Source organism: Ranitomeya imitator, chromosome 10 (assembly GCF_032444005.1).
Source record: "Ranitomeya imitator isolate aRanImi1 chromosome 10, aRanImi1.pri, whole genome shotgun sequence".
Classification (NCBI taxonomy): domain Eukaryota; kingdom Metazoa; phylum Chordata; class Amphibia; order Anura; family Dendrobatidae; genus Ranitomeya; species Ranitomeya imitator.
In genome coordinates, this window is record NC_091291.1 from 14,113,145 (window position 1) to 14,257,323 (window position 144,179).

Below are 144,179 nucleotides of genomic sequence, written 5' to 3' on the forward strand. Positions count from 1 at the left end.
TCAAAAGTAAAAGAAAAGTCAAAGATGCTATAGGATTTTTACAGGATGGAAATGATGAAATGGTAAGAAAGGATGTTGAGAAGGCCGAACTTTTAAATTCCTATTTTGCATCTGTTTTCTCTCAGAAAGGAAATGTAACATCAACTGGTTTTCACTATCCTATTAAAAGAATAGAAGAATCCCGGATATCTATAAGCAGAAAGATAGTGAGAAAACACTTAACTAGCATAAGTGAATTCAAGTCTCCAGGTCCAGATGAATTACACCCCAGAGTACTGAAGGAGATAGCAGAAGAAAGTTTTGAACCACTCTCCATAATCTTTGAAAATTCTTGGAGAACAGGAGAAGTCCCTGAAGACTTGAGGAGAGCAAATGTTGTTTCTATCTTCAAAAAGGGGAAGAAGGTGGACCCAGGGGACTATAAGCCTGACTTCGATACCAGGAAAGATCTTAGAACAAATTATTAAACAACATGTATGTAAGTACCTGGATAAGAATGAAGTGATTAAACAGAGTCAGCATGGGTTTGAAACTAATAAGTCATGTCAGACTAACTTAAATTCCTTCTAAGACAGGATCACTGATTGGGTGGATCAGGGAAATGCTGTAGATATAGTATTTCTTGACTTCAGCAAAGCATTTGACAAAGTATCTCACACAATCCTTATTGAAAAAATGACTAAGTATGGAATGGACAAGGCAACTGTTAGGTGGATTCATAACTGGCTTAGTGATCGGACCCAAAGAGTAGTCATAAATGGCTGCACATCCAGTTGGAAGAATGTCTCAAGTAGGGTATCACAGGGCTCTGTCCTGGGCCCTGTATTGTTCAACTTTTTTATCAATGATTTAGATGAAGAAATTGAGGGTACACTGATTAAATTTGCCGATGACACAAAGCTAGGAGGGATAGCTAATACTAGGGAAGAAAGTGATGATTCAAAAAGATATAAATAAACTGGAGCAGTGGGCAGCAACTAACAATGGTTTTTAACAGGGAAAAATGCAAAGTACTACATCTGGGCAGTAAAAATGAAAAAAACATATACAGAATGGGAGGAATAGGGCTAAGCAACAGCACATGTGAAAAAGACTTGGGTATACTAATAGATCATAAACTGAACATGAATCAACAGTGTGATGCAGCAGCAAAAAAGGCAAATGCAATTCTGGGATGTATTAACAGAAGCATACAGTCTAGATCACGTGAAGTCATTATTTCCCTCTACTCCTGTTTGGTCAGGTCTCATCTGGAATACTGTGTCCAGTTTTGGGCACCACATTTTAAAAAAGACATCAACAAACTGGAGCAAGTTCAGAGAAGAGCGACCAGAATGGTGACCGGTCTGCAAACCATGTCCAATGAGGAACGGTTGCAGGATTTGGGAATGTTTAACTTAGAATAGAAGGCTGAGAGGAGACTTATTACCTGTCTACAAATATCTCAAGGGCTGTCACATTGTAGAAGGATCATCTTTATTCTCATTGGCCCAAGGAAAGACTAGAAGCAATGGGATGAAACTTTAATGGGAGGAGACACAGATTAGATATTAGAAAAACTTTTTGACAGGGTGATCAATGAGTGGTACAGGCTGCCACCAAAGGTGGTGAGTTCTCCTTCAATGGAAGTCTTCAAATAGAGGCTGGACAAACATCTGTCTGGGATGATTTAGTGAATCCTGCTTGAAGCAGGCGGTTGGACCAGATGACCCAGGAGGTCCCAACTCTACCATTCTATGATTCTATGACTAGCAATGTACAGAAGTTTTGAAGGCACATAAGCACGCTCTCGTAAGGTACTCATTTTCAATATGGAGAGTTAGTAAAGAGCAATGTCCTCTGGAAAAAAAAAAACATGCGGAATCACTGAAATGTCTCCTGGAAAAAACATGCTAAATCCATTTAAAAAATTGCCTCTTTAGAACCAAGTATAAGTCAATACACAGACCGTCCTAAGTCCTAAGGGACTTACCTAAGCTGCAGACACAGCCAGAATCCTCCAGTTTTCTGAGATTTCCCAGCCACTGCGGGGCTCATGCTGTACGGACTTTTATGCATACAGACTTATATGAAACATTTGGATTGTCCCATGTAGGACCTTGAGGGGGCCCACCGGTACCTCTTCTGACTAAAATACTCCCCTGATGATGCTCCCCCATCGGAGTTGAAACGTGTAGGGAGAAGAGAGACATTTAGGGCTACACTGTGGTTGGTGGTTTCCCATAGTAGGGCTCACTTGGGGCCTGTCCTTGTTAGGACAGGAGCTCTTCTAAAGGGTCTACAGGGAAGACAGTGGCGGTGTATCTTTCCCTACCCTTGGCCCTTAGCAGTTTTTGGAACCACCACCCTCATGGATTTTGAGGGATTATTTCCGTATGTCCGTCTGAATTGGTAAGACTGATCCAATTTTTTATCTTGAGCACTGGTTCACTTGAGCACTTTTTGTTTATGTATGTGTCTTATTAGGATCCGAGTTTTTACTTACATTCATTAAAAGTTATGTTTTAATTTAGTGGATATCCTCCATAGCTATTTCTACATTTTTCCCTGAGGATACAGACGAGGCGAGTTTCTATATAGGCCTTAGCTATTCCTATCCCATATGGGGAGAACATAGAAACCTCTTCCAGATATTACTCTTTTGTGTTGACTTAAGTTTTCTGTGCTCAAAAAGCATAAGGTGGAACTTGAAAAGTTGGGAACCCTTCAGAATTTCTGCATCAATTTAACCTAAAACAACATCAGATTTTCACACAAGTCGTAAAAGAAGATAAAGAGGCAAAATAAAATTCCAAGTGAGGTGCTCATAGCTATCTGACAATGACAACGTTCTATCCAACGTTCTCCCTCTCTGCAAAGCCAGAGCTGTCAATCAAAAAAAAGAGGAGGACATGGAGACAAGTAGGTGAGAAGGTGCATGAAAATGTTTGGTTGCTGCAAGGCTGCCCTGAGCTCTCGTACTTAGTTTGAATGGGTCTTTCAGAATCCCTTCGAAGAACAGAGATCTATCAAAGTCTGATCTTAACAACCCACTTGTTTATCATGGCATGAACCAAAGCAATTTCTGAGAATCTCAGCGCAAGAGTTGTTGCTTCTCTGCGACCCAACAATTTCATCTTCGAATTTTCTTCTTGATGGACTTGTCTTCATTTAACCTCTAAAACTATGAGCAAGTTAGTAAAGCCATGAAATTAAATTTTTCTACTGCTTCTTACAAGACATTTTATTTTTGGTCTCCTGAAGCTTCATGACTTTGGGCGGGTAGAATAATTATTTCGATGGCGGTTGGCCAAATATGCATGTGACAAGGTCTCATGTGTAAATTCTCCCTGTAATTAAAAGTCACAAGGAGCGGCAACATGTAATTTTTGTAGAATCATTAAAAAAAAAATTCATAAAGCTCTAACATGTAGCCTTAGGTTCAATATTCGGTAACATGCAGCCTTGCAGATATTTTGTACTGTTCCGAAGACAGTTATGTAGCCTAGTGTCATCCATATTTTAATTTTCTAGAATTTACATATCAAAGCTGCAGAACAAAACATCAAACACACGAAAAAAAAAGCACTACAATTTCGACACAATGCAAGACATCACTTCTCGAGTCGAAACCACCTAGACATGTATTCACTATAAGTGAAGGAGACACCATAATCCACCCCACAAAAAACCCTGTCTGTGCAAAAAGAACAAATGATGAAAAGGTTGTCTCAGAGACTATTCCCAGCTAAGAAGCTGCTATCTGCAACCCATCTGTAACTATTTCTGACTCTACCTACCAGCGGAGAACGGCACCCAAATAATTCGAGAATGGCACCACCTCTCGACGGTGGCTTTCCCTTATCGAAAAGGGTGGAGGCATACAGTGAATGAACTAGTGTGCAATCCAAAATAGATGATATCAAAGGTCAAATATTACATCCGTTTTCTTCCGATAAGTCTCAGGAGCAGATCAAACATTTATACTTTCAATACAGACTTGTAACATTGTGAGTCGCGTAACACTAATAGAAGATAAATCACTTATCGTGTTTCTGAGGTCGCCTCGACACGTTTCCCCATATTTTCATTTACTTCCTCATGAGGCTGCAGGAATTTGTCAGAGATGACCAGAAGGATGTGATTAGGTATGGATGATTTTCACGGGAACCGGTGATGAGCTATGATTTCATCTTCCTGGCTCGTGTAAAGGTAGCATCATGTGGGGTCAGGAACCTGGATATATCCACCCCCTGATCCAAGTTGCCTCCAATATATTCCTATGGGCCTGGTGCGCATATACAGACTTGACCGCGACACTGATGCTATGTCATATGTCACACTGCGTCATTCCGGGGATGGAACCATCACGTCCCCAGATTGACGCAGACATAAGGACTCATGTTGAAGGTCTCTTGATGATCCTATGTCATGTGAGGTCCTTACGCCTCTACGTGGGCTGGTAATGTTGAGTCTCCTATCTGTGACTCATGGTGGATACCACTCGGTCCCCCGGTTAATGTAGTCTTCTATACCCGATCTTTCTTTGGCATACATGTGGGGGCATAAGTGGAGATCACCATGCATCAATGTGACGTATCATTTGCGCATGTGTAGAGGATAACTGGTATGTCCAGTCTTCACATACTTTGTAGGACCATTGACCATTATTAAGTGCATCCTCGCTGTCGGTGTGCATACGGTAAATGGGATTCCCTAAGCTGGGGATGCACACTCACCAGCCAGGCATATATATGTAGTTTTAGTGCTGGTGCAAGCTGGCAAGAAGGAAATTTAGGTAGCCGGTTCAGGGACAAAACATCAATAAACTAGCCAAGGTCAAAGAACAGGGTAAACCAGGACGTTCAACAAGATGCACAGCACACAGGTAAAACCTGGTAGCAAAAACATTGACTGGCAGTGGAAAGTGGCTCTATTCATTACCGATACACCCTGTATGGTGTTAAACACATATCGTACTTTATTTATATATATAGATATGACCCACAATGTACAGGTCACTTCCAAAATAATGCCCAATGTGGAGGACACGCCAAGAAATATTTAAAGAAAGCTGGTATACTCTTATGTGAACTTAGCAGGACTCGTCAACTTTAGAGCTCTTGGTCGGTAATACCGATTTACAGGATATTTGCAAAAACTGTTTGTATTCTCGGTAATTTATTAAATTCAGTTTTGAATATGTTCAAGAAAAATAATTATGTCATCGGCAAACCGGGACATCTTGCTATATGGCCTAAGTGCCCTTAAAATCCCTTTATCCTATCATCCTATTTAACTAGCCCAAAAAAGGGGTGCTGCCATTAAGAAACAGCTGGCAACCTTCTCTGACGCCTTTTGTAAATTTTAAACCACTAGTTCCAAAAGGAGTTGATTATTTTGCCAAAGTAGTCCTCAAGAAAAATTTCCATTTTTCTTTTCCATTTGTTCCTCCCCTTCTTCCAAGAACCATAATATTTTTTTTTCCATGCCCATAACCATATTACGTTTTTTTCTTTTCACGGTACGAGTTGTACTTTTGAATGACACCATTCCTTTTATCATGTGACGCACTGGAAAGCAGGAAAAAAAATCCAAATGTGTTGAAATTGCAAAAAAAAAGTTAAATTACACTACTATTTCTGGGGATTTATTTTCATTTTTTATTTACTATTTTTAATATATGGTAAAACTGACCGGGCAGTATGATTCTCCAGGTCAGTACGAGTGCACAGATACCAAACATGTGTAGTTTATTTTTTTATTTAAAGGGTGAAACAAAAATGAGTAAATCTGTAAAACCTAAAATTTTGCTTGCGTCGGCATTTTCTGAGACCTGTAACGTTTACGTTTTTCGGGATCTGGGGCTGGGTGAGGGCTTATTTTTTTGCAGCTTGAGCTGACAATCACGCAAACAGTGCAGTCCACCGCATTGATGAAAAACGATGACGGCAGGTTGTAGGACGACCTAGAGCTTCATTACCCCATAGACGACGCGTTTCGCTGCCAGACACTTGTAAAGGCTTGTACAATATAACATTTTATACCAGTAATGACTATATAGGTGCGAACGCTTCTTAGTTAATTGTGACTAAAGGATTTCTAAGGTAGTCGTGTTGTAAGGCTGGAAAGTTCTTCTACTAAATTTAGGTGTGTTCCTGCATGCCAGAAAGATGAATATAGAGGAAGCAAAGATGAATCCCACATGTGCATATCTATCTAAAGCTATCTGTAACCCCCCATGTCTGTATGGTCCTTGTGCTTGGTGATGTACGGCTGCATGCAGTTGCTCAGCCATGAAGCTCCCGCCGGGGAGGACACACTGTTTGTGCTGATGTTATACCAGAGGAGGTCTGGACTCTGCAGTCATAGAGTCAGCAGAGCGGTGGTGACTTTTCTGCCCTCAGCACTTGGTGACCCCTCTCTGTAACATTACGGGGTCTCCACTTCGTGGCTGAGTTGCTGCGGTTCCTTCCACTTCTCAATAACATCACTCACAGGTGATGGGGTGAAGATTTAGGAGGAAGAAACGTCATGGGCGGACTTGTTACCCAATGGCTCCTACTACAGGACCGAACGGGTATCGGTGAACTCTGCACCACCAGCCATTCATTCTTTTTCTTTCTTTCTTTCTTTCTTTCTTTCTTTCTTTCTTTCTTTCTTTCTTTCTTTCTTTCTTTCTTTCTTTCTTTCTTTCTCCCTTTTTATTTTTCCCCCTTTCTTTCTTTCTTTCTTTCTCCCTTTTTATTTTTCCCCCTTTCTTTCTTTCTTTCTTTCTTTCTTTCTTTCTTTCTCCCTTTTTATTTTTCCCCCTTTCTTTCTTTCTTTCTTTCTTTCTTTCTTTCTTTCTTTCTTTCTTTCTTTCTTTCTCTCTTTCTTTCTCTCTTTCTCCCTTTTTCTTTTTCTCCCTCTTTTTTTCTTCCTTTCTCTCTTTCTTTCTCTTTCTTTTTCTTTCTCTTTCTTTCTCTTTCTCCCTTTTTCTTTTTCTCCCTTTCTTTCTCCCTTTCTCTCTTTCTTTCTTTCTTTGTCTCCCTTTCTTTCTTTCTTTTTCTCCCTTTTTCTTTCTTCCTTTCTCTTTCTTTCTTTCTCCCTTTCTTTCTTCCTTTCTCTTTTTCTTTCTCTTTCTTTCTCCCTTTTTTATTTTTCTTTCTCTCTTTCTTTCTTTCTTTCTTTCTTCCTTCCTTTCTCTCTTTTTCTTTCTCTTTCTTTCTCCCTTTTTTATTTTTCTTTCTTTCATTCTTTCTTTCTCTCCCTCTCTCTCTGTCTCTTTCTCTGCCTTTATTAAGAATGGTGCTTTTAGCTAACCTTTCAGAAGCGATATCATGGTTTTTCTGTGAAGTGAAAAGTAGCATAAGAACATAAATCTTACTCCTTTTTATAGAACACAACCTTTGGGCTCATTCACACATCCCAATTTTGCACGCATGAGGAAAACAGACTTTTGATCAGAGTTTGATCTGTTTTTCTCATAGGTGTCGAAATAAAAAAAAAACCTTCCACCTTCTTCTCTATGACAAATTGTGGAGACAGGACCACATCTGAATGTCATCCGAGCACAGTCTGATTTTTTTCATGGACACATTGATTTGCATTTCTACTATGGACCCGACCCGTCTCCATGATTTTTTTTGTGGACACATTGACTTGCATTTCTACTATTGACCCGACCCGTCTCCATGATTTTTTTTGTGGACACATTGACTTGCATTTCTACTATTGACCCGACCCGTCTCCATGATTTTTTTCATGGACACATTGATTTGCATTTCTACTATTGACCCGACCCGTCTCCATGATTTTTTTGTGGACCCATTGACTTGCAATTCTAGTATTGACCCGACCCGTCTCCATGATTTTTTTGTGGACCCATTGACTTGCATTTCTACTATTGACCCGACCCGTCTCCATGATTTTTTTGTGGACCCATTGACTTGCATTTCTACTATTGACCCGACCCGTCTCCATGATTTTTTTTCGTGGACACATTGATTTGCATTTCTACTATGGACCCAACCCGTCTCCATGATTTTTTTTGTGGACACATTGATTTGCATTTCTACTATTGACCCCACCCGTCTCCATGATTTTTTTCATGGACCCATTGACTTGCATTTCTACTATTGACCCGACCCGTCTCCGTGATTTTCCGCGGACCTCTCAGTCCCTGAAAAAACCACCGACCTGCGAATGTCCCCATCAACTCTTCACAGATTTGAGAGCTTTCTGTGAAAATCGGACATGTGAATGAGCCTTAAGGTCTTTGGTCTACAATGACCAATACTGTCACCAGTCCTCCTCGCTCTCTGATGCCTCGAAAGACTGTTTTCCGTAGGAGTAAAAAGTACTAGAAGAATGAGAGTATTTTATCGAGACATTGCTCCGTTGGGTCTTGTCTTCCAGAAGGGTTGACGAGTACGTTTTATAGTTTTATCTGTTGTTATATTTTGCCTCTTCTTGCTTCCATGACACCTGCTCTTGCAAAATCCTTCCCGAAAATCTCCTTCGAAGCTTTTTAATCCCTACTTAGTAGCTCCTGCTGATCCTTTAGTTTTCTTGGTCTCCTCCCATCCTCCGTCCCTCCCTCTCGTTCTGATGCATTTCTGTCCATGCCACGGCAGCTGGTGCTAGGCTCTCGAAAGCACAGCTGCAAGGAAGAGACAGGTACTGTGCACGCAGTGAGTATGGGGGGAAATCTGCACCCTACTATTCTATACGATAGACCCCCCTAACGATATATCCGTCGCCTGATTACCGGAACCGTCTGAGATCTTCTTAGATTTATGACCGGCTCTCTTTTTACTACGTAAAATCCCATAAATCGTTGGGATTGACATGATCAGTATAACCGACTCGGAATTTGGAGCTGTATGTTATCTTAAGATATTGCAATAGCGTTTTTTTGCAGTCCCATGTAAAACCAGAGATAATCGTAGCTTGAATGCAGCTGTCAAAACGAGCTCTGATGTTTTTTTGTTTGTTTTTTTGGTGCGTAAAATTTTGCAGGGAAAAATGAAAGGCATACAGATTGTTAGGATATCGGGATGTTTGCGATCTGTGCCGCAGTGGGTACACGCTGGTTTATAGCTGAGACGTGTTATATTAATAGATGCGGTGCCATGCAATGACTGAGCTGGCTGGGATTTGTCTCTTACGTACAGTAAGCTGCCACCATCCTCCTCCTCCTCCTCCTTCTTCTTTCTTTCCTCTTGGTGAAAATGGTGCAGTCTGATTCCTATTGGGGCGCAGTAGATAACCTTGGATGCCGCCGTCTGTAGAGACGATTATAGAATAACTGTGTTTGGTTTTCACTAATGATCCTATTGTTGATCTCTAAAATAGCAGTGGAGAAGATATTTGCTAACATTCGGGTTACCACGCATTTCGCATCACCGCAATGACTGATACTATTGATATACACAGAGGACAATCCACCGTATTGATTAATGAAACAACAACATTAGGTTGTAGGACGACCTAGAGCTTCATTACCCCATAGATGACGCGTTTCGCTGCCAGACACTTGTAAAGGCTTGTAAAATATGACATTTTATTCCAGTAATGACTACATAGGTGTAATAAATTGTGACTAAAGGATTTATAAGGTAGTCATGCTGTAAGGCTGGAGAGTTCTTCTACTAAATTTAGGTGTGTTCCTGCATGCCAGAAAAATAAATATAGAGGAAGCAAAGCTGAATCACACATGTACATACAGTACAGACCAAACGTTTGGACACACCTTCTCATTTAAAGATTTTTCTGTATTTTCATGACTATGAAAATTGTAAATTCACACTGAAGGCATCAAAACTATGAATGAACACATGTGGAATTATATACTTAACAAAAAAGTGTGAAACACCTGAAATTATGTCTTATATTCTAGGTTCTTCAAAGTAGCCACCTTTTGCTTTGATGGCTGCTTTGCACACTCTTGGCATTCTCTTGATGAGCTACAAAGAGGTAGTCACCGGGAATGGTTTTCACTTCACAGGTGTGCCCTGTCAGGTTTAATAAGTGGGATTTCTTGCCTTATAAATGAGGTTGGGACCTTCAGTTGTGTTGTGCAGAAGTCTGGTGGATACACAGCTGATAGTCCTACTGAATAGACTGTTAGAATTTGTATTATGGCAATAAAAAAGCAGCTAAGTAAAGAAAAACGAGTGGCCATCATTACTTTAAGAAATGAAGGTCAGTCAGTCCGAAAACTTGGGAAAACTTTGAAAGTGTCCCCAAGTGCAGTGGCAAAAACCATCAAGCGCTACAAAGAAACTGGCTCACATGAAAGGAAGACCAAGAGTCACCTCTGCTTCTGAGGATAAGTTTATCCGAGTCACCAGCCTCAGAAATCGCAGGTTAACAGCAGCTCAGATTAGACACCAGGTCAATGCCACACAGAGTTCTAGCAGCAGACACATCTCTACAACATCTGTTAAGAGGAGACTTTGTGCAGCAGGCCTTCATGGTAAAATAGCTGCTAGGAAAACACTGCTAAGGACAGGCAACAAGCAAAAGAGACTTGTTGGGGTAAAGAACACAAGGAATGGACATTAGACCAGTGGAAATCTGTGCTTTGGTCTGATGAGTCCAAATTTGAGATCTTTGGTTCCAACCACCGTGTTTTTGTGCGACACAGAAAAGGTGAACGGATGGACTCTACATGCCTGGTTCCCACCGTCAAACATGGAGGAGGTGTTATGGTGTGGGGGGCTTTGCTGGTGACACTGTTGGGGATTTATTCAAAATTGAAGGCATACTGAACCAGCATGGCTACCACAGCATCTTGCAGCAGCATGCTATTCCATCCGGTTTGCGTTTAGTTGGACCATCATTTATTTTTCAACAGGACAATGACCCCAATCACACCTCCAGGCTGTGTAAGGGCTATTTGACAAAGAAGGAGAGTGATGGGGTGCTACTCCAGATGACCTGGCCTCCACAGTCACCAGACCTGAACCCAATCGAGATGGTTTGGGGTGAGCTGGACCGCAGAGTGAAGGCAAAAGGACCAACAAGTGCTAAGCATCTCTGGGAACTCCTTCAAGATTGTTGGAAGACCATTCCCGGTGACTACCTCTTGAAGCTGATCAAGAGAATGCCAAGAGTGTGCAAAGCAGTCATCAAAGCAAAAGGTGGCTACTTTGAAGAACCTAGAATATAAGACATATTTTCAGTTGTTTCACACTTTTTTGTTAAGTACTTTATCTATATCAATCTGTAAACTCTCAAACCCCCCCCCCACCCCCCCCATGGCTGTATGGAGCCTGTACACTAGGCACAGTTATGGGAGACAGAAAAGGGTCTTCACCAATGTTCCACCAAAACTGCAATTGTCCACAATGTCTTGTGCTGAAGTTTTAAGATTTATCTTCATTGGAGCTAAGGTTCCTCGGCCGACCCCTGATAACAGCCCATAGTATTATTCTCCACCAAACTGTAAAGAGGGCATAATGCAGTCAGGGGGTAACGTTCTGCTGCCATTCACCAAACCCAGACTCCTCCATCAGCACCAGATAGAGGAGTGTTATCGATCGCTGCACAGAACATGTCTCCTCCAGAGTCCAGTGGTGGCGGCCTTACAGCACTCCATCCGACGTTGATGTAGCTGCTCGGCCGTGAAGATCCCGGTGGGAGAGCAGTGTTTGTGCTGATGTTAATAGCAAAGGAGGTGTGGACTCTGCAGTTATGGGGTCAGCAGAGCGTTGGTGACTTTTCGACCATCAGCTCCTCAGCACTCACTCTGTAATGTTACGGGGACTTCACTTTGCGGCTGCAGTTCCTTCCAGTTCTTAATAATATCACTCACAGGTGATGGGGGAAGATTTAGGAGGAAGAAATGTCATGAACGGACTTGTTAGACTGGTGTGTCCTATTACAGGACTGCGCTGGTATCAGTGAGCTCCTCACCACCAGAAATCCTGTCCTGTTAGTTAAAGCAGAAGGCCGGTGAGAGGTCAGAGGTTATATATTGGGGGCGAGGACCCTGATGGCATATAGCGGGGGTCAGGAGCCAGTTGTATGCTGGGGATGAGTGACCGGATGTTATACACTGGGGGTGAAGGGCCAGATGTTATATATCGGGGGTGAGGGGACAGGTGATATACACTGGGGGTGAAGGGCCAGATGTTATATATTGGGGGCGAGTTGGCCAGATGTTATATATCAGGGGGCAAGGGGCCAGATGTTATACCCTGGGGATGAGGGACCGGATGTTATACTCTGGGGGCAAGGAGCCAGATTTATATACCGGAGGGGTCAAAGGGCCAGATGTTATATATCGGGGGGCAGTAGGGACTGGATGAAAAACATCAATTCACTGATTACGTTGTGCAGTCCAACACTTTTCTCCATATTGTCTGTCTAGCTATCTAATCAATCATTTATCTATGTATTTTATAATATTTATCCATACAAATACTGCATTGACTCTGGTGGGCCGTGATCTCCTGAATGAAGTCATGTGGCAGCGAGTGTCGCGCTTTACAGTCATCTCATTCTCTCCCGTTGTGAAAGGCTCTTTTATATACACGTACAGTATGGAGCCTTTTGTCGTACTGACATCTCTGCCGCAGTTTTCTTTTTCTGAATCTCTGCAGTCACGTTTTTATCGTAACTTGTAATAGTGTAGGCTCGGTTCACATGGCGGTTGCCATCAGGACTTGGTGATTATGCTGGGATTTTGCTGATTTTTACATCTTTTTTTTAAATAGTTTGAGCAAATACATCCATATCACCAGTGTAGACCTGTATATATGTCCTCCAACTATTAGAATTGGTCTGGACGTTCCAGAATTACTCTACAGTATGTGAGGAACCACCATTACGTCCAGGACCGGACTGGCCATCGGGCACTTCTGGCAAATGCTAGAAGGGCCGGTGCCAGTAGTGGGCCACTGCACGCCGACTCACCCCCCCACCAGCGCCACCGCTGCATTCAACTATACCGGCGTCTATGACACCAGTACAATTGACTGTAATGATGGAGGAGAGAGCGTCTGCTGACGCCCCCTCTCCCATCATTCCCCGCTCTGCCTCTGACACTGCGGGTGTGCGCGCACTCACTGTGTGCCAGGCAGTGCAGCGGCAGCCGCCGAGACAGGAGCAGGGAGCACCGCAGGCACGAGGAGAGGTGAGGAGTGTTTTTTTTTTACTGGACTGTGGGGCCATTCTAGGGGGGGAGGAGAGATGTGGGCTGTGCTGTATACTACTATGTGGGCTGTGCTGTATACTACTATGTGGGCTGTGCTGTATACTTCTAAGTGGGCTATGCTTTATAGTACTGTGTGGGCAGTGCTGTATACTACTGTGTGGGCTGTGCTGTATACTACTACATGGGCTGTGCTGTATACTGCTATGTGGACTGTGCTGTATACTGCTAAGTGGGCTGTGCTGTATACTACTACGTGGGCTGTGCTATATACTGCTATGTGCGCTGTGCTGTATACTGCTACGTGGGCTGTGCTGTATACTGCTACGTGGGCTGTGCTGTATAGTGCTACGTGGGCTGTGCTGTATACTACTGTGTGGGCTGTGTTGTATACTACTGTGTGGGCTGTGCTGTATACTACTACGTGGGCTGTGTTATCTGCTATGCGGGTTGTGCTATATACTATGTGGGTCGTGCTATATACTATGCGGGCTTTGCTTTAAACTATGGGAGATATATTATATTCTATGGGGAGGCCGTGTTATATACTATGGGGGGTATATTATATTCTATGGCGAGGCTGTGCTATATATTATGAGGTATATTATATTCTATGGGGGAGGCTGTGTTACATATTATGGGGGGCTGCATTATATTCTATGGGGGCTACATTATATATTATGGGGAGGTGGGCTGTATTATATTCTATGGGGGGCTGTATTAGATTTTATGAGGTATGATTGCATCATACTCTTTGATGGGGCTGCATTATATTCTGTAGGGAGGTGGGCTGTATTATCTTCTGTTCGGGGCTACATTATATACCATGGGGGGCTGCATTATATTTATATTCTTTGAGGGGTGATTGCATCATACTCTATGAGGGGGCTGCATTAAACTATGAGGGGGGCTTCATTATATTCTATGGAGTGGCTGCATTCTACTCTGGGGTCGCTGCATTATATTCTGTAGGGTGGTGACTGCATTATACTATATGTGGGCTGCATTATAATGTATCGAGGACTATGGGGAATACGTTATACTATATGAAGAACTATGGGGTGTATTATACTATGGGAAGTGAATTCTACTACATGGAGGACTATGGCGGTGCATTATACTATATGGAGCACTATGAGGAGTGTATTATGCTATATGGAGGACTATGAGGAGTGTATTATACTATGTGGAGGACTGAGCAGTGTATTTTAATATATGGAGGACTATAGGGAGTGTATTATACTATATGGAGGACTATGGAGCACATTATAATATATGGAGGACTGTGGGGTGTATTTTACTAAACAAGTAAAATGCTGCATATTCAGATTGTTTTTGCTGGAATGGGAATCCTTGTTCTCAGCAGCACATCGCCAGTGTAAACTGTAGATAACATGATACTGTATGGGGATCTGTTAGTGATCTATTAGTGATGGTTCTGTCCCATCATTATTCCTCAGCTGGTGGAAAGAGGCCGGGAAACAAGCGTTGAACAACTTCAGTGTCGATCAAACTCATTTAGCGGCCTGAGATCAGTGCGTGTAAATACAACCGAAATGCTTCTGTGTGATGTGCAATATGTTAGCATTTGGGGCCACATTTTAAGCTTTGCCTAGGGCCCCACTTTGCCTAAAACCGGCCCTGCCTACAAGTGTACAAAGATATTCTACAGTCACCATGTGACAAGTGGGCCTGTGTGACTTCTAATGCCAGGGCGGAATTTTAGTCCCAGTCCGGCTTTGATTACGTCTAATAGGTTGGGCTGACTGATGAACTGCTCTTGGGCACTGAAGAGTTGATGATCAGGTGATAGAGTTGGTGTTAATTCATTTGGTACCAGTTATGTAAAAAAAAGTTTTACTGATCCATTGGAAAGATACAAAAACACACAATGACTAAGAATCGTACATATTTCTAGGTTCGAAACGCGTAGTAATTTTTCTCACAATGTCCTGTTTTTGAACTTGTGTTTTTTTTTGGTATCTTCTTTACAAATTTTTTCACATATGTTCTAGTCTCTTTCTAACTGGGATTCGTCACCCATGCACATCTTGAGAGTTCGAAGCTTTCTTTTATTTTTCAGTTGAGCTCAACATTTCTTGTTCGTGAAAATTTTTATTACACAGGTGTATGGGAAGACTTTTAGCTCAAATGATCCCCAAAGAAATGTAGATTGAGCTGGATAACATAGAGCCTGTTGCTGAAGAACCTTGGGTGATGGTTGCACTTTGCGTCCACATAGGCGTTGTGCCACGATGTTGATTGGAGGTGGTACAGTAGACAGTATATAGTGAAGATGGAAGTAAAAGGGTCTAAGGCTATGGCTCAACTAATGTTCCTATTTGTGTCTAGCATGAATTTTAGGCTAACCTAGGTTGAAGAGGGGGTCCTGACAGAGCTGGTCCAGACTGACTAGAGTGATGAGCAATGGTCACACAGATTTGGAAGCTGCGGAGAATAGAAGGTAGATGCTTGTAACTGACTATGTGGTGGTGGCATGTCACTGAGACCCTTGTTCGTGTGTTTGAACCAAACCCACAGAGGATTGATAGCATCTTTTATGGATAGCGAGGAGCTTCCTGATTGAGAACCCTGGAGACCCAGTGAAGATGGGAACAACCAGTCCATACATGAGTGATCCCCAGGACTACTGACCCAAACCATTACTTTAGTATAGCAAAGTGTTCAGAACAAAGTTTTTTGGGTTATTGTTTAAGCATTTTGTCCAGCTGGTAAAAAGACCTGAATAGGAATGCGGTTGGACAGTATTGTAACGTTATTGACCTGCAGATTATACCTATACTGTATGTGCAGGTTGATAGCTTTTGGGGACGTAACAGGTTCTCTATAATCCTGACCAAATCTCTAACTCCATTTGCTGTATTTAAGCCTCAAACCTGTAGGACCATCTACCATGCTTCACGTTTCCTCCAGACACTCATTATTGTGCTGCTCTCCAGCCCTTTGGCAAACAATCTGCCTTCTATTACATCAGCCTAGATCACCTGATGCTATTTTTCTGAACCCCAGTTGCTATATTTTCATGCAAAGCTGAGTCACTTGGCCTTGTATTCATGTCAAAGGTAACTCTTTTGGGCTACAAATCTTCCATGAAGACCACTTCTTGGAGCTTGAACAGCCTATGGAAACACCAGTCTGCTATGAAATCTTAGTCTTCTTAGGCAAACTGAAGACCGCGCTCACGAGGTAGATTTAAGGTTTTTTATTGAAGCCTACGCGTTTCAAGAGCTTCAATAAAAAACCTTAAATCTACCTCGTGAGCGCGGTCTTCAGTTTGCCTAAGACTACTACCCTCAATATCCTTTTGGATTTTTTTGGAGACCTGCTGCTACGGTTTTGCTTTTATGGGAGTTGTGACCTTGGTTCACAACTGCAATAGGTGAGCAAATTTCCTGCAAAAGAATTTTATTCTTTCATATATAGTGAGACACATTGGGGGCGCCTTGTTTTTTTCTTTTATGAAATCTTAGTCTGGGAGAGATCTTGCTGATGCAGTATAACTACCTTGTGTCTTGTTGCTGCTCCCAGTTTCGCTACGGTGTTTGAATTGTGACCTGAAACTCTTCCTCAACCTCACTTTTGTAGAAGATTTTGGCTGTTCCTCACGCAGTTTTGAACTTCCTATGCTTCTGTCTCAGTTAATGATTGTCTTTTGACTCCATATGAAGATGACGATCATTATCACCTGTCTGGTATAATTGGTTGCTCATTCACCTGACTATAATCCTACAAAATCCCAAACTTTGTGTAAGTGTACCCAAAAGAATTGATGCTGTTTTGAAGGCAAAGATCGGTCACACCAAATACTGATATGATTTAATTTCTTTTTTGATCATTTACTTTGCATTTTGTTTATTCATACAAAAACCCAACACTTGTATTTTTGACAGCATTCTTACTTTGCAGAGTTAATTCCATACCTGCCTAAAACTTTTGCACCAAACTGTGTCTATTCTGTATTGCTATTGGCATTTTTTAGAAGGTAGAAACTGGCTAGAAATGGTTTGTTTGAATGCGCCACTCGTTTCCTTAACTTGTACAGTATAAGAACCCAGGGTTATTGGAGTAACATGACTCCTCTTGAGTGGTAGACCTCCCTGTTGTGTTCCTTGTCCAGTGGGGGTCCCTTACATGAGGCCCGGAGGAAGTTTAGATTAAGAATGAAATGTTGAGGAATGTGAATTGAAAACCAGAAAGAGTTTGCATGTTTAGTAGAGTATCTCAAAATTCTGTAGGTCCTTTAATACGCAGTAGGAACATTTTTTTGCTATGTATACATTGGTGTCGGAGGAAATTTGGGGCATAAGGAGTAATAAATTTGTCAGACAATCGTAAAGGTAGATGGCTCAGCTGTCAGCAATTGGGAAAAAAGGGCAAAGAAAGACCAAATTATTTTATGATAACGTGGTTCTTAGAGGGCTATTCCTATTTGATAAAGTGATGGTAGCTGAATATTAGGTGACGGAGAGACATAGACAACCTGGCAACGTAGAGAACAGACTGTTGTGATATTCAGACATGTCAACTTACCTGATTTAACCGGCGGTCAGCCTATTTTTAGTTTTGCTCTTTCGATGAACCCAGTGATACATAATTGCCAGCAGGGGATACAGCTGTCAGTACATAGACGACTACATTTCCTGCCAGGCTCAGCTTAGCTATATAGTCTTTGTAATGCCAGTGCAGGATAAGATGTCATCATTCAGGAGTTATGCATAATCAATGCAGGAGCCATGCCTGATCTGTCCGGACATATTGTAGCATCTCTGCCCTGGTATACAGCTATCGGGAAAGAATGGAATAGGTGGCCGAGGCTTTGTAAGGAAGAAATGTTGCATGCCCTCGTGAATTCTCTTCATTTACTAGGTGTGTAATATGAGGTTCAGGGCATATTGGTAAGTACTGTAGGGATTCACACTGTCAGGTAGGCGTTAGACAGTGTTTACACAGGTAATGCAGTTTGGTCCAAGCAGGTGCAGTTTTATTGCTTTCATAAAACTCCAAGGGATTAAAAGTTCACTTATCAGGTCACTTATGTTAGTGCGGGCTCACCCAAACAGATTACAGTCCTTTCTCCCAGAGCAAACGTCATACAAAGAAGAGCCACAATCCCACCAGTATCAGTATCCCCTACAGCCCATGCCCCAGCAGCTCCCAGAGCCAAACAGAAGTGTTCAACACAGTGCACACTAAACTGACTGCAAGTCAAGACTCAAACCCAGCAGCAGCTCTTTTGCACCAGGTGGCAGCTCTTCCCTCTGAGCTATTTCAGTGTGTTGGATAGTTCCTTGCTAACCCAGATACTATTACCTGTGTTGTTCCTGATTGTCTCCACCCCGAGTTCCTGATAGGCTCCATCCTGTAATTTCCTGATTGAACACCCTACTTAAATCTGGCATTGCACTTCCTTCCTTGTGAGATTATTGAGCTCCCAGCCTTTAGTCAAGCTCTCTTTCCACCAGCTACTTAGGCCAAGCTATACCTCTGTTCCAGTGTAACGACCCCTGGCTAACTCCTGACTATGCAGCCTGCTTATCCTCAAAACTATACTGCTGTTCCCGTCTACTGACCTCTGGCTAACTCCTGACTATGCTACCTGCCGATGCGGCCCATAGTGGTTGCAATATCACTACTTCAACTCAGGTCAGTTCATAACACTGCAGCTTCCACACAGTTCTATACAGCTCCCACAAACAGACTGCTCAATTTTCCTAACTGATCATGCAGTCTCCATTCAGAGAGAGACCATAGCACATCTCTCACTCGGGTACAGCTCACATGTTGCCTGGTCACTCACCAGCAGAACACTCGACACCATCCAGCAGACTGCCACACCTAGTGAACACAGTCCCTGGTTCTACGAAAAAGCTATCTAGATGCAGCTAATCAAATCCTGCAGCACTAGGACTTCACCATATCTTACCTGGCTCTGCTACATCACATATATGTGACACTGAGTCACTACTCATGGACAAGCTATGAGACAGGGTAGTCAGGAGGTCTGACTTCAGATACCAAGAGGGTTTGTAGTACAGACGGGCAACACAAAGGTGTGGTCAAGTAACAGTCTGGGGTCAAATGCCAGGAGGGTTCGTCAAGATAAAGGGATAAAAGAAAATGGATTGTCAGATGCCAAGTTCAGGGTCAAGTACCTGAGGTTAGAGAGCGTCAAGAGCAAAAGGAATAACACACAAGAGTAGTCAAAACAAATAAAAGGTACGGCAACAAGATCAGGAAATCAGACACAGAGCAAAGCACACACATCACTGAGCAAAGTTGTAGTTGACAATGCTCTGCTCATAATTAGCCAGCTAAATAGCTAGCAAATTAACCAGTATGGGAAAAACCTGGAAGTATGTCTGCAGGCTAGGTCAGATTGACCAACATAGGTGTCAATCAAAATGCTGACAGCTCAGCATGCCCCAGGCTCAGATTGGATGACTCGGCTGTCACTTACAATACCGACAGCCCAGCACACAGCAAATCCTATAGGGCGACTGAGCTGTCAGTCACGTCATCCCTAGGCCACAGTGAGTAATGAAACCATAACCTTATAGACATGTATGTGAAAAAGAGGAAAACATGATGGAGCGGACTCTGGAGACCCCCATAATTAAAAATGTGATTTGGGTGAAAAATATTTTTCTGCATAAAGGGAATCTGTTGTCATGTTTTTATGCCCCAAACTAATGCCATCTATGTTGAGGCACTTGCACTAGATCTCAGGAAGAAGGGGTGGGTCACTGACTGAAGAGTGACCTGTCAATCACTGACAAGGGAATAGGGAAGATAGACAGCAGAGATGTAAGTGCACTGCCCACCTGCTGCACTTTCGGCTCATGTCATGTGCATAACAATTAAGCAATAAATATCTCTAAAATGTAAACCCTGATTTTGAATATAAAGTTAATATTACAGCGCCTTTACACTGAGTACAGCCGAGCACTTGGCAGAGCGAGAACTCCTGTGTGTTAGAGAGCTGCAAGAGAAAAGCTGCTAACCAGTCGGTCAAATGCTCTTTTGGCCGACAGCTATCTACAGTTTCTGGGCTACTTAAAATTAACTTATAAACTGGTTGTTTGGTATTCCGCCACAGCCGGGCAAAGCTGTTAACTATTACTGATGACTTCATCCTGTGAGTCAATTTGCACCTAACTGTGCTGTACTGATCTCTTTGATTAGTCTGCAAATTAATTCTGCTACCTTGACAAACATATCAATTATCCCTCAGCCTATCCTTTGTCATTGCCAAGCCTTATCTTTATACCAACTGAACCAACCGCAAGTCTCATGTGACATCAACCTAATTAGTTACTTATAAAAAAAAAAGTTGGAATAACTGCAGTCCGTCTGTTCTGATCTGTGCTATGTCTAATCTCTAGCTTTGAATGATGGGTGGAAAGATGGAAGTGAAAGTGGACTTTATGTGGTTGTCGAAAATGGAAAATTATTTTTTTTTAGAAGAGTCCCACAGAAACATAAGTTATCATGGGATATCCCACTGCCAAAATCTCTGGTAATTAGTAGTAATATACAATGAAAATTTGTAGCAAATGTTCTGTTCCTCAGCAGTTACCACCACCACAGAAAAAATAAGGCAGTACATGGTGCCAAGTGACATCGCTGGACTTTCCATGCATTAAGAAATCCTCAAGACGTACTAAGTGGCTGCTAGAACAGCGGACTCTTTTCTTAAAAGGTAATTCCCCCAATATCCAGTTATCAATTATCCTTAGAATAGGGGATAACTTGCTAACCGCTGAGGGGACTCAATGGTTGAATCTCTCAGCAATCCTAAGATCAGGACTTTGGAACCCAAAAGAAGTGGCTTGGCAGTCCCGTCGTAAATGCAGTAGAGGAGTGTATGCTCTATGTCTATATGAATGATGAGTACAGTGCTCAGTTATTTTCATGGGCACTTATGCTACATTAAGAATAGGGCTGCAAAGCCATGTTCTCGGGGTTCCAGTGCCCTGATCTCGAGATCAATGGAAATCCCAGTGGTTGAATCACCAGTGATCGGCAAGTTTTTTCCTATCCTCTGGATAGGTAATAACTTGATTTTTGGGGAATAACCCAAGAGAATTTTTTTTAAAGTCACAAGTCATCCCCTAACTTGCTGATTGCATGGTTTCTGACTGCTCAACTCTCAGACATAGAGACTCTAGAACCTCAAGAACGAGGCTCCACAGCCTGAATGAAGCAAAAGTGCTTATGTTTGGCATATGTTCCCTTCACTGTCAATGGGATTATTGAAAATAGCCGAGTGCGAAACTTGGTTTTCTCCATCGGTGCCATGGAAAATGAATGGAGGGGAGGTTGAGCATGAGCTCTTCTGCATTACTGAAGATGGGGCTGCACAGTCTCGTTCTCAGGGTTCCAGAACCCTAACCTCAATATCATTGAAAGTCTCAGCGATTGGACACCCAGTGATCAGAAAGTCATCACTCAACCCTCCAAATCATGAAATTATGCCAATGTCTGCCCATCTCATAGTTGTGTGTTATTGCATATACTTTTTTGTTATTTTCTTTTTTGTGTGGGTTGTAATTCCTTAGGTGTGGCTTTTGACCAGTAAGTAGAATATCAAGAGTTACGAAATGTTTCAAAGTGGCCTTAGATTGAAGATATTTATTTGCCCTTTTCTTTCTCCATATGAGCCTATTTACACAAGTGTTAGCTCTGAACTGAATTTGTTTTCCTAGAGGGAGATAAGAAGACTCGAAAAACTAATATGGAGCGATATTTGGAATGACTTATGTTCGAGGAACGAAAATACAAAAGTCCGGTCTTCTCTATGCCCTGTAGACCACCAACCAGATATTTCTGGTCTTTGGCAAAGGTTGAAAGAGGTCTCAAAAATATTCCCCATTGTCAGCACTTCTGATTAAATTGTCTACATAGAAAGTGATGACCTAATTAGCAATTAAATTTTATTAAGGCAAAATATGTAAAAAAAAACAAACAAAAAAAAACTGAACTTACTGGGCACATTTCGTTCTGCTCCAACTTTGATCTTTGCTCACTTTTCTAAACTTTGAGTTGCGTAAAAATTTTACAACATTTCAATGTGTTTTATTCCATATTTCAAGCACAAACACTTTGGTAAATCAGACGCTTAATGTTTAATATTAACTTTTTATAACGGTGGTAATTTAGTAAGCATCTCTTTTGGACATGGTAAATGGAATAACAAGAGTTATGATATGTCTTGAAGTGACCGTAGATTAAGGCATATTTGCCTTTCATTTTAATTCCACCCTATCTCAACAAGTGTTAACGCTCAGCTGAATAATCCAAGGGTTTGATAAGGAGACTTAAAACTAAATCAGTTCACAAATAGGTCTGAAGAACAGAGGTTCAAGGGCATGTCACCTGAGATGATTCCCAGACCTTCCTTCCACCTACACTCAGGTTGGACTTAAGCGCCTTTGGCCATCCAGAAGGATGATTGTGAAGACCATCTATCCATCAATACAGAACATCTACATGTGCACTTTTATAATCAATCATTACACATCTAAGACATGTCAATAAGATCCAATATGTTATCTGTGAATTAACCCCTAAGTATTAGGACTGATGGCAAGTGATTGGCTCCAAATGGGCCTTCTACTGAACTTCTGTACCCCACGGTAGTGTTAGAGCACACCCGATAAGAAATCCTTTGGTACTTTGGTTGGCCAGTCCAACCTTGCCCATCAGAACATGAAGGCACCATAAATCACTCCATAATATTGGCCTGTAATTGTTTTTTATCCATGTATACGGTCAATGTCTGATTCATCTTAGAGATCTTTCGAGAGATGCAAGATTTCTCTGCTAAAAGCTGAAAAGTCGAAGTCAACATTTCTGTTGAGTCCCTGGTCTCCTATTACAGCCAAAACAGCTGGAAAAACTTAGCAAACACTAATTCACCCTTGAAGATCTGTGTTCAGCCGTTTGCGTGAAGAATAGAAGTGGCGATATTATGTCACAGTGACATTGCGTAGTTTGACCCCACAGGTTTTGTCTTCTTGAGAACTATGGCTGATAATAAGTCAGTTTCAAGGTTTCTAAGCTTCCTCATGCTCTTATCTCTAGATACGGCATATTGTAATGTTGCATGCATCAGTCAATGGGAATGTTTCATATTTTTATAGCTTTCTTCACCTTTTCAAGACGGAAACCCAGATATGGGCCTACAAGTGGGAGTCACATTCCCTGCCAGTTAATGTCAAGCCTGATGACATAAAAAAGAATGGTATGGTAATCTATAGTTTGTATAGACCCATTTGTCATGGTTAGGACAAGGTTATGTCTTGTACTCTCAAGGGTTAATGTTTTTAGCCTCTCTTTCAAGATGAGAGGGCTATTTATACTCGCTCCTAACCTGGTAGCCTTGTCAGCTATAGGTTTTCTGCAGTCTGTATGCTTGACCTCTGTAGTGTGTGCTGGCTTGCGTTGTGTCTTGCTGTCACATTCTTTATTCGCTTTCCTGGATTACTGACCCCTGGCTTGGCTTCTGACTATTCTCTGACTCTCCCTGTTGGTATCTTTTAATCTCCTGGCTATGACCCCGGCTTGTTTCACTATTCTTTCATGCTTGTTCCTTCTCTGTTTCCCTGGTGTCTGACTCCGCCCCTGACCGCCTCCCACTCTGTCACATGATCGTAGGTCCTTCTGCTTTACCTGGTCACCCTGTCTCATGTGAAAGGTCCTGTTGGTGTTCATGTTAGTTACCCGGTTTCTGGTTCAGCTCCATTGCTGCTGGGTGCAGTTTCCCCTGCAGCATTTATACCCGGGTATCGTGACACCATTGAGTCTACAGCATTGCTAAGATTGCAACCACTTTTGTGGCTTCTGATCCACCAATTCCATGTCCACAATTAATTTTCAGACAGGAACTTCATATTGTAATTTTGTTAACGCATCGAGAGCCCAGTATTTCTCTGTACCTTTGAGTCTCACAGCCACATACAGTAGGGTGCCTCCTAGAAGAACGCAATACATTCTCCTACAATTGCACAACCATAACAGGTGAGCAAGCAAATGTCACACCTGGTGTTTTATACCTATGCTGTTATGTTTGCTAATGACAGGTGTTATGAAGGCAATCCAGAAACACAGTGTGCTTAGCGATCAGAGCGCACACAGTGATCTGACAAATACCCAAAAATACAAGAACGAGCTCTGAGACGTGGAAACTCTGTAGACTGCACACCTGATCCTATCCTAAACACAACTAAAAGCGGCTGTGGATTGCGCCTAACAACTACCTAGGCAACTCGGCACAGCCTAAGAAACTAGCTAGCCTGAAGATAGAAAAATAGGCCTGACTTGCCCCAGAGAAATTCCCCAAAGGAAAAGGCAGCCCCCCACATATAATGACTGTGAGTAAGATGAAAAGACAAAACGTAGGGATGAAATAGATTCAGCAAAGTGGGGCCCGATATTCTAGGACAGAGCGAGGACAGTAAAGCGAACTTTGCAGTCTACAAAAAACCCTAAAGCAAAACCACGCAAAGGGGGCAAAAAAAACCCACCGTGCCGAACTAACGGCACGGCGGTACACCCTTTGCGTCTCAGAGCTTCCAGCAAAACAAAAGACAAGCTGGACAGAAAAAAAGCAACAAAAAAACAAAAAGCACTTAGCTATACAGAGCAGCAGGTCACAGGAACAATCAGGAGAAGCTCAGATCCAACACTGAAACATTGACAAGGAGCAAGGATAGCAGCATCAGGCGGAGTTAAGTAATGAAGCAGTTAACGAGCTCACCAGAACACCTGAGGGAGGAAGCTCAGAAGCTGCAGTACCACTTGTGACCACAGGAGTGAATTCAGCCACAGAATTCACAACAGTACCCCCCCCTTGAGGAGGGGTCACCGAACCCTCACCAGAGCCCCCAGGCCGACCAGGATGAGCCGCATGAAAGGCACGAACAAGATCGGAAGCATGAACATCAGAGGCAAAAACCCAGGAATTATCTTCCTGAGCATAACCCTTCCATTTAACCAGATACTGGAGTTTCCGTCTAGAAACACGAGAATCCAAAATCTTCTCCACAATATACTCCAATTCCCCCTCCACCAAAACCGGGGCAGGAGGCTCAACAGATGGAACCATAGGTGCCACGTATCTCCGCAACAACGACCTATGGAATACATTATGTATGGAAAAGGAGTCTGGGAGGGTCAAACGAAAAGACACAGGATTGAGAACCTCAGAAATCCTATACGGACCAATAAAACGAGGTTTAAATTTAGGAGAGGAAACCTTCATAGGAATATGACGAGAAGATAACCAAACCAGATCCCCAACACGAAGTCGGGGACCCACACGGCGTCTGCGATTAGCGAAAAGTTGAGCTTTCTCCTGGGACAAGATCAAATTGTCCACTACCTGAGTCCAGATCTGCTGCAACCTATCCACCACAGAATCCACACCAGGACAGTCCGAAGACTCAACCTGTCCTGAAGAGAAACGAGGATGGAACCCAGAATTGCAAAAAAATGGAGAAAACAAGGTAGCCGAGCTGGCCCGATTATTAAGGGCGAACTCAGCCAACGGCAAAAAGGACACCCAATCATCCTGGTCTGCAGAAACAAAACATCTCAGATATGTTTCCAAGGTCTGATTGGTTCGTTCGGTCTGGCCATTAGTCTGAGGATGGAAAGCCGAGGAAAAGGATAGGTCAATGCCCATCCTACCACAAAAGGCTCGCCAAAACCTTGAAACAAACTGGGAACCTCTGTCAGAAACAATATTCTCAGGAATGCCATGCAACCGAACCACATGCTGAAAGAACAAAGGTACCAAATCAGAGGAGGAAGGCAATTTAGCCAAGGGCACCAGATGGACCATTTTAGAAAAGCGATCACAGACCACCCAAATGACTGACATCTTTTGAGAAACGGGAAGGTCAGAAATGAAATCCATCGAAATATGTGTCCAAGGCCTCTTTGGGACCGGCAAGGGCAAAAGCAACCCACTGGCACGAGAACAGCAGGGCTTAGCCCTAGCACAAATCCCACAGGACTGCACAAAAGTACGTACATCCCGTGACAGAGATGGCCACCAGAAGGATCTAGCCACTAACTCTCTGGTACCAAAGATTCCAGGATGACCAGCCAACACCGAACAATGAAGTTCAGAGATAAGTTTATTAGTCCACCTATCAGGGACGAACAGTTTCTCTGCTGGACAACGATCAGGTTTATTCGCCTGAAATTTTTGCAGCACCCGCCGCAAATCAGGGGAGATGGCAGACACAATGACTCCTTCCTTGAGGATACCCGCTGGCTCAGATAAACCCGGAGAGTCGGGCACAAAACTCCTAGACAGAGCATCCGCCTTCACATTTTTAGAGCCCGGAAGGTACGAAATCACAAAGTCGAAGCGGGCAAAAAATAACGACCAACGGGCCTGTCTAGGATTCAAGCGCTTGGCAGACTCGAGATAAGTCAAGTTCTTATGATCAGTCAATACCACCACGCGATGCTTAGCTCCTTCAAGCCAATGACGCCACTCCTCGAATGCCCACTTCATGGCCAGCAACTCTCGATTGCCCACATCATAATTACGCTCAGCGGGCGAAAACTTCCTGGAAAAGAAAGCACATGGTTTCATCACTGAGCAATCAGAACCTCTCTGTGACAAAACCGCCCCTGCTCCAATCTCAGAAGCATCAACCTCGACCTGGAACGGAAGAGAAACATCTGGCTGACACAACACAGGGGCAGAACAAAAACGACGCTTCAACTCCTGAAAAGCTTCCACAGCAGCAGAAGACCAATTAACCAAATCAGCACCCTTCTTGGTCAAATCGGTCAATGGTTTGGCAATGCTAGAAAAATTACAGATGAAGCGACGATAAAAATTAGCAAAGCCCAGGAACTTTTGCAGACTTTTCAGAGATGTCGGCTGAATCCAATCCTGGATGGCTTGGACCTTAACTGGATCCATCTCGATAGTAGAAGGGGAAAAGATGAACCCCAAAAATGAAACTTTCTGCACACCGAAGAGACACTTTGATCCCTTCACAAACAAAGAGTTAGCACGCAGGACCTGAAAAACCATTCTGACCTGCTTCACATGAGACTCCCAATCATCTGAGAAGATCAAAATGTCATCCAAGTAAACAATCAGGAATTTATCCAGATACTCACGGAAGATGTCATGCATAAAAGACTGAAACACAGATGGAGCATTGGCAAGTCCGAACGGCATCACTAGATACTCAAAATGACCCTCGGGCGTATTGAATGCAGTTTTCCATTCATCTCCTTGCCTGATTCTCACCAGATTATACGCACCACGAAGATCTATCTTAGTGAACCAACTAGCCCCCTTAATCCGAGCAAACAAGTCAGATAACAATGGCAAGGGATACTGAAATTTAACAGTGATCTTATTAAGAAGGCGGTAATCAATACACGGTCTCAGCGAACCATCCTTCTTGGCTACAAAGAAGAACCCTGCTCCCAGTGGTGATGACGATGGGCGAATATGTCCCTTCTCCAGGGATTCCTTCACATAACTGCGCATAGCGGCGTGTTCGGGCACGGATAAATTAAATAATCGACCTTTAGGGAATTTACTACCAGGAATCAAATTGATAGCACAATCACAATCCCTATGCGGAGGTAGAGCATCGGACTTGGGCTCTTCAAATACATCCTGATAATCAGACAAGAACTCTGGGACCTCAGAAGGGGTGGATGACTAAATCGACAAAAATGGAACATCACCATGTACCCCCTGACAACCCCAGCTGGATACCGACATGGAATTCCAATCCAATACTGGATTATGGGTTTGTAGCCATGGCAACCACAACACGACCACATCATGCAGATTATGCAACACCAGAAAGCGAATAACTTCCTGATGTGCAGGAGCCATGCACATGGTCAGCTGGGCCCAGTATTGAGGTTTATTCTTGGCCAAAGGTGTAGCATCAATTCCTCTCAATGGAATAGGACACCGCAAAGGCTCCAAGAAAAACCCACAACGTTTAGCATAATCCAAATCCATCAGATTCAGGGCAGCGCCCGAATCCACAAACGCCATGACAGAAAACGACGACAAAGAGCATATCAAGGTAATGGACAGAAGGAATTTGGACTGTACAGTACCAATGACGGCAGACCTAGCGGACCGCTTAGTGCGCTTAGGACAATCAGAAATAACATGAGTGGAATCACCACAGTAGAAACACAGCCCATTCAGACGTCTGTATTCCTGCCGTTCAACTCTAGTCATAGTCCTATCGCACTGCATAGGCTCAGGTTTAACCTCAGGCAGTACCGCCAAATGGTGCACAGATTTACGCTCGCGCAAGCGTCGACCGATCTGAATGGCCAAAGACAAAGACTCATTCAAACCAGCAGGCATAGGAAATCCCACCATGACATCCTTAAGAGCCTCAGAGAGACCCTTTCTGAACAAAGCTGCCAGTGCAGATTCATTCCACTGAGTGAGTACTCACCATTTCCTAAATTTCTGACAATATACTTCTATATCATCCTGACCCTGGCACAAAGCCAGCAAATTTTTCTCAGCCTGATCCACTGAATTAGGCTCATCGTACAGCAATCCGAGCGCCAGGAAAAACGCATCGACACTACTCAATGCAGGGTCTCCTGGCGCAAGAGAAAATGCCTAGTCTTGAGGGTCGCCGCGCAAAAAAGAAATAATAATCAAAACCTGTTGAATAGGATTACCAGAAGAATGAGGTTTCAAGGCCAGAAATAGCTTACAATTATTTTTGAAACTTAGAAACTTAGTTCTATCTCCAAAAAACAAATCAGGAATAGGAATTCTTGGTTCTAACATAGATTTCTGATCAATAGTATCTTGAATTTTTTGTACATTTATAACGAGATTATCCATTGAAGAGCACAGACCCTGAATATCCATGTCCACACCTGTGTCCAGAATCACCCAAATGTCTAGGGGAAAAAAAAAAAAGTGAACACAGAGCAGAAAAAAAAAAAAAAAATGATGTCAGAACTTTTTTTTCCCCTCTATTGAGAATCATTAGTTGGGCTCCTTGTACTGTTATGTTTGCTAATGACAGGTGTTATGAAGGCAATCCAGAAACGCAGTGTGCTTAGCGATCAGAGCGCACACAGTGATCTGACAAATACCCAAAAATACAAGAACGAGCTCTGAGACGTGGAAACTCTGTAGACTGCACACCTGATCCTATCCTAAACACAACTAAAAGCGGCTGTGGATTGCGCCTAACAACTACCTAGGCAACTCGGCACGGCCTAAGAAACTAGCTAGCCTGAAGATAGAAAAATAGGCCTGACTTGCCCCAGAGAAATTCCCCAAAGGAAAAGGCAGCCCCCCACATATAATGACTGTGAGTAAGATGAAAAGACAAAACGTAGGGATGAAATAGATTCAGCAAAGTGGGGCCCGATATTCTAGGACAGAGCGAGGACAGTAAAGCGAACTTTGCAGTCTACAAAAAACCCTAAAGCAAAACCACGCAAAGGGGGCAAAAAAAACCCACCGTGCCGAACTAACGGCACGGCGGTACACCCTTTGCGTCTCAGAGCTTCCAGCATAACAAAAGACAAGCTGGACAGAAAAAAAGCAACAAAAAAGCAAAAAGCACTTAGCTATACAGAGCAGCAGGTCACAGGAACAATCAGGAGAAGCTCAGATCCAACACTGAAACATTGACAAGGAGCAAGGATAGCAGCATCAGGCGGAGTTAAGTAATGAAGCAGTTAACGAGCTCACCAGAACACCTGAGGGAGGAAGCTCAGAAGCTGCAGTACCACTTGTGACCACAGGAGTGAATTCAGCCACAGAATTCACAACACTATGCCAAATATTATCAACCCATTTATATATATATATACAACATCATAATCCTAGGAGTAGGACTGGTGGGATGTTCCTCCGTGACTCTTCACTGACCCCACGCTATTGCTCTCAAAGGCTATCATCATGCAGAGCAAAACAGCAATAGAGGGTGGAAAGGAGGTCCATCTTCTTTAACTATGAGTTCTGCTTTTGTTTTGGATGCAATGATAGCCAGAAAGTAGTCAGAAAACTAAGTGGCAACTCCATGAAAAGGCCTTCAAAAGAAAAAGTCACACTGGATTATGATCTGGAGTGGCATAACAACTAATAGCCAGACATCTCATTCCAGTGCACTAACAGCTTGGCGTTATATTGATTTGATGGTGGGGCCATTTCTCCAAAGTGTCACAGGAGCCATTTTTCACCACAATTCCATGCAGCATGTTGCTCGCGCTACTGTAAGCAACTTGCGTGGCCTAGATGTGCTATCATGGCTGCAGCATCTCCAGATTTGTCTCCCACTGAGCACATCTGGGACCTCATTGGTGGGTGATTACAAAGGAGCTGTCAGCAGCAGATCTTGATGATTTGCCTAAGTGCATTCTGCTGCAAAACCTTGCTCAGATGACCATTATCAACCACATTGATAGCAGCTGAGGCTGTAAGTCCCAGGGCTTCTGCACATAGTTCTGAATAAATCGAGATGTTGTGTGAAATTTTTTCAATTTTTTTCATCATTTGCATATCAGTAACAAGTCTATCCATCTTGTGATTTTTGTTATTCCATGACTTTTCCTTCTTGGTGTTGCAATCTCAATGTTGAGGGGTGTCCAAAGGGCTATAGTGCTTAACATAGGACTGACGACCCATAATATGTAGGACTAGGTTTTTTGGGGGGTAATTAGACATACACCTTAAATTGTTTTTCTGTAAAATGTGTTTATGATAAATGGAGCGCCCCCAGACACAGGGCCACAGGTTACTCGGTACCGGTCCTCTCTGTCTCGGAGCTGGGGAAGTCACGGTGGCTGGACCCGGTCCGTGACCCTGCTAAGGGGCGTCCAATAAAAGGGGTGATGGTAGTTTGTCAAGGGTTTGTGACGCCACCTGTGGTATTCAGTCAGGGTGACCGACGCTGCTTAGGGGTCCGCTGTGGTGATGGAATGGCAGCTAGATGGTAAACCTTCCCACAGGTGAAGTATGTCCCCAGGGCTTCCCAGTAGTGTAGATGGCGATGATGTGAGGCACAGTTAATAACGAGGACACAGGGTTGCAGTCTCTTTACCTCTTTACTGGTGACTTCAGGATCCGCAATCCAGAGCACTGCTAACAGGGCTGTCTGAGACCGGCCGGTCCGAAGGCACATCCAGAGTTCCCTTTGCAGGTGGAAATCAGTGCCTACCACTAGCGCCTGTGTGTTGTAGTTCTTCCCTGCTGAGCATTCGGGATAGTCCTCACAACTCTCATGTTCGTTCTTTCTCTCTCTCTCCGTCCCCCAAGTTTATCTGGATAGGACGCACCCGTTTGACGGGAAGGCTCGGAGCTATTATGGGACCCTAGAGACGCCCCTCTCCACGCTTGCCCCCCTATGTCTGCAATCAGACATAACATCACTCCCCTTAGCGGCAGAGCGACATTACTGCAACGACCAAGACTCTGGGGCGCTGCAATAAACGTTCTGGCAATGGCGAACACAGACACATGAGGGCTCCTGTTCAAGAGCAATATATGGGTCCTTTGAAGTCCAAAAGATCATCATTATGCACAATTTCACCTTCTTTGGAGGTGGAAATGGGCCCTGTTACCTCTTGGGCCCCTGTTGCGCCAATGATTTGTCCTCCTCTGGGTTCTGGAGAATGTGATGAGCGTCAGACATCATAGTCTACTGTCGCTCTGATGTGTCTGCAACATGTTATGCGTTAATAATAGAAAACCCTTCTACGACACAATCAATAACTGTAGATATTCGTATCACTCACTGACTATCTACCCTCTACAGCTGCAATCACATGCTCAACACCATCTTAGCTGCGGCAATCTGTTTCCAGTTACTTGCACCTCTGGGACATTCCCTCTACCACCAATTAATTTCAGGCTGCCAGTTTCACAATGCACACCGTATGTAGACTCCTGTTACATAACACACACAGAGTCTGCGCTCTTCTCTGCCCGGTCATCTCCTGCTGTGTTCTTCTTAGGATCCTTTACTCATTTGCAATGGCATCCAGAAACCATAGGATCATTGTGCTCGAATAAACAGCTGCTCTCTACTTGCCCTCTAGTTAAGAGACTCCCATTGTTCTTGCTGAATATTCCTCAGAGTTTTTCTTCTATTATTTTGGATTAGTACTGCACATTTGTATAGTGCAATATGTCAAAGAATTATGACTTTTTTTAGAATTTTTTTATTAGAGCAGAAGCTTTCTAATACCCTTTCTACTGAAGTGTGGTCCCTGAGTTGGGATCTTGAGGTTCACGTCTCGTGCAGTTCCGTTTGGATCCCCGGAAAAAGGGATTCAAATGGATCCATACGCTCAATGAAGTTCAAATGTATTACACTTGTGCCCTTGTTTTCCCGAAAGTGTCTACCTTATGGTCTACTAGGTTTCTGTGCCAGTCTGAAAAGACAATAAACATAAGGATGAATGACCTCCGGGAGATCAAAACATCCAACACCGCGGAGACACCATCACATGTTTCTCCGCGGTGTTGGATGTTTTGATCTCCCCGAGGTCATTCATCCTTATGTTTATAGTCCTTTCACTAGGCACTGCTCCTAATCGCCAGTTTCCTACTCTACACTGAAGAGGGGCAAATACCCCAAAACAGCTGTCTGTGGATGGAGACCATGTTTTGGCATAGGTGGTTTTCCTTCTTGGATGCTGCCCTTCCCGTGGTTGTTCCTTCCCGGTGAAAGACCTGGCTATTTATTGCTTGCGTTGAGAAACACGTGATGGTGTCTCCGCAGCTTTTCTACATGTCTGAAAAGACAGACACCATTAGCAAGAAGCGCCCATTAGCACAGGAGTCTATGACTTCATCAAGAGTTCCATCTGAAGTAGTTTTGGGGGAGATTTAGATGAATCCCTTGCATGCGCTGCATAAACTATCCCCATGCCCTTCGAGTTATATGCCACATATGGAGCATCAGTGTAACACCATGTTCCCCACTAAAAGAAATGCTGCTAAGGGAAACTTTTTCATAAAATAATACACAATGGCATGGAAAGAATGTCAACAAATATCAAAGACCGACCGCTACTTCCAAACAAAGAACAGGTGAGAACAGGTGCATACTAAGAGTAGCCACTTCCATATATAACTAACAAAGTTGCACTCTGTAGCGCTATAGAATGCAAACATGAAATATAGAACATTGGAATTGCATTACTGCTCTCGAAAATAGGAAAAAATGATACTTTGCACATAAATTGGACAATTCATGCATGCCCAGCAGCCATGACAAGGCGATCCTCTTTGCTGGGAACTTAACCTAATGTGATTCCTCTCCTGGGCTGATAGCCTACATTTATAAGGGTAGGTAGGTTCCTGCTGTAATTAAAACCGCCAGAGGCTGATGGGTGGAGAGCTCGGTGAGAGGGCTTATGTATACAAATATCAAAGACTGAACATCACTTCTTAACAGAAAACTGTGTGTGAACAGGGGCATACCAATTGTAGTCACCTCCATCCACCTCTATAACTAACATATAAAGTTGCACTCTGTAATGCTATAGCATGCACTCCATCCATCAGCGTATGGCAGTTTTAATCAGAACAGTATCATACCTACCCATATAAATTTGGGCTTCAGCCCAGGAGAGGAATCACCTTAGGATAGGTTCCCAGCAAAGAGGATCACCTTGTTGTGGCTGCTGAGCATACAAGAATTGGCCAAGTTATGAGCTAAGTATCTTTGTTTTTTCCTATTTTCTAGAGCAGTAATGCAATTCCAATTTCATATATTTCATGTTTGCATGCTATAGCTCTACAGAGTGCAGCTTTGTTAGTTTTTTGTAGAATGAATGTCAGCTCGCCTATCAAGTGGTCAGGTGCAGGGAAGCTCAAACAGCCATGAGTCCAAAATGTAAGTGGGATCATATGGAACGACTAAGGACTTTGTCTGAAACGCGTTTGCTATTTTATTTGGCAACGACTATTGTGTCATTTTATAGTCATTAATAAAGAAATGTTTTTAGAAGAGGATCCCACTGCCAGAGACATATTTCAGTGAAACCTGACACAAATTTACTTTGGAGGGGAAGGACAAAGCACCTATGGCAGTAAATAGGCACTACATTACTGCCCCCCTATACTTTCGACTACTAGACATTAGTGACACACCATAGGCTGTGATACAAGGAGCACGTCATACTGTCATCTCAAAAGTTTTGATCGGACATCAGCTCACCTATCAAGAGGTCCAGTGTATGGAAGCTCAAGGAGCCACAAATCCAAAAGCTATATTGCAGTAGGATCAAAGGCAATGACTATGGACTTTGTCTGAAACGGGTTTGCTTTTTTATTTGGTAACGATAATTGTGTCATTTTATAGTCATTCGTAAAGAAGTGTTTTGAGCCGAGGATTCCACTATTGGTGATATATTTTTTTTTTACGAAAGCATGCAATGAAACCTGGCACAAATTTATTTTGGAGGTAAAGGACAAAGGACCTACAGCAGTAATTGGGCGCCACATTACTGACCCCTATATTTTCGACTATATGTGATACAAGAAACGCGTCATACTGTCATGTCAAAAGTTTTGATCAGTGGAGATCCAGGTTCTGAGATGCCAACCATTTGCTAAAATGATAGGTAGCAGTACTCGGCTGCATGCAGTCCCGCTTTGCTTCTGCTCTTCTCGAAGGGTAATGAATGGATTCTTAGAGAGTCCTTGAACCAGAGTTATGCAGTAATGGGGGACACAGCAGTTCTTCCACTGCATTTTAGCAATTGAGGACCTCAACACCCGGATTCCCAATAATCACATTTTTTAAAGACAAAGATGTAATTAGAAGGAATTGCAGCTCCCGACCTTTTATGCTCCATTTCTAATATTGATGGAAGTGCAGCCTTTGTCCCCCTTCAGACACCAGAGCCGCCATGCACTGTCTACCACCTCGGCACCCCCTTTGGCTACATTTTTTTTTTTTTCTGCTAAATTTCACGCTTCAGATTTCAAGCAATTATCATTAATTCTAATTCTGATCTATTTCAAAGCTTATCGTTTGTATAGAAGAAAAAATTGAAATGGGTGACTGCAAACCTGGTGGATTTTGGATGTTCTTTTGTGCAGTGTGTTTTTGCAACATGTGTTTTTGTTGCATTGCAGCCAGTCAGCACAGAAAATTCTATTCTCCCGTCAGGTTTCTATGGAAACAGGGCGGAATGAATAGAAGGAGTAGAAGCAGTGAATGACTAGGGGATGGGATAGCTGTACTATGTCGTGCTCCAGTTTAATGTACAGGATACACCAGGAGCTCAGCTTCTATGCAGATTATTAGTGTATCAATCATTTCGGATTAATATTCCCGAGGATAAGGACCATCAGTGATCTTCGTGGAGATAAGAGGTAGGACATAAAGTCATTCTAATATTATTTACCCAATTTTTTTGCGGAATTAATGTAGATAAGTTATTTTATGCTTGGTTTGAACATATCAATCAAGTGGCAATGTTGGTTTTTTTCTTTTTCCGCGCACATTTGCAAGGTTCGGGGTGTTGTATCAGTTTTCTGTAGGATAGGTTCTTCTATATTTAGTAGTTAACTCATCAATAATCATTACAAACAATGTCATTCATACAAAGAGGGAGCCCTAGCGCGAAGATCGAACTGATCCTCCATTTTAGTGTTGGGTTTTTCCGCCAGGAACCGAGCAGTCTGGTGTTTATTTATCCGACCCACGTCTTTTCTTTGTTTTCTATTATTGGAATTTTTGCTGAAGTTTTGCTCTGCCTCTTCCAACTGGAAAGATCTGGGAGGCATGGACTGTCTGTATGGGATGTAGGTTGATGATTGCCAGCCGTACATGTGTTTTATTTGCGATATTCAGGAGCAATTTTTAATAGACGACCAAGTGTCGCTACGCTCGATATGTCCTACGGTCAGCAGGACAAGGAACAGATGGAAGAAAGTACAGTAAACCATAACTGCAGGATCAGACTGTAAAAGGCAGAAAGACATGAAGCCACCGCAATGGAAAAGGACTAAAAAGCATTATTTATTGTTAGTAACTATTAAAATATCAAAAAGGAAAATAAAAAAAAAAACACTAGACCTACGCGTTTCGAGCACTAGAGCCCTTAAGTCCTCGTGCTCAAAACGCGTAGGCCTAGTGTTTTATTTTTTAATTTTTGATCTTTTTAATAGTTACTAATGAATAATTTCTTTTAGTCCTTTTCCATTGCAGTTACTGGATGCCTTCCTGCCTTCTACCTGATCATTTTCACCCGGGAGTCAGCCGGTGGTCTCTGTTCGGGCACCGCACCCTTATTGGATTGAACGATACTCGGACAGGTTGAGCTGATGTGATAATTTTTGTTCTCCAGGATCATACTGGGTTCTTTTTCATAGCCAGACATAGGTGTGTATTGGATCTGTAGACACAAAACAATAGAATTGTGTGTCTCAGTTTTTTGAAGAGTTTTTGGACCAGAAACTGAGCGGAAACTCTCTTAGCTCCTCAAAAATTTGGAGTTTCTGCTCAGTTTCCACTCAAAGACTCAGCAAAAAGACTGCGCTTATACCGTGTTAAGGGATGTTCCTGGGTCATAAAATTGATGGTGTAATTGCAGCCCTAATTTGCTGTTCAAAGGGGCCAAGGCACAGAAGCCAAAGATACTTTAAAGCCTACCATCTCCTTTAGGGGAACATAACAGGAACTCTAAACCTTCTAAAGCAGTGGTCCCCAACTCCAGGCCTCGAGGGCCGCCAACAGTGCAGGTTTTCAGGATTTCCTTAGTATTGCACAGGGGTTGGAATCATCACCTGTGCAGATGATCGCATTACCACCAATGCAATACTAAAGAAATCCTGAAAACCTGCACTGTTGGCGGCCCTCGAGGCCTTGAGTTGGGGACCCCTGTTCTAAAGCTTGGAGGGACCTGACAGGTTCTCTTTAGTGAAGACTATGGAGGAAGTATACATACCTTTGTTTCCACGTAATTAATAGTAGACCTGATGTGAATCGATTTGCAAAATAGCCGTTGATCTGGAACCTTGAAGACTGCCTCCCGGCAGCTGCAGCTCCTCATTTGATCTTGCGTGATGTCATCATTGTGACGTCACACCGGACTGGCTAATCAAAAGTAAAGCCGCCGATGCCAGGAGGAATGAGTACGGTGAGTTCTCCGGTCTCCGTCCAACAACCACCGATTACTGACTCGGCAGTTGGGACCAAAGTCCTACGAATCGATTCCGACCAACTCTAGCTATTAGACAGTGCCCTGGGCGTTGACATCCTACATTCCCGGCACATTTAATTAATCAGTTCAGAATAACATGTGTTGAAATGTCAGCACGATAAAACATTTAATAGTCTCTCGGCCAGGCTCAGTAATTCAGGATCTCAGAGTGCTACAATCTTCTTTCTTCTTGTACAGATATGTAAGGAAGAATTTAGCAAAATTGCTGATTGCTAAATTTTTAAGTGCCCTCTTAAAAAAAAAAAAAAAGTGCTCCTCTAATATATGAATGTGAATTTCAGCATGCCACTTGAGTCATGGCGCGATGAGACTGTTGTCTCTGCTTCACTTGTACAAAGGAATTCAGTGTTCTCCAAGGAAAAAGCTTCGCTAAGTGCATACTTCTGCTTTCTCGCGGAGAAATGATTCACTTGAAAATATTTAAAGAATTTGTACTAGATAAGAAAATCACCGGTAGTTACTTTTAGGAACAGCGCCACTATTTTTATGGTCTGTGTCTGGTACTGCATCTTAGGCTTATTTATTTTGACGGGGTTGGAGAAGAGGGGCGCTGCTTCTTAGAGAAGTCATCCATGTTTTTAATTTTTATTGAAACCCTTTTAAACCCTTAAGGACACGGCCAATTTACATTTTGAAAATTTTTCATATTTTTACTCCTTTTTTTTTTTCATTTTTTTTTAAATTTTACCTCCAACATAAATGTATGAAGACTTGCTTTTTTTTTTGCAGTGCTAGTTGTTGTTTTTAATGACACTATTAATTTTACTATGAATTCCAAGGAAAATGGCAAAAAAACATTACATATTTACATATTTAATTTCCCAGAGGAAAGACTCCTCATCCTGTCATGTCAGGCATGTCACTCTCCACAAGGAGAAACGTTAATCCTTAGATCCACAGTTAGAGACCTCTCATATGACCAGATTAAATCTGATGCTTTGCACTGATGAGGGGCAAATACCCCGAAAACACGTGTCTTCAAATAGAGATGCTGGTTTGGCTTTTATCCTAAGTCACCTGGCAAGGCTCATTAAAGGGTCGATATTGACTTTTAGGATTGCTATCCCACAATAGATGGCGCTAGAGTTCACATCTTCTTCAACTCCGGAGAGACAATTTTCATACTTAATTTCCAAGGAGATCATTGCATGGCTTATAAGTCTCCTCACACTCAGTCATGTCATTCTCCAAAACGAGAGATGTTAACTCTTAGATTCCAGCCCAGATGGCACAAAAGTTTCCAGCAAGATCCATCCAACACCCCGGAGAGATTCTTCTACATTTTAATCTGGTGACACAGCAATGACATCAATCTCACATCCTCCCTTGTGAAAACATTATTCAAATTAACAGAATCCGCATGAAAAGGAGATTGTCTAATATTTCCTATTACACGCCAGAGCAAGAATAAACCTCATTAGCCAAAATCTCACTTTTTTTTCTCTAGTGTCTCATTCAGACCATTTAGCACTAAACTAATTGAAAAATCATCTCCGTTCTACAAACTTCTTAGGCCTCGGTCACATTTTCTGGGCTTTCTGACCACAGTTGGACCAGACCTCTATTATAGTCCAACCTGACTATAGCCATTTGGCATTAATCTATGTAAAGGGGTTATCTGGGACTTTGATTTTTTTTTTTTTTTAATATGCAAGCTAAGAACTTACCGGTAGATAGTTGCTAACTTTGCTCTTAATCCTAGCAATTAGCCTGGCGAAGGTGGGGTGTTAAAATACACTCAAGATCACATTAAAATGACAACTTCAATGCCGCCTACAATTCACAATAATACAATATATGTAACAGGATGACATTTACATGACATATTATTAAGTAGAAGAATCAATAGTTAGTAGCGGTATCAAACTTTACATTTTTAAATTCAAGCCAAATGGTACTGTCTCGAATCATCCAGAGTGTCTGGGACTCAGTGATGGACAGCTCTGTCATCCTATCCTGTGCCGGGGCGTACTGAGCTGTAGGTGCTTTGATTGACAGCTCAGTTGACCTATCTAAGACTGGGAGGTGCAGGGATTTCTCCAGGTGCTCCCTGTTCTTAGTAATTGCCCAGATGAGCTGTCTGGCCCAGATCACTGGTGTGTGTTTGCTTGATTCCTGTTCTGTAAGTTCTGATCCACTGTTGGCTGACCTTTGGACTGTGTACTAACTACCTGTTTGTTATTACCCCTTTGCTTACCCGCTTTTCCTCTGGTATTCTGACCCTGAACCCTGACCTGACTTACCCCTTTGTCTTTTCACTTAGTTTGCTACGTGCTCTCTTGGTACTTACCCCCGGAACGTCAGACTTCTCTGCCTCACGGCCAGTCCGTGAGTTGTGACTAGCACTGTCACAGGTACAGTAGTGTTTAAATGTAACATCCAGAAGGCTTCAAGGCTCATTTAGACGCTGAGAACAGACCGTGATGACACGGACTGGCTGCGGCTCTTCCGACCAGAGCATAACAGCTTCATATATTTTATGAAAGCTGTCATGCTCTGGTCTAGAACGCTGTGTCCAGTCCAACACCTACAGAGCTCACTTCCGATTTATAATAAATCAATCGCCCTTGGTGAACTAACACCTGCCAAACATAACTGCAGTTCAGATACTTTATTTGAAAATAAGTCGCTACATATTTGTGTGAGTGCTCCTGCTGGCGATTCTGTGACTTCACGTCAATAGAGCAGCTCTTCCTCTTCCAGTCTGCTGTGTCGAAGGAGCGCGAATGGCGATGTTATGCTGATTGACAGCTGGCTCCCTGCAGTTTGGCAGCGGAGACCTGGCTGTCAATCAGCATGACGTCAGTAGTGACGCCCCATCAACAGAGCAGAAAAGAAGCAGCTGCTCTGTCAATGTGATGTCATCAAAAACTGCAGCGTTGCCGTCAAGAGTCTGTTACTGAACCATGAAGCCTTCTAGATATTTCTTTTATGCACTATGGTACCATTTCACTTGAATATTACAAAGGGAAGTTTTATACCGCTAACCATTGACTTGTCTACTTAATAATATGTAATGCAAAGGTGATCCTGTTACATAAGTTGTATTACTGTTAATTATGGGCGGCATTGATGATCACATTTTAACATGATCTTCAGTGTATTTTAACCTGCACCTGCACCAGGCTAATTGTTATGATTAAGAGTTGAATGGAGCTTGAAACATGTAAGCAGTGATGCCAAGCCCAATTCCTCTCTTTGTGCACCTTTGATATGTATGCACTTTAACTAAGTTGAATGTTTTATCCCAATGCCAGACTCAGTAATCTATACTTATGGAGCGCCCCCAGACGCAGGGCCGCGGGGTTCTCGGTACCGGTCCTCTCGGTCTCAATGCTGGGGTTGTCACGGTGGCTGGACCCGGTCCGTGACCCTGCTAAGGGGCGTCCAATAAAAGGGGTGATGAAAGTTTGTCAAGGGTTCGTGACGCCACCTGTGGTATTCGGTCAGGGTGACCGACACTGCTTGGGGGTCCGCTGGGGTGATGGAATGGCAGCTAGATGGTATACCTTCCCACAGGTGAAGTATATCCCCAGGGCTTCCCAGTAGTGTAGGTGGCGATGATGTGAGGCGCAGTTAATAATGAGGACACAGGGTTGCAGTCTCTTTACCTTTTTACTGAAAACTTCGGGATCCGCAATCCAGAGCACTGCTAACAGGGCTGGCTGAGTCCGGCCGGTCCGAAGGCACATCCAGAGTTCCCTTTGCAGGTGGAAATCAGTGCCTACCAACTAGCGCCTGTGTGTTGTAGTCCTTCCCTGCTGAGCATTCGGAATAGTCCTCACAACTTTCGTATTCGTTCGTTCTCTTTCTCTCCATCCCCCAAGTTTATCTGGCTAGGACGCACCTGTTTGACGGGAAGGCTCGGAGCTATTCTGGGACCCTAAAGACGCCACTCTCCACGTCTGCCCCCTATGTCTACTTAGGTGATGTAAGGTAGACAGCCAACCTATAATCAACTGTCCTGCCACTGTTTGAAGTAATGCTTGAAGTCTGTCACTTCCTCGGCGTTCCGGCCACGCGCCTCAGTAGGATGTTGCCGATCTCGGGGCACGACTCCTACTGGTTTATCTCCTTGTGCTGCGATTTCGTTTCTCACTTCTCCACAATATCCTTCGCCTCGTGTCCTTCCTTAGGATGCCGCCGCAAGGTAGTGCAGGCGTGGCTTCGTAACGATCTGTCCTTTCTGCTAGGTACCTGCCAGGAACCCACCCTTGACAGGTCCTCCCTGGAGCTCTCCCAGGCTGCGTTCTCTCTAACTTCCTGTCCAACCCCCAGTTTTACCAGAGTGTGAGGAGTGGCCCAATACATAGTGCCTTTTGCTCCCACTGGTGGCCGGAGTGTGATGTGTAATGTGTGACTGTGATACCTGGTCAGGTGAACTCCTTTATTGCATAGACATAACATCACTCCCCTTAGTGGCAGAGCGACATTACTGCAACGACCAGGACTCTGGGACGCTGCACTTACATGCTCATGTGAACACTGTCACTGCTACAAACAAGTGATGAAATTTTTTTTCTCAGAATTTTTTTCTTCCTTTTTCCTACAGTTGCTAAGTGCCTGTTCTGCCCTGTGACGATGTCTCCTAGGTTAGGTGGTGATCCTCCTGCTTTTTTTTTTACCTCTTGTCAACAAAGCAATGCTTTCCCTTCCACTCTGTGTTGTAGATGTGGCGTCATACTGATTGACATCCGACTCCCCGCTTCCTAACTGTGTGGAGTCGGCTGTCAATCAGCATGACATCAGCAGTAATGCCTCATCGACAAAGTATAGTGGAAGAGAAGAAGTTGCTCTGTCGATGTGATGTCAGCTGGAACTGGCAGAGATGACGCCGAGCAGAACAGGCAGGTAGTTAGCAACTACCTGCTGGTAAGTGCTTAGACCCATATGAAGAAAATAAGGAAAATCCCGGATGCAGTCAGTCTCGGTTGCACTTTGTATTGATGGCTACCAAATTAATTATCAAATACTAGGTGCATGAGCTTCTCATGATGGTCTGGTTGGAGAGTTTTGTCATGGAAACCCTTCTGTAGGGAGAGCTTTTAGGGGAGAAACAAGGGGTCTCACATGTTGCCATAATTGATCAAATCAGGAAGATCGTAGACAAGAGCTTACACAGGAGACAACAGTCTGTGTGTCACACCTTGTCTGCCTCAGACACAAAGACAAGGCTATTGTACCCAAAGGAAAAAGGGAAATCGTTAAGTACATTACTTAACCAGGATATGCGAGTTTAAAGACCAAAAGGTGTAAATCATCAATTCTGCTAATTTCCCCCAAGAACTAGCTTACACTACCTCTCAATGTCTTCAACAGTTTAAAAACAAAGCCAACATCGTATCTTGCTTCTTTTATGAATGACATATAAAAGCTAATACAAAACACAAAGTTATTAAAGCTGCACATATAGATATAAATTGTTTAAATCATAATCAATTCAAGATATAAAATATTAACCATAACATTTTGTAACTCTTTTATCTGTCGTTTTTTTTTTTATCCAAGTCGATGTATGACCACAGACGACATCAAAGATGAATGAGCTCGGAAACAAAAAGGCTGTAATAGCCAAACGGTGCAACAATTACAAATGAAAACCAAATGCAAAAATGATTTTTAGCGCCAAATACCATTTCGGCACTAATGCTATTGGCCATTCTTTTTATGGGAAAAACCTGGTGACAGGATACCGTTAAATTTAAAAAAAAAGTCACCTAAAGTGGACAATTTCTTTAATCCTTTGTGTGGTTAAAAAATGGGCATTGGGAACTAATGAAAAATTGGTTTAGGGTCTATGGGGAGCTTGCTGCTTAATCAGATGTGTGCTCTGAAGACAAACTTAGGTCGAGAACAGTTGATTAAAAGTCCAGTAATTTGCAAAAAATGATCCCTAGTAGTGATGAGGGAACATGCTTGGATAAGGTGTTATCGGAGCATTTTCGGGTCCTAACCGAGTGTCTTCGGCATGCTCGAAAAATATGTTTGAGTCCTCGCGGCTGTTTGACAGCCACAACTCATGTAGGAATTGCCTGTTTGTTAGGTAATCCTTGCGTGTGTTGTGGCTGTCTAACAGTCGCGAGACATGCATCCACGGGGACTATTTTTTTGAGCATCCCAAAGACGAGTGTCGGTTAGCACGTGAACATGTTCCAATGACACCTTATCTGAGCTCCTTCGCTCATCGCTAGTCCCTAGCAGTCCAATACTTTCACCATATGGTGGCTTGATTTTTCTCTCAAGCTCTGGAAGTTTGGACTGTCGTAGAAATTATGTAGATGGTTGCTAAAATTCCTGACAGCCGTCAAGTGGTAAGATGAGGAGATTCGATATCTTCTCTGACGGAACATGACCGAGGGGAACTACAAGACCGCTGCTTGCATATCTTGAGGATGACATGACATTGATCGGTCATGTAAGAGAGGAACGAGATATCTGTCTAGGATTTCATGGTTGGAGAGATGGTCTTAAGAGAATAATCTGGTTTTGATTCTGGAAAAGATAAAGAAAGCGATCATTGATTTCAGGAAATGGGAGCCAAAAATGTCTGCATGAATTTTAGCCAAGGCTTCTGGAGTCTCACATGATTTGATGTGATCCGGAAAGATATATTTGTCAATATATATCTTACATATCCATGAAGAAATTCCAACGACACATTGATTTTTTGAGAGTTTTTATAAAGTATTATTTTACTGTTGAGGTTTTGCATAAGTTTTAATATTTGCATAAAGTCAATTATTAGGGATTGTTGATAATTTGCATCATTTCTTTCCATGCATTTTTTTATGCTCAAAATGTTTGGAGTCCAAGTGTAATGAATGTACGGTAGTTTCCAAAATGTCATCCACACACGGTTTTATTTTTCTTAGCATTTTTCAATTATCAATGTGTCAATTCTTTCAGCGTTTTTGCGTCAGTTTTCACCTAATCTGATGAATTCTTTAAAAAACGCAACTAAAAATGCATGTATTGTATGCAAAGTTTTTTTATGAACTTACCCTTAAGAGTGTTTTGACCTATGATACCATATTATGAATATCCAGAAAAGTACGTGTTATATAGGGCGGCTAAAACTGCTGGATCTGTAATTGTCAGGGTGTGATCTGATAGATATTCTTTAGAATTTCCGTTCGGAAAGTTTCGCAGAAAATTCACAGCAGAATATTCTCCTGTCAAAGTAGATAAGATGTTTTTGTATTTTCACCCACACAAAGCTTTTATTTTCAGGCCATATAATGATGAGTAGGGACTAATGTACTTTTCCTGCAATGCGCTATCCCACCAGGCCTGGAAAACTACAGATGGTTTTTGTTCTGTAACTATATCCAAATAAAAATGCAATATTGCGAAACAAAAGGAAAACAAATGTTAGATCGTGAATCATGAAACATAATCCAATGCTCGTTTTCTTTTATTCTTTAGGTTTTTACGTAAAGAGGACATAGACATGTCTGGAAGTCATTCTGCAATTCTTGGAGGCTTCATTCTATCAGGTAACAAAGATTAAAAAAAATTACAAATCCTAATATTATGTCCATTTAAATAAACAGAAAGAACTGAAAAAATGAATGTAAAGCATCAAACATTTCATAAAAGAACAAAAAAATAAAAAGTATATCATGCAGTATAAATGCTCAGAGAAATAAGGTTACCATGTCATTTCTGCTGATGGGGGAACGCCTGGCAGATCACAGCTTCCAGAGCAAAATCATCCATTTCCGAAGAAGTCAGAGTTGGTCCCAGAATGATCGACGGGTCAAGGCTGCAGTTTTCATTACTTTACAATTTAAACATCTGAAGATTTTCATATATTTATTGTATTTTAATGGAAAGCATTTGTGCGTAGATCCTACCGTTCTTGGTTGTCTGCGAGAAGAATTAGATTGTCCATGTTGGCTTTTATAGCGCATTTTCTTATTTTTTTACCGCCAGAGAGGCATAGATATCATGTGTCTGCGCAGATTTTGCCAATAAAACATGTCCATGAACCAGTGTGTCGTTACGTGAGTCTGTAAGAGGTCGCATGGCAGAACTAAAATGGCTTCTATGGACAGACTCGGAGCAAGCTACTCTGTTTACCAGATCCCAAGAGTTGTCCCTTGTACAGGGATTTGTACTTAAACAGGGGCCACTTGGTTGGAGCCACAGAGTCAACTGCTGGCCGGTGCTACAGGCTGGTAGAAATAAGGGTTTGGTAGCTAGATCAGAATCAGGAGGTCAATGCAGGGACAAAAACATAAGGCAGGAGAGTAGTCAAAAACAAGCCCAGGTCAAAATTAGGAATGAACCACTATTTTGGCCAGCTTGCAGCATCGGCCAGCAGTTAACTCTGTGCTTACAACCCAGTAGCCACTGTTTAAGTACAAATCCTAGTACAGGAAATAAAGTGCGAAAATCAGAGCAACTCTTGGGATCTGGTACACAGAGTAAGCTTGCACCAAACAAGCGCAGGTCAAAATTAGGAATGTCCAATAAGAATACAAGCAAGATACACAGACGTTCACTGCTGCTAGTCAAGCTACAACTGGCAGTGGACAGCAGGATTTCAGGAGCTTAAATAGCTTGCAACCCCACCCAGGCCTCACAGCAGATAGAAAAACAGACATACAGTGTGAAAAAAAGTATTTAGTCATCCACAAATTGTGCAAGTTCTCCCACTTAAAAAGATGCGCGAGGCCTGTAATTGACATCAGAGGTAGACCACAACTATGAGAGTCAAAATGAGAACACAAATCTAGAAAATCACCTTGTCTGATTTGGCAAGATTTATTTTGCAAATTATGGTGGAAAATCAGTATATTTTGTTATCTATCCTTTGTTGGCAATGACAGAGGTCAGACGTTTTCTGTAAGTCTTCACAAGGTTGGCACACACTGTTGGTGGTACGTTGGCCCATTCCTCCATGCAGATCTCCTCTAGAACAGTGATGTTTTGGGCCTGTCTCTGGGCAACACGGACTTTCAACTCCCTCCAAAGGTTTTCTGTGTGTTTGAGGTCTGGAGACTGGCTAGGCCACTCCAGGACCTTCATATGCTTCTTACAAAACCACTCCTTTGTTGCCCTGGCAGTGTGCTTGGGATCATTATCATGCTGAAAGACTCATCCACGTTTCAACCTTCAATGCTCTTGCTGATGGAAGGAGGTTTGCACTCAAAATCTCACGATACATGGGCCCATTCATTCTTTCATGTACATAGATCAGTTGTCCTGGTCCCTTTGCAGAGAAACAGCCCCAAAGCATGATAATACAATCCCCATGCTTCACAGTAGGTATGGTGTTCTTTGGATGCAACTCAACATTCTGTCTCCTCCAAACACGATGAGTTTTGTTTCTATCAAACAGTTCTACTTTGGTTTCATCAGAGCATATGACATTCTCCCAATACTCTTCTGGATAATCCAAATGTTCTCTAGCAAACTTCAGACGGGCCCAGACATGTGCTGACTTAAGCAGGGGGACACGTCTGGCACTGCAGGATAAGAGACCCTGGCGGCGTAGTGTGTTATTGATGGTAGCCTTTGTTACAGTGGTCCCAGCTCTATGCAGGACATTCACTAGGTCCCCCCGTGTGGCTCTGGGATTTTTGCTCACCGTTCTTGTGATCATTTTGACCCCATGGGGTGAAATCTTGCATGGAGCCCCAGATCGAGGGAGATTATCAGTGGTCTTGTATGTCTTCCATTTTCTTATTATTGCTCCCACAGTTGATTTCATTGCCATCTGGCAATGTTGTCCTAACAATTGTTATCTGCCATACAGTATATTACACAGTTCTGTATATATTGATATTTTACTTCACTTTACACTCCACTTTACTTTTTTCCCCCTACTTCTCCTCCAGTGCTCCTCCATGCCTGTCTAGGTGCAAGCACTAAACTCAAAATTGATGTCATTCCTTCGAACCCTAAAGCTGGAAACACTGTAACACTCAATGTGATTGGAGTCGAGGGGACAATTCTTTTCACATCTTGGTATAGAGGACTGAGCACCAGTGCGACGGATCAGATATTAACTCACGTCAATGGTAAAGACATAAAAGGAGAAAAATTCTTTTCAGACGCAAGTTGCAGCCAAAATGGCTCATTGGTGATCCAGAATTTTCAGACGTCATTTAATGGTGAATACACGGTTCAGATACAGACAAACATAAATTTACAAGATGGACAAGTCACAGTAAATGGTGAGTAAACATGAAATATTAAAATTTTGAAAGAGGGAATGACCACTCAGCCATGACTAGATTTCCCATTTGGTCCATGATGATTGGTGGCCTGATTCACTTGCTATGTCAGTAAGGGTCAGCAGGATCAGATTTTATAAATAAAATAAACATTTTAATGTTTCAAATTAAAATGTGGCTGGCCAATTCCTCCCAACAATCATCTACAAACAGTAAAGTGAACAAAAGCTCGAAAGAATGGTTGGATCTTACCATTAGTAGAAGTTTTCGAATTGCCAAAACATCAGACAAGAGGGAAATAACGTCAGATAGGTAAACCTTGGATCCCTGTCCCCTGTTCAATGACATAGCTGATAGACGTGGTGCAAATTGCTTCAAAACAACCCTCCCCAGGATCAGAGGGCGTATCATCCATGACTACTAAAGCTAGCTCCACGAATGGCCTGGCACATGTGGCTTCCACAATGGAACTTTTCTAAGCATAATTTCGACTAATAACCTTAGTAGATTAGCATTATTTAGGCACTGTATGGCGCACCGGCGGACATATCATTGGTGCAACCTGTGCAGTCGCACAGGAACCCAAGAGGAATGGGTCCATTTCCACCTTCAAAACATGTGAAATTGTGCATTATGGTGAGCTTTTGAACTGCCAAGGGCTCATACATTGTTCTTCCACAGAAGCCCTTTTCTGTGTCTGTCCGCATATGGTGGCATTTTTTATGTACACATTATTTGGGAAAATTTAGCAACTGAAGATTTAGAAAACAGAAATTTCTACAAATTTAGAATCTAATTTATTTTATTTGAATTATTTTAATAATAATTTGTATTTTTTGTTTTGCTAGGTGTTGCATCCGTGGCATTATCCCCTTTGACTATTCTATTAGGGTTACTATTATACTCTTCCGTCAGTTATCTATGATAACAAGTTAAGTAAAGGTAAGCAATTCTATTATTTATTTTTAGAACGAGTCCATTTTTTAGGCAAAGTTTAGGATAGTTTGTTATACACTTATAAGGACGCTGATGAGCTGTAAGAACCAGTGTCCTTTCGTAACCTGGGAGTCTTCATCTTGGCATCTTAAGACGCAAAATGATTCATATTCTAATTCCCTGCTTTATTAGCTCCATTAGAATATGGATGATTTATTTATCCGTAAATTCAGGTTGTGCCAAATGCATCAGAACATGAATAAATTATGGAAATATTCTTCACAATTTCAGGAACCTCATGTAATTTAATGAGGACCAGAAAAATGTTAGCAATAAGTTTTGAGGTTTGTGTAAGGGTTCGTGGTCACGGGACCCCTGACCTGAGTGTGACAGCCTCGTAGAATTTTATGAAGTTGTAACGCTAAGGCCGGGATTCCCGCGGAAAGTCCATGCTTGGATTTGTTGCAGGAACATCTACATGTGCCCTTGAACATTTTTATTGCCTGCTCATTAGAGATGAGCAAATTTACAGGATATCGTTCCAGTGGCCATATCAGTAGTCCGGGGTCACGTGATAGGAGCTCACCTCCTTTTCCTGGCATCCTCAGCTCCTCTTTCGCGAAGCCAACTAATCAAAAGAGATTCTGGAGATGCCGGAAGTTAAGCTTTAGGTGTTTGGTTTGTTTGGTGTTTGGTTAGGAGGCAGTTTGTACAGCTCATGAAGTTGTAACGCTAAGGCTGAGAATCCCGTGGACAGTCCGTGTTTGGTCGTGTTGCACGAACGGCATGAGCCCTTACACAATTTTATTGCCTGCTCACTAGAGATGAGCAAATTAACAAAATCCTGGTCCAGTGACCATATCAGTAGTCCGGGGTAGCGGGATGGGAGCACTCCTCCTACCCCTGGCATCCTCAGCTCCTCTTTCGCGAAGCCATCTAATCAAAAGAGATGCCAGAGATGCCGGTAGGTAGGAGACAATTTGTACAGCTCCTGTCCAATGTTCATGGAATACTGATGTGACCTCTGGATCTAGGCCCTCTGAATTTAGTCCTTCATCTCTACTGCTAATCCAAAAAGTTCTGATGCCTGTGTTATAATAAAAAAAAGCTTTATTGACCGTGTATGTACAGATAAAGAGGACCTTTCACAACTTTCCTGCACATAGTACCAGGAATGTAGATAAGAACATTTTTTTTATCATTCTTTTAGTTTCTCCACTATGTTGCGGCATCAAAATTACTGGCGTCAGTTTTCTTATCGTTTAACTGGGCGTTTAATTTCTTTCAGATCTGTGGGCGTGTAGTCACTAGAAGGTTGTCCAATCATAAAAAGGCAGCGTCACAGTGGGAAAAATGTAGGCTAGAGTGACACAACCATTTTTCTCTCATTCAAGAAAATCTGTCCAATTTTGACAATCAGAGTTAGATCGCATGGTGATTTTCTCAGATCAGGAGAATAAAAAAAAAATCTTAATCTTCTCCATTCTGTCAGTATGTGAAAATCTGACCACACTCGAATGTCATTCAAGTGTGGTCCGATTTTTCCGAGAGACTCATAGTCGTGAATGGTCAAGTGCGATCCGATAGTCGGATGCGACCTGTCCATGCTGCAATTTGTCTCCTGTGTCTGAGGATAAAATTGAAGGTGTGCGCAGTCCCATAGAATAACATGGGGATGAGTGATATCTGTCAAAACAACAGATTGCGATTGTCCGATTTTCACGGTTGTGTGCATGAGCCCTTAGAATAAGGAAGGAGTTAAAGTCCAAAATCTCATAGGGTGTGGTAATTCTCATGAGAACACAGTGAAATACAGAGCTGCTGAAGGGTGTGACTACATTGGGTGGATGCAGGGAGTGATTTTACTAATTATGTAGCTCTGTATTCTGCTATTTGCTCCTATTTTAGAAACCCCTAAATTTATGCATGTGATGCCTGTCTTCGAGAAGCTATATTTAAACAGCGATTTCTCACTTTGAGTGGAGATGGTTAGAAATCACATGCCCGTGTGTTTTACCAGCACTGATAGAATCCCAGAAACTTAGGCCTCATTCAAGCCATACGATTTTCGCAGACGAGTGCTGTTCACATTTTTCACGGATAGCACTCATACCTGTGTTAGTCTATGGGGCCATTCATATGTCTGTGATTTGTCGTGAATCGAGAGGTCCGTGGAAAATCGCGTTGACACGTCAGATTTTCTTTCGAGGTTCAAAATTTGTAATGCAAGTCAATGAATTCATGAAAAAATTGGACTGCACTTGATTGACATTTGAGTTTGGTCCCATTTTCACAAACTCTCAGAATAGAGACGTTGGAGACTCTTTTTTTTATTTTATTTCTCCACATACAAGAAAAACAGATCACACTCTGATCAAAGTCTGATCAGAATAATTGGTAGATTTTCTCCTACTTAGAAAATTCTGACATCTGAATGAGGCCTAAGAGTTAAAGTTACTTTTACAATGCCCACAGTTCTGACCTGAAATGAAATTCCCATAGAGAAGGTCATGGCTGTGCCAGCGTGGTCTCGATAGACTTTATCTTTCTCTGCCTCTCTCCCGGAACTTTACAGTAATGCAGTAGTAAGTTTCCCATCCTCATCTGCTCCTGAGACGCTCCTCACTCTGCTGCTGCTCTTCGCCTCCTCTTCCAACGGTTTAATAAAAGGAAGTCCCGGAGGGGCGGTGTTGTCACCTCCATCACACTTGCAAAATTCTGACCTTCTGCATGGGCAATCATTTCAGAACAGTAGGAGTCAACTTTTTCCTCCCTATAATTCTGCTTTCCATGATTGGACAGTGTCCTAGTAGGATAAAAGTGCACGCCCACCGAGCTGAAAAAATAAAATTCCCTCTTGAACAGTAAGAAAAATTGGCGCCAGTAGCTTCAGCGCCCTTGATCTCCACAACGGAGTGGTGAAAAAGAATGGTAAGAAGAAAAGCATTTTTATCTACAGTCCTGATACTATATGCTGTAATGTACCATTTAAAAGTTGTGAAAGGTCCTCTTTAAAGGGAACGTGCCCCTAGGTTTTCCCAATGTAAAGTAGGACCAGCACCTTTAAGCTCTCTTTTACAGTATTGTACTATGCTGTATGTATATTCCCAATTCTCTATTCAAAGTAGATAAAAGACCTTTTATTATACTCCCAAAGGGTACTGTACAGTTCGGACTTCACTGGTCTTGATCCGGTGCCTAGTCTCTTCTTACAGTCACCCTTCTCCTTCCCTGCTTCATGTGGATAACAAGTCCTACATCATCCACATGGTGTCCTCCATCGCGCTCCTGCACTTAGTGAACTTCTCATTGCCCTGCCGAGGGCAGAGAAAAGTACTGTAGTGCACATGCACCGGCTTTACTTCCAGGTTATCAGCACATATTGGCATTTTCCTGCGCATGCGCACTACAATACTAGGCAGGGCAGAGAGAAGTACGCCCGTGCAGGAGCATGATTTGGGACATTGTGTGGATGACATAGGAGGCATCATCCAGACAAAGCAGGGAAGGAGGTCGGTAATCGTAAGAAAAGGAGCCAGATCTAAACAAGAGACAACAATGATGATAATTACAGGCAAAATCATTTTTATAAGTTTTTTCAGCTTAAAAAAAAAATCATGGAAGCCTTCAATTTTTTTTATGGACATAGCTAAAGAAGTGACCAATTTTTACAGACTGTCCTTCTAGGACTGTAAGTCACAATGTATGTTTGACGGCGGGTCAGGGGGAACCATTCAGCAGATATTTTTGGTCAGATTTCGGAGTTGGTTACCTTGTGATCTATATTATCTGATCCCTATAATCTGCAGTTGCCAAGTATCAGGATCTGCATGAAGAGGGTGACATCACTAGATCAGCTAATTGCTGTGCGACTGCAATTGACACCTTACCATCTGCAGTAGCAGTGGCGGAGAATATTGATGACTTGCCACCAACGCTTAGCAGCTGTGCTACACATATGCATAAATAGAGAAAAGAACAAAAGGAAATATTCTGAGCAAAACAGAAAAAAGCAAACAAAATTGTTTTTGCCAGGTTCCGGCATAGCGTCTTTGCCAGTGTCTTCATGTTTATGCTGGTTGACATGGGATAATCTGCCCCTGGTGCTCAGAGTTGGACTTGGGGAAAAAGAGTCAATCTCCACCTACTCTATGTTACAAACAACACTAAAGGAGCAGTCAGACCTCCATATAAATCTCTGGCCAGTCCGAGCACTGTGTTCCGATCTCAGGCCTACTTACACGGCCGTCTGACGGTGCCCTAAACGTGAGGTTGTGGTCCATGAGAACCACTTCAAGAAGCCATTTAGGGACACATTTAAAATATAGGCAGACAACATCTTGCCAGTAGAGATGAACGAACCCGAAAACAAATGTTTGACACTCGTACCAGACAGTCACTGTTCGGGCCTGAAGGCTGAAGATGGACTTTCTGCTGAAGTCCGGTACAGTGTTCAAGGTAAGTCAAGTTTGGATTCTGTTGTAATACCCGAACCAAAGCCGTAGGGCTGCAACAGAGTGAGGCCAGAAGCCGTTGGGCTGCAACGGAGTGAGGCCTGAAGCCGTACGGCTGACAAAGTGAACCTTCACCTACTCTATTTTACAAACAACACTAAAGGAGCAGTCAGACCTCCATATAAATCTCGGGCCAGTCCGAGCACTGTGTTCTGATCTCAGGCCTACTTACACGGCCGTCTGACTGTGCCCTAAACGTGAGGTTGTGGTCCATGAGAACCACTTCAAGAAGCCATTTAGGGACACATTTAAGATATAGGCAGACAACATCTTGCCAGTAGAGATGAACGAACCCAAAAACAAATGTTTGACACTCGTACCAGACCGTCACTGTTCGGGCCTGAAGGCTGAAGACGGACTTTCTGCTGAAGTCCGGTTCAGGGTTCGGGGTAAGTCAAGTTTGGGTTCTGTTCTAATACCCGAACCAAACTTTCCAAAAAGTTTGGGTCGGATACTAGAACATGAACTTCCACTGGTCCGCCATCCCTTCTTGTCAGCATAGATAATAGATACTGGAAGGCTTCTTGTAAGCTGTAATATAAGGGGACACACATATATAGCAGTCCTTATACAGTCACAACTGAACTCTTCAAAGTATCCCTGTGACCCCATATCACAATACAAGCTGTATACATTATTAAATAGATCTTTAAGACCTGATGAAGTTGGTGTAGTTACTTTAAAAATGTAGGTAAGTATAGCTGTAGAATAATGTCTAATATTTTAGGAGTCCTGGACTCATAAAATGCTTATTTTTAATTTTAGGATTTCATAGTCATTCTGACATGGAGTCTCAAAGTAAGCACATAAGCATCATCAGGTCTAACATATCCATTTGTTAATGTATGCAGTCTGTATTGCGAAATCTGGTGACTGTTCTGATGTAAAAGGAATCTACAACTAGGTTCTTACTATGAGCAGCATGAATCAGCGCATGGCTTCGCGATTGTAGCCAGGTATGGAGAGACACAACTAGTCTTGTGTGGCTTCCAGCCGGCTCCTCCCCGCACTACTCCAGTTGGTTGACAGGTTTCTCGCTGGCTGGGGAGAGGCCGGTCAGGGACATCACCAGACTAGTAGAGTCTCTCCTTATGTCCCTGTTGACTTTTCAAACTATGTTTTCTCTGAATCATAATGGCGTTTCAAAGTGACACCTACCTAGATGTGTTTGTGCAGCCAAGCTCTAATTTATGGTGCCCATATTTTGGGCAGCACAAATCTAATTTCAGGTTCCCTTTAAGAACTGTAAGGTCTCCATAACAATCGTTTTGTCTACCTTTTCAGATGTAATGCCGCTAAGATCATAGATGGTACCTAAGATAACAACAGAATGAGAAAATACTTTGTAATAAGTAAGTGAATAGTGCATTTCAATAAAATAGGGTACATAGTTAACAATATTTTGAGCGAAAAAGTGTAAGAGCCATCCCACCGTGACAAGGTGTACCCTATCGGGACAGCAACTAACTCTTGTAGTTTACCTCATTATGTGTAAGTAGATGTCGAAATAGATAAGGGCAGAGCAGGACCCGGATCCCAACAGAGTAGCGACCCATCCGTGGAAAGCTATACTGTATAAACAAAACAACAAAAAGGGGTAGCCATGCCACTGTTTGTGCAAAGTACAAAAAACTGAAACAAAACCCAAAAAATGAGCCGGAGCATATGTTGGTATAAGTGCAATGCATAGATGTGAATTCACACTGTGCCCATCTAACAGACAGAACCCAAGATAAAAACGAAATGATTGTGAGTATCCTACAAGACGAGTTACTTTGTACACTCGATTACTATTGGTATTAAAAGGACAACATAGTGTTCCATAAGAACCACAACCGGAAGGTTCAATGACAATGAAGTAAAGGTGCTGGACTGGCCCCAGAGTCCCCAGACCTCAACTCAATCAAACACTTGTGGGTAGAATTGAAGAAAAAGCCGTATACAGACCCAAGTGAGGCGACCAGTGTGCACCAACTTTGGGAACGTGTAGAAGAAACCTGGGATCAGATTTCGAAGGAGACATTCTTGAATCTGATCAAGAGCTACCCAGAAGGATTCAGGCAGTGGTGACAGCCAAAGGTGGATTTACAAAATGCTAACAAAACAAAATAATAAATATAAAAATGAAAAAAAGAATCTGCATAGCTAATCATATGCTAAATACTGGCAAGTCAAAATTATATATGAGATAGCCAAGATGATTGTTTATAAAATGATGGTGGTCTCATGTTCAAAGCCGTAGTGGATGGTGAAATATGGAGCCTGAAACTGAAAAGTTGCTACCCTTTTGCTCATTAGTGTAGCTTTCTAAGGACATGTGGCTGCACAGTTGGGACCCAGTGCTGCTCTGTCCTTTTCTACTTGGACGTCTGCTGAAACATAGTGAGGTGAACTTCAAGAGTTAGGTCCTGTTCCTATTGGGTCACCTTGTCGCGGTGGGATGGCTTTTATGCTTTTTTGAACAAAATAGTGTTAACCAAGTACTGTGTTATTGGCATGTATTACTACTACAGTATTTGCATACATATTATATGGTATTTGCTCATTTTGCTTTTATCTTCGTTTTTGTCTGTTAAATGGCCACAACGTAAACGTGCACCTACTGTATGCATTGCCCTTTTACCAACACGTGCTGTACCTTTATTTTTTTTTTTGGTTAAGATCGTAGATGACTTCATTACATAGAATCAGTGACTTCCCAGAATTATTTCCGTACGGGAATTCTAATAACATTTTGCAATGTTCTACTTTTCATCCGGATGATTCCAAAGCCAAAACTGCCTTTGTGTGATTGGAAGTAATACAACTGTTTTTTTTTGTTTTGTTTTTTTTTTTTTTTATTTTCAACAGATGTTTAAGAGATTTTCTTCTTAAGTTCCCAAGATCATATGCCCATGAACAGATAAAAAAAAAAAGGCAAAATGACAGATGTGGAGAGATAGCCTGTGATTTACAATATTAAGCCGCCACTGGAATCTACCAAGCGGGAAAAGAAAAAGAAGAGGCATAAGAAGAAAAAAGGATGAAATTCCAATTGGTTACATATCTCCAGATTCTTAAGGATATATTATTTACTGAAGTATTCCATTAACCTCTTCCTCACCACAGCAATCTTTCCATAATACGCCTTTGTTTTTTTTCTTATACTTGACACATTTAGGCTGCTATTCTTTTATCGACGGCTCTGACATTTTATAGATTAATTTATTTAATACTGACGACTATTAAAAGGTACTGCATGAGCAACGACGTGATCAACATTAATGCATTGCATCCAGAGGAATATGATTATATACCTTCGGTACTTTACAAATCTTTGACTTATCTTTTTTTCATTGACCCGTGAACCTGTTTGTTATCGTAGCACAATGTCCTCGAACCTGCGGCTGTCCAACTGTTCAAATCCTGCAACTCAAGCATGCCCTAAGCGCCGCAGGCTACCGTCGTAGCACCTTTAGTAAAACTGTAACCAGTTCTTGTCTGCTCTAAACTTCTTAATTCTAGTAGCAATGTTAACTACACTATTAAAAAAAGCACAGAATGAACCTTTTCTTTGTCTCCTGTTGGAGCAAGCTCTCGAGGTCCAATTTTTTGTCGGGGAAGTCGCGGCTACTCAAGCATTTTTCCTGCAGCCAATGAAGAATAAAAGAAAAGAAGTAAAGACCTTAGTACTCACAAACTTTCCATTTCCTGAATTGTCTCGATCGTGGTCTATTGGAGTCCCATTCCAAGTTTTGCTATGGAGTCCCATGGATGCGTATTACATCCCCGATGTGATATAATGAGGTCGAACCACGAACCATGAAGATGAAGGATTTCACACCATACAACAACTTGTAAATACATGGGTCATGATGATGAACCTCCGGCTTTATCTATTGCTGTTATCTAGTTGTATTGTTTGATTTATCACTGACCCCCATATCTCATCAGTACTGTATAAAAATATCGCTAAACATCATTTTACTGTGCGGTGTATCTACTGACAATGGTTCTTATTTATTCCATTCTTTCGCCTTAACCACCCATCCTCGTTCATATTGGTTTTTTTTGTGTTGTTGCGTTTTATGCATAATTTAATAATTTGTTCCTTAATGTACACTGCTGAAAAAGAATGAATTATATATTTGAAAATAAAAAAAAAATGAAACAATGAAAGATGTGTTCCTAAATCAAGGCTAGGTAGAACCAGAGGAACGTTCATAATCATCATCACCAAGTTTGCCCCGAAACGCGTTTGTTTTTTTAGTTCGTCTAAGCCAGTGTTCCCCAAGTTCGGTCCTCAAGAGCCACCAACTGGTCATGTTTTCAGGATTTCCTTAGTAATGCCCAGGTGAGAACTCCATAATCTAGACAGGCATCAATTCCATCACCTGGGCCATACTAAGGAAATCCTAAAAACAAGACCTGTTGGTGGCTCTTAAGGACTGGAGTTGGGCAACACTGGTCTAAGCCATATAAAAGAGGCACTCGAGCTGTGAATTGTCCAAAGAAAAGAGTCAAAGTGAGCACCTCTTCATGACTCATGAGTGTCTGACTCCACCACAAGAAAATCGCCAGTCTTGGTGAATCGGAGCCAATATGCTTAAATACAAGTAGGTTTTTCCTCAAGGTCTCGAAAATAAGAAAGTTTGTGGACGCAGCGTGCCTATTAAATATATGTATGTTGTTCAATATGGTTCCGGCGCAACTCATTTCATTGTGCATGGATAAAGCTTGTGAGGTATCCAATAACTTTGTTCGAAAAAAGTTTTTCCCATCCTATAAGGAGAATTAAAGGCAAGAATTCTCTCTTGTGACTTCATTAAAATAGTTGCGCGAGCATAAAAATTATCTGATGCGTTTCAAGTCTGGTTGACTCTTAATCGTTGGTATAGTTCTACGATTAAGAATCAGCCAGACTCGAAGCGCGTCTGGTATTTTTTATGACCACCGCTCTACTATTATAATAAAGTTGCTCTAGTAAGTAGTTCTTTTAATCTATAGGATTCTTGAATATTTCCATCCACTTAATTTTATAAATATTTCTCTTAATCACTTCTGGTCATCTTGGTCCTCCAAAGCCAGCCATACACATTATATGGCCGTTGGCCGAATGATGCTTCAGCCGATCGTTTGGCCGTCGGCCATCTTGACAAACACTCCAATACGAAGGAGCACTCATTTGGCCGAACTCTCCTGCATTCTCTTTGAGAAAGCCACCAACTAACACGTTGGCCAGCTGCTTATTTCAGGTCGAACGAGGCTTTTGGTAATCAGACATGCATGATCGACGTCTCTCTCAGCCATCAGTTGGCCGGCGCACTCATTCACATTAGAATGTTGGCCAAACCCAACGATATCGATATTAGTCTAATGTGTATGGGGGGCAGTTAGTTTGATGTACTGTAGCATTTTTAACATATAGAATTAAAGCATGGGGATAAAGAGAGGATACAATATGTGTGTATTTTTTTTCTCTGTTGCTTATAATTATTATAACTGGACTTTAGGATTATGTCTTGGAAATCATGGTATCAATAATAGACTACAGTGTGTAGCTTTATTTGATTTTGTTGGATGACCTCTTCCAGCCATGGTCTGCCTTCAGGTATCTCATTTGACTTAAGATAAAATTCAGCATTTGGATAAAAGTGGATAATAATTCCGTTTTATGCATTCAGGGGGTGTCTCCATCCTTACTCATAGGCCAGGTTTAGTTGGCCAATCGAAGACTCGGGATGTCATGTCCAAAAGTTGTGGTCGTGACTGGCGCCTTGTGCTCCTACGCATATCAAAAAAATGCAGGAGCTGCCTGCCATTTACATGAACTAGTCTGGTCTGTAAATCAGGCCAAAGTAATGCATGCTGAGATACATTTTTTCTACACGCAGGTCAGTGGATCATGTGGGAAATTGACCATGTGAACTGGCATATTGGTTATAATACGTCCATGTGCTTCCTCCGTGCAATCCGTGGTGCATAAAGAAGAACCCATGTTTGCATATCGCTCCTGTCTGAACGAGACCTTAAGAATATAAGCTGTGAAGTCTTTCCTGGGCACTGCATTTTATTCTGGCAGGATAATTCTGACTATACAACTGTTCTAGCTACTATTGAACACATAACATAAATAATTATATTTTATTCTAGGAAACTGTTAATTTGCATTAATGGAGCCATTTTGTATTTTGACTTCACAGCAAAGGTTGTTGTGCTGCATGTATGGAATAGTTGCTGCCCAGTGGAGCTAGTTGGCAGTGATATGGTTTCCAAGCCTGGTCGAAACCAGAGAGATCGAACCAGTGACAAAATTAGCAGGCAACAGAGGGTTTATTCAGTCCAGGGTCAAAACTTAGTAATTGTTAACGAATTGAGTCGGGTATCATAACAGTCATCAGTATTAATTACACCAGAATGCAATAATTGGTATGGTCAGAATGTCAATTGGGCAATTAATAAAGTATCATACACCAACATTGGCTGCCAAACTCACCTGCCAGTGATCTGTCCCAACTATTAACCGGTCAGCATACCCAGTTTTTCAAAAATGATGCCCATTTTTCAATAAACAAAAAAAATAAGGGCATAGATGGATGTGGGAAGAGTTTTCCTGGAAAGTATAGCACCAGCCCCTATCTCTGTGGATCAGAAACAAAGTTCTCATTGAGAGTTGCAACACCTAGATCACCACCGATGTAAATGACACTTGGCTCTGAGCTCATATGCAAAGCCTTAGAATAAAAAAAAAGGAATTTCTGGACAACCCCTTTAAGAATTAATGGGCAGAAAAAGTGTTAAAGGGAACCTGTCACTCCCAATATCGAAGGTAAGCTAAGCCCACCGGCATCAGGGGCTTATCTACAGCATTCTGTAATGCATTCTGTAATGCTGTAGATAAGCCCCCGATGTATCCTGAAAGATGAGAAAAAGAGGTTAGATTATACTCACCCTGGGGCGGTCCCACTGCGGTCCGATCCAATGGGCGTCACGGTCCGGTCCGGGGCTTCCCATCTTCTTACGATGACATCCTCTTGTCTTCACGCTGCAGCTCCGGCGCAGGCATACTTTGTCTGCCCTGTTGAGGGCAGAGCAAAGTACTGCAGTGCGCAGGCACCGGGAAAGGTCAGAGAGGCCCTTAACAGAGCTTCTACTGACAATTTGCAGTAGATACTCTACTTAGCAGATCTTGTTTTGGTGTTCACCCTTATACTCCTGGGCATTGATGTAGTGTTCACTGTAAGGGTCCTTGGGTTGTGACTACAGAGTAGCTGCTGCCCTCATGGAAAGATTTGGTGATGCTAATGGTGGACAAAGTACATCAAGACCAGAGAGATGGAACCAATAGGAAAATCAACAGGCAATACTAGGGTTGTAAGTGTAATGTGAGGTCCTCAATCTAAGGGTAAACCGGCAGTGTAGCGATCCGGGTCGGGTACAGCTATCATTGCATCGAGTGCAGTAAAAAAAACCTTCAAAACTGGATAAGGATGTTGTTGGAGAACTTAAATTACTTGATGTGCCTCCTTGTTGATTGACAAACTTACTGTTAGGGCTGGCAGATTGCACTAAATAAAAATAAATAATAAAGTGCAATCGCAACCCGGGTTCTTCTGTGCAGAGATGCACAACTGCTGCTAGTGAACAATGGCAGAACCAAGTAGCAAGTGATTAACTTAAACGTACTGTGTTAAATGCCACACAGTGTGAACGGAGCTCAGCGTACCCTGCTCCGTTACTGCACAGAGTGGTACGGAGAAAAGTAAGAACTAAACCGTGTTAAACGTCACAGGGAACTAGCAGGTGGGTAGAGCTCGCTATGCAAGAAGATTGTGCTAACCGCACGTGTGTAAAAAAAGCAGAACACAAGGGACGCTAGGTGCAAAACCCTGTCGCTTTCCCAGAGAAGTATAGCCTGAGGGTTGGACTTGCTCTGTAACTCGACTGTGCTAACTGCACACAAGAAGGAAACAGATCCTAAACCAAGGAAAGATCTCCCTACCTAACCCTACTTGCCTACGTAAGTACTCTCGGAGACTAGAGCAACACATTGAAGCATGCAGACAGAGTGGTAGAGTATCCACTCGCATAAACCACACGTAAGTGATACTGGCACGCCCGTCTGTGCCGCTGGGAGCCTTTTATACATTAGGCTCCATCCCAAACACTCACGCCCAGTTGGATGAGGCGTCACCCGCGGGCCAGTCCAGAGCTGCGACCTCGCCAGAGCAGCAAACTTTCGAGTACCAATGAGCAGACGCCACATCACAGACATGCTCAGTCGGATGATCTCTGGACTTAGACTCCCAAGGGTCAGGCTGCACCTGTGTAACACTGGTTACCATAGACTTAGCTGGGGAGCCAGCAGTAACCAAACGAATACCACGAGCCTGAGCAAGACGCTGGGACCAATGTCTGTGCTGAGAAGCACTCGGAGTGGCCAGGCCTGAACAGCGGGAGAATCCCGACGCCCAAGACTTACCCTACCTTTGGTCTGCTGACCGGTCCCCCCCATTGACTGGTTGGCAAGACCTTACAGACAAATATTACAATAGAAATAGCTGGGCAGAAAGATGCTTATGGGGATTTTACTGTGCCACCCACCAGAAGAGGAGAACACTCAATGACGTCAAGTTTGGATCAGAGTGATGGCACCTAACCGAGGAGGCAGTCAACGCAGAAGCGAAATCTGGTGACTATGTGACATGATCTTAAAATAACAGGAATTATCATGTAAGTACTCTTCAGCTCCAAGGACGTCCACCCATTTCTTCTGATACATGTTGGCACCAATGACACGGCAAGGAAAGACCTACCGACAATCTGCAAGGACTTTGAAGAGTTGGGGAAGAAAGTAAAGGAACTGGATGCACAGGTAGTTTTTTCTTCTATCCTTCCAGTAGACGGGCATGGCACCAGGAGATGGAACAGGATCCTTGATGCAAACAACTGGCTAAGACGATGGTGCAGACAACAAGGATTTGGATTCCTGGACCACGGTGTGAATTACTGGTATGATGGACTCCTTGCCAGAGACGGACTACACCTCAACAAACCTGGGAAACACACATTCGCCAGAAGACTCGCTACACTCATCAGGAGGGCGTTAAACTAGAAGAAGAGGGGACGGGAAGAAAAACATTAGACTCGAACAAAGACGACCCAGGAAAACATACTCAGAAGGGAGGTAAGAACATTTCTAAAACAATCCACAGTGAGGAGATTGGAACAAAACAAAATCCTCTAAACTGCATGCTCGCAAACGCCAGAAGCCTGACAAACAAGATGGAAGAACTAGAAGCAGAAATATCTACAGGTAACTTTGACATAGTGGGAATAACCGAGACATGGTTAGATGAAAGCTATGACTGGGCAGTTAACTTACAGGGTTACAGTCTGTTTAGAAAGGATCGTAAAAATCGGAGAGGAGGAGGGGTTTGTCTCTATGTAAAGTCTTGTCTAAAGTCCACTTTAAGGGAGGATATTAGCGAAGGGAATGAGGATGTCGAGTCCATATGGGTCGAAATTCATGGAGGGAAAAATGGTAACAAAATTCTCATTGGGGTCTGTTACAAACCCCCAAATATAACAGAAACCATGGAAAGTCTACTTCTAAAGCAGATAGATGAAGCTGCAACCCATAATGAGGTCCTGGTTATGGGGGACTTTAACTACCCGGATATTAACTGGGAAACAGAAACCTGTGAAACCCATAAAGGCAACAGGTTTCTGCTAATAACCAAGAAAAATTATCTTTCACAATTGGTGCAGAATCCAACCAGAGGAGCAGCACTTTTAGACCTAATACTATCTAATAGACCTGACAGAATAACAAATCTGCAGGTGGTCGGGCATTTAGGAAATAGCGACCACAATATTGTACAGTTTCACCTGTCTTTCACTAGGGGGACTTGTCAGGGAGTCACAAAAACACTGAACTTTAGGAAGGCAAAGTTTGAACAGCTTAGAGATGCCCTTAATCTGGTAGACTGGGACAATATCCTCAGAAATGAGAATACAGATAATAAATGGGAAATGTTTAAGAACATCCTAAATAGGCAGTGTAAGCGGTTTATACCTTGTGGGAATAAAAGGACTAGAAATAGGAAAAACCCAATGTGGCTAAACAAAGAAGTAAGACAGGCAATTAACAGTAAAAAGAAAGCATTTGCACTACTAAAGCAGGATGGCACCATTGAAGCTCTAAAAAACTATAGGGAGAAAAATACTTTATCTAAAAAACTAATTAAAGCTGCCAAAAAGGAAACAGAGCAGCACATTGCTAAGGAGAGTAAAACTAATCCCAAACTGTTCTTCAACTATATCAATAGTAAAAGAATAAAAACTGAAAATGTAGGCCCCTTAAAAAATAGTGAGGAAAGAATGGTTGTAGATGACGAGGAAAAAGCTAACATATTAAACACCTTCTTCTCCACGGTATTCACGGTGGAAAATGAAATGCTAGGTGAAATCCCAAGAAACAATGAAAACCCTATATTAAGGGTCACCAATCTAACCCAAGAAGAGGTGCGAAACCGGCTAAATAAGATTAAAATAGATAAATCTCCGGGTCCGGATGGCATACACCCACGAGTACTAAGAGAACTAAGTAATGTAATAGATAAACCATTATTTCTTATTTTTAGGGACTCTATAGCGACAGGATCTGTTCCGCAGGACTGGCGCATAGCAAATGTGGTGCCAATATTCAAAAAGGGCTCTAAAAGTGAACCTGGAAATTATAGGCCAGTAAGTCTAACCTCTATTGTTGGTAAAATATTTGAAGGGTTTCTGAGGGATGTTATTCTGGATTATCTCAATGAGAATAACTGTTTAACTCCATATCAGCATGGGTTTATGAGAAATCGCTCCTGTCAAACCAATCTAATCAGTTTTTATGAAGAGGTAAGCTATAGGCTGGACCACGGTGAGTCATTGGACGTGGTATATCTCGATTTTTCCAAAGCGTTTGATACCGTGCCGCACAAGAGGTTGGTACACAAAATGAGAATGCTTGGTCTGGGGGAAAATGTGTGTAAATGGGTTAGTAACTGGCTTAGTGATAGAAAGCAGAGGGTGGTTATAAATGGTATAGTCTCTAACTGGGTCGCTGTGACCAGTGGGGTACCGCAGGGGTCAGTATTGGGACCTGTTCTCTTCAACATATTCATTAATGATCTGGTAGAAGGTTTACACAGTAAAATATCGATATTTGCAGATGATACAAAACTATGTAAAGCAGTTAATACAAGAGAAGATAGTATTCTGCTACAGATGGATCTGGATAAGTTGGAAACTTGGGCTGAAAGGTGGCAGATGAGGTTTAACAATGATAAATGTAAGGTTATACACATGGGAAGAGGGAATCAATATCACCATTACACACTGAACGGGAAACCACTGGGTAAATCTGACAGGGAGAAGGACTTGGGGATCCTAGTTAATGATAAACTTACCTGGAGCAGCCAGTGCCAGGCAGCAGCTGCCAAGGCAAACAGGATCATGGGGTGCATTAAAAGAGGTCTGGATACACATGATGAGAGCATTATACTGCCTCTGTACAAATCCCTAGTTAGACCGCACATGGAGTACTGTGTCCAGTTTTGGGCACCGGTGCTCAGGAAGGATATAATGGAACTAGAGAGAGTACAAAGGAGGGCAACAAAATTAATAAAGGGGATGGGAGAACTACAATACCCAGATAGATTAGCGAAATTAGGATTATTTAGTCTAGAAAAAAGACGACTGAGGGGCGATCTAATAACCATGTATAAGTATATAAGGGGACAATACAAATATCTCGCTGAGGATCTGTTTATACCAAGGAAGGTGACAGGCACAAGGGGGCATTCTTTGCGTCTGGAGGAGAGAAGGCTTTTCCACCAACATAGAAGAGGATTCTTTACTGTTAGGGCAGTGAGAATCTGGAATTGCTTGCCTGAGGAGGTGGTGATGGCGAACTCAGTCGAGGGGTTCAAGAGAGGCCTGGATGTCTTCCTGGAGCAGAACAATATTGTATCATACAATTATTAGGTTCTGTAGAAGGACGTAGATCTGGGGATTTATTATGATGGAATATAGGCTGAACTGGATGGACATATGTCTTTTTTCGGCCTTACTAACTATGTTACTATGTTACTAACTCCCCCCCCCATCAATTTTATCACAGCTCCAGCTAGTGTTCATTAGTATTACTGCATGGTTTTGGCACCATCTAGTGTTTTAAAGGTAATATTAGACAATCAATAGAAACTATAATATATTCTAAAAAATCAAATTCTATTTTTTTTTTGGCCAATTAGGATTAGTAGGACGTAAAAGCAGGACTAAGCTAAACTCCGAACTGCAAATCTGACTCCAATGTTTTTCCACATTTTTTTTTATCTTGAGGGCAGTTTACGGCCTTCATTGAATCTGGACAGAACAACTACATCTCCTACTTTATTGCCTGATGACCTGTTAGCTACTTTTGCCATCAGCTCTGATTGAAAAATAATCCTGGGATTTTTGTTGCAGCTACTATTATTTTTATGTCTATTATATTACTCTATAATTTAAAATTAAGGATCTTTGATTTTTTTTTTTCGAAAATATGCGAGATAGTATAGTTGTAATTATATTCATCAGGATAATCATATTTCTAAGCCATTTTTAATGCTGAATGAATGCTATAAAAATAAAAAATAAAAATTGTGGAGCTGCGTTTTCTTTTTGCAGTTTCTACTTACTTGGAATTTATCCCTATTTTCCAGTAAATAAGTTAATAAAATGAATGGTGTCATTCAAATTTACAATTAGTCCGACAAAAAATAAACGACATTGCTATTTTGATGGAAAAGTTAAAAAAGAAAAATCATTATGGCACTTGGAAGAGGGCGGGGGGGGGGGAATGAAAGTGCAAAAATAAAAGATTGCTGGGTATATAACGGGTTGAATGGAATTATATGGCATTCATTGGGGTTAAATATGGGTAAAAAAATATACGGATTACCATAATTATTATAGAAAAATATTTAGAATTGAGAGTGCTCAGTGGTTGATACCTTTTAATGGCTAACTGAAATTATCATAATTATTATATATTAATAATCAGGCACCTCTTGTTCCATTGACATCATTGACTTAATTGTTTTTTATTTGCTTTGTTATTTTGCTTCAGTATCTAATGTCCAATGATCCTCTCACTTGTATTTCTTCATGGTATGTTCGTGTGTAGTGATTAGTTTAGCCTTTTTTATTCTTTTTTTCACAGCAGTCTGTTTTTCAATTGTTCATTGGTTCAACTGCTTCTATTTTGCTTTATTTGTTCCTTGTCCATTCCACCTCTCGTGTCCTATGAGTAACGGTGTCTGTGCACACCAGAAACGCGTCAGGCATCGGGGTCTTTTTAAATTTTTTTAAACGATATCCATAATTCTGTATGTAACCCCTTTCTCATGTACAGCACCGTGGAATTAATGGTGCTATATAAATAAATCATGATAATAATTTTATCCCTAGAATGTAATAATGCCCCATGTGTAGCAAAGACAGTCACAAAACTCTGAGTGCCCCTATAACAATAACGCTTAACATTTAAAGAGGTATTCCACTACTAATTTAACCGCCTTTCATTTGTCGTAACTCTTCCTAGCTGATACATTTTTATTACCAGCCCTGCTCCTGTAAACTCATCTCTCTGCGGGTCATATACTGTATCCTTCTGCTTTGATCCTGGCTCTGCTACTTCTGATATGAGGACCAGGATAGGACAAACAGAGCAGGTCGCGTCGGCGCGTCACTGGTGGGAGCGGGGCTACGTCTCGGTGATTGACAGTAGTCTGAGCAAGCATGCTCAGATCAGACGTCACTCTCCTCTCTGCTTGGAGATGGCAGTTCAAAGAATCAGCAGGTTCTGTCAGCATCACACATGACCGGTCTCACAAGTGCCGCCCCTTCAGCTGACAAGCCCCGTAATATACTTTCTAATGATCAGCACATCGCAGGGCTTGTCTGCTGAACGTTCGTCACTTCCAATCATCATCCAGGCAGAGAGGAGAGTGAAGTCTGATGTAAGAATATGTGTTCAGACTGCTGTCACTCACCGAGACATGGCCCCAACCCCACCAGACCGTTTACGGTCCCCATATCAGAAGTAGCAGAGCCGGAATCAAACAGAACAATATATGACCCACAGAGAGATGAGCTTACAGAAGCAGGGCCGATACTAAAAGTGAATTAGAAAAATGGCCCTCAAAATGTTTCATGGCACTCACACTGTATGATGGCCGCTTATGTAGTCCCCACATTTTATGATGACTCTCACAATAGTCCCCACACTTTATGATGACTCTCACAATAGTCCCCACACTTTATGATGACTCTCACAATAGTCCCCACATTTTATGATGACTCTCACAATAGTCCCCACACTTTATGATGACTCTCACAATAGTCCCCACACTTTATGATGACTCTCACAATAGTCCCCACATTTTATGATGACTCTCACAATAGTCCCCACACTTTATGATGACTCTCACAATAGTCCCCACACTTTATGATGACTCTCACAATAGTCCCCACACTTTATGATGACTCTCACAATAGTCCCCACACTTTATGATGACTCTCACAATAGTCCCCACATTTTATGATGACTCTCACAATAGTCCCCACACTTTATGATGACTCTCACAATGGTCCCAGCACTTTATGATGACTCTCACAATAGTCCCCACACTTTATGATGATTCTCACAATAGTCCCCACACTTTATGATGACTCTCACAATAGTCCCCGCACTTTACAACAGCCCTCACCGTAGCCCCACACTTTATGATGACTCCTACATTAGTCACTATTTTAAGGGCCACCACATTAGCTTTCATACTAAATGACAGCCCCCACCATAGTCCTCACACTATATTTTAGCTCCCATGCAGTATAATGGCCCCCGCACTTTGATGACCCCACAGTAGCCCTGAAAATGTATGAGAGTCCTCATCCCCACTGGGATGAGGTCACCCTCAATTAATGATTCACCAACAGCCACACAAAAAGTTTTCAACTAAAAAGCGTTATATACTCACCTTATCCAGGATCCTGACGAGTCTACCGGGCAAACCAACTCATTGATGACCCTGCACTGCCGCTCTCAACCGTGGCAGGAGGATGCAATGGCCAAGGCATTGGCGCACTCACAGTACGTCAGAGTACCGATGCAGCACAATGACGTCACCACGCCAAGACCCCGACCTTCATGGCTGTGCGGTGGTGTCTCGGTTATTGCAATATTCTGCCGTGGCTGAGAGCGGTAGTACAGGGAGATTGCCTCGCCCTGCTCAACCGCAGAGCTTCACTATATCGGTGTGCTGTGCACGCCGATACAGTTAAGTGTAGTGTAACTCTGAGTGGGCCCCTCTGAGCATGGGATGAGGGTCTACCACACACCGTGCCCCCGGTAGCTACTCTATTGATCTTGGTATATAATTTTATTCTAATCCGTCTCATTCAGAACAGAAAAAAAATCACTGTTTCGGCAATATCAACCCTTTGTCAAGATATGTGGGGTGGTGGGAAGAACTGAGCAATGCGGAACTAGTCATGCCGTGAGGTCAATGAACATTGTAGCTAGACATCTGGCTCATAGTGCCATGTTGTGCAAACACCTTCCGATGCTTTGTAGACTTCAGTAGGCATCGATATTGCCTTAGGCTTGGTAAGTGACATCCAATTCCACTTGCAGAATAGAATGGATCAATCTCGGAACCAGTGGAACGCAAAAGTTTCCTAGGAGATGTTTATAAACATGAAAACAAGTGTTGATCGTGCTAATGTGAGCAGCCAGCGTGGTTGAAACATGCTACCATGGCTGCAGTGTCTCCGGACTTGTCTCCTATCGACCACATCTGGGGTGTCATTGGTCGGTGACTACACAGGAGCTGCCAGCGGCGGATCTTGATGATTTGCCCGAGAACATTCAGCAGAGCCTTCCATAGGCGATCATTAATAATTATCTCTCTGATAGCAGCTGAGGCTCTAAGTGCGGAGATTTCTGCACATGGCGCTCATAGTCTCATAGTCCAGACTGAATAAATCGAGACATTTTGATAATTTGATTTCTATTTTCTCATAACTTGCAAATTAGTAACCCGTCTATCGCTTGGAGGTTTTTTCTTTTCTCCTTTATAGCAACAAAAATAAAAAATAGCAAAAATGGACAAAAATGATGGTAATCACGCCTCATTGACTATCTTTTTTTTCCTGTTAAGTCATCCATCATTTCAAGGAAAAAAACTCTCCAAGCGTGCTCCATTTTTTGGTGAAACTGACAAGTGTTAAACTTGCCTTATTTCTGCTCGTACTCCTTAAAAAACAATAAACCAGCACAATAAACTAAGACCGATGTTTGTATATTTTAAATTATGGACAGTATCAGTAAATTACACTAGATGGTGCTAAAAGCGTGCTGTATTACTAATGAACACACGGTGGCGCCGTGATAAAATCACTGGTTGCAGTAAATACTGAGACATGACAGTTCCCGCCCTTCGAAGAAGAAGTAAATGTCCGGATTTCACATCAGTTCCCTCGGCTGTTCGACAACCACAACACAAGTAGGGATTACCTAACAAACAGGAACCGGCATGTGTTGTACTTCTATTGCAGCAATGCTCATAAATGCATGGAATTAGAAAATACTAGTAATATCTTCGGCATAAAGCTGAGTTCACACATAGCAACCGCAGAGCGATTTTTTTTTCCGGCAACACTGCAACGTTTTGCATCAGTTTTCAAAACTTTTGGCAAAAACTATATGGTTTTACCACTATCTTAGCACAACAACAAAAAACGCAGCATGTGTACGCAGTCCTCAAGTTGTCTTCTGGTTTCTCCTGGCACAGTTTGTTTAATAAAAACTGTATTTTTACTTCCCCTTCCCTCAGGTCCAATGAAGAGTTTCCGCCGCTGCTTTGAGTGTCTGATATTGTTTACTTCATCTTCCCTCAGGTCCAACGATGAGTTTCCACCGCTGCTTTGAGTGTCTGACATTGTTTACTCCTCCTTCCCTCAGGTCCAACGAAGACTTTCCGCTGCTGCTTTTTGTGTCTGATATTGTTTACTCCTCCATCACTCAGGTCCAACAAAGAAATTCCACCACTGCTTTGAGTGTTTGATATTGTTTGCTCCTCCATCACTCAGGTCCAACGAAGAGTTTCCGCCGCTGCTTTGAGAGTCTGATATTGTTTACTCCTCCTTCTCTCAGATCCAACAAAGAGTTCCCGCCGCTGCTTTTTGTGTCTGATATTGTTTAGTCCTCCATCACTTAGGTCCAACGAAGAGTTTCTACCGCTGCTTTGAGTGTCTGATATTGTTTACTCCTCCTTCCCTCAGGTCCAATGAAGACATTCTGCCGCTGCTTTGAGTGTTTGATATTGTTTGCTCCTCCATCACTCAGGTCCAACGAAGAGTTTCCACCACTGCTTTGAGTGTTTGATATTGTTTGCTCCTCCATCACTCAGGTCCAACGAAGAGTTTCCACCACTGCTTTGAGTGTTTGATATTGTTTGCTCCTCCATCACTCAGGTCCAACGAAGAGTTTCCACCACTGCTTTGAGTGTTTGATATTGTTTGCTCCTCCATCACTTAGGTCCAACGAAGAGTTTCCGCCGCTGCTTTGAGAGGCTGATATTGTTTACGCCTCCTTCTCTCAGGTCCAACGAAGAGTTTCCGCCGCTGCTTTGAGAGTCTGATATTGTTTACGCCTCCTTCTCTCAGGTCCAACGAAGAGTTTCCGCCGCTGCTTTTTGTGTCTGATATTGTTTACTCCTCCTTCCCTCAGGTCCAACAAAGAGTTCCCGCCGCTGCTTTGAGAGTCTGATATTGTTTACGCCTCCTTCTCTCAGGTCCAACGAAGAGTTTCCGCCGCTGCTTTTTGTGTCTGATATTGTTTACTCCTCCTTCCCTCAGGTCCAACGAAGAGTTTCCGCCGCTGCTTTGAGAGTCTGATATTGTTTACGCCTCCTTCTCTCAGGTCCAACGAAGAGTTTCCGCCGCTGCTTTTTGTGTCTGATATTGTTTACTCCTCCTTCCCTCAGGTCCAACAAAGAGTTCCCGCCGCTACTTTTTGTGTCTGATATTGTTTAGTCCTCCATCACTTAGGTCCAACGAAGAGTTTCTGCCGCTGCTTTGAGTGTCTGATATTGTTTACTCCTCCTTCCCTCAGGTCCAATGAAGAAATTCTGCCGCTGCTTTTTGTGTCTGATATTGTTTACTCCTCCATCACTCAGGTCCAATGAAGAAATTCTGCCGCTGCTTTTTGTGTCTGATATTGTTTACTCCTCCATCACTCAGGTCCAACAAATAGTTTCCACTGCTGCTTTGATTGTCTGATATTGTCTGCACTGCTGACGTCACCTACACAGCACTGCAACCAATTTTTTTCTCACTTGTCATCATTGTGAGATCCTTTTTTTACTTAGTAGCTGTTACTAAATACTAATATAATAATTAATATTATTAGTAGTAATAATAGCTATTATTTATTATTAATAATTATTTGATAATTATTAAATAATAATAGTAATAATAATAATTTATTATTATTATTATTAATAATAATATTAATAATATATGTTTATTAATTATTATTCTAAAATCATAATTTATAATAACAACAATAATAATACTTTATTATTATTAATAATAATAATAATAATGTAATAATAATAATAATAATAATAATAATGACAGCGGCATTTAACATGGGCAGACAGGAAGCGCGTTATTTTTAAAAAATACACGTATTTGGTATCTCTGCATTCAAAAATATCCAATGTGTCAAAATATAAAATAAAGGAATCCGAGCGGTAATGAGAAAAAAAAAATGAAAAAGCCAGAATTACGTGTTTTTGGTTGCCACAACATTGCAATAAAATGCAGTAGCAGGAGATTAAAACATTGCATGTACACCAGTATGGTATCAGTAAAAACATCAGCTCAGGGCGTAAAAAAATAAGCCCTCACCCAGCCCCATATCCTAAAAAATGAGAATGTTACGGGTCTCGGAAAATGGACACAAACACAAAAAATTTTTTTTGAGGGCCATGTACATTGCCGGAAAACAGACTCTTCATAAATGGAAAAGGGAAGAGGGACGACCTCCCAAGAGTTGAAGAACGGCCGAATGCCTCGATTAAATATGTATTACGTGAAGAAGCAGTTTATACATAGGAGACATCTGGGACATACAGCAATGGGGGAAAGAAGATATAAACTGTTTCTCGGAACTTCTGATATATTTTTCATACGGTAGAATAGATTTTGACCCCATCATATTAGTAACTATTATCCTATAGCCTGAATATATCATGATTATGTACATATGCAAATTGTGTCTTTAAACGCTGCCTACTAAAAGCAGTGATCCTAAAAGTCAATACTGACCCTTTAATGAGCCTTTCAAGAGTCGATATTGACTTTTAGGATTGCTACTTCCAATAGGTGGCACTAGAGTTCTTGTCCTCTTCCTCTCTGAAAAGACAATTTGCATATTTCATTTCATGGCCTATAAGTCTCTTCACTCTGGCATGCCAGGCTTGGCTTGTCACTCTCCACAAGGAGAAACATTACCCCTTAGACCCCCTGATTATGTACAGAATGACAAAATCCCTTGCTGTATATTTTCCAGGTTATAATTTTGTGCAAAGAAACACAGGACACGTTAACAAGTACGGGTGTGGACTAGCGCTAATTACCGGTGCGGCGATGCAGGACCAGAACTGCTACAAAAGGAAATTTTGTCTGTAAAATGGCCACATTCTGAATGTGCTCTCACACATTGCATATATACTAAGTTATGCTCCGGCTCATTTTTTTGGTTTTGCTGTAGTTTCTTGTACTTTGTACAATCAGGGGTGTGGCCTCCCTTTCTGAGCTTGGTATTTATTCATATAGCTTCCCATGGGCAGGTGTCTGAACTTGGCCTCTGGCCTGCTCTGCCCTTATTCACATAGAAGTTGACTGACACAAGATAAGGTTTTAATACTAGAGAAAGGATAAGACTGTCCCGATTGGGTCACTTTGTTGCGGTGGCATGGCTTTTCCACTTTTTTTTAAATGAAAAAGGTGTTTACTAATTACCCTATGGTATTTACATGCACTATTACTTATTCACTTGCCACAGGGTATTTGCTCACTTTGTTTTTTTCTTTTGTCTGTGAACTGGCCACTGTGCGAATGTGCTCTTACACATTGCACGTAGACCAACTTATGATTCGGCACATTTCTTTGGTTTTGCTGTATTTTCTTGTACTTTACCCCCTCCCCCTTTCTGAGCTACAAAATTTATCCATATAGCATCCCATGGGCATTGGGCAGGTGTTTGAACTCTGCTCTGCCCTAATTCACATTGAAAGCGGCTGACACAAGGTAAGGTTTAATACTAGAGACAGGATAGGACCTTCCCGATTGGGTCACCTTGTTGTGGTGGAATGGTTTTTACGATTTTTTTTATCAAAATTGTTATACTAAGTACCCTATATTATTCAAATGTAATATTACTATTTACTTATTCACTTACTGTATTCTCATTTTGCTTTTTTCTTTGTCTGCAAAATGGCCACAGTGTGAACTTGCTTGAAGCGCCGGCATCCCTGCACGCTTCTCCCTTTCCCCGGGCAGGGGCGCTGACTCACTCACCACCACGGTCCCCGTCACACACTTTTTCCTCCTCTGTCCGCTGCCCGGGGTCTGCGCACGGCTGGCAGATCCCCTGGGTACTGTGCTTAGGGCACCCACGCGCATTCCCTCTTTCTTAAAGGGACAGCACGCGTCATCCTAAAGTGTCTCTAGCCAAAGGGTGATGATGAGACAAGTATGTAGAAGGCCGAGGAGATGTAAGTTTTTAATAGTTTAATCATTTGAATGGTGGCTAGCTGTAGTCGCGCAAAATGAATCCAAAAAAATGTAGTCAAAATTTTGGGGAAAATTCAGAGCGAATTTGATTTTTTAGAATCGATATGTTCTTCTCTAGTTATGTATATTGTTTCCTTTAACCTTTTTTTTTTTATTTTTTTTTGGTTAGCTCCTCTTTGTTTTAACTCATTGAGGGAAATCTCCAGATTCATTCATGTAAAGTGTGACAGGGAAATGCATATTACAGTAGTAGAAAGCGGTCGGACTATTTTCTATGCGTCTGGCCTACATATAGGCGAATGAGAGCTATAGATGAGCTTTACTGTACATAAGGCTGATTCATCATTAATGCTCATGGAATCCTTAATTGTAGCTGAAAGGGAAATAATGTCAGGTTCAATAAATCAAATCAGGCAGATAGGACGAGAGCAGATCTGGCGCAGGGTTGACAGGAAGTCCATAACATCATGGTATTAAGGGGAGGGAGGGAAAACACTTCTAAGAGTATTTGTTAATGACATTAAATAATTTCTGAGTCTGACGACGAAGCAAGATGTTCTGAAAAATCAGATGTGCAAAGTTCAAAAAATAGATAAAAGTACAAATATAATTAATTAGCACATGATTAAAAACAGTGGATAGGCATACAATGCCAGGCACATAAAGCAACAACTAGGCGACTAATGAGACCACCCTAATGAATGTTAGATAAAAAAAAAAACAATTGGGGAATAAGAATTCATTCATTGGAGACGAATATGAAAAAGAAAAATCAATGGAAAGAGGCAAGCACAGTAAAAAATAGAAAGGGTCACACATAATTAAGTGCATACAGAGTGGTATTAGAAAAAACATACCTAAAAAAATGGACCAGGTTTCGCATCAAGCTTCATCATATATCATATATATATATATATATATATATATATAATTATATAGAATTCCAAAAAAGAGGCAGCACTCCATTGTTTCAGTGGAAAAATGTGCAGGATTTTAATCAACCCACATGTCTGGGCGACGTTTCGGCTACAAATGAGCCTTTCTCAAGTGAAAGGCTCATTTGTAGCCGAAACGTCGCCCAGACATGTGGGTTGATTAAAATCCTGCACATTTTTCCACTGAAACAATGGAGTGCTGCCTCTTTTTTGGAATTCTATGAAGTTTGGATAATCATTGGATGGATTGTCTAGGGGCCTTGCACCCGAAGATAAGTATTTATACTGTGCTGTTCCTTTTTTTGTTTCTATATACCGTAATTATATATATATATATATATATATATTTGTGTGTGTATATACAGTATATAAAATTATAAACATACTGTATATTTGTTTATGTGTGCCTGTGTGTGTGTATCTGCTATATAAGTGTCTAAGGGTCACTTCCGTCTGTCTGTCTGTCTGTCACGGATATTCATTGGTCGCGACCTCTGTCTGTCATGGAAATCCAAGTCACTGATTGGTCGCGGCAAAACAGCAACGACCAATCAGCGACGGTCACAGTCCGGAAGAAAATGGCCGCTCCATAATCCCCGCAGTCAGTAGCCGGCGCCGACTCCATACTCCCCTCCTGTCACAACGGACCACGTTATGCCATAGGTAACGCACTCCGTTACTGCCGCTATTAACCCTGTGTGTCTCCAACTTTTTACTATTGATGCTCCCTATGCAGCATCAATAGTAAAAAATTTAATGTTAAAAATAATAATAAAAAAAAAACCTGCTATTCTCACCCTCTGTTGTTTGACGATCCACTCGCGCCGGCCGCCATCTTCCGTTCCCCGCGATGCATTGCGAAATTACCCAGAAGACTTAGCGGTCTCGCGAGACCGCTAAGTTATCTGGGTAATTTCGCAATGCATCCTGGGAACGGAATATGGCGGCAGCCGCGCGCATATCGCCGGGGCTTCGATGGATCCCAGGAGGTGAGTATATAACTATTTTTTATTTTCATTATTTTTTTAACAAGGATATGGTGCCCACACTGCTGTATACTACGTGGGCTGTGTTAGATACCGCGTGGCTCTGTGCTGTATACTACATAGGCAGTGTTATATACTATGTGGGCTGTGCTATATATTACATGGCCACTGTTATATACTACGTGACTGGGCAATATACTACGTGACTGGGCAATATACTACGTGGCTGGGCAATATACTACGTGGCTGGGCAATATACTACGTGACTGGGCAATATACTACGTGACTGGGCAATATACTACGAGGCTGGACAATATACTACGTGGCTGGGCAATATACTACGTGACTGGGCAATATACTACGTGGCTGGGCAATATACTACGTGGCTGGGCAATATACTACGTGGCTGGGCAATATACTACGTGGCTGGGCAATATACTACGTGGCTGGGCAATATACTACGTGGCTGGGCAATATACTACGTGGCTGGGCAATATACTACGTGGCTGGGCAATATACTACGTGACTGGGCAATATACTACGTGACTGGGCAATATACTACGAGGCTGGACAATATACTACGTGGCTGGGCAATATACTACGTGACTGGGCAATATACTACGTGGCTGGGCAATATACTACGTGGCTGGGCAATATACTACGTGGCTGGGCAATATACTACGTGGCTGGGCAATATACTACGTGACTGGGCAATATACTACGTGGCTGGGCAATATACTACGTGGCTGGGCAATATACTACGTGGCTGGGCAATATACTATGTGGCTGGGCAATATACTACATGGCTGGGCAATATACTACGTGACTTGGCAATATACTACGTGGCTGGGCAATATACTACGTGGCTGGGCAATATACTACGTGGCTGGGCAATATACTATGTGGCTGGGCAATATACTACGTTGCTGCGCAATATACTACATGGCTGGGCAATATACTACGTGACTTGGCAATATACTACGTGGCTGGGCAATATACTATGTGGCTGGGCAATATACTACGTGGCTGGGCAATATACTACGTGGCTTGGCAATATACTATGTGGCTCTGTGCTGTATACTATGTGACTGGGCAATATACTACACGGCTGGGCAATATACTACATGGCTGGGCAATATACTACGTCACTGGGGAATATACTACGCGGCTGTGCAATATACCACGTGGCTGGGCAATATACTACGTGACTGGGCAATATACTACGTGGCTGGGCAATATACTACATGGCTGGGCAATATACTACGTGGCTGGGCAATATACTACGTGACTGGGCAATATACTACGTGACTGGGCAATATACTACGTGGCTGGGCAATATACTACATGGCTGGGCAATATACTACGTGGCTGGGCAATATACTACATGGCTGGGCAATATACTACATCACTGGGCAATATACTACGCGGCTGGGCAATATACTACGCGGCTGGGCAATAAACTACGTGGCTGGGCAATATACTACGTCACTGGGCAATATACTACGCGGCTGGGCAATATATTACGTGGCTGGGCAATATACAATGTGACTGGGCAATATACTACGTGGCTGTGCAATATACTACATGGCTGGGCAATATACTACGTGGCTTGGCAATATACTACGTGACTGGGCAATATACTACGTGGCTGGGCAATATACTACGTGGCTGGGCAATATACTACGTGGCTAGCCAATATACTACGTGGCTGGGCAATATACTACGTGACTGGGCAATATACTACATGGCTGGGCAATATACTACGTGGCTGGGCAATATACTACGTCACTGGGCAATATACTACGCGGCTGGGCAATATATTACGTGGCTAGGCAATATACTACGTGGCTGGACAATATACTATGTGACTGGGCAATATACTACGTGGCTGGACAATATACTATGTGACTGGGCAATATACTACGTGGCTGGGCAATATACTACATGACTGGGCAATATACTATGTGGCTGGGCAATATACTATGTGGCTGGGCAATATACTACGTGACTGGGTAATATATTACGTGGCTGGGCAATATACTATGTGGCTGGGCAATATATTACGTGACTGGGCAATATACTACGTGGCTGGACAATATACTACGTGACTGGGCAATATACTACGTGGCTGGACAATATACTACGTTGCTGGACAATATACTACGTTGCTGGACAATATACTACGTGGCTGGACAATATACTACGTGGACATGCATATTCTAGAATACCCGATGTGTTAGAGTCGGGCCACTATCTAGTATATTTGTATATATATTTGTGTGCGTGTGTATATATATATATATATAATTATAAACATATATTTATTTGTGCCTGTGTGTGTATATATATATGTGTGTGTAATGTGTGTATATACTGTATATATAATTATATATATTTGTTTATGTGCACGTATATATATATATATGTATACGTATGTGTGTGTAATGTGTATATATGTATTTATATATATATATATATATGTGTGTGTGTATGTGTGTAACGTGTGTGTATATATCTGGTTATGTGTGTCTGTGCTTGTATTTATATATATACATATGTTTTTGCGGCATGGCCTCGTGTCACACACGGCTGATGTTAGTAGCCCGGTCTATCTCTGATTGCTCGGCGTCCATGTTGTACAGCGGATCCCGTCTTTATACGAGAATCATGGCTGCAGTATAACGGCTGAGAACCCTCCAGATTCCGATGTTATTACAGAAGAGGAGCGATTATGAATTGGCCGGAGAGAAGTTCTCGGCTCACTGCTGTCTGGATTACGGAGCGATCGCATTCACTCTATACCACAGGGCATATTCGGCCTCATAACAAATGTTCTGAGAAATGTCAGTGTTGCCCGTGGCAACCAATCCCATTCCGTCTTTCATTTTTCCAGAGCAGCGATCCGATTGGTTGCTATGGGCAGTGCTGACATCTTTTGTAGGAGCAGTCGTTGTTAGGCACGGAGCCCGTTATCCCTTTCGCTGCCAGGGAATACTTTGTTGTTCTGTTGTTCTCTTATTTATTCATCAAAATCTAGTAATTTTTTTTTTTGCTGCTTGGCTGTTTTCGGTTGAGGATAATTAGGCTTTTTTTTCAGTATAAAACGTAACAAAAAAATGAATAAAACGATAAAATGAAAAATTAACGAGTTCAGTGTTTTTCTTAAAGGGGTTGCCCAACCATTATATATTAAATTTATTGTATAGATCATGATGAAAAATTAAAGGCTTGGTTTTATGTTTTTCCCTTCCGCCGGATCTAACATCAGGTCAGACGCGGAGTAGTTCTGCCGCTGATTATAAGACATCGGTGGGGTATCAGACAGTTGCCTTGGCAACACGCAGCAGCAGCGTCCCTCCATTCCCGATGGCAGAGCTGCTAACATGAGGCCTACCTGGGAGTAGAAGATCTGATGCCACCAAAAGGGTTTGTCTGGAACTAAACTGAGAAGTAGAGATTAGGATTGAGCGACTTTTGTTTTTATAGGATCGGGTCGGATTTCACGAAACCCGACTTTTTCAAAAGTCGGGTCGAGTGAAATCGGCCGATCCTATAGAAAAGTCGGGGTCGGCCGAAACACGAAACCCAATGCAGTGCATTGGGTTTCTAATGGTTCCCAGGGTCTGAAGGAGAGGAAATCAGCGCTTGAAGGACCTTTTGATGACGTCACGGCTTCTGATTGGTCGCGTGAGCGGTCACATGGGCGTCACGCGACCAATCAGAAGCCGTGACGTCATCGAAAGGTCCTTCAAGCGCTGATTCTTAGGAAGGAAGGTTCCCGGTTACAACCAGGGTGCGTCCGAGGGTGAGTATAGCAATATTTTTCATTTTTATTCTTTATCTTACACTTAAATCTGAATTCCAATACCAATTCCCGATATCTTAAACATATCGGGAATCGGTATCGGAATTCCGATTCCAGATTCAGAAGATCGCCGACTTCATGGCCGACCCCACACAGGGGTCAGGTCGGGTTTCATGAAACCCGACTTTGCCAAAAGTCGGCGACTTCTGAAAATGGCCGACCCGTTTTGCTCAACCCTAGTAGAGATCAAAGGACCTTGAGGGACAGGGGTTCCCCAGTACACAACCTCAGGGTAGAACTTACATCGTCAACGGAGTTCAGATAGCTCCACACTCTAGAAGGCTGAATTTATCAGCCAGTGCAATTTCCAGGGAAACTGACCATACCACCTTCGAACTGACAGTAGAAATAAATGTGTAGGGCTTCAACAAGGTTTCTCCATAATATTGGCTTCTTCTGGGGTGCTAGACTACGTAATATGCATTGCCACGAGGTAGGCAGCTATGTGTTGACCATTGTTTTCATCTGATATACTTTATCAACCAGACAGCTTTGCGTGGGATCTTGAAGATACTTGGATTGTATGATGGCACCATACTTGTTAACTATGGATGAATTTGGAAGATGGATTTGCAGAACCTGGCTCTATTCACGTAGAACTTTTTCCTCCCTGGTTCAAGAAGCGTTGATAACGATCGTTATCACCGTTTTGGATTTTTATCTCGTTGTTAAAGTTTTACGTATTTATATATTTTTGCTTTTGATTTGGCACTCAAGGATTTATCGCCATTATCCATAGCAGCTCCACGTAGGGCCCATGGACTGAAATGACAGTGGAGCCCCATTAGAGGAGCACTCCAGAAAGGAAGATGTACATAGTACGTGGCAATGTTTCGCTCGTAGACCCTTCATCAGATATTGTCAGAAGAATGTAGACACATTTAGAAAGTTGGACATCTCTGGTCCAAGGTGGTTTCCCATGTGGTAGACCAGTAGGTTGCAGAAGGTGTCCAGCACATTGGTCTACAACAAAGTCCAGATGGCATGAACCCCAACAGATCATGTTTTTAGGATTTCCATAATATTGCAACGGTGATGGAATTATTATCTAAGCTTCAGAGATGGCTACAGGTTCTTTCATCTGTGCAATACTAAGGAAATCCTGAAAACATGATCTGTGAGGGTCCCCGAGGACTGAAGTTTGGCATTCATTGGGCTTCAACCTTCTGGTCTACTACAGGGAAATCCACCATGGACCAAGGATTTCCAACTTTATTGGTCTTCATTCCTTTTATAAAGTCTGATGAAGGCTCTATATAGCCTTGTATAGTCCATAAGTGGATCAGAAGGAGATGTTGACGATGTCCCTTCTGATCTTTATTGCCATCTTTTATAATAGTTTGTAACCACCAGTAAAAGTTCTCAGTCGCCTAACCTGTGATAGAAGTGACAGGTTCCTGTGTGACCACATAACAAAACTTCTTTTGTTTTCTTTCTAGGCAGAAAAAAATCAATCGTATATTCACAAGAAACAAAAATGCTACCTGTATACCCAGCGCATTAGTTTCATCATAGAGAGAAGCTGTGGCGCAGCTCGAAATTCCACATTGTATAATCTTTTCAGGGATGGTGTAGTAGGTTGGGCAGATATACCTAAGCAGGGGTGGACAGTGAATGTGTATATGTTATAAACTATTTTGTGTGTAGATTATGGCACTCTCAGTCAGTGGTAAACTAGTAGGGTCTTACCCTTAGTCACCTCACCACTAGCGCCTGTTTATTATACACACCTCTCCTACATCTGAAGAAGGTCTGAGTGATTGACTCAATCATTTTATATTGATTCTCAAATAAATATCAACTCAATTTACTTCCAAGGGCCTAATTCTACACACCGGTATATACTAAATTGTGACATTTATTTTTGAAAAGTGTATTAAAAATATGAATATTGTACTTGTCTTTTGTTTTAGTAATTTCATAGGCAAAAAAAAAATCACTGACATTAATTTTACACCTACAGTATTTGAGATGTACTGGTACATAGAGACACATTTCTGTTTACCAGTACAATATGCCTGTAAAGAAGAATACTATTTAGATCTTTAGGCAGAAAAGATTTTCCTATATTTAGCAATGCAGCCTGGAATGGGAGAGGTCGTGAGTTTGAATTCTGGGGGGAATACTACAATTCAGGAAATGCAAATAAATTATAAACTATATAAGAAGGCATCTAGTGAGCACAGACCAGTGCTAGGGAGGATCAATCCATAATGTCAAGCATCAGAAGATAGGAGAAATGTGTCTTGAGCAGTTTATCCCAACTCCAGTCCTCAAGAACCACCAACAAATTATGTTTTCAGGATTTCATTAGTATTGTCCAGGTGGCAATTCCATCGCCTGTTCATTACTAAGGAAATCCTGAAAACATGCACTGTTGGTGACTCCTGAGGACATTAGTTGGGAACACTGGTCTATAATATAATACTGCCCTGAAACGGCCCTTCCGCCGTAGATCAGGGAGTGGCAAGAGATCCTAATCTGTGTCTATAGCACATACTGTTACTATGCTAACTTATCTAGTTCTTCAGCAGTACATGAGATCTGCCATTCAATTACCCACCTTTGAATGACATTGAGATGACTCTGCTGAACCTCACCCAATCTATACAGTAAAGCTGAAAAGTAAACTGTAGTAAATTTTAGCTTTTTTTTTGCTTTTCCAGAGTTGGTGTGACAATTGAAATATTTCAAAATAGTTTTATTTTAATAGACTGAGCCAGAATTGAGGGTCTTGATTGACTTGATATTCCGAAGATTAAAGGGCAGGACCCTCTTTGAGCAATTAGTAGACTTGTTCAGTATCCTCCTAAGTCTTCACTGTGCATTGCATAAAGTAAAGGCCATTAAAATTACAGCCTGTCATTTTGTTGTGTTGAGGTTTTTAGAAACTTACAACAGCCCAGCTTTTTATTATTGCATTACTTCTGCTTTGTAAAGTGAGGTTTTTCGATAAAGACACAATATTTCACAACTACCGCTTAGGAAAAAAAACAAAAAAAGTCAGACAATGTTCTCTTTTGCACACACAAACATCTTAATAAATTCATCATCTTCATCATCATCTTAATATATTGGTGTGAGGCCATTTATACAATATTACCATAGAAAATTCGGAAACTCTGTTGTGATGTGAGCTGGTATGTCCTGGCCATGTTCACACTGTCTTCTCGGTCCGTCCATTCTCACATGCAGCTCTACATGAGACGTGATGCAATGTCTGATCTTTTAGTTCTCCTACCAATATTATTTCATATATTCTATGTAGACAATGCTGAGAAATATCCAACACCTGCTGCTCGGAGTCCAAATGTTTTAATAGGAAATGTCACTGGGGAATAAATAGAAACTTGATATTTTAGTTGTGTCTTGATCTACGTCTACCCTTCCCTCGGGCATAAGATGGCAGACCTTGATAGGAGCCAGTATACACCCATGGTGGAGCGGATGAAGACTTGGAGGTATATAGTAGATTTGGGGTTGCTGCGCTTCTTCCTCCAAAATAGTTTGTTACTCCCCAGCCATGGCATTAGCCTCCATATGCATGCAGTGTTTCTTCCATGCTAGTTTTGTAGGCATTCAGTGTCCAGGGCTCACCAATCCTGCCAGCTTCGGAGCATTGCTTGCATCCTGTATAGCCTAGGAAGCTGGCCACTTCTGATAGACTGCAATAGTGGCTGGTAAACTAAGCAACAAGCAGTAAACTATAGCATAAAAAACTTCCATTCTTGAAGACACAGATAACTTTTTAATAGCAAGTCATGTCATAGTGAGGAGACTTACAAGCCATGTATGCTAAATGGTATATTTTTGTCAGTTTTGGCGACGGCACGTTACATGGGACGGTAAATAAGCAGAGCAAATGAGATACATTGTTGGTTAGTACTGGAGCCCACAATGAAAAAAACACTTGTTACCACAAAAAATATATTTCACACATTTACATTAAACACATTGATGTCTTCAGGTGAGGGGGAGTATGAGAGCGTGACCACCTCCTTACATTCTTCCCATCTTTAATGATGGTCGTCCTCAACCATCCAGAAATCTGAAAGACATCAATGCACAAAACCAAACTATAAAACATTATTTATTTTCTTCACCCGAAGACTGATGCTTCGGGTCATGATGACCTCGGTCCCACTAGGTTGGGACTCCAAAACTAAGTGTTCATGTCCAAATTTAACAGAGAACCACATGCCAACACGGCAGCAGACCTTCCTGTCTAAGGGCACAGTCCTTTAGGTTCCTGACCCAGCCGGAGCATCGGGTAGTTCAATCCCCTCCCGAAACATTGGTCCTCATTACCAGGATATAGTCCATGAAGGTACAGTCCCTTTTATTCAACCCGCCACATCTCATCAAGTTATCCTTAACCCCCTATGCTCAAAACAGTCATTAGGACTTCGACACAGTCCTGTAGGGGCAGAGTTTTTGTGGTAGAGTCTTTTCATGGATTGGCAGAGTCCTTACCTTAACACATTTTCTACTAACAGGCCTCTTCCGGCCACGAAAGTGTCTCAAACAGTCCCTCTTTCCCTTCAAGGGAGAAAAAAATACAGGCCTTACAGACAAAAAGATACCAAACAGTTATTTTTATTTTGAATCAACAACAGAGGCAGGACGCTCAAACTGTTGCGGATGAGACATGACTGGTCTCCTTAACTAGACCAATTATTTCTTTCCATTGCTTTCTGGTCAACTTGTGAGCCAAAATGGAGGTAGCACAAGGCAAATCTGTTTCCCTCGTTATGGTTTACGCAAAGACTTCCTCTTCTCTGGTATCTGACTCTTGACGCCCTCCCACAGGTCATGGACAAGGAGGCCTACCTCGGGCTGCTGGGTAGTCGACCACTGCATTATCATCTGTGGCGGGGTGACAGTCCACAGATCCTGGCTGCATGGCACATCTTTCAAACATTTACATTAAACTCATTGATGTCTTCGGGGGAGGGGGGTATGACAGCTTGACCACCGCCTTACACATGCTCCTCTGGGAAATAACATATGCAAATTGTCTCCTTACTCTGACATGCCAGGCCTGGCTTGTACCTGTCCACAAGGAGAAACGTTACCTCTTAGACCCCAGTCCAGGGCATCTTACCCAACAAAATCATGTAACCAACCCAACCAAATCTCATACTTTGCACTGATGAGGGGCAATACCCTGAGACACTGTGTCTGCAAATTGACATTCTGGTTTAGCTTTTATCCTAAGTCATATTGCAGGTCTTCTTAAAGAGTTGACTTTTAGGATTGCTGATTCCAATAAATGGCATTAAAATTCTAGTCCTTTTCCTTTCTGAAGAGACAATTTGTAGATTTCATTTTACAAAGGATCGTGTCTGGCCAATAAGTCTCCTCACTCTGACTTGCCAGGCTTTTCTGAACCAAATACCAGATTGTTGGAAGGAAAAACAATGCAAAACATTCAGATCCAGGTCCCTTTCTGCCCCATGAAAAGGTGTGGACTTGTCTTTGCCCGGTTCCTGTCCCTGAAGACAACAATTGTGTAATATAAATAATGTCATGCGTTTTATACAGTATCTAGATTTCGTGTCATGTGAAATGTGAACTATGTACTGTGGATTAGTGTATGTTTTAACTAGACTGTAATTTGGAATAGTAAAAGTACTATTAATATATTTATGTGACTTAGCAGTGGTATAGGACGTGTGGATAGTGCAAAGTATAAGGATAGGAGCGAAGAAAGGGGTTATTAAAAAAAGATTTAGGATAATTAATGTTTGGGGCTAGCCCACAGTGGGACGGGGTTGGTGAGGTTAGAAAAGGGATTCACTTCCTGCTAGGCCGGTTTCACACGTCAGTGGCTCCGGTACGTGAGGTGACAGTTTCCTCACGTACCGGAGACACTGACTCACGTAGGCACATTGAAACCAATGTGTCTCTGCACATGTCAGCGTGTTTTAACGGACCGTGTGTCCTTGTGCAAAACACGGAGACATGTCAGTGTTCGTGGGAGCGCACGGATTACACGGACCAATTAAAGTCAATGGGTCCGTGTAAAACACGTACCGCACACGGACGCTGTCCGTGTGCAGTCCGTGTGCCGTGCAGGAGACAGCGCTACAATAAGCGCTGTCCCCCCCACGTGGTGCTGAAGCCGCCATTCATATCTTCTCTCCAGCAGCGTTCGCTGGAAAGAAGATATGAAAAATCCTTTTTTTTTTTTTTTTGTGTTTTAAATAAAGATCCCTGTCCCCACCCCCCTCCAACCCCCTGTGTGCCCGCCCGCTGTTAATAAAATACTCACCCGGCTCCCTCGCAGCGTCCTGTCCTCACCGCAGCTTCTCCTGTATGAGCGGTCATGTGGTGCCGCCCATTACAGTCATGAATATGCGGCTCCATCTCCCATAGGGGTGGAGCCGCATATTCATGACTGTAATGGGCGGCACCACGTGACCGCTCATACAGGAGAAGCTGCGGAGGTGGAGCCGCATATTCATGACTGTAATGGGCGGCACCACGTGACCGCTCATACAGGAGAAGGTGGCGCTGAGAGGACGCTGCGAGGGAGCCGGGTGAGTATTTTCTTAACAGCGGGCGGGCGCACAGGGGGTGAGAGGGGGGTGGGGACAGGGATTTTTATTTAAAACACGAAAAAAGGATTTTTCATATCCTCTTTCCAGCGAACGCTGCTGGAGAGAAGATATGAATCGCGGCTTCAGCACCAGATGCAGGGGACAGCGCTTATATCTAGCGCTGTCTCCTGCACGCTCCATGTGGTACCCAGTCGGCACACGGGCGGCACACGTGTGCCGCACGTGTGCCACACGGATGACCTACGTGAGCTCATGGACACACGGACATGGATAACTCCGGTACCGATTTTTTCGGTACCGGAATTATCTGGACGTGTGGGACAGGCCGTAGTTGGGAGATAGGGAAGTACAGTAGCAAGCTCAAGTTCATGTGGAGTGGGCTGCTAGGGCCAGCATGAACCAATCGTTTGAGGCAGTCGATGGTCGTACTGATATCTTGTGTGGACATCCCGGCAGCGCCAGGAGCCCAAGACCCGACATGGGAGCTAGAGAGCGCATTCTGTCCTCTGGCACAAAAGGGAAAAAGGGACGTGGAACCGTATGAAGGGCAGGTGGCCGAACTCGGGTGCACTGTGGAAGAAAAAGAAATCCCTCCCATTGCAGAGCGTCAGTGGAGAATGGGTGGGTACTTGCAGAAAATGGGCAGGTGAGCCGGAAGTAGCTCCACCTAGGAAGGGGAAGTGCAATGGAGGAGTACATCCGGGAAAGAGCAGGCTGCCACCATTGTTGTTTGTTATTTACTGCAGGGTACCTATTTATTGTTTTTACCCTAAGTCGCATTAGTTTGTTATGTTGGAAGGGTAAATACTGCATAAATTGTGCTCTGCTTTAATGCATTTTTATGTGATTTTACGAGTCTTTTTGAATGGGTGAAAAATGCTGCAAAAATGCTGAAATCTGCGCATGAGATTTCAGACGTCTCATCCATTTTGCTGGTACTGAAAATTGCAGCGGTTTTTACTCTTAAAAAACATGCAACAAAAATGCAGCGTGTGAACAAGCCTCAAGGGCGAAACGAATGCTAGGATTCAGTTCTAAACTGCTACATGCTTTTTCAGGAGGTATGAGCGAGGGATGGCGCGATTTCTAACCGGTCAGTCCTCTTGAAATTTCAACATATTATGGGTTAACCTGTCGTTTGATAATCCAGAAACTCCCATAATTGGATGATTGCTCTTAGCTCAGATTCGTTTGATAAATCAGAGAAAGAAAAAAAAAGAAAACCCCTCTGAAGAAGGAGGAAACTATAAGGTAATGGCCGATTTTGTATTCGGCTACGTTCCCGCTATCAGCTTTTGGTGAGTTTTTGTTATTGCAGCATTTGTTCTTTCTGGATACTTGAATTTCTATTTGTATTTTTGAGTTTTTTGTTTCTTTTTTTTTTAATATGAGATTTGATCACGTTTTTTGATGTTGCCTCTTTTGTTGGTGTGTCATGTCTTAGCTGTGACAAAATTTTATCAAACGTTCAGTGCAGATTACATGCGTTTTTGACGTGTTTTCCGATGCGGAAACTTTTTTTTCTTTTTTACCTATGGATTTTCTGCATCTAATTTGCACATAAAACTCAGCATATCTGCAAGAGAAATTGACAAGTTATGGATTTAAAACAGGCGCCGCAGGTCCATTTATGCTGAGCAAAAAAAAAACCAAAAAAATGGGCAGGAGATTTCTATAAATCCCGTCCACATTGCTGGAACTGGAAGACGATGTTCACAAATTGCGTTTTATTTCCACAGGCAAAACCTGCTCTCTTAGCAGTAAATAAACGGCATCAAAACGATAGGTTTTTCTGCTTTTTTTTTTTTTATTGTCTCTTGTTTAATGCCCCCCCCCCCAAAAAAAAAAAAAAAAGATGACACAACTTCTCCTTTTCGCAGCAAAACCTGTTTCCTGCGCTTTTTTTTTGCTGCGTTTTTGCACTTACTTATTGCTTTCTATGGGTGAAAAAAAAAATAAAAAATAAAAAATAAAAAAAAAAGTGACACTCTGCAGTTTGCAAAAAAAGCCAAAACAGCAATGTGTGTATGAGATTTCTGAAATCTCATAGTCTTTGCTGGTTCTCTAAAATGCAGCTTAAAATTTGCATAAAAAAAAGTAGCAAAAAAATGCAACAGTCTAAGGGTGTGTGCACACGTTAAGTATTTGGTGCGGAAATTTCTGCATCTCTCGGCAGGAAAAACACAGCGTAAAATAATCTTGTTTTTACATGCACTTTTGTTGCAGGTATTTTTTAGTTTTAGTTTTTTTTTCCCATCAGTATTGGGGCATCGGTGAGCAATAGTGTGCCTTGCCTTTACGGTAGTTAAAAGTCCAGCAGAATACACTTTCCTATATAGCTGGTTGCTAAAAAAAAATTAAAAAAAAACAACTGAACACTACATGTTTTAAATTTGTGGGTTTTTTGTTGTTTTTTTTGTGGGTTTATTGGTCGTTTTTTGTTTTTTATTGTTTTGTTGTGTTTTTTTGGGGGGGGTTTGTGGGGTTTATTATTATTTTTTTGTTGTTTTTTTGTGGGTTTATTTGTTGCTTTTTGGGGGGATTGTTTTTTGTTTGTTTTTTTTATTGTTTTTTCTGGGTTTATTTGTTGTGTCTTTTGGGGGGGGTTGGAGTTTTTGTGGGTTTTTTGTTTGTTTTCTTTATTATATGTTTTGTGTTGTGCTTTTTTGTGGGTTTATTTGCTGTGTTTTCGGGGTTTTATTGTTTTTTGTGTGTTGTTTTTTGTGTGTGTTTTTTGTAGGTTTACTTGTTGCTTTTTGGGGGGATTGTTTTTGTGTGTTTTTTTGTTGTTGTTTTTTTGTAGGTTTATTTGTTGTGGTGTTTTTGTTTGTTTTCTTTCTATGTTTTGTGTATTATTGTTTTTTTGTGTGTGTGTTTTTAGCATCAGAGTTCCTGGATGGTATAAAAAGAGGTAATATTCCTGACATACACGACTATCATAATGTGAACAGGGAAATAAAAAAACCATATGCGTATCAGGATTTTCATGCCCAGCTCCAATCCTGGCCCCCATCATTGCACGGGAGAAGAATAAAGGCTCGGATCCCTCATGGCTGTTTCTTAGGGGATTGCTGTGACCTGTAGTCCCTGAAGCCATAGAGGAGCTAGTCCTTTCATAGCGCACACTTTGCATGTAAATCAGCATTCAGCACAGGACACACTGAGTAACAGGGCTGAATTTGGAAATCCTTGTGCTACTTCCCCATTAGCACCTCCCTGATATTGGACAGCCCCATACAGCCAGCCATGTGACAAAGAGCTGCACAGAGAATTGGAGGAGAAGCCACAGAGACGTGTGGGAGGAAAGATCTGTATATCTAGTAAAAAAAAAAAAAAAATCAAGATGTCATAAACCCAAATCCTCCGGCACTACATCACCAGGATCCGGAGGATCGCAGGATGCCAGGATCCGGCTGATCAGGACACTGTTTACATATTTGTTACATTTGTGTTTACAGATTGGATACAATGTATCTCCGGATCCATCACTTCAGTCCTTGGCTGCCGCTGGCAGGTAGGAGATGCTCCGGTTGTTTATCATGATAGATCATATTGGTGTTTGGGTCATTCCTTATTTTGGGTCGTATTTTTCTTTTTTTCCTTATTTCCAGATATCATAACCCCCCGTTAGTTCGCTCGGACAAGAAAATCTATTAGCCCCTAATATTCGTCCATGTAGCATTGTCATTGAATTATTCCGACTGCCTATGTGTGAGGCCTGCGATAGATGGCTGTGATACATATTCTGCCTGCAAAACATGGAGCCCCTCCTTCCCTGTGAGCCTACGGAGCATCACTTGGGGCTTGTTTTACCTCTTGCTTGTGTATGTAGCGCCAGCATAGTCCGCGGCGCAGTACACCGGTCACATCAGTCCTTGTCCCCAAGTGTCATTTCTTCACCTCTGATAAAACGTAGATCCAATACCCTAGGAATCCTATGAAATGTTTTGGAATTTACTGTTACGTGGAGCTGTAGATTTGGCCGCAAAGCTTAACTGCTAACCACTGTCCACCAGGGGCGGGCGTATCATTGGGGCAACAGGGGCCCAGGAGGTAAGGGTGGGCCCGCTAACATCTCCATAGCAGGAGGAATGGAAGAGATATTGGGATGTAAAGGGCCCATATATTGTTTTGATGTGCATCCGCCGGTGGTCCACTATGGTCGTACGGTTCAATCTTTAGTACAAGCCCTAAAATATGTGTAAGGCCAAGTTCAGACTGTGTTGGTGGGCACAGTCAGGGTAGATGCTCAGATACCCGTCCACCTTAGGGACCCATTGTAAAGAATACATATATCACACTGTGTCCGCTTCTTCGCACTTGCCCTATGTAATGGACAACATTGCAGTCATATACCGGTCAGACGGTATTTTTGGCCCTCGTCTGGTGTAAGGGTACGGTATACACCGGAAAATTCTCCTGACCACTGGTAAAGACACAGAAGAGGGCCCCTATAATAACAGAATATGGGCCAATAATGTGACCAAAAGCTGCTTTGGAGGTGGATGTGGCCAATGGAGTGTCCACCTATGTTCCACCATTGGTGACCGTAAACCTAGGCTTCCTTCATAACACTTTACGAGCACTACTATATTTGTATATACACTGGTTGGGGCTCATACAACCATTATGACGGTTATTTGCAAATCTGATAAAAATAAGGATCAGTTTTTATGGGCATTGGTGTCAGAACACAAGGAGGATCTACTGTGCACCGTAATGGAGATTTCCATCTGATCACAATTCGCCCATTATAGAAACAGGCTTGGGTGTTTTTTGCTTTTTTTCCTCCAGATCAGATGATGAAATCTCTGTATGTAACCCCAGACTTCTCTCTTTTCGATCTTGAGAAGTGTGATATATACTATAGGACACCAAAAATGAGTCATTTCCAATCTGGTGGTGCGTGAACTGGCAGCAGAATTTCAACAGATGTCTGCCATCTTTGGCCTCCTAGTTAATAACTGAGACTTTAGAGGCTCGTCGAAATTTCTGTAAGATGATCTTCTGCTTGAGAATCCGCCCTAACAGGATGCCGGGATTTGTAATGTTACACAAAGAATAAATTAACTGCGTATAAAAGGGTTTAGCCCGTGTTCTGAAAAAAAAAAAAATTGCAACAGGCTTGTAAGGATAAGAAACTTTGCAATTTGCTGGTTATTAAAAATCGTCTCCGTTCTTAATAACAGAGCGATTTTTAATTTAATTGTTTATTGATCCTTGTCTAGGTTACTGGCCACCACCGTTGTCTAGCAGCAGTGTCTAAAAAATGTGAAGTGCTTACAAGTTCTTTCTCATACAGCTTGTAAGCACTGGTCGGAAGCTGGCCGGAATCACTGGAGTTGACTCTTAGCTCTCAGTGGCACTGCGTTCCGATGCTGTAGCAGGAATGCTGCCTCATAAAGCAGTGTCTGAGAAAACACAGCAGTGATGTTGGAGGTCTAAACAGTCAATCTAGCAGCGGCGTCTGGTCCTCAACAATCAGGTGGAAAGGAGGGAGGAGCGGGGTAAACTATGAAGATGGGAATAAACCCATCTTGCCCAAGAGAAGAGTGTGTCCATGGGACTAAATTTAAAGGACAGAGGTTGTAAGAGGCACGTGCAACTGACAGCCCTTGACAGTGACATTTTACCAATATTTAAAGAGAACCCACCAGCACGATTTTGTGGTGTAAAGGGATGACATAGCTGTAAAGGGGCTGCAATACTGATTCTATTGATACCATTGGCGAAGAAATCCGCTTTGTGGTTCTGCTTTAGGCTATGTGCACACGTTCAGGAATTCAAGCAGAAATTTCCGGAGAAAATCCGGACATTTCTGCCAGAATTCCGCAACAATTCTGCATGCAGAATTACCGCGGAATTACCGCGGAATTACCGCGGAATTTGCGCGGATTTTCCCAAAAATTTCTCACTGCTTAGCCAGTGGGAAATCCGCGCAAATTCCGCAAAATTAATGGACATGCTCATTATTTTTCCGCAAAGCGTTTTTTGCGCGGAAAATAGCGCAGCATGTGCATTAAAATTGCGGAATTCATGTAAAATGATAGGATGCATAAAATATGCGGATTATTTGCGGATTTATAGCGTTTTTATAGCGCAAAAACGCTTAAAATCCGCAAATAATCCGGAACGTGTGCACATAGCCAGAATCAGCATTTGAAGCCTTCTGCTAATTGGACTTTGATGCACGGGGGCCGGACTGTGCACTGAGTCTTTTCCTCCCTTTCTCTGATTCCACGGCTCCTCTGCCTGCCTCCATCTTTGAATGACAGGTCACTGCTGAGATTTCAAACATAGGGGGAAGGTCAGTCACAGACAAAGTCGGTCACGGGCAGAGGGGTCGGGAAATCACAGACAGGGAGGAGATGACCCAGTGCACAGTCCGGCCCCTGTGCAACAAAATCTAATTGGCAGAAAAGTTTAAATGGTGATTAAAGAAAAACAACAATGCGGATTTCTTAACCAAATGTATCAATGGAATCTTTTACAGTGCCATCACAGCATTGAAGTTACTCTACGCTCCGTAATCGGACTGACAGGTTCTGTTTAACCAAGCGTGCCTCCAAAAACCATCAGACAGAGAGTGAGGTGGTTAGTCTAGTGATGTGAGGGATACACATTCACCTGTGATGAGGAATGCCCAGCCGATTAATTAACCATTCAGGAGTTGAACAGTTTAAATGTGTTCTGAGTCATGGAAGGGTGACGGCGCGCTGCCCGATGAAAGAAGGTGGCGCAACAGCAAGTATAAGTAGATACATTTTCTTAGAAATCTTCCAAAGACTAACTCGTTTTCGGCTCCTAACCAGAGCCTTCATCTGGTGAGTATAACTGTATCTCCTTATACTTGCTGTTGTGTCACCCTCTTTCTAATTTCGAGCCGGCACCCTTCTATGACTCTGAATCCAATGGCCCTCAGTCACTCCATTTCCTCTTTCTTCATCCATGCGTGATCTATAAAAAAAAAAACTTCTGTATTTCTTATTTACCTTTGTTTTATTTGACAATTGTATAGCTACTCTTATCAGCTCTTCAGAATTTAATTTTAGACTTTTTGTAAATAGGTCCCTTTGTCTTATGCTTGGCCAAGAGCCCGTACTTGTTGACTGATCACATCTATTACAAACGCAGTGACAAACTCGAAATTAATGTGAGCCATATAATACCACTATTACTGTTGGAGCATACAACAGCTGCAGGCTTATGTTGGAGTATTGTGCTGAGCAGATAGCAAATGGTGCTGTGTGAACTGTTACATCTTGATGATATGTTAAATACAGTCCCTTGCAAAAGTATTCGGCCCCCAGGAACTTTTCAACCTTTTCCCACATATCATGCTTCAAACATAAAGATACCAAATGTAAATTTTTGGTGAAGAATAAACAACAAGTGGAACACAATTGTGAAGTTGAACGAAATTTATTGGTTATTTTAATTTTTTGTGGAAATTCAAAAACTGAAAAGTGGGGTGTACAATATTATTCGGCCCCTTTACTTTCAGTGCAGCAAACTCCCTCCAGAAGTTCATTGTGGATCTCTGAATGATCCAATGTTGTCCTAAATGCCTAATGATGATAAATATAATCCACCTGTGTGTAATCAAGTCTCCATATAAATGCATCTGCTCTGTGATAGTCTCAGGGTTCTGTGTGAAGCACAGAGAGCATCATGAAGACCAAGGAACACAACAGGCAGGTCCGTGATACTGTTGTGGAGAAGTTTAAAGCTGGATTTGGATGCAAAATGATTTCCAAAACTTTAAACATCCCAAGGAGCACTGTGCAAGCGATCATATTGAAATGGAAGGAGTATCATACCACTGCAAATCTACCAAGACCCGGCCGTCCCTCTAAACTTTCATCTCTAACAAGGAGAAGACTGATCAGAGATGGAGCCAAGAGGCCCATGATCACTGTGGATGAACTGCAGAGATCTACAGCTGAGGTGGGGCAGTCTGTCCATAGGACAACAATCAGTCGTACACTGCACAAATATGAACTTTATGGAAGAGTGACAAGAAGAAAGCCATTTCTCGAAGATATCCATAAAAAGTGTTGTTTAAAGTTTGCAACAAGCCACCTGGGAGACACCAAACATGTGGAAGAAGGTGCTCTGGTCAGATGAAACCAAAATCGAACTTTTTGGCAACAATGCCAAACGATATGTTTGGCGTAGAGGCAACACAGCTCATCACCCTGAACACACCATCCCCACTGTCAAACATGGTGGTGGCAGCATCATGGTTTGGGCCTGCTTTTCTTCAGCAGGGACAGGGAAGATGGTTAAAATTGATGGGAAGATGGATGGAGCCAAATACAGGACTATTCTTGAAAAAAAACCTGTTGGAGTCTGCAAAAGACCTGAGACCGGGACGGAGATTTGTCTTCCAACAAGACAATGATCCCAAACATAAAGCAAAATCTACAATGGAATGGTTCACAACTAAACGTATCCAGGTGTTAGAATGGCCAAGTCACAGTCCAGACCTCAATCCAATGGAGAATCTGTGGAAAGAGCTGAAAACTGCTGTTCACAAACGATCTCCATCAAACCTCACTGAGCTCGAGCTGTTTGCCAAGGAAGAATGGGCGAGAATTTCAGTCTCTCGATGTACAAAACTGATAGAGACATACCCCAAGTGACTGCAGCTGTAATCGCAGCAAAAGGCGGCGCAACAAAGTATTAAGGTACAGGGGCTGAATAATTTTGCACGCCCCACTTTTCAGTTTTTTAATTTCCACAAAAATTTAAAATAACCGATACATTTCATTCAACTTTACAATTGAGTTCTACTTGTTGATTCTTCAACAAAAATGTACATTTGGTATCTTTATGTTTGAAGCCTGATATGTGGGAAAAGGTTGAAAAGTTCCAGGGAGCCGAATACTTTTCTAAGGCACTTGTATATATGTTCGGCCTTTGGGTTGATCTCGATCCATGGTGACTTGATGGATGAACGATCTGTAAGAAGATCTATATTGTGCAAGCCTAGATAGGTCCGCCAGGGTCTTCTCCACCGTTATCTTGATTGCGTCAAGCCCCAAAGTTGCTGGTCTTCATCTTCCTTGTTTCTTCTATTCTTCTGACCATGAAGTTGTTCTTCTTCAGTGATTGCTCTCTTCGTATGATGTGCCCAAAGTAGGCAAGTCATAGCTTGGTTATCCTTACTTCGAATGACCTGTCTGCCTTGATTTGCTCCAAAATGTATTTGTTTGTCCTTATTGTCATCCATGGTATTGATACCTTCCTTCTCCAGCACTACATTTCCAAAGCATCAATTCTTCTACCTTTCTTTATCATCCATGTTTTGCAGTTGTATGTTACCACAGGGAAAAAATTGCCAGGATTATGCCATTGGAGTACTGACTTCTAGTAAAATTCCTACACGGTGCCAATGGTTTTGGCATGTGGGCTGGGATTTGGCTCTACCTACTCATGATCCTTGGTTACCGTGTGCCAGTGACTACATGAACATGCCCCTTTGCCTTCACCAGGGTACATGACTAGGGCAGTAAAGTGAACTGCTTGCTGATTTTATTTTAATTTTTTTCATCCAACGCTTTGTAGGTAGTCCCTTCGGTTTAGAAATTGGCAGTGTTCGAGTCTACGCTCATAACCCGGCCGTCACATTGACATACCAGAAGATCAATTGTAGCTGAATTTCCACTGCAGTAGGAAAACCAGGACACATCATCTCTGATGTCAGTGACCTATTTAACTGGACTCTACCCCATGTTTAATATTTGCAGACAGTACAAGATAGGAACGATCCATGTAAAGTTCAAACCTGGTACAATGAATATAAATGGGCTACACGCCCCTATTAAAATGCGAGGTTTCTGTCATATAAAAATAAAATCTTATCAAAAGTCATTTCAGAACTTTTTCCACCTTTAATGTCGCCCATAATCTGTACAAATCTATCGATAAACAAACTGAAATTATTTTAGTTTTCACTCTCAAAATTATGTTGTTGCATAAGTGTGAACACCCTCTTATTCTGATTAACCCAATATAAATTTTAGATGTTCTAAGAGTATTTTCCTGACATTTTCTTAGCTACATTTTACAGCTAACGACATTGTCTGTAAACAGATGACAACACAGCAAAGGGATCTCTTTGAAGAAAGTTCAGTCGGGAGAAGAGTAGAAACAAATTTCCAATATATTGGATTAGAACGCTGTGAAGATGTCGTCGATATATGGCAGAAATTTGGCACAACTGTGACATTACCTAGAACTGAACATCACTCCATAAAGTAGTAAGACAAGAAGAAAATTGGTCCGAGAGGCTTCGAAAAGGCCTAGGGAAACATTAACGTAGCTGCAGGAATTTTGAGCAAGTAGTGGTTGATGACAGCAATCTCCTGTATTTTACATATGTCTGGCCTGTGCGGTAGAGTGGCAAGATGGAAACCATTTCTTACAAAGAGAAAGCCAAGCCTGGCTATGCCTTGCCAAAACCTACATAAAGTCTGCCAAAAGCATGTGAAAACTGTGTTATGGTCTGATGAGAAAGGGGTTGAACTTTGGCTGTAATTCCAAATGGTATGTATGGCACAAAGCCAATACTGCGCATCACCAAAAGAATACCATACCTACTGTGAAGCATGTTGGAGGCAGCATTATGCTCTGGGGTAGTTTTTTAGGCTGCAGAAAATGGGGCATTAGGTAATGTGGAGGGAATTATGAATAGTTCCAAATATCAATCAATTTTGCATCAAAACCTTCAGGCCTCTGTTAAAAAGACGGTGAGGAATTTCAACTTTCAGCGTGATAACAATCCTAAGCATACCTCCAAATCAACAAAAGAATGGGTTTGCCTGAAGAAGATAACACTTTTGGAATGGCCCATCCAGAGCCCAGACCTGAACTCAATTGAAAGACTGTGGGTGGCCTGAAGAGGGCGCTGTATGCAGGAGATGCCCTCGCAATCTGACAGATGTGGAGCTACTGCAAGGAGGAGTAGGTAAAGGATGCCAATTCTAGATGTGTCATGCGCCTACCCCAAAAAACTAAATGCTTCAACAAAGTATTAGTTTAAGAATGTTCATATTATGCAACCACACTATTTTTAGTTCTATGGTTTTCTTTTTCCATTTGAAAAAAAATATGTTTAGTTTGCTTTTCAATGGATTTGTATAGATTATGGGTGATATTAAAAGTTGAAAATGTTCTGGAATAATTTTTTTCAGATGGCATTTTAATATGGGTGTGTAGACTTTGTACATTCACGGTATATAAGGCTACTTTCACACTAGCGTTTTTTGCAATACGTTGCAATGCGTCGTTTATGGGAAAAAACGCATCCTGCAAAGTTGTTTGCAGGATGCGTTTTTGCCCCATAGATTAACATTAGCGACGAATTGCGACGGTTGCGCCGTTTTGTGGCGGACCGCCGGCAGGAAAAAACGTTAAATGTAACGTTTTTTGCTGCCGACGGACCGCTTTTTCCGACCGCGCATGCACGGCCGGAACTCCGCCCCCACCTCCCCGCACCTCAAAATGGGGCAGCGGATGCGCCGGAAAAATGCATCCGCTGCCTCCGTTGTGCGGCGCATTCACCGCTAGCGTCGGAACCTTGGCCCGACGCACTGCGACGGGCCGCATCCGACGCTAGTGTGAAAGTAGCCTAAGCCATCGATTCAGTGACTGGTCGCCATAACTTTGTTGTCTGTTCTATGATTTCTACGTAAAGCTGGCTTGTGCCGCTGTATTTTTCTTTTTTTTTTTTTATTTATGCGTAGGAATTAATTGCATGAATTGATGTGTTGTGTGAGTAAAGATTATACTCTCAGGAAAGCATGGAGGAAGAGAGAGTACTGGAGTGCTGACCAGATTACTGCTGTACTTCCCCTTTGCAGAAGGGACTTAAGGAACCTGTCACCCCCAAAATCGAAGGTGAGATAAACCCCCGATGTAGCCTGAAAGATGAGAAAAAGAGGTTATATTATACTTACCTGGGGGGGGGCTGTCCGATCTGATGGGCATCGCGGTCCAGTCCGGGGCCTCCCATCTTCATACGATGACGTCCTCTTCTTGTCTTCACGCTACGGCTCCGGCGCAGGCGTACTTTGTACTTTGCCCTCAACAGGGCAGACAAAGTACGCCTGCGCCGGAGCCACAACATGACTACAAGATGAGGACATCATCGTATGAAGATGGGAGGCCCCGGACCGGATCGCGACGCCCCTGGGACCCGAAACGAACTGGGACCGCCCCTGGGTGAGTATAATCTAGCCTCTTTTTCTCATCTTTCAGGTTACATCGGGGGCTTATCTACAGCATTACAGAATGCATTACAGAGTGCTGTAGATAAGCCCCTGATGCCGGTGGGCTTGGCTCATCTTCGATTTTGGGGGCAACTGGTTACCTTTTAACTCCTTTCCGCCGTTGCCAATTTATCATTTTTGCGCTTTCATTTTATCCTCTACTTCTTCTAAGTATCATATTATAATTTTCTGCCAAAATAAAAATATGAGGGCTTTCTGTTTGCAGGACAAGTTGTAGTTTTGAATGACCCCTTTTCATTTCATTTCCCCCATCCTGACAAAATGGGTGGGTGAGGGGAAAGAAAAAAGTTAACTTTTTTGAAAAGCAATTCTGCCATTGTTTTGTAGGTTTTATTTTTACAGCGTCTATTGTGCGTAACATAATTTTTCAGGTCCATACGAGTGTGGTGATTACAAACTTGTAAAATTTATTTAATGATGAGAAAAATTTGTTAAAAAAAATTGTTTGTGCACCCATTTTCTGAGATTCATGAGGGCTTGCTTTTTGTGTGCCATATTTGGGGCCCTTACAGTGTTTTAAGTGTTTTTTTACTCCATTTTTAGGGTGATATGCGATGTCTGAAAAATTACAATTTTGTTGTTTTTTTTTTTTTTTTTGCTTTAGGACTTTTAATTTACTGGTTTAGTCATGTTGTATTTTTAAATCAGATGTTTGTGAATGTGGTGATATAGATTTTTTTCTTTTTAATTTGTTTAAAAACGCTTTAATTTTTTTTTCTCAATTTATTTTTATATACTGCAATACTTCAATATTTAATAATATAGTGAAATTGACGTTTTCCTATGAAGTCCAGCCACAGGAGATGGTGGTGACAAAAACCATCAGCTATAATGGCAAGTTGTGGACACCCCATGATCGGGGGCAGTGAGAGTCTGGGGAAACCTGTGCACTGACAGCTAAGACTTTTCAATGCCTATGTCGGTGATTTGAAAGTTGTCATTTAAATAGTTATACAGTTGCAATGGGAGCTGGCTCTAGTTGCTGTAGATACCGGCTGTATAACACAGGTGACATCTGCCATTGTATAGAGTGGGCTGAGCATCTTACATGCCATGTAGACCTGTAACGCGGCACAGGGCAGTAGTCGTGGGCGAGGTACTGGTTTCTTAAGCCCCGGCAGGGCCGGCACGTTACATGAAGGATGGGATCTTGGCTGGGTGTGTGGACTTGTGCTGTGAGGGCACTACACCCTTGCAGGCCTCATATAACTTTTGTTGCTGGTGGACCAGGACCAGATGTTTTACAGCTCAAGGAGTGAGACCTCCAGATATTTAAAAACAGTTTTATTGAACAAAAAGTCTGATGACCACTATATGCATGAGATAGCGGGCAAATTTCTTCTTGTCTTACGTTTCAACTTTACGGAGCATTTCTATACATATTCTCTTCGTATTCTCTTGTTCACATCTCCACTAGCCCCACTTGCACAACCTAGCCTACTACAATATTGCAGTCCATGAAAGTTATCTTCTCCTCCTGTGGTTCACATTTGCGTTGTGCGGCGCTGCGTCGGCGACGCAACGCACAACGCAAATATGAACGCATGCACAAACGCTGCGTTTTGCGACGCATGCGTCACTTTTTGCATGGTTTTGGGCGCAGGAAAAACTGCATCATGCAGCGTTCCCTGTGCCCTGACGCATGCGCTGCAGCGACGCATGCGTCGCAAAACGCAAATGCAACGCATGTCCATGCGCCCCCATGTTAAATATAGGGGCGCATGCGTCGCCGCGGCTGCGCCCGACGCAGCCGGGAGCAGCGCAAATGTGAATGTAGCCATAAAGGGATGGTGCCAATATGGCCCAAACTAACTTGTTGATGCTTAAAGCGAACCTGTCAGCAGGATTTCGCTAAGTAAACTACAGGCAGTGTCGGGTTGACTGTGTTTAATACTGATTAAAATGATACCGGGGGTGATAAAATCCATCTTGTGGTTCTTGTGTAATCAGTGTTAGTTTTCAGTTTATGATATGCTGGTGCTCCTGGGCGGGACTGTAGGCAGAGTCTTATCTTCCTGCTCTAGGCCAGAGAAATGAAGGAAAAACCTGTCCACAGGCTGCCCAGAAGCACAAACAGTCTGTCTCTATGGTGAGGAACATGTTTGTGCTCCGAGGAGGTCTTGGGGCTGGTCTTTCCTTCATTTCTCTGGCCTAGAGCAGGAAGATAAGACTCTGCCTACAGTCCCGGACAGATCAAGGGCATATCATTAACTGAAAACTTCTAACACTGATTACACAAGAACCACAAGACAGATTTCTTCACCCCCAGGTATCATTTTAATCCGTATAACCATGCCAACCTAACAATGTCTGTAGTTTACTTAGTCTTAGAGCACCACTCTAGTGCTTTTTTTGTTTTTGTTTTTCAGCACTGGAGTGGTGCTTTTAAATGTAAGCCCGCTGCCCCCCCTTCTTATACTCACCTTCCGGCGGCTTCACCTTTTACCGACCTCAATCCTTTCCCGTGGTGCCATCTTGTGACAGATTCTGACTTCCGGCCAGTCAGAAGCCACTATGTCACAAGCTCTCAATAAAAGTCTGAGAGGCAGAACGAGGCTCTCATACACTTGTATTGAAAGGTGACCTCCGACACGCAGGCACTAGAGCGTGTCGGCAGCTCACTTTTTGCCGGAGCGATGCTGGAAAAGAATAAAGGTGATGACAGGCGAGTATCAGACAGAGGGAAGGGAACTTACATCTAAAGCACCATTACAGCTGTGCAATAACAAAAAAAAAGATGCTGGAGTGGTGCTTTAAGGAACTCCCGCCCAGGGCACTCTCTTCGTTCCACATACTGGACGTACAAGGACCTGTCTCCTGGTCCTCTTGTCAGTCCACTGACCTGTTTCACCTTGATCACTCTGTTACTCATTCAACACTTTTTTTCTATCTTGGTATTCAGGATCTCGCTATCCTCTCTTTCGGCCTCCTCTCTCGGCTAAGGGACACCCTTGTCACAAGGCTCCGGAGACTACTCAGTCCTCAGGTCTCTCTATCAATTGCTACACCCTATTTGACTAACAGGAAACTGTCACTTTCCCTTGCACTAGCCCCTCCCACTATGGGCTAGTCCCAACACTTAACTTTGTTCACCTACCGTCAAACTATAGACATTATCAACATTATTAACATCTTTAATGCACATGACAATTCATATTGCATCACAACAAGGTACTGCCCATGTTCCACCTTGAAGAAACAAGTATGTGTACACACACACACACACACACACACACACACCCCTAGTATGACTTCTAGTCAGTGATGCCAATAGTCCAGAAATTCATGGACCATGTGCAAAAATAGGGCAATCTTTCGACCTGTCAATAAAAATCATAAAACTGAAGATGTCCATGATTTTTTTTTTTTCTTTTCTTTTGAAGGTGACGAAACTTCTGCAGGTTATCTTGATTGTAATTTTCAGCATTTTACAGATTACTGTGAATACAGCTGATGTTGTCTTATCAGAATTATGGGCTGTAGACATGAATCACTTATAATTATAATCTTATTATATTTATTATTATTATCATTTTCCAATGCGTTCGTAAAAAATATTGTGCAATAGTTTGTCCATGATTATTATTTTCTTTTTTTTTTTAAGTAAGTTGTCAAGTTGGCAACCCTGCTGCTAGCATTTATTCTGTCCCTAAACTTCTATTTCAGATGGCTGTAATATAGTCGTGTTTTAGATCCATATTTCATCTACAAGTGCCGCACTTCGTGAGGTTCTACTGAACTAAAATAATGACCGTGGAATTAGGATTTATAGGGTTCTTTGAGGAGCTACATGCGGCTACATTACAGGCCTTAGCTGTCTTTTAAAAAGAAAAACGACTCTGGTCTTAGGATGTCTCCACATGGGCTCCTCAATGATGGCACATAAAGTAAGGCCTGAAGGTCATGCTGTCCTTCTTCCTACAGGGATTAAGAAGGGTGACATCTTTACTTTAATTTGCTTTAGTAAAATAGAATCAAGATGAAAATTTCCCTCCTGGATTCTGCCTCATAGTAGAGCATTGTGACGGGCGTGCAGCTGGGCTACTCCCAGGCCGCTCTGTTCTGCAGCTTGTGAAGAACAGGTGGAGGTCGGAGCGGGTGGGAGAGACCACAGCGTTATAGAAGGCTGATTGTTATTAAGTGTTCTGTGGTCAGGAGAACATATTGGAGATAGACTGCCAAGAGACAGGACTTAGGTGGGGCAACGCTGCACAGCAACAAAGCGGCCCGCCACGGATCAAAGACTAGATGATTTCAGCAGAGCACAGGGAACAGCATGGTCCAACCAAAGAATCACAGTAACACATTGTGGGCCACTGCACAAAGATTCTACAGATGGGTACACTTTCCTGTGTGTTTTCCTTCCAACATTCAAAAACGAGGTTCAGGCTTTATCGTAGAAAAACCATGGCAAATTCAGAAACCTCAGAACACCCCAAGTGCCAGGCACAGACGCAACTTAAATTTCCGGCCATAGTCGCCTCGTAGAGTGGCTGGCCTGTACCTGGAACGTTTCCCGTTAGTAACAGCCATAGTCACCTCGTAGAGTTCCAGGTACAGGCCAGCCACGTTTCCCGTTAGCGCCAGCCATAGTCGGACCATAAAGTGCCACCTACTGCCACGCCAGGTGCCAGTTATAGATGTCTTTCAGATTGCCAGCCATGTATTTCCATAGCGGGCCAACTATAGCTGCTATGATGCCAACCAGATGCCCCTTGTCGGCTTTATCTACGTCTGTTAGCCTCAGATGCCATCTAGATCGGCAGTATTAGCCCCCCATAATGCTATTTGCAGATGCCGCGAGGCAAAATCTCCCCTCAAAATATCATCTACAAATGCTCCTCACATTGCGGAATGTCACGGATGATGCTCCACTGGTCCTGGCCTCCAGGGAGAAGATGGCACCCAGGACAAAAGTAGGTATTGTTCTTTGTAGATATTTTCCTTACTTTATTCATTTATTTCATAGCATGAATTGGCAGATGACGACACAATATTTTGTATTGCCTTCCGGGTATTTTCTTTTCATTTTGTCTTGCTCTTTTTCCAAACTGAAGCTGTCCTAGACCCGTCCTTTAGAAGACTTTCACCCCAAATGTTCACATTTTAGTAAATGAAAATTTAGAATCGCAGCATTTGATTATGTTCTTTGTTGTTTATTACATGTACTTAGTTCAATGTTGGCACTTATGGATTATGTTTAGAGGGTTGGATGGGTTTAAAATTAGAGCGGGCAACTAGTAAGATTTTGCTTCTACAGTACTACAACAAGTGCAGTAAAGTGATCATCAGCAGTTTGCTCTGGGTTTGACTTGTACTACGCTACACATGAGGGTTTTGTATGTCAAAGCATACTTAGTAAAGTAGTATTCAGCTCACCCTTGTGGGATTCTCAGCGGGTTTCATGTGACGGAGCATGAAATTTTGATTCTGCTGGACATGGAAGCAAGGTGCACAAGTGTAGACTTTGTTAGAACGCTTAAAACAATGGCATTGTCCTGATATGCCAAATGGGCATAGTTGTAGGTTTGGAAGGTGAAAAGGGATGAAACGCTGGACACGTTTCAAACACAGTGTGTGTTCATCAATGCGAGTTGCCATTGTTTTAAATGTTCTAATAAAGCCATAATTTTTACCGGAATTGGATCTTCACCTCCATTTGTGCACATTGTATATCATGGACACAATTGTCTTAATCTGACTTTCGTTCATGTGAGATTTTTGTGTATTTTTTAATATGATTACTTAGTGGAATCTCTGTTCTCTTTCAGTTCTCCTCGTCCTCACGATGGATGTGACCAGTGGACAGATCAGAATCCAGCCGATCCCTCAGTATCCGGTTATTAGTGGATCTGTTACCCTGAGCGTTACTGGGATTACTGACAAACTCGAGGCTGTTATGTGGTATAAAGGACCAGATAAAACTCCTCAGTATCAGATCTTGACATATATTCCTGGTAATAATCCTACATTGGTTAATGGAACTCTGTACAATAATCGCACCTCTGCTTTCAATAACGGATCATTACACATCAAAGATCTTCGTGTCGCAGATGGGGGGAATTATATAGCGGCTGTACAGACGGTGGCATCAGCAAAGGACGTAGGTGTGACCCTGACCGTCTACGGTGAGTATCATTTACCAGAACAGAATATGTTTCACTTTCTTGTCCCAAACTACTGTTCTAAGTAACAACCTGCCACCTTTTCCACCCCCAAAATTCTTGCCAGGATAGGGTGTATTTTTCCAGTATAATCTTCAGTAATGTCTTGGGTGACTTTGGCCACGACACAAGTCATGTAGCAAAAGATGGCTCTATGCCCCTGGTACATGACAGCATTGTGCATCTGACCGGAATCACAAGTACTGCGGCTGTGACAAGCAAGCCTCAAAGTCCAACTGACTTTTTGTGACTTTTGTGCCATAGTTGTGGTTCCTTGTGGTCCACATTATGCTGCACATTATTGATAATCCTTATGTATATCTCCAAGCCATGACTTTAAGTATATGACCTTGGAGAAAATTGGTCCCAGGCACCATGTTTTGAAGAGAATGGCTTGTGAGCGAACATGTGCTCTGTCATGCATGTTTTTTGGGGGGGAGTGTACACATACTGGAGACTAACACCCAGATGCAGTCTACTGTGTCTCAGTGTAAATCTCCTGTAGTCGTATACACCCGAAAATGATGGACGTTTGCTTTGCCGACACCATTACAGTTTATGACCTGGTCGGCGTATACGTCCAAATACCATTTTACGGGATGGTTGGACATGAGCCCTGATGGGGCAGCTAAACAGGTTCCTGAACACAGTGTCAAAGCACCCTTAAATTGAGGTCTGCCCTTGTGATGTTCTGTATCCTACTGCAATGATCCGCGGCCACTGATCTGGTGAAAGCGAATTAAGTTGGTGATCTCTTTAACCACTTTAAATAACTGACGATGCAGCGCCCCAGAGTCCTGGTCGTTGCAGTAATGTCGCTCTGCCACTAAGGGGAGTGATGTTATGTCTGATTGCACTAAAGGAGTTTACCTGACCAGGTATCACAAGCACACATTACACTTCACACTCCGGCCACTAGGGGGAGCAAAAGGCACTATGTATTAGGCTACTCCTCACACTGGTAAAACTAGGGGTCGGATAGGAAGTTAGAACAGAACGCAGCCTGGGAGAGCTCCAGGGAGGACCTGTCAGGGGTGGGTTCCTGACAGGGGCCTATCAGAACGATTAGAAAGCAACGGGACCGCGCTTACAGTACCCTAAGGAAGGACAAGAAGAGAAGGATATTGTGGACAGTGAGAAACGAGATTAGAGCACAAAGGAGAGCCAGTAGGAGTCGTGCCCCGAGAACGGCAACATCCTACTGAGGCGCGCAGCCGGTGACCGGAACACCGAGGAAGTAACTGACTCTATGCCTTACTTCAAACTCCGCAGGACAGTTAATTATAGGTTGGCTGTCCACCATACATCACCTAAGCAGACATAGGGGGCAAGCGTGGAGAGGGGCGTCTCTAGGGTCCCAGAATAGCTCCGAGCCTTCCCATCAAACGGGTGCATCCTAGCCAGATAAACTTGGGGGACAGAGAGAGAAAGAACGAACGAAAACAGAAGTTGTGAGGACTATCCCGAATGCTCTGCAGGGAAGGACTACAACACACAGGCGCTAGTGGTAGGCACTGATTTCCACCTGCAAAGGGAACTCTGGATGTGCCTTCGGACCGGCCGGTCTCCGACAGCCCTGTTAACTGTGCTCTAGATTGCGGATCCCGAAGCCTTCAGTAAAAGGTAAAGAGACTGCAACCTTGTGTCCTCGTTATTGAGTGCACCTCACACCATCGCCACCTACACTACTGGGAAGCCCTGGGAATATACTTCACCTGTGGGAAGGTATACCATCTAGCTGCCATCACATCACCCCAGTGGACCCCAAGCAGCCACAGGTGGCGTCACGAAACCTTAGCCGACTTTCATCACCCTTTCATTGGACGCCCCTTAGCAGGGTCACGGACCGGGTCCAGCCACCGTGACAACCCCAGAACTGAGACAGAGAGGACCGGTACCGAGTAACCCGCGGCCCTGCATCTGGGGGTGCTGCAATGACATTCCCTTTCAGAGCAGTGAGGTTGATTTTAGGGTTTGGTCCCGTTTCTGTTCTCCATGCCTTCTGTATTGTCTCCTTTTCAATGTGTACTGACAGTGCGCTCTCTTGCTGACTCGTTGCTTTACTTTAGACCCAGCGAGGGAGCGCAATGTAGATGACCATTCAAAGGAATATCACACATGGAGCGTTTGTCAAAAACCAACAGATCAGTAGATCAGGGACTAGCCCAGGCCCTGAAATGAACATCACTGGTAACACTTGTTCAGGGTAGCAACAGCAGCTGGAGCAGTAACTGAAACGCCAACCTCTTGATGACTTCCCTGTTTTTTTTTTTAATTTGTTTCATAGAAGTAACAAATTAATAAAAAACCCAGAACATAGAGCGGATGGCATTTTTAAATGAACCACATTAGAAATATGGTTAGATTATTAATTACCAGACATTTTGTATGAAAATCGCCTTTGATTCCTGACAATCCCTTAAAGGAGTTTACTAATTTTCTTATTTAAAAAATGTGTTGGATGTGATTTTGTGCCACATGAATATTAGTATTACACGTTCTCCTCCACCTTCCTCTTAGGCTGCCGTCACACTAGCAGTATTTGGTCAGTATTTTACATCAGTATTTGTAAGCCAAAACCAGGAGGGAGTTGGTGATAAATGCAGAACTTGTGCATATGTTTCTAATATACTTTTCCTCTAATTGTTCCACTCCTGGTTTTGGCTTACAAATACTGATGTAAAATACTGACCAAATACTGCTAGTGTGACGGCAGCCTTAGACTGCACAGCTCTCTTCTCAAAATGTGTACTGATGGAGGATTATATGACCAGCCCTATCCTGTAGTCCCTCCAGTTTAAAAAAACAAAAACAAAAAAAAATTTGTGTGACGGGGTATGGAACAGAGCAGGAAGAGACACCCGACCGATAAACAATCCAACAAGATTTATTGGAGCAGGGAACTGGGACAACACCAATGAAAGTAATTCTGCAGCCTCCATAATTAGTCCACAGAAAGAGAGCAGATCCGGGGTCACCTCATGGCAATCCGACTCCAGAAAAATAGAAATAGTCCTTGGGTGAATTCAATGGATCCAGCAGATAAGGGACACAACACGGTCCCACATGGCAGTGAGTCGCCCACCAAGGCAGTGGGGTACTTGGTACCAGGTGCAGTCGCAATTAAAGGAGTGGTCACGGTGGCAGCAACCCGGTCCATGGCCTGGGCGCCCAAGTAAAAGGGACGGTCTTTAAAGGGGTTGTGGAAATAATGAAAGTTTGACACCACCTGTGGTTCTCGATCAGAGGTGACCGATGCTGCTTAAAGGGGTTCTCTGGGGGCGATGGTGCTGCAGCAAAGATGATGTCGCTTCCCACAGGTGAAGCAGGATCCCCAGGGCTCCCAGTGTGTTTGGCAAGGATGGTGAATGCCGGCAAATAAATGGAGGACACAGGGTTACAGTCTTTACCTGTTTTACTGGTGTTAAACCGCCTCAGTCCAGGGTACCGGCAACAAGTGTACATGAAGTCCAAGCAGCCTGAAGGCAAGTGGAAATCCCTTTTGTCAGTTTGGGAGCCTCCCACTATGTGCTGGTCTGTAGTCCCTTGCTGCCTGTAGTTGTCCAACAAGGTCCTCTTTTTTTTTTTTTTTTTTTTTCCCCTGTCCAGGGACAGTACCTGCATGGTTGGCAACTTGTGCTGTCTCTTTGGGGTCTCTGTCTACGGTGACTCCGGGCTCTGATTGCTGCTGTACCTCAGGTGTTATGTGGGCAAGTCCCTTTTAGTTTCCTGTCCTCTGGTTCTGCCATGGGACATTTAGTTCCTCACGACCTTGGACTCCCGGTGCCCGGTTTCTGCACTCAGCTTTGAAGGGGCCCAGTCGCAGCCCTCCTCTAGCTCCTAAGTCCTTCTGTGCTCCTTCACTGTCTGCAACTGGAGCGCCCCATCAGGGCAAGGGGGTACTCGGTACCGGGTCCGGTCAGCTCAAAGGGGGATGTTACGGTGGCTGACCCGGTCCGTGGCCCTGGGTTGTCCGTATAAAAAGGGAAAGGTCCTTAAAGGGATAAAGTTAATGTTCGTGACACCACCTGTGTTATTCGGTCAGGTTGACTGACCCTGCTTTAAGGGGTCCGCTGGGGTGATGTTATGGCAGCTGGATGGTATACCTTCCCACAGGGGAAGTATATCCCCAGGGCTTCCCGGTCTGTAAATGGTGGTATAGTGAGAGGCGCAGAGAAGAACGAGGACACCAGTATGACTGGTGACTTGAGGCTGTTTATAGGGACTCTAGCACTCTCTGGCCTCTGAGGGGTGCCACCGTGCCTCCTGGGTGTAGGTGCGGACAGGTAATGTAAAGTTCAGCTGTCCTACCAGTCTCTGAAGTAATGCATAGAGGTCCTTACTACCTTGGTGTCCCACCTACCAGTGTTCTACGCTTCAGAAGGAGGCAGCCTGTTCGGGGCTGGTCCCCTTCTGGTATCCTTTACTTTGCTTTGACTACCTTCACGCTCGCTGCAATACAAATCTGCCTTCAAAATGTCTCTTTCTGGGAGCTGCAGTTCTGAGGGCATGCACATCTCCGTGGACCCTCTGTCCTCCTCAGACTCATGTCTGGAACTTTCTAACTCTCCCTACAGACTACCAGTTATATATGTATGGGAAGTGACCGAGTAAATGGGATCAGATGCTCCCCCTAGTGGCCTGGAGTGTGAATGTGTTGCATTTTTGTGTTATCTGGATGCAGTTATCCTTTCTTGCCTCTGAACGTAGAATCACTCTCCCTGGGAGGAAAGCAATGCCACTGTGATGACCAGGACCCTGGGGTGCCACACTCCCGCCCTGTTAAATATATATTAATAGAATTGACTACTTATGGTGCCAAAAAACAAGCCCTCGACACATATTGAATCAGGAGCACCATATAATGCTCCATACAGTTCATGATGGGCCCCATAAGATGCTCCATACAGACATTTGCCCCATATAATGCTGAACAAACGTTGATTATGGCCCCATAAGGCAGTGCGTCAGGCCGACGTACCGACACATACTGTGAAATCACAGCACAACGGGGGCAGCGGATGCAGTTTTACAACGCATCCGCTGCCCCATTGTGAGTTGCGGGGAGGAGGGGGTGGAGTTTCAGCAGACATGACGCACCAAAAAACGTTACATGTAACGTTTTTTGGGCCGATGGTCCGCCAAAACACGATGCAACCGTCGCATGATGGTTGCGACATGTGGCAATGCGTCGCAATGCGTCACTAATGTTAGTCTATGTGGAAAAAACGCATCCTGCAAACAACTTTTCAGGATGCGTTTTTTCTCATAAACGACGCATTGCGACGTGCGTCATTCGACGCAAGTGTGAAAGTAGCCTTAGATGCTCCGTAAAGATATTTGTCCCCATATAAAGCTGCACAAACATTGATTATGGCCCCATAACATGCTCCATGTAGACATTTGCCCCATTTGCTGTTGCTGCGATTAAAGAAAAAAAAAATCACATACTCACCTCTCAGGCCCCCGGCACTTGCTATATTCACCTGCTTCCCGTTCCACCTCCGCTGGCCGCTGCTGCATCTTCCCGTCCTCTGCACTAACTGTTCAGGCAGAGGGCGGCGCGCACACTAATCGCGTCATCGCACCCTCTGACCTGAGCGTCACTGCAGAGGATGGGGAAGACGCAGCGGCGGCCGGCGGCAGTGGAACGGGGAGCAGGTGAATATCGCACACTGCATTATACTCACCTGCTCCTGGCACGGTCCCTGTTTCCCTGGCATCGACAGCTTCTTCCTGTATTGAGCGGTTACATGGTACCGCTCATTACAGTAATAAATATGCGGCTCCACCCCTATGGGAGTGGAGTGGGGTCCATATTCATTACTGTAATGAGTGGTACCATGTGACCGCTCACTACAGGAAGAAGCTGCCGGGAAACCAGGGACTGCGCCAGGAGCAGGTGCGTATGATTACACAGCTGCTGCTCCAACTCCCCTGCCGACCCCTGGGAATGACTCGAGTATAAGACGTGAGGGGCAATTTTAGCCTAAAAGAATGGGCTGAAATTCTCAGCTTATACTCGAGTATATATACAGTATGTTGAATATGGAGACATGCTGTTAGTCTTTCCTCCGCATCACTCAGCTATGATTATGTGGACAGATTAGAGATGGGCGAGCCCAAACAGTCATATTCGGGGTCCGCACCGAACACCCAGTGTCCATGCACGTACCCTGAACATTGACTTCTCAAGGAAGTCCGAGTTAGTGTTCACGTTTGGCACCCTGAACATCGGGTGTTTCCCGCGTTGTCATCTGTGTGACAGCGGGAGAAACACAGATGACTCTGATGAACGGTAAGTTAGTTACTGCTGGTCAAAGAGTTGCAGTTCCCATGGTGTTATCTGACAACGTGAGGCAGCAGCTGTGACCGGTGGTTAAAATGTTACTGTGGGTCACATGCATCGGCTGATGAGAGAGTACTACTCCATCAGCTGTCACAGATAACAGAGAGAGCAGGCCCCACTGATGGGGAGTATTCATCAATGAGCACTGCTGCTATAAATTAAAAAAAAAAAAATAGAAATTACGTGGGGTCGTGTTTTTTTTTTTTTTGTTTGTTTGGCAACAAGCACAGGAAAAACACGACAGCGGGGGACTGCAACCCTCAGCTGTCAGCTTTATCATGGCTGGTTATCAAGAATAGAAAGGTCCCACGCAGTTGTGGTTTTTTTTTTTCAAGTATTTAAATAATTAAAAAAAAAAAAGCTTGAGGTATACCCCTTTTGTGACAGCCAGCAAAGCTAAAGCAGACAGCGGGGGGCTGATATTTACAGGTTGGTAAGGGGCCATGAATATTGTCCCTCCCCAGCCTAAAATTAGCAGCCCACAGGTGCCCCAGAAAAGGCACATCTATTTAGATGCTCCAATTCTGGAGGTTTGCCCAGCTCTTCCCGCTTGCCCCACTGTGGTGGCAAGTGGGGTAAAAGGTTTGAAGTTGATGGATGTTTTATAGCAGCTGGCATCAAGCCTAGGAGTTAGCAATGAAGAGGCATCTATATGTCGACATCATTACGAACACCATAGTTAGATTGTGTTTTGTTTTTTCTTTTATTTTTTTTTTAACAGCCAGAATAAAATCCTTTTAATTGAAACAATGATACTCCTTTTATTTGAATTAAAAAAGCAGTTATACTCGCCTTTTACTCCTAATCCACTGAAGCCCATGTCCCCTGTAAAAGAAGAAAAATAAACCAATAGATCACTCACCTGTCCGTGGGACAGATATGGATAATCTTCTTGTCAAAGATCCGGATGATTTAGATAGAGGTCACATCAGAGATATGACTTCTATCCACGCCAGCCAGCTGACACTGAGGCAGGAGCGTAATCGCGCTCCTGCAATGGGGTAGCACTGAGCTTCCATGAGAAAGGTCACCAGAGTTCATAGCCGATGAACCACCGGTGACCTCACTTATGGGACCACTCGCTGTGTGAGGGCTTTCGAATTGTGTGAAGACCATAAGACTGCTCAGAGAATTTATCTACTACAAGTCATTTATTAGGTCAAACCCATCTTTAAAAAAAACTATAAAACTTATTCTATATCTGACGGAGTACAGAAAAGGGACTGTTCACAAACACTCCAGCAGAAGAAGAAAGGAGAAAAGAATTCATTCAGCCTAAGACCCCTCGTCTGTTTAAACAAAAGATGAAATATTAAAGTTGCTCTGCAGATGAAGAACTGAGATATCCTGTCTAAGGTTGATATGAGGAGGAGGGTGGAATGGCAAAAATGTTTCTATATTATTTTACTTTAGTCTCTATAGTAGCACGGAGGGATGTGTTTATCTTATATGTCTTGTTTTTTCCATCAATCTAAATCCAAAATTCATTTTATGAACAGTTGACCTATAAGGTGCACCAACAGTCGCTTCAAGACCCAAAAATCAATGTTTGGGGCTATGCCATGGGTAGGTTGTGCATGCAACTTCTGTACCATTTCAATGCAAATGTGAAAGCAGCCGTGTACATGGATATATATATAAAGGGGTTGTCCGGTCCAAACTGGTAAGTCTGCATACACTTGTATTGACCAAGGGTGTGCCCCATCTAGAGACGAGGCCGTCCATTGAGTGTATGGAGTGAACCCACTGCCAATAGTCGGGCTCTGGCCGAGAGTATGTATAAGACATACATAGACACCCAACCATTTGATAAATGCTTTCCAATATTCTTGGGATTGGCTGACCATCTACAACGTATGGTAGCCTTCCCAAAAATCCCAAATCGGTGGAGATAAATGTCTGCTCGCTAGAAGTGTCTGGTAGTGGTTTACTCCACTCACTCTCACTTTCGAAAACGCATCACAGTAGAGGGCCCCTGTTCAAGAACAATATATAGGCCCTTTTAGAATCTATGGAAACAGGAACACATGGGCTACTTGCACAGTGAACAAGTCTGTATGATCATGTTCACACACCACCAAGAAACCTGAAGACACAAAAGAGAATAGTAAAACCAAAAACACTCAGTTTGAAAAAATGTTGCAGTAATCCGCAAGTGCTAGTAAAAGATGTAAAAAACAGGGTATTTGGTTGATACGTTTTTTGCAAAAAATGTATACTAAGCTGCTCTACCAATCTTCACGGTATACCCTTATCAGAGCAGTCCTAACTAATGTATGCAATCCCTATCTGATGTATTTAAAAACCTGATCATCTGTATATAACCTGTGTGAACAGGGTTCAGAGAGGAAAAATCCATGTGTGCATACAGGGTAGAACAGCTTTTGTGCAGATAGCCCAAGAGGAGTGGTGGAACTCCCCAGTCTTGTAGACACAAGAGAACAATTATGGAAACAGGAACACATGGGCTACTTGCACAGTGAACAAGTCTGTATGATCATGTTCACACACCACCAAGAAATTAGAATCTAATAGCTCATATTGCATAGAATTCCCCCTGCATTGGAGGTAGAAGTTGCCCCCTCAAATCTTGGGTCCTTGTGTGGCTGCATAGTTTGCATCAATGGTATGTCCGCCACTCAAAATCATGAAAATTTTGTGAAGGCGAGCTTTCTCGAATACGGGAGAGATAGCTGATGGTCAAATAAGCAGTCAGTTTGCAGCTATATTGGGTGTAGGAGCACCTTTTAGACGAAATGCTGAGACAAGAGAACCTCTGTACTTTCTCAAAACTCACGTTTTCATCTAGAATGAGAATCCCACCATAATATTCTTCTGCATGGAGTTGATTTACCAAACTTTTTTTTTTTTTTTTTGTAAATTTCTCATATTAAATTGACCAGTTGGAAATGAGACTACGCACAAAAATATAGATATTGTAATCATCTATGATTGTTTTATTATTCGTATACATTATTTTTCATCCCAGTACTGGGTCTAAGTAACGCTAAAGCAAACTATATATGAATAATTTCTGTCCCCATATTCCTCTTCCTTCATTTACAGAATTGGTCACAAAACCTAAAATCACAGCGTCCATCATCCAACCCATGGAAAATGAGTCATTCACCCTAACTTGTAACACCCAACATGCTACAACCATAAGGTGGACCAGGAATGGTGCCAGTGTCCCTTTGGGATCCAAATTATCTGGAGATAACAAGACTCTCACCTTCTCCAGTGTAAAACGAGGAGACGCAGGAGAATACCGGTGTGAAGCTCGGAACCTTGTCAGTGACAATACGAGTGATCCGTACACAGTGACTGTGGCCTGTGAGTATACTGGTGAACAACATGTTTCCTATATAACATAGTTACAGACTGCAGGAAAACACTGAGTAGTCTGATTTGCAGCTGTCTTTTCCATCTATCTCCTCTGTTTGTAGGGTCAGCAAAGATAAGGAGACTAGGGCACCCAGCAGGAGCTACAGAATCAGACTCCACAAAGAGATTTTTTTCCCAAGGTCATGGAGATAGGAGCTTTATACAAAAAAAATAAGAGCTTAGGCTACGTTCACATTTGCATTGTTGGGTGCAGCGTCGTCGGACGCATGCGTCATGCACCCCTATCATTAACATGGGGGGCGCATGGACATGCGCCGGTATACGTTGTACTGCGTTTTGCGACGCATGCGTCATATAGACGCACAAGACAGGGCGCAGAGGACGCTACTTGTAGCGTTTTCCCTGCGCCGAAATTCTTCATCTATAGATCTTATGACAACGCATGCGTCGCAAAACACTGCGTTGTTTATTTGCGTTGCTGGTTGCGTCGCGTCGCCGACGCTGCGCCCCGCAACGCAAATGTGAACGTAGCCTTATTGTGTGTATATTCTATTTGTAAAACTGCATTAGAAAGTACATTTATTCATACCTAAGGGTCAGATAGTACATGACTGTATACAAAAAATAAAATGGGTCATTCTCCCCCCCCACCCACACACACACACACACACACACACACACACACACACACACACACACACACACACACACACACACACACACACACACACACACACACACACACACACACACACACACACACTGGTCCCCGATGATTTCTGCTTCTTGGTCTTTTCGAGACACCCCAGAAATGGATGGAAATACTATCTGAACCACTTTATGTTGTGATTACCCTTTTCTGCCATTAAATAGGGGTTTTGAGACTTTTCCAGGAAAAAGAACTACAGGGGACCGGGTAAGTATCTGGATGGAAGTTATTGGGGTTCCTGGAGGGTCTTTTAGTTTTGTCATGCCAGTCTGAACCCTTACAAAACTAAACTGAACCATTTTTAACTTTTACAAATTTTGAGTGTGGAAGACAAAAAGAGAAAGGTTCTGCAAATTAACGATCTATGAGTCGGTTAAGCTCATCATACACAATTGATAGCTGTTGGTTGAACAATGCTTTTGCTGATTGTTCAGCCAGAACCTATTTTTCCTGACTCCTCCATACACTCTACCAATCTCCACTGTGTTCTTCACGAGAGGGATGTCGCCAGTCTTACCTGGAAGCTGATAACCGGATGGAGAAGAAAAGGAACAGTCTTCAGAAATCTTGAGAGTTGGGAGGTCCCCATGCACATTAGTCTGTTGGCCAAACCAGTATGGCCATAGTTATTATGATGTGCATGGAGGCCTTTAGGGTATAATATCACCATATTAGTGATCCCTCTTGTCTGAGAAGCTCTGTTTTTGGTTGATGGCCAATGCACATAGTGTTGCAGTGGTCACGATATAGAGAGAACTTGTTCATAAAAAGTTGATCCCTAAATTACACTACTCTAGATTACCAGGGATATTTTAAGCAACTTATTAACATCTGTAGTGGTCCACGGCCATAATCTGCCATGTTATCCAACACTTCAAGGAAAATTAAGGCTTTGTGATTTGAGAACCTACTTCTCTAAAATCTTAACATGGTGTTTGAGCCAGACATGTTGTGAATTCTGTTGTTGAGCTCCCTCCTGTGGTCATGAATGGTACTTCGGTGAGTTCTGTCCGTGGGCTCCCTCTGGTGGCTGTGAGTGGAGCTGCTGCTTCTGAGGTTCCTTACACAGGTGACGGGGTTTATTCTTTGGCTGGCTGTTCTATTTAACTCCACTTAGATCGTTACTCCATGCCAGCTGTCAATGTTTCTGCATTGCTTCAGTTCGCTCTTGGATCTTTCTGGTGACCTGTCTACTCCAGCAGAAGCTAAGTTCCTGATAGTATCTAATTCGTTCATTGTTTTCTTGTCCAGCTGGATATCATGATTTTGTCTTGCTAGCTGGAAGCTCTGGGATGCAGAGTGGCATCTCCGCACCGTTAGTCGGTGCGGAGGTCTTTTTGTACACTCTGCATGGTCTTTTGTAGTTTTTTGTGCTGATCGCAAAGCTACCTTTCCTATCCTCTGTCTATTTAGTAAGTCTGGCCTCCCTTTGCTGAAACCTGTTTCATTTCTGCGTTTGTGGCTTTCATCTTTACTCACAGTCAATATATGTGGGGGGCTGCCTTTTCCTTTGGGGAATTCTCTGAGGCAAGGTAGGCTAAATAAGATTAAAATAGATAAATCTCCGGGTCCGGATGGCATACACCCACGAGTACTAAGAGAACTAAGTAATGTAATAGATAAACCATTATTTCTTATTTTTAGGGACTCTATAGCGACAGGGTCTGTTCCGCAGGATTGGCGCATAGCAAATGTGGTGCCAATATTCAAAAAGGGCTCTAAAAGTGAACCTGGAAATTATAGGCCAGTAAGTCTAACCTCTATTGTTGGTAAAATATTTGAAGGGTTTCTGAGGGATGTTATTCTGGATTATCTCAATGAGAATAACTGTGTAACTCCATATCAGCATGGGTTTATGAGAAATCGCTCCTGTCAAACCAATCTAATCAGTTTTTATGAAGAGGTAAGCTATAGGCTGGACCACGGTGAGTCATTGGACGTGGTATATCTCGATTTTTCCAAAGCGTTTGATACCGTGCCGCACAAGAGGTTGGTACACAAAATGAGAATGCTTGGTCTGGGGGAAAATGTGTGTAAATGGGTTAGTAACTGGCTTAGTGATAGAAAGCAGAGGGTGGTTATAAATGGTATAGTCTCTAACTGGGTCGCTGTGACCAGTGGGGTACCGCAGGGGTCAGTATTGGGACCTGTTCTCTTCAACATATTCATTAATGATCTGGTAGAAGGTTTACACAGTAAAATATCGATATTTGCAGATGATACAAAACTATGTAAAGCAGTTAATACAAGAGAAGATAGTATTCTGCTACAGATGGATCTGGATAAGTTGGAAACTTGGGCTGAAAGGTGGCAGATGAGGTTTAACAATGATAAATGTAAGGTTATACACATGGGAAGAGGGAATCAATATCACCATTACACACTGAACGGGAAACCACTGGGTAAATCTGACAGGGAGAAGGACTTGGGGATCCTAGTTAATGATAAACTTACCTGGAGCAGCCAGTGCCAGGCAGCAGCTGCCAAGGCAAACAGGATCATGGGGTGCATTAAAAGAGGTCTGGATACACATGATGAGAGCATTATACTGCCTCTGTACAAATCCCTAGTTAGACCGCACATGGAGTACTGTGTCCAGTTTTGGGCACCGGTGCTCAGGAAGGATATAATGGAACTAGAGAGAGTACAAAGGAGGGCAACAAAATTAATAAAGGGGATGGGAGAACTACAATACCCAGATAGATTAGCGAAATTAGGATTATTTAGTCTAGAAAAAAGACGACTGAGGGGCGATCTAATAACCATGTATAAGTATATAAGGGGACAATACAAATATCTCGCTGAGGATCTGTTTATACCAAGGAAGGTGACGGGCACAAGGGGGCATTCTTTGCGTCTGGAGGAGAGAAGGTTTTTCCACCAACATAGAAGAGGATTCTTTACTGTTAGGGCAGTGAGAATCTGAAATTGCTTGCCTGAGGAGGTGGTGATGGCGAACTCAGTCGAGGGGTTCAAGAGAGGCCTGGATGTCTTCCTGGAGCAGAACAATATTGTATCATACAATTATTAGGTTCTGTAGAAGGACGTAGATCTGGGGATTTATTATGATGGAATATAGGCTGAACTGGATGGACAAATGTCTTTTTTCGGCCTTACTAACTATGTTACTATGTTACTATGTTATTTTCTTCTCTAGGGCTAGATAGCTCTTAGGCTGTGACGAGGCGCCTAGGGAGCGTCAGGAGCGCTCCACGGCTATTTCTAGTGTGTGTGATAGGATTAGGGATTGCGGTCAGCCGAGCTCCCACATCCCAGAGCTTGTCCTGTGTGAGTTTTAACTATCAGGTCATTCCGGGTGCTCCTAACCACCAGGTCATAACACAGACATTACTTGATTGCATTTCTCCTGATGTTTGGCCTACGCTGGAACCCACAATATATCATTCATTTTCTTTTAATCTGCTGTATTTATTGTACCTGCTTCTTTTCTTCTACAGATGGCCCAGACAAGGTACAAATAGAAGGTGCAGCATTTGTGAGGCCTGGTTCCTCCATCACATTAACATGTTCTGCTGATTCTGTCCCAACTCCCGAATACCAATGGAAGCGTAATAGCACAGACATCCAGGAAAAAACAAGCAAGTATACTATTAGTAAAGCTGCCCCTGAGGATGAAGGCCTGTACACGTGTGTGGTGAGGAACACGGTGACTCTCCGCACGGCTACTGACTCTGTATATGTGAATGTGACTGCAGGTAAATATACACCGCACAATAGCATTAAAAAGCTTAATCTCTGTATTATATGTATGATTGATATATATTCCTAATATTATTGTGCACAGTCATGGCCAAGTATTTTGGGACCCTTGACATTGTTCATGAAAATGAAGTATTTCTCCCAAGAAATTATTGCAATTAAACATGTTTTCATAGAAACCTGGAATGTTAGAGTTGGAAGGGACCTCCCAGGGTCATCGGGTCCAACCCCTGCTCAATGCAGGAGTCACTAAACCATCTCAGACAGATGTCTGTCCAGCCTCTGTTTGAAGACTTCCATTGTAGGAGAACTCACCACCTCTCGTGGCAGCCTGTTCCACTCATTGATCTTAGTGGGAAAAACAAGATAATCTTGTAGTTATGATACCTTTATAACGGCTAAAATAAATAATGTTGCAAAGCAAGCTTTCGAGACCTCTTGTAGGCCTCCTCATCAGGCATGCATAGTATAACAAAGTTTCTGAAAAATCACAAATATATTCACACAAAAAACAAAACCGGCATGGCATAATATATAACAGAGGAGGTATATCTACAATGTACAGGAACTGCCATGGGCAGCAAAATGGCACCCCAGTATGCCAACCTTTTCATTGCTAAAATGAATTATTTTTTTTAGCATCCTGCTCCATCAAACCCTTGGTCTATTTCCATTACATCAATGACATCTTTATAATCTGGACTGAGTCTGAACAAGAACTATAAAAAATTCCATGACCAATTCAATACAGTACATTCCACCAAAAAGTTAACATTGGACCACTTAAAAATGGAAATCAACTTTCTGGATACCACCAAAAAAATTCTAAGTGATTCATTCCAGACATCGGAGTATCAGAAACCAATTGACCTTCCTACATACCTCAGATGGGACATTTTCCACCCGAAACACATTAAAAGTCCATTGTGTACAGCCAGGCCCTTAGATATAATTGTATCTGTTCCTGCCCAACTGACAGGGATGAACCCATCTGAAAAAGACATCTTTAAACCAAGGCTACCACCCCACCTCCATTGATGATCAGATCATTAGAGCCACAAGGATCCCTATAAGTCAATTACTTCAATACGGAGAAAAAGAGGAAATAGCTTGAGGTATTGAGGAAAACTGTTATGACCTGGTGGTTAGGACAATAATGGACCTGGTGGTTAAGAGCACACGGAAAGACCTGATAGTTACAATCATACAGGACAAGCTCTGGGACGTGGGAACTCTGCTGACCGCAATCCCTAATCCTGTCACACACACTAGAAATAGCCGTGGATTGCTCCTAACGCTCCCTATGCAACTCGTCACAGCCTCAGATCTAGCTAGCCCTAAAGATAGAAAAATAAAGCCTACCTTGCCTCAGAGAAATTCCCCAAAGGAAAAGGCAGCCCCCCACATATATAATGACTGTGAGTTAAGATGAAAATCACAAACACAGAGATGAAATAGATTTTGGCAAAGAGAGGCCCGACTTACTGAACAGACAAAGGATAGGAAAGGTAACTTTGCGGTCAGCACAAAAACTACAAAAAACTACGCAGAGTGCGCAAAAAGACCCTCCGCACCGACTCACGGTGCGGAGGCGCGCCCTCTGTATTCCAGAGCTTCCAGCAAGCAAGACAAAAATCAAAATAGCAAGCTGGACAGAAAAATAGCAAACAAGAGAAAATCAGGAACTTAGCTTCCGCTGGAGAAGACAGGTCACCAGAATGATCCAGGAGCGAACTAGACCAATACTAGAGCATTGACAAGTGGCATGGAGCAATGATCTAAGTGGAGTTAAATAGAGCAGCCAGCTAACGAATTAACCTCGTTACCTGTGGAAGGAAACTCAGAAGCCGCAGCCCCACTCACAACCACCAGAGGAAGCCCATGGACAGAACCAGCCGCAGTACCATTCATGACCACCGGAGGGAGCTTGACAACAGAATTCACAACAGAAAACTGTTAAACAACTTCACCACATCCTACACAAAAAACTTCCTTTTATATACCATGCCCGAGAAAGAGCTATATAACAATTCTCAAAAGCTTGCATTGTAACATCATTTATTTTACTTTTTCTTAGCCATTAAAAGGTATCATAACTACAAGATTATCTTGTTTCCTTCCCCCCCCCCCCGAGAGCAACATGTTTTGTTATGCACATGTTTACTTCCTGTGTGTTTTGGAACAACACAAAATAAACATAAACAAAGAAAAGGCAAATTGTACATCATTTCACACAAAACCACCAAAATTGGCTGGATAAAAATTGTTGAAACCTTTCCAAAATTGTGAGTAAACCACTTTGAATGAGCACCACATGCTCGAAACAAGCTCACCTGTGGCAAGTAACAGGTGTGAGCAATATGAAAATCACACCGGAGAGAAGATGCCTCAATCTTTGAATTGTCTGTGTTCCACACTTAGCAAGGAGAACAGACAGAGGAGAAGAGATCTGTCTGAGGACTTGATAACTAAATTTGTTGCAATCATTTTCTGGGAGAAATGTTTTGTTTTCTTGGAACAATCTCAAGGTTACAAGTCCATCTCCAAAGATCTTGATGTTCCTTTATCCACGGTGTGCTACATATTTGAGATGTTTACAACCCATGGCACTGTAGCTAATCTCCTTGGACATGGACGGCAGAGAAAGTTTGATGAAAGATTGTGAAGCAGGATAGTGTGGATGGTGGATAAGGAGCGCCATTCAAGTGCCAAAGCAATTCAAGCTGTCCTGCAGGCTCGGGGTACATCAGCTTCAGCGTGAACAATCCGTTGACTTTTGAACGAAATGTAGTGTTATGTCAGGAAACCCAGGATGACCCCACTGCTGACACAGACATAAAAAAGCTAGACTGCAGTTTTCCAAAATCCTTCTGGGAAATTGTCTTGTGGACAGATGAGACCAAGATAGAGCTTTTTGGTAAAACACGTCATTATACTGTTTACCAAGAATGGAGTGAGGCCTTCAAAAAAAACACAACACCTACAGTCAAATATGGTGGATGTTCAAAGATGTTTTGTTGGTTTTGTTGCCTCTAGCACTGGTTGCCTTGACTGTGTGCAAGGCATCATGAAATCTGAAGATGTTCAATGGATTTTGCGTTGCAGTGCAGTGCCCAATGTCAGAAAGCTAGGGTTGCATCCTAAGTCATGTCTTCCAGCCGAACAATAACCCAAACATACTTCAAGAAGCACCCACAAATGGATTGAAACAAAATGCTGTAGAGTTCAAAAGTGGCAGCAATGAGTCCAGATCTAAATCTTATTGAACATCTATGGAGAGATCTGAAAATTGCTGTTGGAATAAGGCACTCTTCAAATTATGAGACCAGTTTGCAAAAGAGTGGTCAAAAATTCCAGCTGAGAGGTGTAAGAAGCTTGTTGATGGTTATAGGAAGTGATGATTGCAGTTATTTATTCCAAAGGATGTGCAACCAGATATTAAGTTGAGGGTGCCAACAGTTTTGTTCGGCCCATTTTTGGCATTTTGTGTTAAATTTTGTCCATTTTGCTTTTCGCATTGTAGGTGGAGAGCACAACCACATGATGCATCGTATGGCATAATCGTACCTAACGAAAAATAATTTTTAAGAGTTTCTTGTGTTACTTTTACTGCAAAATAATTTTGTCTTTGATTTTTAAATGACGACGACCCCTTATTATTTTGCAGAATATATAGAACCTGTCAACAAAGATCTGCCAATGATCATTGGAGTGGTGGTGGCTGGAGTGTTATTGCTGATTCTCATCATAGCATTAATTTATCTGTTTATGATACACAAACGGCGCAAAAGGTAAGTGCAGCGCAATACGTTACTGAGGCACAACCACCATTCTTCAGCCATGTGCTGCACGCCATCTTTTAGTCCCATAGAGAATGAGAGTAACACCTGTGGAATGCTACTCCAGTCAAACGGGGGGGGAAAAAACACCAATTTGGGGCATTTTTCTGACCCCCGATGATCTAGAAGTTTTCACTTATCAAGCGGATGGGTGGTTAATTACTTTTTCTTGCTGGAAAAGATCTTTTTGTAAACTCCTTTACATAACCGGCGCAACTTTAGGCAACCAAAAGACAATCTACATCAATATCAAAAACATTGGCTTTATATGTATGGACATTGACGTAGATGGTGGTTTGGCTCCTTACTACAACAGTATATGTCAAATGTCCTAAATTTGCCAGGACTATCCTGAAAGTGTGTGGTGTCCTGGGTCAAACAAGGATGGAGTTTGCACAAACCAAAACCACATGTCGGTGATTCCTCGGGGGTAAGATTGGTAGAAAGACCAAAACGTCCCATTACCAGAACAAATGTTGGTAACTAACAATGCTACATCCAAGCAAGGAATTTGATGTTCTTTTAATGGGAAGTTAGGTCATGAGGTAACAAAAAGAAAAAGATGCAGGCAAGAGGTCCTATTGACTGTAGTAGACTGATGACTTGTCTATAGTCTCTGTCCTGATGACAAAAATTTTTTTCATTTTTTTCCCATTACTTAATACCTTTTTTACTTTCAGTTCAAGTGACACCACAAATTCCAAGATGAAGTCCTCATCCCGAAATGGTAAGTTCAGTGCCACAGAAAATTGACTTCTCTGAGGATATAGGCTCTAAGAAATGAATATACCAAGCTTGTGATGACTGTGTCTAATACAGGGTGATACCCTTGGATGTGTTGCGGTCTTGTGAAGACCATAATATGTGGTCATTTTGTAAGGAGATGGACGTATTGCCCATGTTCCTCTCTTGAAGAACATCTGTATTTTTGGTGGTTTAATGTGATATGCATTAATGATGTTGGCAATGTCTGGTGTTTGACAGTGAGCAAATTGAGAATTTAATGTTTGGGAGGGGCTGAAGTGAAGGGACAGAGACCATTTCCAGTCAGGACGTCAGATAGGGCCCAGTGTGTGAAGAAAGCAGATCTAAGGTCTGAACTGAACAGTGCTGCATGATGTGGGTGTCCCTAATGTGAGAGGAGACCGTGATGAGGATAGTGAGATCCTAGCTGAAGGAAACGGAAGTGACTGGAGTGATCGATAGGAAACTAGTCCTGGAACAGGACGCCTAACAGTATGTCCCAGAGTTTATAATTCACAGTGGTAACGGTCTTAAAATGGGATGGAGTACATAAGACGAAGAGCGTGCCCAGGGCGGGAGTTCCAGAGCGTCAGTAGAAGAATATACAAGTACTGGCAAACTAGTTACACAGAAGGGGAAAAAGGTTCGGAACCGTGGGTTGAGTTAAGGACTCTTGCTAACTGGACTGTAGTACTGAGCTTGACTTTGGTGAAGATGGAGAAGAGGAAGGGATGGAAAATGCTCTGTATTGTGAAGGAAACCTTTGCAAGTTGTGTACTCGCTTTCTACTGTATAGAATCCTCCCCCCTCTCCCCCAACAAGTTATCGTCCAGTAAAAAGTTTATTTTTGACTGGTGGTCTTCCTCATTAAACTGTAAAACATCTGGTCATGGCTAACCAGTCATTGGTTTCTTGTGAGCGGCAAGGACGTAACGCCCCTCATAGTATGACTCCACACACCCAGCCAAGACCCCCACTTTAGTTTAACACACTGGGATGTAAGATGAGTACCTCGCCCACGGCTACTGCCCGCACCACATTACAATATTATTGCCCTTAAAGGGAACCTGTCATGTCATTGTTAGCAGCTAAACTGTCCCCAGTGTGTTGTTAGGGATGCAATCAAAATAGTGCTGTAATCATCTCCAAAAATCACTTTATACAGTACATTCTCTTTCAGTCATAGGGATGTCGCTTCATTTTGTTTCAGTCACAGGCTTTTCATACTGTTAACACCAACGCACTTTGATTGATGTTCCATGGTGCGCTGATGTCACGGGAATCTGCTCTAAAATCCTGCACATGTGCAGTGTCGAGCGGCTCCCTGAGCATGTGCAGTGTCGAGCGGCTCCCCACGCATGCGCACTGTCGAGCAGCTCCCTGTGCATGCGCAGTGTCGAGCAGCTCCCTGTGCATGCGCAGTGTCGAGCTGCTCCCCGCGCATGCGCAGTGTCAAGCGGCTCCCCGCGCATGTGCAGTGTCGAGCGTAGTCAAAGACCCCATGACTCTCAGCATGCACACAGTCAAGGAGGCTGGGTATGTACACCTAGATTCGTGGCATCTAATGGGACTTGCCCCTTTTTAAAATTAAAAGGGATCTGAAGGTACAGCACCAGTGGGCACTACTGTCTATTTTGGATCCTTACGACCCAGATCGGTCATGTGACCGTGTTCACGAGGCCACTAACGGAACCTAACCTATATTCTCACGGAAACTGTTTTGCAAAATGATGGGAAGCTCCATAAGCCAAGGTTGTGCAAATGTCAGACTGTAACCAGCAGCTGTCATGTGAAACATTACTTAGTCTATCGATGACGTAAATTAATGTGTCAATGACTTATGGTCTATTTCACATTGTTATGCTAAATGTACTATATGCTTTTAAACATTGTAGGCAATTTTTTTCTATTTTTCAGAACACGATCTGTATTATTAATAATAGGAAAAAAAAATTGCAACAATGCTGTTCTACACCTGATTCTTCCTGATCTTTCAGGAAATTCACATGTATATTAGCAGCAATAGACTGAGTCAGAGCCTATCTATCTATATAATCGTCTAAGGGGCACTTCCGTCTGTTTGTCTGTCTGTAATGGAAATCCCGTGTCGCTGACCAATCAGCGACGGGCACAGTCCGGCCGCAAACTCGCCCCTTCCTACTCTCCGCCAGTGCCCCCTCCATACTCCCCTCCAGTCAGCGCTCACACAGGGTTAATGGCTGCATTACATCGCGTTATGCCGTGGTGTAACGCAGTCCGTTAACGCTGATATTAACCCCGTGTGACCAACTTTTTACTATTGATGCTGCCTATGCAGCATTAATAGTAAAAAGATCTAATGTTAAAAAAATAAATAAATAAAAAATCATTATATTCTCACCTTCCGGCGCCTTTTCCGCTTCTTGCGACACTCCGGGCCATGCATTGCGGTCTCGCGAGATGATGACGTAGCGGTCTTGCAGGACTGCTACTTCATCATCTCGCGAGACCGCAATGCATTCTTGGGACGGGAGCGTCGCGAGGAGCATCGCTAAACGCCTCGCCTGGATCCGGGGGCTGCCAGAAGGTGAGTATATAACTATTTTTTATTTTAATTCTTTTTTTTTTTTTTTTTTAACAGCGATATGGTGCCCACATTGCTATATACTAATATATATATATTATATATAACACCACCATATATGTTATATATAACACCACCAAAAAGCTAAGGCAAGTGTCCAGGGTTGCGGAGCGACGTTGGAAGAGAACACACTCGCAAGACGACTTCACTGTATTCAAACAAGCAACACTCGCTTTTAAATCTGCACTCACCTCTGCTAAACAGGCCTACTTCACAACCCTCGTATCTTCCCTATCCCACAACCCCAAACAGTTATTCAAAACATTTAACTCCCTCCTCCGCCCCCCACTGCCCCCTCCAACCTCCCTCATCTCTGCTGAGGACTTTGCCACTCACTTTAAAAATAAGATCGACCAGACAAGGCAAGACTTCATTGTTCAACCGCCACAACCCCTTTGTATACCAGACCAATGCCCTAACCCCATAACCTCCCTATCCAACATAACTGAAGCGCTCGACCCCATCCCATCCCACCTCCTCCCCAACCTCACCACCACACTTATCCCATCCCTAACCCACCTCTTCAACCTATCGCTAACTTCTGGCACCTTCCCCTCTGCGTTCAAACATGCCACAATCACACCTATCCTTAAAAAGCCAACCCTCGATCCAACTGCTATGTCCAGCTATCGTCCAATATCGCTGCTCCCATTTGCTTCCAAACTCCTGAAGCAGCACGTCCATGCTGAACTCTCCTCCCACCTCTCATCTAACTTGTTGTACGACAATCTACAATCTGGTTTCCGCCCCCATCACTCAACTGAGACTGCCCTGACCAAAATCACTAACGACCTACTTACCGCCAAAGCTACTGGACAATACTCTGTACTCCTCCTTCTAGACCTGTCCTCTGCTTTCGACACAGTTGACCACTGCCTCCTACTGCAGATGCTCTCCTCCTTTGGCATCAAAGACCTCGCCCTATCCTGGATCGCCTCGTATCTTTCCAACCGCACATTCAGCGTCTCCCACTCCCATACTACCTCCTCATCCCACCCTCTCTCTGTTGGAGTCCCCCAAGGCTCTGTTCTAGGACCCCTACTCTTCTCAATCTATACACTTGGCTTGGGACAACTCATAAAGTCCCATGGATTCCAGTACCACCTCTATGCTGTCGACACTCAGATCTACCTCTCTGGCCCAGACGTCACCGCTCTGCTGTCCAGAATCCCAGAGTGCCTATCAGCCATATCCTCCTTCTTCTCCTCTCGCTTCCTCAAACTCAATGTGGACAAATCTGAACTCATCATCTTTCCTCCATCCCACAAATCTTCCTTACTTGACCCATCTATCGCAGTCAATGACATCATGCTTTCCCCTGTACCCGAAGTCCGCTGCCTCGGAGTAACCTTCGACTCTGCCCTGTCCTTCAAACCACACATCCAAGCTCTTTCCACCTCCTGTCACCTCCAGCTCAAAAATATCTCCAGGATCCGTCCTTTCCTCAACCCCCAATCTACTAAAATGCTTGTGCACGCCCTCATCATTTCCCGCCTTGACTACTGCAACATCCTTTTCTGTGGCCTCCCTGCTAACACCCTTGCACCTCTCCAGTCCATCCTTAACTCTGCTGCCCGACTAATCCATCTCTCTCCTCGCTACTCCTCCGCTTCCCCCCCTCTGCAAATCTCTTCACTGGCTCCCATTCCCTCAGCGTATCCAGTTCAAATTGCTAATACTGACCTACAAAGCCATCCACAACCTGTCTCCTCCATATATCTCTGAACTAATCTCTCGATATCTTCCCTCACGTGATCTCCGGTCCTCCCAAGACCTCCTTCTCTCCTCCACACTTATTCGCTCCTCATCCAATCGCCTCCAAGACTTCTCCCGAATATCCCCCATCCTCTGGAACTCTCTGCCCCAACACGTCCGACTATCAACCACAGTCGGATCCTTCAGACGGAACCTGAAAACTCATCTCTTCAGGAAAGCCTACAGCCTGCACTGACACCACTGCTGCCTCATCACTATCGAAGCTACCGCCTCACCAACTCCGGAGCTACCGCCTCACCAACACCGGAGCTACCACCTCACCAACACCGGAGCTCCTGCAACCCTCAACCTACTGTCTCCTTCCCCATAATCCTGTAGAATGTAAACCCGCAAGGGCAGGGTCCTCGCCCCTCTGTATCAGTCCGTCATTGTTAGTTTGTTTACTGTATGTGATATTGGTAACTTGTATGTAACCCCTTCTCATGTACAGCACCATGGAATCAATGGTGCTATATAAATAAATAATATAATAATACGTGGACTGTGTTGTATACTACGTGGCTGTGTTATATACTGCATGGGCTGTGCAATATACTACGTGGCTGTGCAATATACTATGTGGCTGTGCAATATACTATGTGGCTGTGCAATATACTATGTGGCTGTGTTATATACTATGTGGCTGTGTTATATACTGCATGGGCTGTGCAATATACTATGTGGCTGTGCAATATACTATGTGGCTGTGCAATATACTATGTGGCTGTGCAATATACTATGTGGCTGTGCAATATACTATGTGGCTGTGCAATATACTATGTGGCTGTGCAATATACTATGTGGCTGTGCAATATACTATGTGGCTGTGCAATATACTATGTGGCTGTGCAATATACTATGTGGCTGTGCAATATACTATGTGGCTGTGCAATATACTATGTGGCTGTGCAATATACTATGTGGCTGTGCAATATATTACGTGGCTGTGCAATATACTACGTGGCTGTGCAATATATTACGTGGCTGTGTTATATACTGCGTGGGATGTGTAATATAGTGCGTGGGCTGTGTTATATACTACGTGGCTGCAATATATTACGTGGCTGGGCAATATACTACGTGGCTGGGCAATATGCTATGTGGGCTGTGCTATATACTATGTGGGCTGTATTATATACTACGTGGCTGTGCAATATATTACATGGCTGGGCAATATACTACGTGACTGTGTTATATACTGAGTGAGCTGTGCTATATACTACGTGGGCTGTGCTATATACTACATGGCTGTGTTATATACTACATAGCTGTGCAATATACGTGGCTGGGCAATATACTACGTGGCAGTGTTATATACTACGTGGCCTGTGTTATATACTACGTGGGCTGTTATATACTACGTGGGTTGTGCTACATACTGCGTGGGCTGTGCTATATACTGCGTGGGCTGTGTTATATGCTACATGGCTGTGTTATATGCTACGTGGCTGTGTTATAAGCTACGTGGCTGTGCTATATGCTACATGGGAGAGACTCTTTTGCCTGGGGCCCTCAAAAACCTGGAGCATGCCTCGACTTCACTGATTGTTCGCGCCCGGCCGGGCGCGAACAATCAGCGACAGGCGCAGTCCAGCCACGTGTTGGCGCAGAATTTGAACCACGCTTTGCTAATTGGTTGCACCTGGCTGGCCGAATCCTGTGTATAAATTGCATTATTCTGAAAACTTCATAAATAAACTATATGCATGTTCTAGAATACTCGATGCGTTAAAATCGGGCCACCATCTAGTCTTATATTGATGGATCTAATGAGCGTGTGCAGAGGGTTTGTAAAGGAAGTGGGAGGAGGTGATCTGTGACATCCCCTATTGTGATCCTATTATCTACTATATATATATATATATATATATATATATAATGTGTTATCCGTCATTGTACAGGAGGAGGTGAGCTGTGGCATCACCTATTGTGAATGGTGGATTCTGTGTTATCTACTGTATATAGAGGTGTTATCAGTCATTGTACAGGAGGAGGAGGTGATCTGTGACATCATCTATTGTGAATGGTGGATCCTGTGTTATCTACTGTATATAGAGGTGTTATCAGTCATTGTACAGGAGCAGGAGGTGAGCTGTAACATCACCTATTTTGAACGGTGGATCCTGTGTTATCTACTGTATATAGAGGAGTTATCAGTCATTGTATAGGAGCAGGAGGTGAGCTGTGACATCACCTATTGTGAATGGTGGATCCTGTGTTATCTACTGTATATAGAGGTGTTATCAGTCATTGTACAGGAGGAGGAGGTGATCTGTGACATCATCTATTGTGAATGGTGGATCCTGTGTTATCTACTGTATATAGCGGTATCAGTCATTGTACAGGAGGAGGAGGTGAGCTGTGATATCACCTATTGTGATTGGTGGGTCTTATTAATTATATGCAGTAGATAACAACACAATGTTATTCTAATACTGCCTGTAATAATAATGAGACTGCTGAAAGGAAGGTTGAGTCTAAAATGGCCCTTGTAGATGGTGTTTAAATTGCAAGATTACAACAACAAAAAACAGGGAAAAAAAATAACACAAAAATTTGATCCAAACAATAAGTAATTTTCTGATAGTGTATTACCTATGGTGATGGGGGATGCAGAGGGAGCAATATTTTAGGCCCCGGCAGCTTCACAAGGTCCAAATGCCCTTTTATCACATAAGGACACACCAATGTTATAAATGGCTCATGGTAACGGTATTTTTTCATTGAGGTCAGTAGAGATGGGACAGGAGGATACTATGAAATACAGCTGATATTGACTGTACAGTACGGAAAACTTTAATCTCAAATTATAGTAAATTTTACAGGAGGAAAGGAGTGCAAGTTCTGTGACATGACCCCTCACCCGCTCTCCTGCTCTCTGTTGATCACTTTACTTGTTCTCTGATTTATAGGGTCAGTTTGACCTCTGACCTGCAGGAAGCTGCAGTGAGGACATTTCACTTTTCACTTCCTATCCCATTTAAAGGAAGGAAATTGTCCTTTAAATCTAGCTCCCAAAATATGAAAAATGAAATATACGCAGAAGCGAGGAAAGTTTTCTGTTGAGTTGTTGTTGTCTGCGGCTCCATCATGTATGACGCGGGATACGACACTCGATAGCAAGGCAAGGACTGGTAATAGTTGGTCATTAACAGCGATGAGCAAATTTATTGACTTGGAATTATAATTTTACAAAAGTTAGTAGTCTCCCGAAATATTTAAAAATTTTTTTTTTTTTTTTTTTTTGTTGGCCAATTTGCTCCACACCGAATTTTGGAAAAATTTGAGACCAAAAGCAGAGGACAATTTGCTGAACCCTAGATGGTCAACTACAGGTAAAAAATAAGCGCACCTGTCCAAACCCTTCTTTGGCTTTTTGACTAGACCACTACATGGCCAATTAGTATAAAACCTAAAAGCCCATTTAGCCCGATAGTCTGCGGGAAAAAAAAATATGGAGGCCTGTCCAATTTTGATCGGAGGGGTTGGATCAAAATCAATAATGCAAGTCTGGGTCTGCAAATAAAGTCTGAGCGCATTAGGATGACATTCAGTTCCATTCCGATTTTTCATTTGCTGACATAAAGGACAAGACGGAGAAACTGTTTTTTTTTTTTTTCCCTAAAAAGTGCGAGAAAACTGATCCCGCTCTGCTCAAAGTCTGATCAGAATAATAGGACTGTTTTTCGCGTCTTTGGAGAAATCTGTTGGGCGCAGTCAGATGGCCGTATAAATGAAATCGTGGTGCGCGGACTGGCAGGCGGCTAGTCCGATCCAAGCCTGACTGCTTTATGTATTTCTATGCAGCTGTCAGGATTTGCTCGGCATTGCCGACTGCCAGTCCATGCACTATGGTTTCATTTCTACCGCCGTCAGACTCTGTGCACACATTGCGACATGCAAGTATACCACTCGTCATACAGCGTTACCAACTGGGGCTATTTCTTTGGACTGTCATTATATCGAAACTGATGCAGAGATTCTATATTCCTGACTGTACATAAAGTCCTTTTCTTCCTAATTTGTAGACCGCATACTGATTACCAGCCCTCCCTTTCATATTTATGTCATTATTCAAATTTTAGCCTAATATAATAAGTTAATTTTTAATATTTAATCTAATCCACGTCTCTCCTCTCCATCCTCCTCCCTTCTTTGTGTCAATGAATAAACATTACAGATAGAGTGTGTGTGTGACAGCTCGGCAATGATAAACAGCTCCCATCCATTTACCCACAGCCAGAAATGTAGAGGTCCGCAATTGTGTTTTTTTTAAGAGCTTGAAAAGACTTGGATTTGGTCCTAGGAGACCTCAGAGTGTTGGGCTACTTTCACACTAGCGTTTTTTGTAAATCCGTCACAATGCGTCGTTTTGCAGAAAAAACGCATCCTGCAAAAGTGCTTGCAGGATGCGTTTTTTCCCCATACACTTCTATTGATGACGCATTTGCGACGGATTTGCACACTTCGCATCCGTCTTGTGACGAATGCGTCGTGCTTTGGTGGACCGTTGGGAGAAAAAAAACCTGCATGTAACGTTTTTTTCTCCCGACGGACCGCTTTTTCCGACCACGCATGCACGGCTGGAACTCTGCCCCCACCTCCCCGCACCTTACAATGGGGCAGCGGATGCGCCGGAAAAATGCATCCGCTGCCTCCATTGTACAATCAGGAACACATGGGCTACTTGCACAGTGAACAAGTCTGTATGATCATGTTCACACACCACCAAGAAACCTGAAGACACAAAAGAGAATAGTAAAACCAAAAACACTCAGTTTGAAAAAATGTTGCAGTAATCCGCAAGTGCTAGTAAAAGATGTAAAAAACAGGGTATTTGGTTGATACGTTTTTTGCAAAAAATGTATACTAAGCTGCTCTACCAATCTTCACGGTATACCCTTATCAGAGCAGTCCTAACTAATGTATGCAATCCCTATCTGATGTATTTAAAAACCTGATCATCTGTATATAACCTGTGTGAACAGGGTTCATAGAGGAAAAATCCATGTGTGCATACAGGGTAGAACAGCTTTTGTGCAGATAGCCCAAGAGGAGTGGTGGAACTCCCCAGTCTTGTAGACACAAGAGAACAATTATGGAAACAGGAACACATGGGCTACTTGCACAGTGAACAAGTCTGTATGATCATGTTCACACACCACCAAGAAACCTGAAGACACAAAAGAGAATAGTAAAACCAAAAACACGCAGTTTGAAAAAATGTTGCAGTAATCCGCAAGTGCTAGTAAAAGATGTAAAAAACAGGGTATTTGGTGCAATGCAGCAAACGCTAGCGTCGGAATCTCTCCCCGACGCATTGCGACGGGGAGATTCCGACGCTAGTGTGAAAGAAGCCTTACACGCGCCTTTTCAGGACAATTGGAGGCTTTGTTTTTCTAATAATCTTTATTGGTTTGATACATTTTTATAACTGGGAAGGGTAAAGAATAAGGGAATGCAAGGTAGAGTGGGAAAAAAAACAAAAACCCCATATAATATGTGGAAAAGGGAAAAAAGACAGGTATACGTACAGACATTCCCGTAGGTTTACACAACACAACTGTCGCTTAATATCAGCACCTGGTATACGTACAGACATTCCCGTCGGTTTACACAACACAACTGTCGCTTAATATCAGCACCTGGTATATGTACAGACATTCCCGTAGGTTTACACAACACAACTGTCGCTTAATATCAGCACCTGGTATACGTACAGACATTCCCGTAGGTTTACACAACACAACTGTCGCTTAATATCAGCACCTGGTATACGTACAGACATTCCCATCGGTTTACACAACACAACTGTCGCTTAATATCAGCACCTGGTATACGTACAGACATTCCCGTAGGTTTACACAACACAACTGTCGCTTAATATCAGCACCTGGTATACGTACAGACATTCCCGTAGGTTTACACAACACAACTGTCGCTTAATATCAGCACCTGGTATACGTACAGACATTCCCGTAGGTTTACACAACACAACTGTCGCTTAATATCAGCACCTGGTATACGTACAGACATTCCCGTAGGTTTACACAACACAACTGTCGCTTAATATCAGCACCTGGTATATGTACAGACATTCCCGTAGGTTTACACAACACAACTGTCGCTTAATATCAGCACCTGGTGTACGTACAGACATTCCCGTAGGTTTACACAACACAACTGTCGCTTAATATCAGCACCTGAAATAGAAACTCAAGCAGTACACGTATACAATTGTGTATGACATCAAATTAAATGTTGCTCAATATCAACGTCTGAAAATAAGTAATTCTATATTATGTAAAGTATGAGAACCTGTCAAGTCTGGGAACACCTTAAGGTGACCCTAAGACTGGCTGGAGGGCAATGTTCGGTTCTTTTTAGTAAAATAACAAGTGGAATAAAGGTCTTTTCAAGTAGGATGTATATTTGATGTACACAGAGAGGAGGTATCGGAAGAAACAGCAGAAGATGTCAATCCTGTTCTTTTCAGAAAGTTAATTCCTTCCTCCGGAGATGAGTGTGAACAATTTTGAAGCAAATTTCACTTGTAGATTGGAAGTCTTTGGCCATTGGTCGGGTAGGTATTCCATTGTGTAAAAGTTCCCGAGTGGTTTGAAAGAATGATTTTCGTTTGTGTAGGGTATCTTTAGACAAGTCCTTGAAAAAAGATAACGTATATTCTCGAGAATAAGCCGAGATTTTCAGCCCACTTTTTTGGTCTGAAAGTCCCCCTCTCGGCTTATACTCGAGTCATACCCAGGGGTCGGCAGGTGAGGGGGAGCGGAGCTGTGTAATAATACTCACCTGCTCCTGGTGCAGTCCCTGCACGTCCCTGGTTCTCCGGCGCCAGCAGCTTCTTCCTGTAGTGAGCGGTCACGTGGTACCACTCATTACAGTAATAAATATGAACCCGACTCCACTCACATAGGGGTGGAGCCGCATATTCATTACTGTAATGAGCGGTGCCATGTGACCGCTCAGTACAGGAAGAAGCTGCCGGCACCGGGCAACAGACGTGCAGGGACCTCGCCAGGAGCAGGTGAGTATGACGGGGGGCAGTGCGCAATATTCACCTGCTCCCCGCTCCACTATCGGCACCGCTGCGTCCTCTGCAGTGATGCTCCGGTCAGAGGGCGCGATGACACGACTAGTGCGTGCCGTCCTGTGCCTGAACGTCGGTGCAGAGGACGGGGAAAACACAGCGGCGGTGGAACGGGAAAGGTGAGTATAGCAAGTGCCGGGGGCCTGAAAGGTGAGTATGTAATTTTTTTATTTTTTTAATCACAGTAACAGCATATGGGGCAACTATCTGTATGGAGCATCTTATGGGGCCATGTGCAGCGTTATATGGGGCAAATATCTGTATGGAGCATCTCATGGGGCCCATAATCCACATTTGTAGAGCATTATACAGGGCAAATGTGTCTATGGAGCATCTTTTGGGGTCGTAATCAGCATTTGTGCAGCATTGTATGGGGCATATTTTGTATGGAGCATCTTAAGGGGCCATCATAAACTGTATGGAGCATTATATGGGGCTCCTGATTCAATATGGATATTCAAAAACACTTAACCTACTGATGTCTCAATTAATTTGACTTTTATTGGTATCTATTTTTACTTTTGACATTTACCGGTAGCTGGCGCATTTCCCACCCTAGGCTTATACTCGAGTCATTAAGTTTTCCCTTTTTTTTTTTTTTTTGTGGCAAAATTAGGGGGGTCGGCTTATACTTGGGTTGGCCTATACTCGAGTATATACCGTACGTTGAGGTACGGAGATAGAAGGTGTTTTGAGTCTCTTGTCAGCATAAGGAGATCCTTCTTTACCCCTGTAGGATAGAGGGACACAATGACGTCTCGAGCAGTGTTTGTAGGGAGAGAGCATGGCCTTTGAATTTTGAAAACCTTCTTAATCAGATTTTTTCCTTTGTTTTTGGGTAATAAGTGAGAGATCATTGAAGAAATATAATTTTTTAACTGTGAGGGCTAGACCGACTCTGGTATTCCTCTGATTTTTATGTTATTTTTCATTTTGAAGTCTTCATAATTAGCCAAGTAGTCTCTAAAATAGTTGATATCTTTTTGGATCCTCTCCAGAGAGTCCAAGAGTATGTGTGGACTATGAGCATGGATAGAGGGCGAGATCTGGTAGTTTTTCTCTAGAGTGTCTGTAATTTTTGAGTCTCGAAGAGGGGCATCAGGGGCCTTGGTAGAATTTAAGTTAGAGTCTTTGACTATAAAATGTAGTGCATCTTTAAATAGCTATTGGATAAAAGATTCCGAGGCTTTTACAGTATTTGATTCTTGAAGGTCGGATATTTTAGATTCGTATCCACGTGTATTAGTACCCTTTTCCAAGATGTTTGCTGATGTTAAAAAGGCTCTGCAGATATTGATCATAAAGCTCTCAGATGGGTAGTCATCAGAAGCTGGTATATAACATACCAGCTTCTGATGACTACCCATCTGAGAGCTTTATGATTAAAGAAACATTAGAGATCTGGTCCTCAGGACCTGCATCCGATTTTCTCTTGACCCAAGTTAATTTTATTTGGCTGGAATAGGAATTTTCCTATGGGCTCATAAGTCTCGTATTCAGTAGAACTCTCTGAGGAGGAATGTTTTCGTCAGAATCTGTAAAATTAGTAAAGTCGCTGTCCCCATAGTCGGAGGTATCCGTCATTTTGGTAAATTCTTCCGAGTGGACACTTTCTAGTCCCTCTGATGAATTAGAAGAATTATCTGTATCATGGTTTACATCCAGCTGTTCCTTTTGATCTACTGTGTCGCTATTGTTTTTGTCGGCTGGTTCCATAGTAGAGGTCAAATTAGGAAGTATTTTTTGGATTAGTTCTTCAATCGAAAGAAGCCTGTTTTTTTTTCTAGTATAGATTTTTGCTGTGACCGTATTTGTTTAACGGGGTCACTTTCTGATGTGTCAGAGGACTGGTCACAGACATTCCAATTTGTTGATAAAACCCCTTTAACAGATGGGCTTCTACATAGTTGGCCGTTATTGTCAGGGTTTTCATGAGTTTCCCCTATGATTTTTGGGGTATTAAAAGAAGGTTTAAGGGTGGCACCTCTCCTCAATATAGGAAGAGGTTGTGAGGCATTATAGAACTGTAGCGGTGTTCCAATTGCTATTCCACCACTTTGTAGTGGGAAGACACCCTCCTCCCTAACTGTCGCCGCATCAGCCTCTTCACCTTCTGCTTGATTGCCCCTTATCGTTTGGGTAATTGTCAATTTCCCCTGTGATTTTTGGGCAATTATATGAAGGATTAGAGGTAGCACACCTCTCTGAAGCACTAAGAGTAGTGGCGGTGTACCATTCGCTGCTTCACAATACAGCTGAATACCTTGCAGGACTCCCTCTTCCCTCACCACTGCTGCATCAGTCGCTCTGCATGCGGTTAAGTAGCAAGCAGCCGGCGGAGGAATCACCGGGCCGCACCGGGCCTCGCTTCCCAGCCCCCACCGGACCGAGTCGATCCTGAAGGACTTGCCAGGTGTTAAGGTAAGGGACAAGTCCTGGGTTCCTTCCTTCCGCATGGTCGCGGCTCCCGATCTCACCGCAAACTCCCGGCTCTTCTTCCCCTCCTTTTCAGTGGGTAACAGTGCCACGGGGAGTGCAAGGTTCTTCGCTGGTGGCAGCGCTGACGTCGTCCGGCATATCACCTCCGCAACAGCCGACGACGATTCAGCACAGCCGTTGGTATTCTTCTGTGTTGAATCCCTGTTGTCTGGGGGAACATCTGAGGTCCTCCCCAACACAGGAGCAAAAGGGACTTTTCTCACATCTTTTACCGGAATCTTCTTGGCTCCAGCTCTTTCTGTTCTGTGGGTGACAGAAACCCTGAATTTCTTTCCTCTCATGTTTGCCTGTGTGGCGGCCATCTTGATTGGAGGCCTTGTTACAGGCCGAGAAGCTGTAGTGCTTGTTGTCCTTGTAATATCCACTATATTCTTCATTTTTATTTGTTGTAGATAAGGACCAAAGGGTTTCCAAGATTATAGATCTATAAGTTCCACTTTTTGGAAGCCAAAGGTAGCTCAATATAGGGGATTATTCAGGAGCTCCGTAAAGGCAAGTCTGCTCTTGTCCCCTGCAAACCACGCCCCGCAATTGGAGGCTTTGTAATACTTGTTCTTTGCAAATTTAAAAATCAAATTTAAAAAAAATAAATACATTTAAGATTCTTTCATCTCGTTTAATGACCTATCTTAAGGGTAGGTTTTTAATTTTAGAGATATGGGTAAGCTCTGAAACTTATCTGACCTGCTGCATTTAGTGCACCGCTATTGATTTTGTGTTACATTTTTCTGGTCTCAGAAATTCCATATTTTTTCTTTTTTTTTCTTTTCTTTTGTCCTCTTTTTTTTTTTTTTTTTCATTACATTTGAGTAAAGCTGTTGGTGTCTTATTTTTTTCCTTCTTTATCGGCCATGTAAATATCTAAAACCTCTGCATATTGTAGATGGTGCCAGCAGAGAAGCCGCCACCTGCCTTATCTGTAAAGATTACGTTACTATAGAAGCGTTATCGTTCTGTACGAAAGAGATTTCAGGACACAACACATGGCTCTGCTTAGATACTTGGACATGTTTACTGGACCGGCATATTTTTGGTTAAGAAAGAGAAGTCTTTTTTTGCATCTATGAAAATGGGTTTCAATGAAATTACAAGGCAGATGATGGCTGGATGAAAGCGTAAAAGGGGTAATGCAATATTAAGAACATGGACCCGTTTCTGTTCCAAAAAAAGCGCCAATCTTTTATGTGGATTTTTCAACCAAAGTTCTTGTGGGTTTTTTTTTTTTTTTTAAACCCTTTAAGTAAGCATACCGTTCACTTGAAGGGGTGTTCCCATCTCCAGGATCCTATCCCAATATGTAGTAGGTGAAAAAAAATATTAGCAAATGCCTCCAATTACAAATGAATAGAATGTATAAAGTGATAATTATTGACTATAAAATCCACATGATAGTAAAAAGAAATAATATCATAAAGTACCAAATAAATATAGTATAGAGTGGTTATTATAAGTCAATAGTATCTAATAAATGCACATATATTCAATATAGTAGAACATAATCGTATAAAAATAAAGTGTCCTAGGGCCATAAGGAAAGGAGATCCAATGTAATACTGACCAGTGCCAGATAATTAATATAATAATTATCACTTTATACATTTATATTCTATACCTTGGTTCAGGAGACCATACGATATAGGTACTATATACTAGCTTTATTGTATACATTTTACTGTCCGCATAACTATTATCTATATTTGCATATTCGATATCTATATAGTTTTACATATTGGAATTATTCTAGTTGCATGGCATTATGTATAATAAGGCGTTTTTATAACTCCGTGACACCCCCTATTTCATTTCCATCTGTCTTGTTCTTTCCCCTATAATATGTATTTTGTTATGTTTTTATGATATAATAAAATTATTTGTCCTAATACATATGTTGTAGCTGTGCATCATATCTGTAGGTATTATTATCTTGAGTGGATGCACCTCATATATTCTTTCTTGGTGTATATGTATATTCATTTTTCTTATATGCAAAAAAAAAAAACATGCTACCCATTAAAGAGTAAAAAATAGAACGGGGATGGCAGCAGCGTGGGCGAGCGAGATCTGCAAATCGGATCTAATTCGGACACGTCTCCTCTTTATATCGTAGACACTTAAAGGGAGCCTGTCACCCCCAAAATCGCGGGTGAGGTAAGCCCATCGGCATCAGGGGCTTATCTACAGCATTCTGGAATGCTGTAGATAAGACACCGATGTATCGTAAAAGATGAGAAAAAGACGTTAGGTTATACTCACCCAGGGGCGGTCCCGCTGCGGTTCGGGTCCGGCACCTCCCATCTTCATACGATGACGTCCTCTTCTTGGCTTCATACTGCAGCTCCAGCGCAGGCGTACTTTATCTGTCCTGTTGAGGGCAGAGCAAAGTACTGCAGCGCGCAGGCGCTGGGCCTCTCTGACCTTTCCCGGCGCCTGCGCACTGCAGTACTTTGCTCTGCCCTCAACAGGGCAGACAAAGTACGCCTGCGCCGGAGCCACAGCGTGAAGACCAGAAGAGGACGTCATCTGATGAAGATGGGAGGCGCCGGACCCGGACTAACAGCGGGACCGCCCCTGGGTGAGTATAATCTAACGTCTTTTTCTCATCTTTTAGGATACATTGGGGGCTTATCTACAGTATTCCAGAATGCTGTAGGTAAGCCCCTGATGCCGGTGGGCTTACCTCACCCACGATTTTCGGGGTGACAGGTTCCCTTCAATCTTCAATAAAAGCAAATATGTGAACTGCCCCATAAACTATAACGGATATGTGTTCTGCCCTCGAAAAACACGGATATAAATAAGAAATGTATGTGAAACAGTCGTCTGAATGAGGGCTAAGATTGGCTTGACGTTCATGTGTATGTTCTCTGACCAGTCATGACGTTTGAACTTGGTTGGGTCTGTTTTTGCAGCTCCATGTCCATGTGGAAAATTGCTCATGCCCCACTGCACTTTGACTTTCATTTCTCACGTACAACCTTACAAATTTGGCATGCGCGAACGAGGCCTAAAGGAGAAAAAGTTATGGCCTACTGGACATGCCATGTTTGCCATTTTCTTGATACTTGAGTGAAGAACTTTGGTGGCACAGACCCCTCAACATACTACATGTTCGGCCGCCATATTCGTGCATAACTTGAAGCTCTTGGGCACCAATTCTAAATTTACCATTTAAAATACTGGTACCTTCTCACAAAGTAGAAGGGTCGTTGGGACCCTCGGGCACAGAGACCTGATGGCAAATTCAATCTTAGCTATTCACTTGGTCAGAGATCCATAAAATTCATGGATCAGCAAGTCTATTGAACTGCTTGCTTTCTTATTGTACGGTGCTCTAGTTACTGTTACTATGCCGAGCAGATAGATACCAGGGTGTGTGAGGAGTCATTGTCTAATGTCTATTAAGTACCGTAATACCGGGAAGTTACAGCCAAGTTTACAAGTCTAGACTTTCTGTAACAGAATAGTTCATACCTGAGATCCACAAGGCATGTATGAACTTGAGACCATCCTGAAGGGCCAACGGCCAACATTTCATACCTCAGAAAAAATATTTCTTTGGAATATAGTTTTCTATTTCCTCTTGCCGTCTGTGAAAAAGAAAAATGCAACGAACAGAGAGATTCCCATTGTAAACTACGGTATTTAGTTAATATATATTATTAAGGTATTCCTCACGTCTTGGTTTCTTGACCAAAGACTTGGTTATGCTTCAGTCTTGACGTTGGTGGAGCTCCACCATGGAGACACCTTTTGCATGTCTCTTAGGAATAGTCTACCATCATGGTATGACCCTGCTGTAAGAAGAAGGTGGTCAGCTACAGATATATGACCTTCCTTATATATGCCCTTTGCTTACTATATCCCTAAATAAGTTTATGCTATATGCAGTGTCAGACTGAAGAACACTGCCCACCAGAGGATTTGATTTTGAGGGCCCACCTTTCTCCCCCACTAAAGAGCCCCATAGCAGCTGCATGGTTTGTACTATGAACTCTCCTGAAGGAGATGCCAAGGCCCACCGGAGGATTCTCCAGTTCTCTGGTGGGCCAGTCCAACCCTGGCTATGTGTCTATAACTGTGAAGTGCCACCCATTGAGGCATTTTCTAATATTTTACAATATTGTATTTATTTTTTTTTGTATGAAACTAAATTAAAGAAAAAGGTTGAACACTTCTGGACTTGCATTTTTGGAAACTCTTGCCTTTTAAGAGCTTCAGCATGATGAAATAAAGACTATTACCTTAACATAGTAGACTGTGTCTGAGTGTCAGTCTCCATTAAGCATATATGCCCCAAAATTATCCACATCAGAAATCCTGTTCACTCTGACGGCACCGTTCTAATCTGTGGGCCCGTCTGTGCATACGTACAAATCCCATTTTGCCGAGGTGTTCGGGCATAGGCTTTGACGAGACCACTTTTTGTATAGGCTGGGCTCTGTAGCTGAGCACGCTTCATGTGCTGGCTGTGGTCTACAGCTGGCACCACAGAATAATTTCTTTGAGCGCAGGCTGTATCAAAATAGTTTAATCTTGGATACCACTGACATTTGTGTCGGCAAAATAAAAGTTAGGCACTGAGATGGGTGTCGCTTCAGAAACCCATCCTTCCCCCTCACATTGTGATCATCGAAGGGATTTCATGGCAGCTGGGGTTTTACTGAAAGGGATATTTTACCAAGTTTTTGAAGTTTTCTCCTATTTACTGGATAGGAAATAATTTGCTGATCACTACCGGTCTCACTTTTGGGAACCCTACTGATGCCAAGAACCGGGGCTCTGAAGACCTCCATGTGAATGGTGCAGTGGTCGATCGTGCACGCTGACACTTCATTAATTTTTATAGGAGTGCCGAAGACACTCTGACGAGTCAATTCGAATCAATTGAAAAAGGACGTCCACTGCGCTATTCACAGGCGGCTCTTCAGAGGCTCAGTTCTTGGGATCAGTGGATGTCCCAGCAGTCAGACTTGGTGATCGGGAAGCTTTCTCCTATCTAATGGAGAATATCTCTATAAGAAAAAAAAAAATTAAAATTGCTGCCTCTTGGAGGTTTTAACACTGCTTAGTCTCTCCTTGTCCACTAACCAGTCTCAAACTTTTCTTTTTGTGTGAGCCAAAAATTCTTTCACATATGGAAATCATTAACCATTTTTTGTGGTTTCCTGAATTTTGGCTGTAATTGGCCGGTCTTGTTGGGGACTTCTGTAGTCCAGACTAAACCTGTATGATGTAGGGGAGCGGATGAAAGTACAAAGTTGGTCTAGAGGAATGACCTACAGTATCTTAGTCTATCGATTAGATGATTCTGGGGAAAATTGACAATTGTTTCTAAAACCAGACCATGCCTTTTAATTTATACCTTTCTCATGCCACTGGTGAGTCACTTGGTTATTGTACAATATTTCATCATCGCAAATTGACTATAGTTTCTATTATTATTTCTGGAAACTTTCACTGTACCTGTTTAAGTTGCTGAAAGAAGGAAGTGTTAAAATAACCAACATCTAATTATTTCTACACTTTATTTTCTAACAGGTCAGGCCGACATTCCAACACAGTCTCCGGTAAGTAGACACCATATTGTTTTCTTGCGACATGCTTGTATAGCAAAGTTAAGCATCTCCACCTCCACCACGTGTGCCTCGCTCTCTACGTCCTCTTATTAAAGGGGGTTTCGATTAAGTCATCCATGGGAAGGGATGCTGAAAACTGAAAGAAGGCATGCTTTAAGCACTCTGTCAGCAAAGGATAACTGTTCAAACCAAGTATAGGTGCTTGGCCACACCAAGGGTTCACAGATCGTTTACTACTTGTCTTCCATCTATCTCCACCCATCTCTGACTTTATGAAGACAAAGCTATCAATCAAAGATGGGGGGGGGTGGTTGGAGATTAAGGGGAAAACAAACAAGTGGGAAGGTGCACTTTAATGTTTGACCCCACCCTGATGCACCTGATGGATTTGGCTGATACTCTGTGTGTGGGGGAATCGGTGATCTGATTGTCGGAGAACTCTATCGGGTATTCAGACTGCTGATCATCTTGTTCTCCTGGCCGAAAAAGCACTCTCTTGTACTGGAGATATGACTGAGATGGCTATCGTCCGAGCGATAGGCCAAAACTTAGTTCAGCTGTCAACCATCTAATGTGTACAGTTGGCTTCACCCTCACAACCTGCCGCCTGATTGTCTCCACCTGACCAGAAAAGTTGACGTCACGACCACCAGTTATCGAAATGATGAGCCAGAAGATTAGCTGTGGTGTCAGGTGATGGGTAGTCGGGATGTCATCTCTTTCACTATGCCAAGGACAGCTGGAGGCCAAAACTCCGCTCAGCTATGAGCCATCTAATGTGTACGGTTGGCTTTACCCTCACAATCTGCCCCCCTGATTGTCTCGACTCGACCGGAAAAGTTGACGTCGCGACCACCAGTTATCGAAATGATCAGCCAGAAGATTGGCTGTGGTGTCGGGTGATTGGTAGTCGGGATGTCCTCTCTTTTACCATGCCAAGGACATCTGGAGAGAAGCGTAGATTTCAGGGGTAGGGATGGTTTCTTTCATCAACATCCCTTACCATGGAGGACTTAAAAAAACAAAAAATAAAAAAAAAATAAGCCCGAAAACTCCTTTTTATACATTAGTTTGCTAGCAATCTAGTTCCTCTGGAGAGGAGAGACTATTGCACCTCTTTTTCCCACCCAACAAAGGAAATGGGATGATCCAAGGCAGGGCCTCCTCATCTCTCCATGGATAGGTGACTAATTACTGTAGTATAGATAGATCACGTA

At 42.8% G+C, this 144,179-nt stretch overlaps 1 protein-coding gene and 1 long non-coding RNA gene across 5 annotated transcripts in view; both read left to right on the forward strand.

Moving 5' to 3' along the window:
* The first annotated feature begins 8,370 nt into the window (after positions 1-8,370).
* LOC138651760 (uncharacterized) lies at positions 8,371-57,167 on the forward strand. Of its 4 annotated transcripts, none has more exons than XR_011315528.1 (5): positions 8,371-8,640; positions 44,801-44,871; positions 47,221-47,559; positions 48,408-48,501; positions 55,860-57,167. It is a non-coding gene; the product is annotated as an uncharacterized lncRNA (long non-coding RNA). The 4 variants fall into 4 exon arrangements; XR_011315527.1 differs by having other exon boundaries at positions 8,569-8,654; XR_011315530.1 differs by lacking the exon at positions 8,371-8,640 and adding an exon at positions 20,719-20,843.
* Positions 57,168-89,483: 32,316 nt separating this feature from the next.
* The window catches only part of LOC138651348 (carcinoembryonic antigen-related cell adhesion molecule 8-like), a 65,511-nt gene continuing 10,815 nt past the window's right edge, over positions 89,484-144,179 (forward strand). The window contains exons 1-7 of the mRNA XM_069741462.1: positions 89,484-89,749; positions 104,303-104,659; positions 114,111-114,377; positions 118,557-118,814; positions 122,486-122,609; positions 123,338-123,384; positions 142,925-142,953. Of these exons, the coding sequence (XP_069597563.1) occupies positions 89,704-89,749; positions 104,303-104,659; positions 114,111-114,377; positions 118,557-118,814; positions 122,486-122,609; positions 123,338-123,384; positions 142,925-142,953 (1,128 nt within the window). The 5' untranslated portion in view covers positions 89,484-89,703. The remainder of the gene's footprint in view (positions 89,750-104,302; positions 104,660-114,110; positions 114,378-118,556; positions 118,815-122,485; positions 122,610-123,337; positions 123,385-142,924; positions 142,954-144,179) is intronic.